We start from the raw sequence: 144,179 nt of genomic DNA on the forward strand, positions 1-144,179 counted from the left end.
CCTGGTCACTGATGAAAAGTATGAACTTGGAGCAACAAGCAGACAAAATGAGTTTTGCATGCAGGGTGTTTCTGGGTATGCCATATCTGTGAGAAGACCAGAGCTCTGACATGATGTTTAGATCATCTTTCAAATAAAATAACATTATACCAGGTTATCCAATAGAAATGCTTTGGACTTAAAACACAAGAAAGTTGTGAATGGATTCAACTCGAATCATTACACTCTCAAGCCCTTTACAGACATGACCTCTGGGTAAAATCCGAAGAATTGGGTCAGGAGTTTACCCAGAGTTTACCCTTTCACACATGCACAATGCAGCAGAAGGTTTTCTGCACAGACGCATCCACAGCAGCCTTATTCAGGCGAGAGGTGGAGCAGCTGGGTGCAGCAGAAAGAGACAGGAAGTGACTCTGCAGCGGAGATCATGTGATTTTGTTTACAGCACCCCAACCACTCTGTCAGCTCTTATCACCACAAACTCTCTTGACATCTTTGCCTGTGTGTTCTACATGTATGATGGTGCTTTTTCACCAGGAGATTTTTTTGTTTAACCGCGCTCACTCTTGGTTAATCCAGCGAGGATCCCCTGCTGTGTTCACACATCCACTTCTCCTGGATTTGTACAGACTATATACCAGGAGGCCAGGCAGATATAGTCTGTAGAAACTGCGGAGCCTCTCACTTGGACATTTGCGTTCACACAGGCACTTCCTCCGGAGAGAATACGCAGGAACTGCAGAGTCAAGTGCATGTCTGGAAGCACTATTAGTAACATTTTCCTGTATCCTTATGTGGGCTCACTCTGACCTGTTCTGGTCATTTTCCTTTGGGGCTGTAAGGAAAATTTCCTGGAAAATGTCCGGAGCAACTGGCCGTGACATTTCTGTTCTCACATGGAACTCCCTGTTAAAAGTTCAGAGCTGAGTGCATTAATGAAAGCAGCTCTATTGTAACATCACGCTGAACAATAGTGTCGCCATGTCTGTCTTTTCAGTGCCATAAAAGTGTTTGTCTAGATTGGTGTTTGTCTATATTGGGTTTTGTTGGTGATTAGAAATAAATTGTGGTCTGTAATACGATTACAGTCATCACCAAAATTGGATTTCTTTGTGAAAGCAATGTTTTAAAAAAATTTTTTAAAAAGAGGCCTGCTTTAATGCTCTCAGCCCAAAGATTCACACGGGACTTTGACATTTCTCTGTCCTCTTTACATGGGACTCAGACTGGGCTCTTCTATCCTTCCTTTTCTTCCCAACTTTATTCTCTCCTCCCCTCCCTCCCCTGTCCAACAGTTTGTTTTTCAGCTCTTTCTCCTGCTGGATGTCCCACTGGGGGCTGAGTGTCTCCACAAAGCCCCGGCACCCAGAGTGAAGGAGAAAGGGGCTGCGAAAAGAGAAGAGCGCAGAGAGAAAAGGCGAGGGGAAAATATAGGGTGAGAGGTCGCAGAGGAGGAGAGAGGCAGAAGAAGAGAGCAAGCAGAGGGGAGCGCTGTAAAGCGAGCAAAAGAATAGAGGACAGAGAAAGAGCGAGTTGAGGAGACGGTGGATATTGAGAAAAGCAGGCAAATAAAAGAGATAGTCAGCAGTGAAAGAGATAGAAGAAGAGGTGGAGAAAGGAGGCAGGGGGGGAGATAATGGGAGGAGGACAAAGATGTGAGGAGGGACGGAGGTAGAGGCCAGGAGGGAAGCAGGGATTGGATTTGACACAAACAAGAGTATCCAGCAGAGTAGAAAGGTGAAGATGAGAAAAGGGGGAAGAGACAGGGTTGATGAAAAGAAATCAAGCTTTGAATAAAGAGGGAGGGAGAGTGTCAGTTGCCTGGAGCCTGTGTGTGAGTGTGTATTGTAGGAGAGCGAGGGTCATAAGAAGCTGCTAAAAGGCAGAGGTGCCACCTCTGCTGAGGAGAAGCCCTTCACATAACATCTCATCAGCTGAGTGTGTGTGAGTGTGTGTGTGTGTGTGTGTGTGTGTGTGTGTGTGTGTGTGTGTGTGTGTGTGTGTGTGTGTGTGTGTGTGTCTCAGGAAGCAATTTGGAGAGGAAGTGTTTTCAGGCGCAAATGGTGCACTCATGAGTTCGCCATCGGTTAGGTGATTGCACACTTCCCCTCACCCTTGATGCAGACACAAATACACACACTGTCCACCCTCCCCCCCACACACACAAACTGTCCACACACATACACTCTGTGTCTGGCCAATCCGCAGCCTGTTGACACCTTAGTCTTAATCATCACCTCTGTGTCAGGCTGACAAAACGCTCTGCTCTGATCTGACTCTGTCACACAGTCGCTGCGTTTACATGCACTTAAGAGAAATCTGATTATCCTCGGTTTTCAGTTTCCTAACGTCATTTCTTTAATGTTATGTAAATGAGGAACCAGGTGTCGGGCACTTAACAAGGTTAAAAGATTAGGTCAAACCTCATTAATAGAAGTTGATTTTTGGTGGAAAGACCTACTGATGCAGAACGAAACAGAACACAACATGTCTGATATTCTTCTGAAGTCACGTTTAATCAAACAAGTTTTCTGAATCAAGTTCAGAAAGTGGCAGTAATGCACCTAAAAGTTGTTGGCCAATCTCCATTAAAAAGCTAAAGGAGAAGAATTGCTCAAGTTTCTGTTAGATTCCAAGTCTCTGGAATCTCCAGCGTGAAACTGTTGGACGTAGCCACAGACAACACAACACAGGATCCATGCTCATACTCCACACAGCCATCTTGTCTATTAAATAGTGTAGTTGTCTTGAATATGTAATTGATTATATGAAGGATCACCATTTCAAAACAGCTTCATTCTCTGGGGACCATGAATGTCTGTATAAACTCTCATGGCAATCCACCCAGCACATGTGTTGGTGTTGTGGACAGACCAACAGGCCCGAATTCCTATCCCTATAGCCACGTTGGCTAAAAATGGAAGAAAAAAATATATTATAACCACACAAAAGAACTTAATAATCAGTTTAACTGTTGTTGTTATATTATATTGTAATTATATTTAATTATATTATTTATTTCATCCTCACTGTACAGCTGTAATACTCATACCGTTCAATATTTATCCCTGCACTTCTTTTCTTTCTTTTTCTTAGACCATCGCACTGTTTGTTTTGTTTTGTGTTGTTATGTGTATTCTATGTAAGCACACTGGGAGCCCCTTCACCATGTCAAATTCCTTGTTTGTGCAACTTACTTGGCCAATAAAACCTGATTCTGACAAAGGGCTTTACAGTGAGACCAACAAAACATAGAAGATTAAAAATGAATAATAAAAAAAGCAACCTACTAAAAATCCCATCACAAACAACCTAGAATGTAATGTATGATTCACTGAAAAGAAAAAGATGTTTTTAAAAGAGGGATTTAAAAGATGAAACAGAGTCTCCCTGGTGCAGGCCTGGTCTCCTCAGGCGAGTCATTACACAGACTTCAGCTCCAACTGCAAAGTCTCTGTCACCTTTGTGTCTAAGTCTCGTCTTTGGAACAACAAGAAGAAAGGCATCCGAGGATCTCAGGAGAGGGGAAGGGTGGGAGGACATAAGGAGGCAAAAGGTCAAAAATATAACTCGGGGCGAGGCCACACTGAGGCCACAGTATTTGGACTTTAATACATGGATATACTTTGGATTGTAACCATTAGACACTTTGTGCTCTCTGTCAACATATTTTCTGTCAGCAAGAGGTTTCTATTTAGATTTGTGCTTTGATTTTAAAGCCCGATACTTCGCTGAAGCAACGCATGACATTTTCAAGGAAGAATGAAAAATCTCGCATGCTGGTTATTAGTTTGAGGGCAAAGACATTCCTGGAGGTTTACCTGTCAAGCTCCCTCGCAAAGATCCACCTCGAGGAATGTGGCAGCAGTGCAGGATTACAACAAAGACCATTAGTCGTAGCTCTCTACTTGTATCCAAAATAAGGAAATCCCCTTCAGTGGCCTGTTTTCTTGTGTACAGGTGATTACAGTAACTGTCCTGTCAGCACAATGACAGTCCTGAGGTCAGGTTGCCCCTTAAAACAGGCTTGATTCCCGATAAAAGGAGGAAGAATACATTTCCTGGAATTTTAAGTTGAACTGTCTCTCTTGAAGGTTTGATTGCTATGAAGTACCTACTGTCATCTGCTTTCAGAAGCATGGGAGGGCAATTAAAGAGGGGCAGTACGGCCCCTACACGACAAGAGGCAACAGGGCTACACAATGACCTGTCACATGTCAAGCTCATTCTGAACATCTGAATTTGCTGGCACCTCTTGTAGTGCAGATAAAACTTAAATTGTTACTCTCATCTTGACACTAGCGTAAAGAAATGATCAACTCGAGGCCTGAAATAATTAATTTCCTCCTTCTTTTTTAATTTGTTGTGGCCTTGCTATCAGAACCAGTGGCTGCAGGCAACATGTCTTCAGGGTGTCTGTCCATCCTTCCCATTCTTGTGTCTTTGGGGCATTTCTATAAATTTGGCACAAACGTTCACTCGGGCTCAAAGGTGAACTGATTCGATTTTGTTAGATTCACTATGACCTCACGGACAATAACAAGCTTCACCCAAAATGTCGAGGAGAATAAAATCGGGAAGTGATGACATTTTGTGTCCAAAAGGTCAAAAGTCAACTTTGCTTTGACATCATCATGATTTGTTAATTTACTTATTTTGCCATAACTCAGGGTTAGAGGATCACAAGAATTGATTGAATATATTTCCTGTAATGTGACTGTTTAGTGGAAATATACAACCACAAGGTGTGAGAATTGTATATGCTCATCAACGGAACTGAAACAGCAGAGACTTAACATGAGGAGACAACAACTGTATAAGTCTTATATTTGATTGAAGCAATTTTAGCATAGTTGTCGTCCAGTACTGTCCAGGAAGTAGACATGCTGTGGTGACAGAAATCAATGCCAGTAACTCAGTAGAATGTGACATGAAAAAGGAACCTTGTTGCGAAATATTGACCACATTGGATGTCATGAAAAACCCATGTGTCATTGTTCTGTCAGCACTTCAGAGAAGAGTTCTTCGAAAAAGACCTACAACAGATAATACAGCACACTCCATACAACCCCAATCAAGCGATCAGTCAATCAATCCATAACATTTTAATTATATAGCCCATATTCACGAATCACAATTAGTCTATTAGGGCTTTACTTCACTTCAGTCCATGATAGCAGATCTCCACCAAAGGAGAAACAAGTATTTTTCCTGATTAATATTTTAGGTTGAAGGCAAAATCTTAAATATATGCTACTCTCTGCTAATATTTTTTTTATGACAATCCTGAGAACAATCATGTCAAAAATAATGAAATAGAATGAAATGCACTTTCACACAAGAGTGATTTTCCTGTCAAACAACAACCTACATTTGTTGTCTCACTGTCCCTGCAGCCATGATTGTCATCATCCAGCTCCAACTCCTGTCATTCATCCACTTTAGCAAGAAACTGCAAATATTTTAAAGACTTCTACTCTGTTTTCCATTTTTGGTGGAATCGCATGGTCTGTCAATAGGGAAAGATTCAGCCTTCACATTTTTTTATTTCTATTGCACTATTTCTGTGATCAACTTTTGAAAGGGGTGTAGGGGGACATTATTGAAATAGTTAATATCCTAGTTCGGTATAACTCTTAATACAAGTTGTAAATAAATTTTAGACTTAATATTTCAAACAAGATAAAATATTGATATTATTTTATTATTTTATTATCTAGTTGTGCTGGTAATTAACACAAAATTCTATAAGTGAGTGTAAACATCAGATTGCCTTCCCTGTAAACATCATTGTAAAAAATAAGGTCAATCAATTATGGGGGACAAACGTAAAACTAACGAAAATAACCGAGAGCTCCAAAACGTGTCTTGTTTTGTACCATATAGCTGCTTTCAGACCTACACTGAACTCCAGAGGTCCACGTCATACTCTCACGAGTTTCTTAAGCCAGTTCCTGTGTATAATGTCTGCAGAAAGTCCAGAGGAGTCAAGGCCAATTTATACTTTTCTGTTTTGACGGACACAGACAGATAGGACCGCCTTCTTTGCCGTGGAACCTCCTCTCCGGGGCTCCTCGGAGAGCTTTTCATGCAGCTCTGATTTTTCTAACTAAACGTCGGCATGGTGGTGAGCCTACGGATAGCCATTGGCTGAGATTGGTCTGCTAACGACAGTATTTCGGAACGACATCATTTCCGGACCTCAAACTTCCTGTTTCATTTCCTATATCACAATAAACCCAAACACAACTACGATTCTGCGATTAATTTGACAAGTGTGTTAAGCCAGCGGAGTTGTCTGGCTGACGGTGGCTGGTTAGAGCCCTGACGGCATGTGTGTACGATCACATACGGTTATAACGAACTTTCATAACGGCGCTAGCGTCCTAGCCAACATGCTAATTGCGGTGGTAACTGTGAAAAATCATGCTGTCACGACTTTAATTCCACGGCTATGCATGACACTGTTTCTCAAACACCGTTAGGTTAGAAGCAAATACTTGGTAGTAGTTAGTATCGGGGGTCCCTGCTGACTGTGTGTGGAAGCTGGAGGGGAAGACAGCTGCCTCCGTGTAGCTTCAAGCTGTTGAATTAGCAACGCAGTTCGGAAACAAGACCGGGGAACCGCTGCGCTAAGAAACGATAACATAAGCATTATGACCCGCTGGGTGTCATTTTATTTTATTGAGTTGCCATCGTACACTGTTTGTGTGAAAAGCTGGGAGCAGGTAAATAATGAACGTGGACTTTTTCTGAGAACTCATGAGGTAGGTTTCTCTAAGCTTGTCTTCCGTTGCGCCACCTACTGTTCTGGCGCCCAATTGTTTTCAGCAACGGAGAACTATAAATCAAAAAGTGTCCGTCCGTCCGTCCAGCCATAACGGACTCGGAGAAGCATACATTGGCCTTCAATGAGAAACACAGCCGGAGATCCTCCACAGGATTAACTGCGTGTAAGTTGATGAAGATTCTACCATTCGACAGATGCTAAAATGAAGAAAAAAAACTGAAGGACATCTAATATCTCGGGATGTAAAAGCAGAGCCATACGTGTAGAAGATACCAATGAAGATTGCTGACAGCTCTGCAGAGGAATTCGTATTTTACACCCTGAATCTTTCCAGTCCCCAGTGACCACCCCTTGTGTGTTGTTGTGAACGTATCTGAGTGGAGAATCTTCTGCTGCGCTGTGGAAGTCTGATAGATAGAATTCGGAGAAAGACAAAGTTATCTGCACATCCTCTTGAGTTCATCAATAAGTGCAGACACTGTGCAACTAATTGCGACAAAAGAGTGGACCCCACAGGCTTACAGGCCCTGTCAGATTTCTTACCATTGCAACTGAGCTTCATGTTCAATAATTTTTCATTAGAATATAAAAAGTATCCTATATCTTAAATCACTCTAGCATTGGCGTTATTATTATGTCACCCTATACTTTGACAAGTCACTGGGAGTATTCACATTTCCAAACAACATAACAAAATCAGGACTCTTGATAGTCCAGAGGACAAAGACAAGAACAGGACAAGAAACCCCTTTGGTGGGGGGGCCTGGTAGCTCACCTTGGTGACGGGGTGCCCCATATATTGAGGCTATTAAAGGACTTGTTACATCCTTGATTCCAACAGCGGCTGTAGGTTTCACTCCAACCTGTAACCCTTTGCTGCGTGCATTCCCCTTTCACTCCCTGTTCATGCTTTATCTGTCCTAGTACAAAATCTAAATACCCCCTACCCCCCAAAAAAAGAAACCCCTCCCATTCGTGAATCCTTTTATTTGAACCCTGAATAAACCTCAGACTACAGAATATGAATCTTACAATAAGAGAGTAATACTGTTATTCACTATATGTGCAGGTGTAAAACCAGGCCCCTGACAGTGCGCCTTATTAACTGAGCTTTCATTTAAAATCAGGTCAGTAGCTTATGAACCTTTGTGTGTGACCAAACACACTTAGATGCAGGCGCAGATTTATTCCCTGTCCCGCTTATTTATTTGCAGCCTTTATATCGTTGTACAATGAGGCGGGGGGCTCAGACAGGAAAAAAAGTGCAGTAGAAAATAAATTGAAATGATTACAGCCACTGGTGCAGAGAGAGAGAGAGAGAGAGAGAGAGAGAGAGAGAGAGAGAGAGAGAGAAAAGAGGGACAGAGGCCGAGAAAGAAAAGACAGATATTTTTGCTCTATTGTCCCCTAGAGCTAAAGCTCAAGTGGAGTGTTTATGGTGAGGAAAGAGTTTTCCCGAGCTGTCAGTCCCTTAGTTCGCCAAATTCTGGGAGACAAAAGGTGTGTGTGCATGTGGCTGTGAGTCAAGGCCAGCGAACACAGACACACACACACACACACACATTGTTTGTCTGTTGAATGTCTTCACACTGTGGTGAACCTGTTTTTTTCCCTGCTCACACAGATCTATTTCTACTTTTCCTACGGCTCTTCAGGACATAACTCTTGTCCCTGGAGTGTGTGTATGTGTGTGTGTGTCTACTGTGAATGTGTGTGTGTGTGTGTGTGTGTGTGTGTCTGTGTGTATGGCTCCACAGTGTTGGCCTCAGAGCAGTGGATGCCTGCTGAAACTGTGTATGAGTGAGTGTATGGTCAAAGGTGGTAGGCAGTAAGGCAATATCTTTTATTGTGTTAGAAAACAAATTGGGTTCCAATTAGTATATTAGTTATATTCACAATATGTGCATTGTTAGTTGGCTTCTGTGGCAAATATTGGCGACAGGTATATATGTATATTCAGTCAACTTGAGGAGTAGGAGGGCATGTGATCTTGTCGCCCTGTCCTCAGATGAGTCCTAGGTCACAATCATCTTTGAAAACTTTATATTAACATATTTAAGTTGCTCATTGGACTTATATGATAAATAATCTTAAACACATTTGCATTTACTTAACTTCAAACATAAGCGGCTTTCAGACACACACTAAAGTCTGAACGTTGTCCCTCCTACATAGAACGAAATTAACTTGTGTTTGAGTCTGAATTGTGTTAATGAAGTAAGACAAGTGAAACATCAACAATGAAACATCAACAATGAAACATCAATGCGGTCGTCTATCTCATCACTAGGGTTGCAAAATTCCGGGAATATTAAAAGTTGGAAACTTTCCATGGGAATTAACGGAAATTAACAGGAATAAACTGGAAATTGTGTGGGTAATTTATACTAACTGTATTTACCTTGTCATATACAGACATAAATATAAACATTTTGTTTTGTCATAGGCGGATTTGAGCCCTGAGGAAACTTTGGGCACTTGACTATATTCTTCTGCATCTTTGTGTCATTCTTAACATAGGTCTTTGCACAGTATTTGCAAATGTACACAGCCTTTCCTTCTCCATTGGCTGGGGTGAAATGTCTCCACACATGAGATAGTGCACTTGGAATTGTTCTGTAGAATAAGATGAGAAAAAAGCTTGTAAAAAAACACTAATGCAATGCCAGAGATATAAATAGTTGGCCCAACAATTGGAATCGTCTTTAAAAATATTTTACAATTGATGGATAAATGAATAGAAATAGGCTAGATGAACAATCCTCAATCCGCATGTTAATATATTTTCCCCAGTAATATCATCGAAACTTACCTGACTATTCCTGCACACTACAGCAGCCCTCAATAGCTCTGCTGTAGTGTGCAGGATGCTGGCAATTATCTGTGCATGTGAAATGCACAGTGCAGGGTTGAAATTCAACGTGCAGCGTGTGCTGCATTCCATACATCTTTCAAATAGAGTTTTAATGATGTTTTTATGCTCAGCGTTTAGTTTGCGTATTTTCTTTTTTTTTTAATTCCCCAAATTCCCGAGCTCAATATTCCCATGGAAAGTTTCCGGAAAGTTTCCGAAAATTTACCGGAAAGTTTCCACCCCTTTGCAACCCTACTCATCACAAAAATGACGCTGACAAGACGTGGTGATCCTGTTCAGACCAGTATCACTATATAGCTGCGTTCCAACATGCACTGATCTCCGAACATTTTCCAGAGGGGCTGCATCTGAGAACACAAATGTCAGTTTTCAGAACTTTTCCTGTGAGCCGCCTTGTACAATAGGTGAGATCTCATGTGAGAATACAGCAAAGTTCCCAGGCAGTGAGGGGGGATGGAAAAAAGTGGAGTTTCAGGATGAAAAATGTGTTCCATAAATGTAGAAAGCTTGCTTCTGCATCAAAGTTGCTCTGTTGCCTACGCATAGACGTGTAGCCCAAGCAGTGATCTACACTGAACCTGACGTGCACCTCCTCAGAAATGTAACTATGCATCAAGGCGGATATCATTAGTTGCCCGCAGCAAACTCCTCTATCGCCTGGACATATTCCTGTTCTTGTGAATGTGTCTGCCCCGAACAATCTCCCCTCATTTTTCATCCTTCGATCTCTGCCCTATACATCATATGATAAAAGGCAAACTACGTTAAATGTCTGGACCCAGTTTTCTTGACATTTTCAAAGAATGTTACATTTATTTTGCGATAGCGTGAATCCAGATATAATTTTTGCCGGCACATTCAAGTTCATCTCTGCGAGCTGACCAGTACAAACACTTTTTTTGCAGAGCTGACCACAAGTTTATTGCCTTGCTCAAGGGCAGTTTAACTGCATTAAATTTCTCAGTCTCCTCACCTATAATCTCTAATCTGCTCTCTGATGACGTCCAATCCTCAAACTCCTCCCCAACCTGACACACCACGTGTTAACACCCCCAGGACACTGTGCGTGTATGTGTGTGCCTGTCTGCTTCACACAGGGGTGTCTCTCCTCCCTTTAAAGCACCTCCCTGTTCTGAGTGATAATGAAAGGAATTACACACAATGGACCCACTCTCTTCTTTGGAGTCAGGAGAGAGGAATAATGGCAAGGGGAGTCCGAGAGAAAACAGGATATGGAGAAAGAAGAAGAAGAAGAAGAAGAAGAAGAAGAAGAAGAAGAAGAGCTAATACAAGGGGAAGAAAGAGAGAAGAGGGAGTAACTGCAACAGCAAGAACGACTGATTGCCTATTGACTTGATGAGAGAGAGGATGCATCATTATATAATTGTAAATCCCAAAAAGATTGGGTGTAATAGCTTTCTATCCTCCCACTGCTGCTTTGGTAATTTATCCCTCTCTCTTTCCATCCCTTTCTACCTCCCTCTTTCACCCTGTCACCCATCAATCTTTTTCCAATTACCTGCTCTGTCTATCCACAAATCCATCATAATCATTTCCATGGTAACGGGTTGCATCCTCCATTGGCTTTGGCCTATTGTTCAATATAATTGTATGCCAAAAAGCAGTCTTTAGAGGAGGGTGGGGAGTACATGGAGAGACAGATCTCAATATTGTCTCCATGCTCGATGACTACAGTGTCTCTCCCTCATGTGTTCTAAAGAGTCAACTTCACAGGAGATAGTCTCTTTCATTTCAACCTTGGTGTCCATTCATCAGACATTTTCTTTATTAGCCCTTGTGTGTAGAATGGCTTTATCCCAGGCTCATGAAACATTTTGTCTGCTTGTGCAATTGTCCATACAAGGCCGGTTACAAAACTGAGAGACAGCATTTCTTAGGATCAAATGTACAACAAGGTATAAGGGAAATATTGAAAAATATTTTGCATATCATGAAGATGTAACCAACCATATAGAGTTGACCATTATTAAATGTTTTTTCCACAAAAGAGTCCCATTCCTACAAAGTTACTCTAAATTTTGCCTCTAATTGATGGTAGCTTACAATCATTCTCTCATTATCATCATGATATGTACCACAGTCCTTTTAGCTAGCTGTAATCAATCACATTCTCAAAAAACCCGTCCCGGACCTGGAGGTTTTAGCAAACTATAGCCCGATATCCTACTTCTTCTTCCTTTCTAAAATCCCAGAGAATCCCAAGAAAGTAATGTATTTCTTATACATTACTTTCCTGGGATTCGCGGTTTGGGTTTACAGCTCATCATAGCAGAGAGACAACCCTGGCAAGAGTCACATTGACCTCCTTAGCTTCAGATCAAGGGTTCATATCTCTCCTCATCCTGTTAGGTCTTAAGGCCAATGTATGCTTCTCCGAGTCCGTTACAGACGAACGGACGGACGGACACTTTTTGATTTATAGTTCTCCATTGCTGAAAACAATTGGGCGCCAGAACAGTAGGTGGCGCAACGGAAGACGAGCTTAGAGAAGCCTACCTCATGAGTTCCCAGAAGAAGTCCACGTTCATTATTTACCTGCTCCCGGCTTTTCACACACAGTGTACGATGGTAACTAACTAAAATAAAGTGACACCCAGCGGGTCATAATTCTGATGTTATCGTTTCTTAGCGCAGCGGTTCCCCGGTCTTTTTTCCGAACTGCGTTGCTAATTCAACAGCTTGAAGCTACACGGAGGCAGCTAGCTCCCCCCCCCCAGCTTCCACACACAGTCAGCAGGGACTCCCGATACTAACTACTACCAAGTATTTGCTTCTAACCTGTCGGTGTTTGAGAAACAGTCTCATGATAGCTGTGGAATTAAAGTCGTGACAGCATGTTTTTTCACAGTTACCACTGAAGTTAGCATGGTGGCTAGGACGCTAGCGCCGTTACGACAGGGCGTTATAACCGTATGTGACCGTACACACATGCCGTCAGGGCTCTAACCAGCCACCGTCAGCCGGACAACTCCGCTGGCTTAACACACTTGTCACATTAATCGTAGAATCGTAGTTGATGTTTGGGTTTATTGTGATATAGGAAATGAAACAGGAAGTTTGAGGTCCGGAAATGATGTCGTTCCGAAATACAGTCGTTATCGGACAAATCACAGCCAATGGCTATCCGTAGGGTCTCCGCCATGCCGACGTTTAGTTAGAAAAATCAGAGCTGCACGAAAAGCTCTCCGTGGAGCCCCGAGAGGGCGTTCCAAAGCAAAGAAGGTGGTCCTATCTGTCCGTTTCCGTCAAAACGGAGAAGCATAAATTGGCCTTTACTGCTGCATTTAACACTATTGAATCGCACATTTTATTACAGAAACTAGAACAGTTAATCGGCATTGAAGGAGCCGCTCTAAACTGGTTTGAATTCTATTTTTCAGATCGATTTCCATTTGTGCAAATTAATGAGTCATTTGTGCCCACCAAAGTTAACCACGCTGTTCCACAGAGTTCGGTGCTGTGCCCAATTTTATTCTCATTATATATGCTTCAACTAGGAAACATTATCAGGACACCCTCTGTAAATCTCCACTGCTATGTGGAAGACACCCAGCTATAATTGTCAATAAAAAACGTGTAATCAATTTATTAAACTCCAAGCATGTTTCAAGGACATAAAAACTTAGATGCAATTTTTTCTTATTAAACTCAGATAAAACAGAGGTTCTAATACTTGGCTCTAAAAATCTTAGATAAACATTATGTAATGATAGAGCTGCGCTAAATGACATTGCCCTTGCTTCCAATGAAAGTGTCAGGAATTTAGAAGTCATCTTCGATCCCGATTTATCCTTTAATTCTCACTTTAAAAACATTCTAAGACCACCTTCTTTCACGCATTAGAGCTGGCCCAGGCTTGTCTTGAACCCGCTCTTAGTTATGCTGCTATAGGCCAGAATGTCTGGGAATGCATTACACACAGAACTTCTTTTCCCAGCTTCTTCTTCCTCTTCTCCCTCCTATCACATCCAAGAAATTAATGTCTCATCAATACATGTTACTGATTGACTTCTTCCCGGGAGTCCCTTCGCCTTATTACCTGCAGATCCAGGGCCGCAGCTGTGGCCACAACGTGGTATATGATGGTGGATCACAAATTAGAGATTGTGATCGTAATGGCGGATCCTGTATCTTGCTGGCTGATCGTGATAATAATGGCGGATCCTGTATCGTATTGGCATCTGATAATGGTGGTGGACCATGATCGAGGTGGCAGCTGATGGTGGATCCTGATGGCGGCAGTGGATCATGATTTTGGACTATGGTGGCATCCGATCGTGTGGATAATGATTGTGGTGGCGCTGCTGACCAGGGACCATGATTACAAAAAAATGTTTGATATACAATATTTCTACTCAGATACTGACAATTCCTCAAACAGTTTCTTCTAATCTTGATTCTGAGATCTGTTATCAAGAGTTTTGATTTTTGTTGGAGACTTTTTTGTTTAGGGTCTCATTTTTTTCATTGACTCTTACCTGTGTTCCTTGTGTTTGGGTTTTGTGTTTGTGTTTGGTTGTTTTCCCCCTGAGTTCTCTTCTTCCTGTTTTATTTTGTATTGATGCTCCTTGTGGGTCTGTAACTTAACTTCCTGTCTTTGTCCCTTTTCACGCCCCTATGATTTGACTGCACCTGTTCCTCATGTGTTTCACCTGTGTTCATACATGCATGTCTCTGCTCTTCCCTTTGACTTAGTCAGAACGTTGCCTCTCACTCGCTATGTCATGCACTCCTCCCCATCTTTCGCTACAGAGTTTGTCACCTTGTTCCCTTTTTATTGTCTTTTCTGGTTCCCAGTTTTTTTGGTTTGTGTATTTTATTGACTTTGCGTTTGAACATTGTTTTCTGCAAGACCCTTTGTTTAATTAAATACCTTTTGTTTGGCTATCTGAACTTTGGTTCTGCATTTTTGGAACAACCTTCACACCTCATCCTGACAGACCCGACAACATAGGTAACTTTTTTTTCACCCAAAGAGCATCAGACCCCAGTCAGACAGTCTAGGACGTATCCTGATTGCGCCATTGGCACACTCACCTAAATGATCAATATGTTCCCAGGCGATTGTTCCCTTTCCTTTGCGTAACACAAACAAGCTAAGTGATAAAGGGTGCTTTGTGCAAAACTGATCTTTTTGTGTTGTGGTTTTATCACATGGCCATTAGATTCATTAATTCCCCATGTTTTTTGAATGTTTGAATGCAGCTCACTGAAAAAGCCACCAGACAACAAAAGTACTGGTGCAAGCCAATGATCGGCTCACCATTCGGATTCACAACAGACACAGTAGCGAGAGTTCCAATCAACTACAGGGCTTACTGTCACACAGTAATTTCTTACTGGGATACATGAACTGAATAGAGCCATTGTCATTGTTATCAGTAACACCTTTTCCTACAAGGACATGTCAAAGAGTCTGCAGCGAATAGAAGCCTATCCAGTGCATCCATCAAAGCTGTAACCGTCTGTTAGCATCGAGGCCAACAATACATCTGCAAGAGATTGTTCTTGGTGGATGATGGTCAACTATTAATTTGAATCTATCCTCTAATTCCAGAAATCTGTCTGTGGAACTTAATGTCAATTGTTGCAAGTTGGACACATCACCAGTGACAAACCCAAGGTTGTGGGGTGTTTTGAGTGATTGGTCATCAGACACCTTCACTTTAGTGATCGTGGCCTGTGTCCTATCTCCTACACCAGTGGGCTCGCAGCAGGTCTTCCATTCATGCCATCCAAATTTGTCAATCAGCTCTAGATATATTTTGCTGTCTTGCACTCATGGCCCTCCTCTCGCCAGTCTTCCCAAGCAACAGTAACTTCCAATAAAACAACTTGCCAACAGTCATTTTCCGACATGTCCTACGGAGGATCTCTGGAGAGTTGGATCCAGACTTTCTCCACATGTCTTAACACAGCTTAAAACAGTCAGATGAAAAGTTAAAAAACGCTTTAGTCATTGATTATAACTTAACATAGTATGGTACTACTGTATCATTTAAATCATTAATTAAGTGAAGTTTGTACAACCACACTAATACGTTTTCTATTAAAATGCATCACTTTTGCTCGGTTTACACCAGGTATCAACAATACTATAGAGTTTTAGAGCCCTTGAAACTGAGACTTTCGGGGACACTGATGGCCCCACCCTTAGTTTGATAACTCTGGGCATTGCAGCTCCCTCTGATCACCACAATCATCTCTCTCTATCACAAATACAGATGAAAATACACAAACACTATATTATATTAATAACTCCTCAGCACAATGTGTAAAGCAGTTTGGCAGACAAGGCAAACCTGCAGTTGGCGCACTGTTGAACACAGTTTAAGAAGGTAACCAAACATATAATCGTGTGGATGGAGTGTGGCCGCAAGAGTGGACAGCTTGACAGGATTATACCATTTATCCAGCAGCACGCTCTAAAATCTATTGTTTTAGAAAGATCTGCAGCACGTGTGTTGGCAAATGATCAAATCACAGCTTAGCAGCCGGTGGTGCAAAGGTAAAGGACTCAGTGATGCAGAGAACGAATACAATATTCTTAAACTGTGAATTTATCAGCCTCTCATTTCACAGCTCAGTCATAACTGTCAAGTTTGTGCATGTATGACAATCAAGCTCCTTTGGTAAGATTTATTGACTCCATACTGTTGGACCTTTACTATTAGATCTACAGCAAAGTTTGTCAGTTTGATAAAAACGATAATGATGATTTTAAAAATCTCATCCAAACAATGTAAAGTGTGGTTCTTCTTGATTATACCCTACCTTTTACTCTTTTTCCACAATATCTTTATAGTTACAAAAAGCGATAAACAGCAACAGGATTACTTTTAACTGTTTGCACATTTAAAACTTACTATGAGTGACTTTCGTTGTGGATTTGTGCTCCACAATAATGCACAATTACTTTGAGAGGCTTTAAGTGTAGATTCTAATATATAAGCAGAAGGCTCAGTCTCCTTGTGAAATAAGCCTTAGCCAAACTGCTAAGTTGACAGTTGGCTCCAAACCCTCCCTGTGGCCTGCTGTGGGAAACAGACTGCAGTGCTGCACCCACTCCACCAAATGTGTATTCTCCGACGAGGGGGGGGGACTGATATTTACAGGACACGTGATGGTGTGAATTTAATTAGCAAAACAGTGACTTTGCTATTCGCGGGGAGAGGCTAGGGTTGTTATCTGCATCAGTAGGAAATTCACACATCAAGGACCTTGCTGTCACGTCAAGAGGAAGAGGGAAGGAGCGAGTGAGTGATTAACAGCAAGAAGAAAATGAAAGGAGGGCAGCATCAGGAGTATTTGTTGGCTTATTAGTTTTAATTGATATTTACAATGATTGTTTATCTTATACCGGTTGACATGTAAACATAAAGCATGCTTGAACATGGTAGAGAAACATAGGAGCTGTAGTGCCATGGTGATTGGAGACTGGAGTGTTTTGTTATTGTGTTGGTTAGTGATGTGTAAAATCCTCCACCTACCAACAATTTAATGACTCTCTCGCTCTCTCAACTCTATGCTGGCTCTGCCTGCTCAGCCATGGCAAGTCAAACAGACATATAGCCACAGAGACAGGAAATGGAAAGATTTGACTTTTAAAATAAAAGTCCTGCTATTACCTACTCATTCATTTCGACGAAGCAACGACTGCTGAACATGTTACACATTAAGCATGAGATGTATATTTTTGTATTTGAATATAGTTCATCTTAAATGAATAAAAGACATTACTAAATAAAAACAGTTAACAAAGAATGGGAGCACTGTTTGTCTGAAAAACACTTTTTATCCGCTGGCAAATGCTTCGGGACTCAAGTCTAATTAATCATTGATACAATTTACTTTATGCTCCAAACAGGCTGTGAGAAGACAATGGTAGTGGTGCCACATGAAGATGGTGCCAGCAGGGGCAAGAGCAGCAGAGCAGGCCCATGCTACAACAGTAGATAAATATAGCTGCAACCGTGGAGAGGGCTGACTTTTCACAATGCAAAACATTATCTTCAGGTCCAGACCAATACAAAACCCACATCCAAAATGGGTGTGGCATTGTTGAGTTATGCGTTAGGTGTTATATTGTCGAGTGTGTCAAGAAGTTGAGATTGTATGTAAATCAATGAGCAGCGATACCTGATTGTTGTCAGAATTGATTAAGATGACTAAAATGATTTATTGGAAATAGCTTTGTTGAATCTAGGTTTGTGACCTATAGTAGCTGGCTCATGTTCTGACAGTATCTGATCAGTGGGTGTTGGAAAAATGGTTAAAAGAAAGAGGGTGTGACAAGTTCAAGGTCGAAGCTATTTTAAAAATGTATTAACAGTCACATTGATCCATGAACTTCCTTGAATACCTATTTTTCTCTATTGTTTTACTCTATTTATGTAATTAAAATAGTTTCCCCCCACAATGCATCATGTGAGACGTCACTAATTTAAAACAAACTGTGGCACTGTCTCATCTCGCTGTCATAACGAATAGCACTTCCACTTGTGTTCACTCCTGAATAGATCTGAAAAGAGATGGGAATGTCATTATTTTTGCATTTAGTCTTGTTTTACTTACTTTTTATTTTAAAAAGTGAAAATTAAATCTAAATAACGCCACAACTAGAGTTGGATTTATTTCGTTTATTAAGTAAGTTGTCATTCAATTAAGTGGCCTCGCCATGTATATGGCCTGTAGTATAGGTAGAATTTGAAAAACCTCATAAAAACTACTCTTTGCTCTGGAACAGCTCTTGTCTGTGTAGTCTATTCTGGTTAAAATCCTGTACTATAAAGCCACAGGGAGTCCAGTCCAATCTAAGGGCTGCTGGGCTCCTGTACTGGATCGCTAAGCAACACTATTCAGCGTGGCCAGCTCGCATTATCCTGGAATTCATTCAGATTGATTACAACTAAACTGATGAATTATTTAGTGCACTGACAGAAACACAATCAACAGCTATTGTGGACTTTGGGAATTGGGTTTTGGTCTTTTATATAAACAAAAAAAAGGGAATTAAAGATGACACTTTTGGGTCTGCAAAGATGCTCTTACTAAATCTTATTTTATCTTATCTAATCTTCAGATAACCATCCTTTAAGCATTCATAATTTTGATATTATAGGTTATATATGAAAACGTCTGGTTAATTTTCACTTAACAATCTTGTAACAAATGATTTAATAAATTGATTGCAATAATGAAATTGCAACTTTCACATCTTGTGGGAAATTTGGGTAAACAGAGTATATAATTCCATGTCAAAACCATTCCGACTGAAATATGTTGTTGTTTTGATGTTTATTGAAAAAGCTCGATAAACTTGTAATAACGAGTTTTATTTTGAAATCTCAGTCGGAAGTCTCCATTATTAGTTTGACACAGGTTGGCTGTATGTGTGCATGCGCTTGCGTGTGTGTGTGTGTATATGTATGTGTGTGTGTGTGTGTATATGTATGTGTGTGTGTGTGTGTGTGTGTGTGTGTGTGTGTGTGTGTGTGTCTTCCTGCTGCTGCTCCGTGTCCGCTCACAGTCCGCCTGCTCAGTGTTGATCGGCTCGCCATGGCGGAAGGACGCAGAGAACAGCCGCCTCATCCCCTCTTTTCCTTACCACCGGCCAGCAAGCGACCCTGCCTGCGCCCTGCACCGCGGGGTCCCGGGCCGGGGCCCGGCCACAGCATGCCCAGCTCCCGGTATCGTTCCCCGGAGTCCCTGCTGGACTGCGCCGCGAAGGCGGTAGCGGAGAAGTGGGCCTTCGAGAGAGTTGAGGAGCGCTTCGAGCGGATCCCGGAGCCCGTCCAGCGCCGCATCGTCTACTGGTCCTTTCCCCGCAACGAAAAGGAGATATGCATGTACTCGTCGTTTCAGTGCCGTGTGGCCGGCGAGGAGGGTCCGGTGGCGGCTACTGGCGGCGCTGCGAGTGCCGGCTCCGGAGCTACGACCGCCGCTGCTGGTGGAGGATCCGCCGCCGGTACGGCAGCTACGGCGGGGGCAGCCGGAGCGCTGGGAACCGGAGACGGACTGCCATTCCGCCGCGGTATCCGGCTGCTGGAGACCGGCTGTGTGGAAAACGTTTTACAAGTTGGTAAGTGGAATATTTTACTGTAACTGAGGCGTAGCTGTGGGTTTATTCAGCACAAGCACCACGGACTGTCCCCGAGTGTCACCGCCGGGGCTGCTGGATCTATTCGGGGGATGATTGATGGAAGTTTCCCTGCTAACGTGGAAAGTATGTAAAGCGTCGGTTTTCAGCGCAAATGAAACTACACTCGCTTCTCTGTGGCTCTTTTATTTCAGTTTAACTTATGTGGAGACATTTGTTGTCGAATTGCGATTTTAATTTTTCTCTCCGCTCCTCGGTCTGGCTGAAACGGGAAGCGGAGATGAGGTTGTTAGCTTAGCCGCGACCAGATGCTGTTTAAAAATTAAAGGGCTTCTTCGCATTGTGGATCCGGAGCTCTGCCGCTGGCTCCTGCGTCTCTCCCCGGTGCTACCTTCGATTCGCTCGCTTTATAAATTGGGTTCTGTTTTGTTTGTTTTTGAAACACAAGAAGCCATGTTTCGCGCACCACCACCCCGGAGCTCCTTGGCCGGGGCTGGCTGGAACTGCGCGCCCGGCACAGGAGGAGGAGGTGGGCTATGACAGACGCGGATTCAAAAGAGCCAGCGTTGTGGCGTCCGGGCTTTATTTTTGTTTATGCGGAGAAAAAGTCGTTTATTCTCGGGTCCCAGTCGGTTGACGGGGGCTTAAGCAGGAGACAAAGGCGGTTATTGGGTCTCTTATTATGATTAATCCAGCGTTAATCCGAGAGAAAAATCCCCCCACAGTTTTTTTTGTTTATTTGCTGCTCGGACCGGACAAAGAGCGCAGCTCCTACAAACACACGTCCGGGACTGTTTGATGTGGGCTTTTTTAATTTTTAAAGTGATACACATAAAAACTGTGTATACATCGCTGGGTGTTTGTCCGCAGCCTCTCAACACAAAAGGCTTCCAGTCGAAAATGATCGATAAGCGTCTCGCATTTCCAGCGCTGCAGAGACACACACACGCACACACACACACACACAGATAGAGAGAGAGGCTGTTTCTAAACAAAGGGCCATTCCGCAAAGCTCCCTCTGCCATTCACTCTCATTAGTTTCATCCCCTGCGCTCCACACAGTCACCCAATGAGCCCAGACACCAGGGAAATTGATGAGATGAAACCGATGGATAGTTTAAAAGAAGAAAAAAACCCGGTCTTTTATGGCTACTGGCAGTATTTCTCTGCGGCCATATGGTGCGAGAGCCACTGGAGCTTGTCTGGGGGGTTTCATGTTGCTCCAGTGTAGCAGACACAGAAGGGGGGTCGGCTGCTGCTGCTCTGACTGCTCTATGTAATTGCATCTCATAAATGCTCATCGATTCCTCCCCCATGTACCTCGAACGAAATGTGAGACATGTGATTATGAGAGTGAAATCTGGTGATAAAGTTTTTTTTATTTTGAGTGGGGGGAGTTGGTATGCAAGGAGAAGAAGTTAAAAAAGTCAAACATGCTGAGGTTGTTTTGTGCCTATTGCCACCAGGCCGTGCATTTGCACGGTAGGCAAATGGTTGAGAGGAAGTTGAGGTTGTGTGTTAATCAATAAGCAAATAAGTGAAAAATCTAACATGAAGGATTGGAGGAAATTACTTGATCGTGACATATAGTGGCTGGTTCACATGTTGACCCTAATCATCTGATCAATGGTTTAAAAAGTGGGTTTGAATAAAAATAATTAAAAGTCTGAGCTATTCAATGAATGTTCTCCGTGTCACTCTGATCCATGAACTCACCAAAAGTTTCCCATCTTGGTGATAAACTCCTTTAATGAAGAATGGAAGCAAGAACAACACTAGCTTTTTGAACTCAAGACAGAATGCTACACACTACACATCATTAAGTGAGACCCTTGTTGTTTGGCTGTTGGGAGGGTGTAAATTGGGGAGGGAGTTGATTTGCAAGAACAAGAAGCTTAAAAAGTCAAATATGCCTCGACTCTTTTGTTTCCTGTCCAATGCCACAAGGCCTTTTACATTTGCACAGTATGCAAAGGCTTGAGGGAAGGGTGCTTGAAGAAGTCAGCAGAGGTGAACTGCTTTTTGCCACTACAACGAAAACATGTGATTTTACTACTCCTACATAAGGTGGAATCAGATTAGTAGATCCAGGGAATTAATCTGTTAATGCTGCTGTATTAAAAGAAATGGCTATAAAGTCAGCAGAACCACCACTTGTATACGTTGTGATTTTGGACGCTATATCCAGTGGTTTCAGTTAAAATATAAATGGTATGGACATTTAAACAAGGTATACATTTGTGAGCAAACTCCTCTGGTTACAATGCTCTCCCCCCAAGGTCAGTCATAGCAGGCAAGGCACATGGTCCTGTTTATCTGTCAACAAAACACAGGACGGGCCACATAGCTGTGTGACACCAGGATAAGATTTGGCTTGTTCTTCACTTTGTGGACCATGGGAACTAGTTTACTTTGTCAGGTTTACTGACTGGCTTATCAGGAGAACAATTATTTTTTTCTTTCTCCATTCGTTCGTCCCCTCTTTCTTTCTTTTCAGAGCTGGCTTCAGATAGGTTGAGCAACCAAGCGCGGCGCCTATACACAATGCACTCATTACGGATCGTGTTCCACACCTGTAAATTACAGTCTTAAGATTGCTTTCACCTGACATGGCATAATATAATCACCACTTAAAATAGTGGCAGTGCTTGTTCTTAAGAAAGGGGGATGGACGTGCCTCATGTACTCTGTAATAGGAACTTGCCAGGGAGCGATTAGGAATGAGACTGGGCTGCATGCTGACACATGCACGGTGAGGCATAGTTTAAAATATGGCATCTATGGGAGTTGCAGACTGAAAATCTGGTGTTAAACTTTTGAACCTTGTGGTGTGCGTCCCTATTAAGTTAGGCCTGCAAACAGCTGTTCTTTTGCTGGATTTGTATAATTTAGGACAGAGTCATTGTCAATCTGCTTAACGCTACATCCATGCTACTTCGTTTTTGTTTGAAAATCGCATTTTCTTAATAAAATCATCTCTGTCCACACCAGTGTTTTGGCTCCATATCAGTTTTAATCACTTGTTCATAATAGACGCCAAACACATATCAATTGACCACTCACACACACTGGGAATGTGCGTGCTAATGATGGCTAACTGGTAGCCAAGGCTAATGCTGGGTGTTGTCTTTTGGAAGGAGCAGCACAGGCTACGTCATGACTGAAAAGACCCAATAAACGAGCAGTTATCATTGTCTTCATCATCATCATCATTTCCAAACATCTCTGTTTTATTAAGTCTTAAACTCCAGAGTAGTGTGGATGCCAGGTGTATCTGTAGCAGAGCTAATGCGTTTCAGGCTACTACTCTAATGGTATTAATGTTGATGTAGCCTCGGTGTCAAATTGAGTTGTGTTGTCTGAGTTGTTATTCAGCTCTGGTTTGTGTTGACCTTTAAGGGAGTTAAAACCACGTTTTTCCACTGGTATTCTTAAGGTCTACAGATACCCAAAGTTTTCAGGCACATTGGACTTAATGAGAAATCAAAATTACACAACTATGATGCAAGAAAGAGCCAGAAACACTGAAGACACTGAAGTGATTAGATCACGAGCTAGGCTATCATAAGATGTCATTTTTTGTATTATTCCTCACAGCCATCACAAGCCCAGCATGCGCTCCTGTTCCCGTAAAACTCATCTTTAGACTTGTTTTTGTCCCACTTTAACGGTGTTGCCTAGAGGCAGATCTGGAATTGCTCTTGTTTTTTCAGGTAATTACTAATGGGATATGGTGGTGGTGGTGATGGGGGGAGACTGTGATCTGCTTTTCTACTCTGCAGCACTAAATGCAGAGTCCGGGTCACGGGAAGTTTAAGACCCGACTATAGGGTCTGTGGAAGGAGGGGGACAACTGTTGCCTTCTGTTGCCACAATGGAGGAAAAAAGGTTTAAGCAAGACAAAATCAAATTTGTCAAGTCACGTCATATGTACAGGACAAAATGGAATAGACACACAATACGGTCTCTCACGCCTTTATGGTATTGGGTAATAATGAAGTGATTCATGAGAAGAAATTAATTTGATTACAAATTTATAATATTTTCCATCGAGGACGTCTATGTGTTTTAGCAGTTAAAAAAGGATTTGAGGACTTATTGTCCCTCAGCCGGCCTCCACCCCTGTACATTACCAGTAAAGGCCTCTTGTAACAGTAACATAGAGGAACTGAAGGGACGTGAGCTCATCAACAACTCGTCTGCCCATGTGTTCATAATAATCTACTCCTCGCTCCGAGTCATAATTAGAATAATCAAAGCTAAGCGTGCTTGTATGTGTAACCCCCCCCCCCTTCTCGTACACGCCACATACACACACGTGTGCCCACTTTGCCAGAGCCTTATGAAGTCCTCAGAGAGTGGGAGGAAGGGATATAAGAGGAGGGAGGGAAGAGGAGTGGTGGGGGGGTTCTTTAGCTTTGAGTCAAGCTTTGGGATTATTGGGTCATGCTTTGTTACCCAGCTGTAGAAAACCCCTTGTTCACAGAAAGAGGTGTGTGTGTGTGTGGGAGGGATCTGCGTGTATGTGTGTGTACGTTCTCCGTCTCCGTCGATGTTACATAAAGCTGTAATGGGTCCCCGACGTCTCTTGAAGCACCAGTGACAAAGCGAGGCAGCAAAGTTGAACGGGATTAAACTGTATGTTAGAGTCGGGCCGTGGGCGGAAAACACACACTTCTGTGATGCTTCTTTACTGCGAACGTCTCAGGTCCCGAAATTAGTTCTTTAGTCAGAGGCACTTTTCTGCACTGGGGGAAATATCTCTTGTGCACCAAAACTGCCAAGTACCCAATGTAGAATGTTAAAAGTGTATTTTAATATTAAAAGGTGTTGCATCTGGAAATTTCATGCAGCGCCCAGTGTTTAATTCCACAATAGATTTAGCACAATGTTAGCGGAAATAATGAAAATGATTTCCCTTGCAAATGATTGGGCAAGAAGCAGGCAATCATTTGGAAGAGCTTAACCAATTCATTTGATTTAATATATACAGTAAAGCGTCGCAGCTAGCGAATATTTCATTATTGATTAGTCTCATTAATGCATGAATCATTTAGTGTAAGAATGTGGGAGGGGAGTTAAGGTATTCATTTGGGAATGATTTTTGTTTTTGTTTGATGAATGTGTGTGTGTGTCTGGAGGCCTTGGTGGCTGGTCTTACCAGGATATCCTCACATGTAATTTCCTGGTAGAAGGGTTGGGGGTGGGGGGGGGGGGGGGGGGGGGGGGGGTTCCTTGTTGTGGAAAAACTTGTGAGCCTCTGGTGTAAATCCACTCATCAGTTGCTCACGAGCATTACGGTAAAAGACAGAAGGTGGTGGTGAGCTCATCCCCCCGCTTGCTTCAACTCCCAGCTTTTCTTCTCTCAGGGCTGAGTACACCTCTCAGTTCTCATATCCTGATGCTCTCCTGCTCTTACATCTACTGTGTCATCTTTGTTTTTCTTTCTCTCATTCCTTTATCTGCTTTTCACTCATTCACGTATCTCTTTATGTAGCTCCATGTCTGTTATTTATGTTTCAACCCCTTTTATGCTCTTCACACGCATTCCCCCTTTATGCCTCTTTAGCATACATCACTCGAAGATGGCTAGCACTTAAATCATTTCTCTCTGTAGGCTACTGCATAGTAAAGGGCTGTTAGTCGGCCAAAGACAGATCTTCGAGTTTTTTTCCCTCTTTACGCTCCTGCTGCCCTCTCGTCATTAGACTGTAGCCAGTTGAGGAAGTGTGAGTGGTTTTGACGAGAGGAACGAGGGGGGATGATGGAAAGAGTCAGTCATTGATACTGACTGAGAAAGAGGTCAGACAGTTGAAAGCAGTGCTCTTAGGGTGAGCCTCTGTGCTGTTACCACACCGATAGGATGTTGGCTCATGTTCTTCTGAGAAACTAAATTCCACACGTCAGACCTCCATATGAGTTGGCTGATTATACTGTATATGAATGGTATTGCTCTTTGGTTCAATATTTAGTAATTTCATAATTATATTTGTCTATAAGGGCTGTGCTATATGACCAATATCTCATTTAGAGAGGTAATTTCCTATTCAGAGAACGATACATGAATTTGCTACCCCTTCTCAGGATATAATATTTGAATTGACCTAGGTGGAGATTTGCACCCGGCCATTACTGTTCAGTACATTTGACATTATATTTTAACCTGTTAAATTTAATGAATGCAATTTGGATCTTTGCCTTCTTGTTTTTGTTTCAAACCACATTTCTGACTTGGTTTAATGAAGTGCTCGAGGAAAAAGCTGTTGTGACTTTTATGCACATCATTGCTTCCATGTAAAGAAATGATACATTGTCAACTTGTAAGTGCTTTAACCTTCACTTCTGAGGTATAGCTACCTATGTGTATTGGTTCATATATATCTTTTTGTCTATGTATATTCACAGCACAATCCATTCTGAGACTAAACTTTAGCCACTTAGCGCACACACGCATTCATACACACACACACAAAGTCCATCCCCAGCCCTTCCCCAGCACACAGCACAGACAGACAATATTTAATCAGTGTAATGAATTCCACGCCCGTCACACTTGAAAAGAGAAAATCGCTAAAACAAATCGTCCCCACACTCTTATTAGCTCTTGGAGAGGCTCGTGAAAGACGAGGCCATTAGGAAGATGCTCTGTTGTTGCATTCATCAAGAGGAGAGGCACCTGTTCACATGCATGTGAGAGAGAGCGCGCGTGACGACTGATTATAATAAAATCGTTAATCAGAGGTGGTTGTTCGAGTGTTTCCCCCTCCAGATAGTGACGCCACGATCTCTATGTTACATTTGCATGTTGGGAGAAGAATAGGAATCTTCTTTTTCAGGCTTGTTTCTTATGCTTGTGTCCAGTGATGGTGATGTGACCTCCCCTCGATTTGCGCTGATTCTGATATACTTTGTGTGCCAAACTGCTCAAGCTGTTTTCACGTGTTCTGCCATCAAGACACTTCATCAAAACCAGCGAGAGAGAACAGAAAATGATTAGTTGTACTCTAACATCACCAAAGAACTCATCAGTATCAACACTGTTGTCAATGTAGAAAGTAGAAACCACTAATTACAAAACATATACACAATAACTAACAGTTAGCCTTCTCAAGACTCTGTATCCTTCAGCATCTCAAGCTTTTATTTCATTTCACTCTTTGTCCTCATATGCGTTTTGTCTTAACCTGGTCTCAGGTGTTTGAGCGACATTTTTGCTGTGATTTCCAGCCAGGCCACTTCCACTCTGGGCTTGTTTTGTGGGGGGAAAAAATGGCATCCTTTGCTGTTAATGCTGTTTGCTCAGTGTCATCCCTCAACAAAATAAAAGGAGAGTAAACACCCCTTTTTTTAACAACTGTCTTCCCTGTCCTGTGTATGTACCACCTTTAGTGCTTTTACCTTGGGCGGTGGGTGTTCGGTTATCAGCAGAGATCAATGTTGGCCTTGTCCTTTTAGCTTTTGAAGCTGACAACCGGCTGTATTCAGTTATTACACTGTTCCACACCTGTCTTTTATTGGCCCGTGTGTGTATTTTCCATGGAACACATTTGGCCCTGTCTGTGTCTCTGGGAGAGGCAAGACTTAAAAGAGAAGGCTGAGGCCTGCACACTGAACTATCGTGGCCTTGTTTGGTTGTGATTGCTTAACAAACGTCGGGTAGAAAACACAGAACTGGACCTACACAGAGAGGAGATGGGTATTTTAAATGCAAAACAGACACAAATCAAACTCTGTCCGCCTCATCACTGTCAGGGCTCTTTGATAGAGAGGAAATACTATATTTTGCAGACTACTTCTTCATGTAAAATAATATCCTAACCCACATGAGATGAAATTACGTATTTTCATACAAATAGAAGCAATGCCTGGGGTGTGGAACATGGCAGGAGGGGATATCCAGGATGACTTACATGGGGGAGGAAAGCAGTGACAGGTAGCATTGTTAAAAATGAAAACCTCTTGGGGGTAGACCAAGAATTTGTAAACGATGGGATTCATGAGGTGAATTTGGACATGCACCAACCTAAGCCTAACTAGTCATGCCAAAGATGAAGTAATTGTCTTGAACCTGAGGAAGTTAAAGCCTAAAGGCCGGCGCATGCTTCTGCAACTGCGTCGGCGGCGTTTCACGCAGCTGTGTCGCAGGACTCTTTGTCACTCATGCTTCCCCAACCTTCCCCAAGCGCTGCGCGTCTTATACCGCAATTCCCCCCCAGAACACGAGGCGGAGTAATGTATTTTGTCGAAGACGACCTTAGAGACGCCTTCTTTCTTCTTCGTCGATTGTTTATTTACATAGCCACTGCGGCTCCTCGTAGCCTTTTTCTGGCGGACAAATCCGCCAGTCAGTGACGGGTCATACAAGCGATCAGACTACTGGATCTCTTCTGCCAAGTGCTCTTCTATTTGGTCCATATTCTTTCTCCTAAATCTTCCGTGATTTCTGCCGGTATTATGGGGCATGAAACCGGAAACTAGACTCCGGACGGGATGTAGTAGGCAGACCAATCACAAGCCTTGCGGGCTGCGTGAGGCTCGCGTCGCTTTGTCGTATAGTTAGAAAAATTGGGCGACGCACGTAAGCACGTAAGAAGAGATACATAAGCACGTAAGGGGCCCGGAAGGGCTCTTGCGCTTGCGGGCCCGTGAAAAAGCAGAAGCATGCGCCGGCCTTTAGTCTTTGACAAAGCACAATTCCAACCCATACGAAAAACCTTAAGCTTCCGTCATTTTATTGACCCGCCCAAACCAGTTTCCCTCTCCTTTTTTTTTAAACTGGTGAAAGAAGAAGAAGAACAAAACAGCATCCTTATTCTACTAATCTCTGAAATCTTGATTTCTTGATGTTTGGATATAACTCATTCAAGAATAACTTTTGGAGGCGCCTTCAAACTTAAAGGGATAGTTCACTTTTTGACATGAGGTTCCAGCAGTGATATCTCTATTGGGTTGCGGATATGATAAATATAAAGCTAAAGCCAGCAGGTCAATAGCTTATCCCAACAAAGCCTAAAAACTGGAAACAAGGCTGTGTGCAAAGTCCACTCAGTACCAGAAACCTTCACAAAGACGTTAATTAGAAACAAGCAGAGTTGCTGGCAGGCATACTTTTTAAACTTGTGCAGAACTAGCTATTTCCCAATTTTTTCTGTCTTTATGCTTAGCTAACTGGCTGCTGATTCATATTAGCCGATGAGACTGGTAATCGTCTTATCATTCAGCAAGAAACTGAATAAACGTATTTTACAAAAATCTTAATTATTCCATTAAGAATATGCTCAGCATAATCCAACAGAGTTCTGTGAGATACAAATCAAGTACCTGACCTGTCTTAACTGCCCCCGATGCTTGCGGCCCTCTGCCTAAATTGCATAGATCTGAAAACATCAAGGTGCCGTAATGTAAATGGGAACAGCAAACCACGAGAATGACAGTAATGATGGATACGACTGATATCAACAATAGCCTGCTGTCTCCAAAAATGTGCAGTAAATGACAAGATGAATACAAACAGGCAACATCAGATCCTTTATGAGACAGAACACTTCAGTTTGGTTGTAATCTATGCAATTTTTTTGCTTGACTTGCTACACCACAGGTTTGATCTCTTTTTTAAATTGTTTCTGCTTTGCGACGCTTCCTGTCTTTCTTGTGTGCTATGAGAGCAGTAAGAGATCAGATACAGAGACTAGAGCATAGCATTGAAAAGATCAGGGATTCTCAGAACCAATTAGATTAAATTTGACCTTTAACACTGCACAGCGTTGTCTGCAGTGGGAACTTAGCTTGATCTGTGTGGCAGATACCAGTAGAACCAGTTTGGGGGTACTGTACTGTGAAGGCTGTGACATTGTACACATTACAGTTGTACCCGGCATGAAACCATAACACTGTGCATGGCAGCCAATTGAAAGCAGCCACTTTAAAAAAACTCAAAATAATGTGATCATCTTTCCTTGATCTACATTTGTGGCATCTTGAACATGGTGCTCTACTCCGTGTCACTTCTAATTGAAATTCCTTTTCTTTCTGTTCCCATAATGCCCTGCTTTGTGCTCTCCAGTCCTGCCCATTTCTTGATCTCTATGCTGATGATTTCCATTGTTCCTTTGAATGCAGTGAATTTGCTGCATTAGTCTGTTGCCCATCTCAACTTGAAATGACCAGTCGTAGATCACAGAGATCACAGACAGATATTCATCGCTCCTTATTCCCCCCCCCCCCCCCCTCACTCTTCTCTTTGAGTCGACACATGGTTGTGTATTACAGTGAGTGACTGTGTCCTACGTGCTTCCCTCATCTCTGCAGCACTCACAGGCCCTCACGATAACAGCGCTATTATTACCAACAAGACAGACGAGGGCCCATAGGAGTCCATCGTGTGTGAAATATCCATTATGCCTGGATTAGAAACTATTTCTATACATTTGGTCGACTTTGATCTCAGGAAATGAGAGTCAACAACCGTGCTGCGTGTCCTTTTCCGTTCTGCACATGTGCAACTCAGTTTTGTCATGGCCATCTCTTCATGGCTGTCTCATGGTCCTTTCAAATGAAAAACCATTCATTTTTCCCAACCTGCATTCCTGGCTTTAACATTTAATTTGTAATTTGTCAGCGCTGACCTATTCAAGTGATTGGACCGTTGCTAATTGCGATGGTTCGTCGGTCCCTGGTCATTCTGTTAATTTTGTCGTCCTCTTTCTCTCTATCAATCCCTTTCCCCAAATGTGTGGATAAGGCTTTAAAGGAAGCACTTAGTGCGAAAAGTACGAATAATTATATCACTTAGCAACCAAGTCCCCTATTATGGTGATTCACACTGTCAGTGTGCATTAGCAAATGGAGCAGGGCCTCCTGTGTGGCTGAAGTATTCTGAGTCGTTCACTGTGTGAATCTGAAATGTGACCTGCCCCCATAGGTTCAAAGAAATCTCAACCACTCCCATGTCTCTTTTCCTCAAGTATTCAGATCCACTTTATCTCTACAGCATTGTTTACAGCTGCTAATGTTTAATAAGGTTCAAAATGAGGCAAGAAAATGTAAAAAATGTATAATATAATCAAAAAGAATATTTGTTGTTTTAACAATTGCATGCTAATACATATTCAACCAATATAGAGACTTGGAAATTGGGTCAACAGAGTATCAGTGCCACAACTAACAGACAGTCACATCCTGCTTTTGTCTGCAATGTGAATAGATCTTTATTCACTTTGGGCTCAAATGACTCCAGCTTTGATTGGCAGTGATTGAAACATGTCACTTAGCTGAACACACTAATTTCTTCTCAGAAAGGAAAACTCCCCTACTCTTAAAGGGATAGGGGTCAGTCGCCTTTTAAGCGGGTTTACCGAAACATGAATCACTGACATATTTCCAGAAATCAACATGAGGCCATCATGACTTGAGGAGGTTTTGTACTTGTCATGCCACGTTCCTCTCAGTGTGACTCACCTATCTGTCCAGTAAGAGGCTGATGGGTCACACAGCTCTATTGGATGGCCTCTTCCTCTAACAAGCCATGTGACCAACTGGTTGGGCAGATCCATCATCCTATCAGACTTTAGAGAGGAAGATGGCTCCTCAGCACTTGTTAATTTTCTCGGCATGTTGACATGAATCTCCTCCCTGTACCTTTACTGGACATTATTTCCCTCAACGCCCCCCTTCTTTCTTCACTTCTCTGCCTGCCTGCCTCTCTCCTTCCCTTCTTTTTCTCTCTCCTCCTGCTTGCTATTAACAGCACTCTGTGTGGGTTTCTTTAGTGGAAAACCTGCTATGGCCCATTAGGCTGCAGTCTCACCAACATATGAATGTTAACATGACTGCAGAGAGGAGGAGGAGGAGGACAGGAGGCGAGGATGATAAAGGGCCAGGCCAGGGATGGGATGGGTGACAAAACAGATGAAGGGAGGGGACAGAAGAGAGGGAGAAGGGGGTGTGAAGGAAAAGGGGAAAAGGTGGGAGTGAGAGAAGGTGTGACGCAAGGAAGAGGGGAAGTACATAACGAACCTGTCACCTCTGGCTCTCCCACCCCCCCCTTTACACACACTCACAGTCACAGAAAAAGCCAAAGAGGAGGGTGGGACCTCATTAGGCTCTCAGCAGTCCATAACACACACATACAGAGAGAGAGAGAGAGAGAGAGAGAGAGAGAGAGAGAGAGAGAGAGAGAGAGAGAGAGAGAGAGAGAGAGAGAGAGAGAGAGAGAGAGAGAGAGAGAGAGAGAGAGAGAGAGAGAGAGAGAGAGAGAGAGAGAGAGACTACCACTGTGCACTGTTGCGGGGGGAAGGGGGTTGCCCTGAGAAAAGAAGAGAGCAGAGGAAGGAATGAAATTGAATTGATAGGAGCAGTCAAGTGCACCCACACACACACACACACACACACACACACACACACACTCCTCTCTATGCAACATGATTAATGTGGTCAACAGCCGTGAGGATAAGTCTGGTCAAGACCTCTCACCCTCTTACACGCATGCACACACACAAACGTTGGCCTCCTCCACTTTAAGTGTCTCTGTGGCCTTTTCTGGCGCATCTGTTCACACACCCTCCTCACCCCAACCAGCATGCTGTACTCTCGCTGCACCCAAACAAAGATGGAGGAGACAGACAGACGCAGTGGACTTTTGTCCCTGTCTTTGTCCAGTTTTATTACACTGTTAAAAGCCTGGTATCCATTCAGTGTCAATTCTAAAGGTATATTAAGCTACTGGACACTGCAGGTGTAGATTTCTCAGTTTTAATTAAAAAGTTATAAGGCTGGCTTGAGGAGAACATGTTTCATTAATAGACATTCAGAAATTTATGTCAACGTAGATGAACTTGTCAATGAAACATTGAATTTAATGTATTTGTCAAGTTAGTTCAGGGGTAATTTTTGTGTCATTCATAAGTTTGTATTCCTTCACTGTATACAATAAGAAGAGATACATTAAAGTAATGTGTCCATTACAGCTGTGGCTATAACTAATACTATATAGATCAATCTAGAATAACCAGTGAAAATGATTTTCTGTGGATTATCATGTCAATTAAATCACTTACTCATTTCATCTTCAGTCATAGTTGATGTCCTACATTCAGGAAGTTTGTTTATTTTTTAGTAGAGAAAAAAATAAATGCACATCTAGCTCACTGTTGTTTTTAAAAAGCCACTTTTTAGCAAAGTAAATTTACTGTAAAAATTTCCATCCACAAGCATTTTAGCTATTTGTGGTGGTATTTTTTTCTTTCACAATTTGGGCTTTACTTGATTGCCATTTAGGATCATATGATTACAGCAAGGTTTCCAGATGGGAAAAGAGCCTTGGAAATATCATGAGATGGAATCGAAGCTGCATGTAGACATCCTCTTATCACAAAATTACTAGGTTTAGTTCATATGGAACACAGACAAGGAAAAACTCAACTTTCCTCTTCAGGTCAGGAATAGTTTAAGAAACTGAACACAACATTTTGGTACATAATTTAAATGTAAAATTGATAAAAGAAAAAGAGAAACTGAGATTAAACCTACAGATGCATTGTCTCATTGTTAAGGGCACAACATTTATTTAAAAGAATTTCCTATTCTTGACAGTGCCCTAGCCAAAAGTCTGTTACTGAACTCTGCTGCATGCTGAGCAGACAGACACACACATTAGCAGATAGACGGCTTCACAGCTGTAAATATATTTTTTACAGATAACGTAATGAGCAAATGGATCCTGGCTAAAAACCTGTCTCGCTAATGCAGCTGTTTGAGACATTACCTATGTTCGATGGCCTCAATACGCTTGAACCCAAACCACTTAAACTGTCAATTTAGATGAGGCCAGTAAACTGTCCATCACTGGAAGCACATAATAGGTTACTAAATGTCCACTTTAAGGCTGTGAATTATTCCCTACTTACTTTGCTGTGTGTGTGTGTGTGTGTGTTTATTGGCGTGTGTCAGAGAATACAGGGTATCGCACTATGTGTGTTCAGGGGTCCACGTTGCAGTTTATTCCGTGGGGGTCTTGCTGTGTCCTGTAAAACCAGCGGTCCCGATGTGTATGTGTTTTCAAAATTCCTTCATTCTGAAAATCTAAAATTAAGTTTACCTTCATTTACCTGAAGTAAAATTGCATTTAAATTAATTTATTTTTTACCTTTCCTTGATCGGCATTGATTAGTTCGTTAATTAGGTTGAATTGAATGCAAAAAATAGTGCAACAATCTTATCATAAATTTTCCTAAACCTTCTTTAACTTCCTGTTCTTCCCTCAAACACACAAACGCCTGATCTGTGTATTCTTTTCTTTTTTGATTTTAAAGTCTAATTTTCACCTAGTTAAATTTTGCCTCAAAACGGGGAGCTTGTGGCACACTAAGCACTTTTTCTGCCACGACAGCAGAGAGGAAATCTTTGTGTGTGTACATATAGTGTGTGTGTGTGTGTGTGTGTGTGCGTGTCTGTGTGTGCGTGTCTGTGTGTGCGTAAAGCAGTGTTCAAAGTGTTGTGAGTTATCAGTAGGGATGAAACACCACTGCTGTAACAATGGGATTAAAGCTGCACTTATGAAAGAAGCAATTAAACGCTATCTTATCTCATCTGCTTCTAACACCAAAAAGCACTTAAATACTTTTCAAGTTTTTCTCCTCCTCCACTACCGAGTAGAAATCTGTAGGTTCCCAGTATTGCTGATTGGTTAATGCTCAAACTGTCCTTCCATCAGTGCAGTCAGCTAAACCTGTCAAACATGCATATGCAACAAGGTTTTTGTATTAAAAAAAAAAAATAATCCAATTACTTTCTGATATTGATGATAATTACAGCATTTTCAAATTTAATTTTTTTTTATTTTGGAGTTGATGCAGTGTGATTGTCAGTATCGATAAATCTGTAAGTTGTTTTCCATATGAATGTCCCAATATAGTAAAAAAAAAATGCCTGTTTCCTCTGCCTAGAGTCTAAATTTGAATCTTCAAATGTCCAAAACCCAATGATATACAGTTTACAGAGATGTAAGCGATTTTTGGAATTGATTAGAAAAAGGTATCTTGGTGCTGTTTCAAAGCAACAGCAAGGAGACCAAAGATAAAAGACCCAAATATATAAGCTTAGATTGTTTTTCTCTTCATGTTATTGCTTCGTTGACTGCTCCTGCTGTTATAGCATTGTTCAGAGTCATTATATTCTGATGGCAGTGTCACAAATGTCACAAATGAGCTGATTTAAACCTGTATTTTGTCATCAACACCCATGAACATCTGCTCTCGGCCCTGTTCATGCCCACTTCTCCTCCTCTTTGCCTTCTCACTTGTTGAACTGAGGTAAATTCACATCTTTTAATATGTCCAAAACTCAATCATCTTTCCTGTCCTCATTCCGAGTGGTTAAGAGGAGAATAAAACGCATAAAAGAAAAGTGAACAGATTTAGCCGTGGGGGAGAATGGCAGTGTGATTGCAGAGGGTTTGTCTGGATAATTCTCTCTGATTGGCGTCCTTGTGTACTGTCTCAGCCTCAGCGTCAGAGCTGCTACATAGCCTCGACCTGGCGTCTTTGTCCTTTGTGTTATCCCTCCCTCCTTCCTTTCTTTGCTTCCTCTGTCCATCAAGGCCAAAAACTGACTTTTTCCTTGTGTTGCAGTGCGTCATTTGGGGATTGTGTTGTCGACTGGGCCACTGTTTCTTGTGATTTATGGTTTAAGATTAGGATTAACAATGATAACAACTTTTGGTAAAGCAATAGATGTTTGAAACTCAGTGGAACTCGTCATAGGTGGTTATAAAGATACTTTTTCCCCCAACTGATTGTGTTGATGGAGCCAGCTCAATGCACGGAGGCTGCCTGCACACAGTACCTGATTGCAGCCTGTTTTCAGCAGGAGCCTGTTTGCAGTTGGAGCATATCCCAGAGCCTTGCAGATTGAGTTTCACTGACCTGACCCGGCTGCTCTGCAGCTGATGAGCTTTTGGTGAAAGATATTAAATCCAATTTTGAATCCAGCTGTCTCGTCTTTTCAACCCTTTTAGAAAGTGCTTTGTTGATTGATTAAGGTTATTTGATTGGTATTTCCCCCCTTTTTTTTCAAGTTTACAAATATATGTAAGTCACTGTGTGATTATATATTCATGCATCACTAATAAATTGCATTATTTACAGATCATCGTCAAAAACAACAGCTGAGAGTAGTCAAAATGTTCTAAAGCCTAAACCTACAGATATGTGGACTTAAGGCCTCAGTATGCTTCTCCGAGTCCGTTTCGGAATGACGGACGGACGGATCGGACGGACCCTTTTTGATTTATAGTTCTACGAGCCTTTTTATTGTGAAAACAATTCACCGCCAGAACAGTAGATGGCGAAACGGAAGTCGAGCTTAGACAAGCCTACCTCATGAGGTATATAGAAGAAGTCCACGCTGGTTTATTTACGTCCTCCCGGCTCCTCAAACACAGTGAACGATGGTAACAGAAAAAGGATGTTGATGACGCGACAGTTTTTGCTGAATAAAGTGACACCCAGTGGGTCAAAATGCTTTTGTTATCGTGTCTTAGCGCAGCGGTTCCCCGGTCTTGTTTCCAAACTGCGTTGCTAATTCAACAGCTTGAAGCTACACGGAGGCAGCTAGCTCCCCCCAGCTTCCACACACAGTCAGCACGGACACCCGATACTAGCTACTACCAAGTGTTTGCTTCTAGCCTGACGGTGTTTGAGAAACAGTGTCATGAGCCGTGGGATTAAAGTCAGCGGGTTTTTGCGCTGTTCCCACCGCAGTTAGCATGGTGGCTAGCCCGCTAGCCCCGTTATCAAAGTTCGTTATAACCGTATGTGACCGTACACACATGCCGTAAGTGCTCTAACCAGCCACCGTCAGCCGGACACACTTGTCACATTAATCATAGAGTCGTAGTTGTGATTTTGGTTTATTGTGATGTAGGGAATGGAACAGGAAGTTTCCATTCCGAAATGCTGGCGTTAGCGGACCAATCACAGCCAAGTGCTATCCGTGGGCTGTCCGTCATTTCGACGTATAGTTAGAAAAATGAGCGCGGCACGAAAAGCTCTCCGAGGAGCCTCGGAGAGGCACGGAGAGGGCGTTCCACGTTGGAGAGGGCGGTCCTATCTGTCCGTGTCCGTCAAAACGCAGAAGCATACATTGGCCTCAACATGAGAGGAGTGGGACTAGCTGAATGCAACATTCGATATGTTAATATAGCTAATCGATCGCCAAATTTACTTTTGCACACCCAGCAGTTACAGAGCAACATTAGCATTCTTTAGAAATATTGATGTGGCCACTGGATGGATTAAATCCAGTATGCACTCCCTTTTAGATCTGCTGGATTTTCTACCAACTCCTGAGAAAAATATCTGACTCTTTAGCTCCTTAATTCTCCACCATGGTCACTAGATATTGTGCTGTTGCTGTTTGATAATGTGGCTGAGAACAAGGAGTGCTGAGGCTGAGCCACAATAGTAAGACAGCTGTCCAAAAAAACAAAAGAAGCTAAACACACTGCGAAGCTGAAGAGTTTGGTGATAATATTCTATGCGCTTTCTTTGTTTGCCACTTAAGCATTATCGTCTTTCATACATTGTTAATATGTAAGTATTAGTATGCAGCTTCGATGCAGTGTGGGATCTCAAAAGAAAATATGCAAAAACTCCAACATTCAAGTTGAAATGTATATTTTCAGTTATTTTATCATCTATCACAACCAGGATCCATTACTGTGTGCAGTGGCTCTGCGAGATGCAGCGAGCAGGCTGGGTTTTGGGGTCATGACAGAAAACAGAAGAGACCCCACAGTAACAGTAACAGTTGCCTATGTTGATAACTATCAGCTGTTCCACTTGTGGCCGCCAGGCGTCAAGATATCGGCCCATACACTCGCACACCACACCGACGAACACACACACATACAAACAACCCTGGGGATTTAGTACAGTCTCAATTTTGGCCCCATATAGACTAAACCAACAATATTTAACTACACACACACATACCCTTGCCCTCCTACCCAGATTGTATACACTAACTGACCCTGGCCTACACCCCTAGGGGGGTTCCCATGCTATTTAACCACTGCTTTTGTTGCAGGGGTCTATAGTCGAGTCTGGCACACCTTTTAACTTACAAAGACCATTTAATTTGGAAGCCAATGGTTACTGAGGCCTTGGGGCACTCAGTGTGTGTGTGTGTGTGTGTGTGTGTGTGTGTGTGTGTGTGTGTGTGTGTGTGTGTGTGTGTGTGTGTGTGTGTGTGTGTGTGTGTGTGTGTGTGTGTGTGTGTGTGTGTGTGTGTGTGTGTGTGTGTGTGTGTGTGTGTGTGTGTGTGTGTGTGTGTGTGTGTGTGTCATGGTGGGAAAACTAAAAGGCTGTGATCAGACCCTCCCCAATTGTCCAGTTCCTGCTCTTTTCTTTCCTGTTTTCACCTCGTCTCCATCGTCAAAGCATCCTTCAAGTTGGGCTTTTGCAGTGTCCAGTGTTTCTTCCTCAAAGCCAATGTTTTACTGTTGCCTGAAGAATTACGTGAATCGTCAAATGAAAACCAAAGCAGCCCACTGTGGCTTTTCAAAGTGAGGTTGCTACTCTGTGGAGGCTCCATTTGTCTGACTCAGTATTTTGAGTCTCAGAATTACCAACCATTTACAAGTTTTTAGTATGTTGCCAAGTGACTGATTCGACCAGCTCACTACACGGCAGCAGAGCGGTATCTGACTGGTGAGGAGAAGGGTTGGAAGAATGCTTTTGATATCACACACACCACAAAGCCCGGCAAGAGTCATTTTTCCAAAAGCCAAGAAAAGGCCACGCAGGGCCTGCCAGGACCGGCTCTCAGTGAAAATTGTCACCATAATATCACAGGAAGCAGCATTTCCCATGGCAACAAGAAACAGAGATGAACCCTGTGACATCTTTTGAAATATTGAGGTGCAGCACTCCTGGTCATTCAGGCCAAACAATAAAGGCTGATGCTGGTAGAATCTCGTCAGTTTTTCTTTTAAATCAAAACAACAAACTCAGGACATTTACATACACTTAAATAATTTGACTGTAATCCGATTAAGGCAACAATCTGACTGTGGGAACTTTAATACAAAGGCCTTGGTTGGATTAGTTCCTAAACTCATGATCTGCATTTGCTTAACCTCATTAAGACACCTCGATTTTTTCTTACTAATTAACAATTACTCATGTTTTTCCAGGGGGCCTGTTGAATAACGCAAAAACTGTTAGTTGATCAATCAGTCTTGTAATAATGAGATTAATAATGTAAAATTAAATGGCAATAATTCTATTAGAAGTCAATTAAACCTTTAAAATAACTCACCTTGGGCCTGTTATTTGGAAATGTTATGAGGTAAAATAGTTTAGAAAAGTATAAGTTGGAGGCACAAAAAACATATTATCTGAACTAATCTTATTTAAAATGTAATGGTGAGCTTATCAGTACTTCTATCTAAAATTCTGATTAAAAAAAATACATATATATCAATAGTTCATTTATTAATATATACCTGAATGGTGTCAAGTCTTGCTTCTTTTGGTTTAGGATACATCCATAATAGTACTTGGTTTGAAAATGGTGTTTTCAAACTAAAAAGATCTCATCGCATTATGGCTCTGTATCGGTTTTAATCCCCTGCCATACTGATTTACCTGAAAACACATCAGCTGTTAGGAGCTCTAAAACGTCTGAGTAGTATCCGCAGCAGAGTTGATGCGTTTTCAAATGAAAACATAGTAGTGTTGATGTGGCGTGAGCCTCACTGCTCTCATGGGCAGCATCCAGCTGTTTTTTCACTGGAACATTTACAATAAACCAGCACCAAAAAGGTTAATATGATGGCTAGAGCAGGTGAGGTGTGAGATCATACTTGTGTAATAATTGTCCAGACTGATATAATAGACATGAATATTTTCTTCCATGGGTCTTTGTAGTCATCTCTCCTGCTTTGCTCCCTGCGGTACTGTTTCATAGCTGTCTGCTAACTTGAGGGGGAGTTTCCCCAATTCGTCTGTCTCTTCTCCCTCAGGTCCTCACACTGAAAGGACCTCTTCTTTTGTCATAAATTTAGTCTCTGTGTGTGTGTGTGTGTGTGTGTCTGTGTGTGTGTGCATGTACGCAAGGACAGGCTACTGTGACATTTCTATTGAGTTCAAAGCAGAGAGAGGGAGTGTTTATGACACTAGAAAGCAACTGTAAGATCTGAGTGTCTGAATCAGTTACTCTTTCTCACACAATAACACACACGCACGCGTTACACACACACAAACACAAACGCAAACGCACACACACGCACACACACACACACACACACACACACACACACACACACACACACACACACACACACACACACACACACACACACACACACACACACACACACACACACACACACACACACACACACACACACACACACACTCTCCCTCTGAACCTGCCTAACCCCGCAGCTTGAAAACTTAGAGCTTCTCTTTGTGGTCTATTTTGCTGCTACTGCTCTGAGTGGTGTTTCATTCCTTGCTAATGATCACCACATTGACTTCCTATAATAGAAACACAGTCAATGGGGGTTTCCTTTTTCTATAAGAGATACATTAGAAGATATTTAAGCTGTAAAGAGGGCTTACACACACACACACACACACACACACACACACACACACACACACACACACATACACACCGTATGTACTGTTCAGTTGTTTTTTTCCCTTTGGGGTTCATTTGAGACCAGGATGTTTTCGTGTGAAAGGAAAGATATTTTCATTCATACATGAGCTTGTGTATGAGACGCATGGGCGTGGTCAGCCATTGCATGTGTGTATTTGTGTTAGTTTGTCAATCTTCTTTGAAGAATATATAAGAAAGGAAAACGTCCACCCCATCATCACCATATCATTCTTCTAATAATCTAACCATACTTTCCTCCGTTTTACTCGCTTTGATATCTCTAAACATGATAGGCCTGAAGGTTTGCTTGGGTCAGTCCGTCACTGGCATATTTCCCTGATCAGCCTGCTATGGACATAAGAACTGCGTGAGTGTGCACGGCATGCACTCCACTTCTGTCTGTGTGTTATAGTCAAGTCATCTGTACTTGTTTATTCCAATCTGTGCATGAATTAATTCATGGACCTAAACAGATGATTGAAATGTACAAAAATCATATAAAGAACTCTTTGCTGTACAAGACCAGTTCTCTGTGGACTCTGACTTCTACATGCTCTCCATAATTTCCACTGGGAGTCAGATTAGATGAAACTTTAATGGCCCCTGTGGGTAAAGAGGGTCTGATCACAGATCTACACTGCACATCACCGTACTTTACATTACATTTAGCACTTAGTTGAGGCCCTTATCCAGGGAGACCTGTACGCTGTTTCTAGTCTGTCACTGTCAAGTAAATTGGTACCTCTTTTCGTTTCAGTAGAAAGCACAGCTTTTACCTATGCTGTGGTTGAGTCGTCTTTTCTTTTTCTAAGGAAGAGCAAAATGACCCCAAAATGCTAAGAAAAGGTGCTTCTCTGCTTCCTTTATGAAATGAAAGGAGATAATTAATTCCCACAAATCCTTGCGACAGCAACATTTATTGACCCATGTCAATAAAATCCTCTGTCGTATATTTGCATATCTTGGTAGAACTGCAATTGGATTATTTCTATTTTATAAATAATGTTTAATATCAGGGTCAACGATATACATATAATATATATTCTCTTTTTGACTTGTATAATAGATGACTTTTTGTCCATGTGTGGAGAATCCTCCCATTGTTTTGGGATAACTTCAGCGAGAGCAGACAGGGCCTGTGAGCTCACTGGCTTCCATGCGGGCCGTCGCCGAGCACACTGCACTGTTTTTCCAAGCTCTATTCATTAATTCATTTCTTATTGGGACGAAGATAACAGGATTAGTGCTGCAAGCATCCAGGAGTCAGCAGGGAGGGAGGGGACCCCTTAACCCAACTCCCTCCCTGCAGACAACGGCTGTGTGTGTGTGTTTGTGTGTGTATGTGTGTTTGTGTGTCGGTGTGTGTGGGGGTTTATGTCTGTGGCCTTGCCAGATGGGGACCAGTCCTTCTTCCAACTAAAAAAATCTGTTGTGCGCGCACACACACATGCACCACATTCTCCAACTCTCATCCTCCTTCTTCTGGTTTGTGTCCAATCACCCACTTCTCTCTATTGTCTACTGACTACTAGCAAAGCCAAGAACCATAATGTGTTCGACCAAACTATTATTGTTAATTCAAAATTGGGAGAAAGAAAATTACTAGCCCTTTGTGGATATGATAATCAAACCGAGGCAGTCATAGTTAATTTAAATCTTTTAGAACAGTAAAGTAGCTCAAAAGAAACCTTTTAATGAAGCCCTCAGAGCTACAAAGGCTGCATCACACTATTACTTATGGGTTTGCATAAGAGGATATATATATATGAATATAAATGTCATCAAGCTTGAATTTCCAGTAATAAACTTCATATAACCTACTTTCAATATCTACATTTTTGTGGTAATGCATATATAGTCATACAATTTTTATTGGTTACCATGGCAGTGACCAAAGCTTAAGGCTTCTTATAGCTATAAGGTCAGCCCTAATTCATAAAGCCCTAGTGTGTTTTCATTTTCAGTTCATAATATCATGTGGTGTGATACCTACAATAGGAAGCGTACATTTGACAGTTTCAGCTCTATTTGTATGAATGACACCGTTCTCCTCTTGTGCACTATAGAGCAGTTTTCTTTTGGGACCCCTGAATGGCAGTTTTTTTACCCTCACCTAACTGGGTAAATAAAGTATTCAGCTAATCCTGAGCTTGCAGACCACACCTGATTTCGCTAATCGGCTGTGGGTCAAACAGGAAGAGATGATTAAATATTCAGGGCAGGGGTCAAACAGGAGAAGGGTCGACAGCCACAGCTGTAATGCAATTAACCGATCCCACAAACGAGCTGTAGAGGACGGTTTATAGTTATTGTTAATTATAGTGTCAGTTAAGTTATGACATTGCATGCGGCACCTTTTAAAACATTGCTGTGCAAGAACAGGTCGTGATATACGAGCAGAGCCCAGGTTGTCTCCCTGTTCGCTCTTTGATTTGGCTCCCTCGCCTTCTTACACCTCCTTCGGTCCCCTACTGCCCCTCCTTCTGTACAGACAGAGTCTATAGCCTCCTCGCACTGTTACCGTGGAGAAAACGGCAGTGTGCGTCGCAGGAATGCAAGCAGACACACATCCTACGCACACATACACACGATCTCTCTCACAGCCACCCGGTGTCCTGCCAGCTTTGCCGGTCATTGTATTTGGCACGTGGCCACTATCTCTCCTATGTTGCACACGCACACACACACACACACACACAAACACACTCGCACCCTGCCTGACTCCTGCCTTGGCAGACAGCTCCTGCTGAGTAAGGAGGCCCTCGCTCTCTTCCTTTCTTTCTCTCTCCTCGATTTACTTTTCAGACCAGCCCTTCTCTCCCCACAGAAGTCTCATCTCATCCCTTCCCACATATTTAACATCTCCTTAACCTGCAGAGACTAAGTAAGCCCAAGGCACCCAGCACCCACGCCCTCCCCCCCCCCACTCCGACACCAGCCCCCATCGTTCAAAAGGTTTTACCGTCAGAGCTAAGCCGTGCCGCATGCTTTTGAATTGACGCATTGTTACTGGATGTGAAGATTTAACTTTGGCCATTAGTCATGTCTTTATTCTCCCACTGGCAGTAATGTCTCAACAGCTCAGAGTTAGAGGTGGGGCATTGGGGATTCCGACAGCTACATTTAGCCTTAAGCTATAGATGATGTTTCACAATGGCAGTTTATGGCCCGGATTGACAAATCCCTTCATAGTGACTCGCATATTAATTACGGATGCCGGCTGCTGCAAAAACAAAAGTTTGGCTTTAGTCGAACAAGGGTGAAACTTCAACATACAGAGGCCCTTGTTCTTGACCATTGTTGAAGCTCATTCACTGAGCATGCTGGCTGTTGATGCAGGGATATGTAAACTGAATGACATGCGAGTCCCTGGAACAAGTGTTGAGCTGTTTGCTTACTGTAACAATACTAACTGTACGATGAATACTGTTCTGTAAGCCACGTAGATAATAACAGTATTTAGTGCTTTGTGAAAAATGGGGGGGGGGGGGTCGGGTGTTGTATTTTTCTCCATCACCATGAAGTCCTGTCTGAGCTGACTGCTTTTACATTTTCAAAGGTTGTTGGTTGTATGAGAGTTATGGTCAAATCTCCCTTCAGCCTATTCTATAACATGTTTCCAATGAATAACGAGGAAGTCTTAAATATTTTTAATACTTGCAACTTGATAGGATTTCTGTTCCAACGATGCTAAAGAAGCCAACTTGTGTCCTCTGATTAATGTACTTTAAATTGCTTAAATTCAGATACTTGTGAACCTGAACTAGTCCTCCTTGTATAGGTGTGATTGGGGGTCTATTTTGTTATGTCTTGTAAAATGTCCGTATGCTGCAGCGAAAGCCTCCTAATCGATTGACATGCAATGGCAACTGATTGTATGAAAAGGTAATTGTGGTTTTTGTCTCGTCAATGGAATCACTTGCTGTTTCCTATATGATAAAGAACACAGTAAGACCAATAGGGGATTTAGTCCGAAATCATTGTGAGTTCCTGCCAAACTTTTTCACAAGTCTGCATTTTTGACTGCTCAATGTTTCATAATTATAGCCGGTTGCATGGACCTGGTACCATTACTGAGACAGAGGCTCTTTGCCGATAATTTGCCTCTGATCTGTCCAGCCAACAGTCCTAATCAGCTGTTGATCACATGGAACAATATTCTTTTGTGCAGGAACAATGCCCTTGATAATGTCTTATCTGCCCCTCAATGGTTGACAGCTTTGAGTTCCACTAAAGAAATGTTTGAAACAAACGTGACGATGTGCTTTATGCAACCAACATTGTGACTACCATGCCACATTGACCCATTTCTGTGGACTCCAGACTGTCTGTCTGTGGTCAGAGTTGTAGATTTAAACATTATTCAACCTGATGGGCGTTATCTAAAAATATCCTCCTAAATATCTGGTTTCACAGCAACTCTTCAGAGTGGCTTTCGGAGGTCATTGCTACAGATTTGTCTACAGTTCGCCTTGAGTCAGGACTTAGTCATACATTATGACAGCAAGTGAAACAGGTTTTTGTCCATTTAGTGATACAACTTGGGAACACAGTTTCTTTTATGGTTAACGATGGAAAAAAAACACTAGGCAGATAATGAAGAATGTGCTTGCATTACGGAATGAATTATTAGTGTTTGTCCTTCATGAACTTAGAACTCGTCCCTTGGCTCACAAATACAACCCAGTTTTCAGACTACCTGGCAACAAACTTGAGGTACTTGAGGTGTCTGTCCCAAATATTCAACCAGCTTACTTTACAGCTTCTAGCTGAGATTCGTTCAAGTTCTTCTGTGCCTTTTCCGACTCTTGTTTCTAAGTTGAAAAGAGGATCCTGTTGTATTTCTTTTGTATAGCCGGTACGTCTTCACTGGGATCTTGGAACACAACTCGTTAAGTTCCGAGGCTCTCCATAGCTACCCTTTTCAAATATACCTGAGAAGAGGTGGAGAAATTGTGTGTGTATATCAGTGTGTGTCTTTAGATCTGTGTGTATTTGTGTTTCATTGTCATGCCAAGGACAAGCAGCCTTGTCCCGTGCCAAGTGGTGCCAAGCCAGCTGGCTGTCGCTCATGCTTTTGTTTTGTGCAATGCTCTGTATTCAACCCACGACACACATTGTTGTGAAGAGCCTTTCACTTGCTCTCCCTTCTTCGTCCCCTTTGTGTGTGTGTAGGTGTGGGTGTGTGAGTGTGTGTGTCTTTATTGCAGTGACCTTGATGGATGGCAAGAACTAGAAACACGAGTAGGCCAAAATAAAGCAATGGGAAGAAGTTACAAATGAAATGTTGCTTCATGTAATTATCAACTTAATATTCACTGGTGTTTGACTTTGGACATACTGTACACTCTGGTTCTGTTGTTACACCTCAGAGGTGAAGGGGCACTGCTAGGCTTTGTGTTCAAATTCTGTTCGTCTGTACATTGTATATGTGCCATTCCTCAGTCTGCTCACTAGTAAAACATTAAAGCGAAGAACATATTCTTAGATTGATGCGTTTAGAAAAGTATGTCAATAGACCATCTGACGTGCAAATTTTTTTTTCTCTAATAAGAAAAGTAAGAAAAGAAGGTCCAAGATAGGGAATTGTTCGCTGGGTCGTCAAAAACGTCTCAAAAAATATTCCCTATTAGAATGGACAGGGCTGCATCCAACAACTCTTAGTACTAGTAGAGTGACCTTTTGATTTTTTGGGCCAGATGTCTAAATGGGAAATTATGTTAAACACATTTCTGTAGTTTATGATACATTTTAATTCTTCATTTAACTATTGCTGATACCAAAAGTGTTGGACAGTTCTCAGGCCACTTTGTACCTGGAAGTGGCAAAGCATAGTCCATCCTTGTGTCTTAGCTAGGTGGTGTAGCGAGAGCCAAGAGTCAATAAGTTCCCTTGGCATATTGAGCCATCATTTTTAATGCTGCTGAAAGGTCTTTAAGCTACCAGTCTTGAAGAAGTAAGTATTTTACAGATAAATTGTTTTGTATATCACAACAAAAAAATAAACTTATTTTGATATCTTCTTCCTTCAGCGCTATTTAAATGTCTTAGCCGTGCTGTTACAACCTCCCTGCTGATAAAACAGAACAAGTAGATTTGACTTGAACTGCAGTTGTAGAAAGAGAATATCTCAAAAGAACTTGATTGGCTGGGTGAACCCCTGTGGTGACCCATGAGAGGATATGTTTAAAGTGTCTACTCATTAATATTCATGAATGGAGTCCAGCCCCCCTTCTAGTCTCCTGCTACCTCATCTGTCCATAGCTGTTTTTAAATCTACATAATTTGGGTTGAAGTGCCTTTCAGATGGCCTTCCCTGTTCTAACCCTTTCCGGAAACCAGGGAGAGACACACTTTCGTGTGTGCGTGTGGTAGGTGGACAAACGAGTTGACTCGAGAAGGTATGAGAAAGAAATAACAAGGAAGATAATTTAAGTCATACAAAGGGATAGTGTGTGATAGATAGAGTTAGACAAGGTGAAGTCATGCTACATTTACACTGTGGTTTAAAAATGCAAGAAAACTTCGTGTGAGCATTTGGTCAACAACAACATAAGAACAACATTAGAAATGAAGATGATCTAATAAGAACAACTATTTATTATACATCCATTTAAATTAAAGTCGGTCATTGTATCACACCCTCTTTGTCAATCAACTTAACCAGAGTTTAGCATCATTCTCCACTCGCAAACCTTTACCAATGCTATTATCATTGCCGCATAGTCAACACAGGTCCGATATGAATGCACTATCTAGGATTAAATGAATCTCCACTAATGCGTGTTTGGATAGGTTTCTGCTTTTCTTGTCAAGATGAAGTATCTCTGGCATGTGACTCTGTTTCAGAATGTTATTTAACAATAACCTCACTGCTCTCCTCCCTTCACATCTTGTCTGTCAAGTTTGTGTCAGCATGAACTTGTCCTCATGAAATTTTAGTTGGTTGGATCTCAGGGCTTAGGGATGCAGCAATTGCATCAGCAATTGGATTTGATGCATATCTGTAGCTATTTCCTATCAGGAAGATATACACATGTTCAGACCGAAAAATAAGTTCTAAATGGAGGTTAGGGTTAGCCTCACTGGAAATCTCTAAAGAGGAGATCTAAATGCACTCTCATCAGACTCCATTCAACCAGAGTAATGAATTAAATAAGGTGTATGGAAGTCTGATAGAAATCCTTTCCAATGAAATCAGACTTTATTATTTCTGCCTTTTATGTAATCAAGCACATATTAAGAACAAGGAGACCATGGTCCAACACACAGAATTCATACATTTTACCATGGATACCTGTTTGGGGTTTCACAATATGTTTGAGCCCCTTCTATAATTATTTGACTGTAATTCTTTATAAATTGCAAATAATGTAGCACTTAAAATCTATGTACATTTATCATAGTAATAAATGAAATGTACAACTGATTATCAGTGACATAGCCATCAGTATCAATCCAATGTTCAGCATGCACATTTCAGACAAAATGCCAGGATATGCATAAAGCAGATCAGTATGATGTGTCATCCAGTTATGTTGCTGTTCATTCTGTAACTACTTGTAGCAATTGTTGTTCAAGGTTGGCCCACTCTCATAGGTCGTGGCGAGATACTCATTCAGACACAGACAACAGTACAACCTTTAAAACTCTCTCCTTGAAAGCAATGTTTGAGTTTGTACAAAGTAACTAATGTAATAAGATAAGAAAGAGCAATTTAGAAAGTTTGTGTGCAAAATTCTGAATGCAACTCAATCCCAGTTCTGATTTCGGGTGGTGAGTGGACTGGTATCAGATATGTGAGCCCCTTAATCAATGAAGGACCCAGAATGGAACCCTGAGGGACCCCACATCACAGAGTAGCAGAGAAGCCATTTCATATAATGGCACAGTTTATGACTCCATGTCTGTGTGTTCAATTTTTTTCATAGGGATATACATTTGACAGTATCATACAGTAAAATATGTAAATAGCAGGACTACAACAATGAACTAAATATAGGAAACTTGGAAGATTTATTTGTGCTTACTCTCAATGTTGTCAACATGAACGCAGTTTGGATGTTCGTTTCTGCAAAGCACTGGTAGTATTAATCGAAGGTGTGGCTGTTTAACGACTATAATTTCAACAACTTTGTTGAAATACATTCCAAAGCATAAAAGAATGTAGGTCAAGTTTGCCTTCCTTTTAAGAGCCTTCACAATAGCAGTTTTCGGTGCCAGGGGGGAAATACCAGAGGGTAGGGAATGGCTGACAAACTCCGGTGCTTCTTCCTTCTGACAACTGCACAATAATGAAAAGTTGATCGATTCAAGGTCATTCATTGAGTTTCTTTGTGAGTACTTCATCAAAACTTCGGTAAAGTAAGCAAATAAAGGGCCAATGCTTTCGAATGTCATTTGACTGGTCCCACTATACCAATGGCAGTTTCAGCATATTTATTTATGGTGTTATGAATAAAACTCTTGTTGTCCAAAATGTTTATAAGATGAAAGATACTTAAGCATAGAACTATGCTTTTGATCTAGAAAAAGCTTGAGTCGGATAATCATTTGATAAAGCTTTGTATATAGTTGAAAAAACGCAGATCACCAGAGCCACACATTCTCATACACACCTCGTATATACAGTAGACATGCACTCACTCACACATCCAACTGTAGCCTCAGGGTTGTTGTTACTAGCCCTTCACTGTCCATACAGAGGGGATTGGAAGACTTGCATCACTATTGATTTAATCTCAAGCCGTTCCTGCACTGCGTGAATCCAGGCTATTGTGATGAGACGCGATGTATGTGTGAGTGTGTGTGCATGTGGTGCCGTATTGAGCAAGGACAGCAAGTACAGCCCCATCCCTCCTATATGTTACCAACTCTGTGATAGAAGGCTGAGATCTTCCTACTTGTCGTAAAGGTCTCTCTCCCTCTGTGTGGGTGTGTCTGTGTTTGTAACTGAATGAATTTCTATCAACTGGAAACCTTTTCTTTATCAAACTCAAGTCTCTGCCAGAGAGCATTGTGGATCATTGTTGATCATCCTCCCCTCCATTGTTGTGTGTGTATGTGTGTGCACATGCATGATGTGTGTCCTTGTGTGATAGTTGACATTATCAGATGATTGCTCCCACGGCTCTTCCCTGTGTGCACGCGCATTCATGCCCGTTTGTGGTTATGTACATGACAGTTGACATTATTGTGTTTTGTTGTGTGTGTGTGTGTGCATACAGCTGTTTGTTTGTGTGTTTTGACATTTGACATTATTGGCCTATTGCTTGTGGGTGGGTGTGTGTATGTGTGTTGCCGTGAATATTTCCATTCAAACATGGCCTGTGGTCTGACAACAAACCGACCTCATGTTGTACTTCTTCATACTTGTTGTTGACCGAGCTAAACAAACCTGTGTCAGTGTTTTCTCATGTTGAAGTTAGCTGGTTTGAGGCTTTGTAGTTTGCAGCTTAAGCCTCTGTGGTAAACATTTTTGGGGATATGTGGGTTGTTAAAGCTGGTCTGGTATTGGTACCAATTTTCATAAAGGAAATACTTTGAAGCCCTCATATTTCTTTTAAACTAAGCACACTGTTCACAGTGACACAATGTCATATCAAAAGAAAAGAAAAAAGGTCACAGTCTAACATGGTGAATTAAGGAAACAAATTGTTTGAACATTGATTTCTGCCTATCCGGACTAAAACACAACCATGGGGTTTTCTAGCTAAAATGGGGTGTTTTGAAAACAAAAACAAACAGCCAGTGTGTTCTCTTTGCTGAGAATCTGGTTTCATTGAAATTAATGACACTTTTAACTCAGTGCTTATGTCTCTCTCTGAATACTGAGGTAGTGTTGTTGTCTGGCAGAAATAAATGACTTCCTTTGCAGAATGAAACACACTTTATATTAACCCTGATCCCAGCTTTAGACAGCTGATTCAATGGAGGAGACCTTCTTCTACCATGATACAGTACTGACTTTGTCAACAGAGCTTGCATCAGTCACACAGTCTGTTTGAGTGTGTTTAATAGCGGACAGCGTTCCCTCACTTGTACTGCATTACTTTTCTCATATGGTGTGTTCCATTTATAGTTCCTCATTTTCTCTCATCATTTGTCTTTTCAGTTCATGTTCATTTCAGTAATTAGGTTTGTCATTATATATCTGCCTGTCCAAGCAAGCCAGACCAGCCCCTCCATCCCTCCATCCTGCCCCTTCCAGTATATGCTCTCTTTCCTCTGCCTGGGCTTCCTTCGCGAGTTCTCCTGGCTGCTGCCTGCCTGCCAGCCGCCTCTCACCCATTGTGGGCTAACAATGGCAGGCGAGGCCCCAGCCTCGAGGCCTACAGCCTGGGTCTTAGAGGGGATGTCGGGCTGGGCGGTGCTTATGGAGGAGGGGGTGCGCTTGCGTGTGAAAGGCTGTCTCTATGGGGGCAGCCAGTAAGGGAGGGAACCCTGAGGGGAAGTGGGGAACCAAGAAAAAGCAGGTCACGCCCAGATTAAAATTCAATGTATGCCCCTTGTACGACTGTCTGCCTATGTCAGCAAGCTGGCCTTGGTATACAGTGCATATTTGTGTGTGTGTGGGGATTCTTAGGTTTTTCAAGGTGCCATGCTGGGATGAGAGAGGGAAAAGGGAGGAAGATAAGACCAGACATTAGAGCGACGGGAGTTAAGACTGGGGGGATTGGGGCGAAATGTGTGTGAGTGGATAGGAAAAAGAAGGAGGTGGTAATCAGTGTCTCCCTCATCATGGCTTTGCTTCAGTTGTTTTGAGCTCAACACACCTCCAGGGTGTGTGTGTGTGTGTGTGTGTGTGTGTGTGTGTGTGTGTGTGTGTGTGTGTGTGTGTGTGTGTGTGTGTGTGTGTGTGTGTGTGTGTGTGTGTGTGTGTGTGTGTGTGTGTGTGTGTGTGTGTGTGTGTGTGTGTGTAGGGGTGTCTTCTTAATGGGGTAACAGCAGAGTCATAATGTATGCAAGAAAAAGCTGATTTGGTGATGCATGCTTCCTTTGTGTTGATGCTGCTGCATTTTGGGACAAATACACACACAATTCAATCCCCCTCTGTTTTGGGCCCCATCTCCATATGGTGGCTTGGCTTGATGAGAGCTTGATGAAGTCAACCAGAAGTCCCCCACCCCTTCGTGTGTGTGTGTGTGTGTGTGTGTGTGTGTGTGTGTGTGTGTGTGTGTGTGTGTGTGTGTGTGTGTGTGTGTGTGTGTGTGTGTGTGTGTGTGTGTGTGTGTGTGTGTGTGTGTGTGTGTGTGTGTGTCTGCACAAATCTGTGATTGCTTCTCAGCTAATGGATAAATGAGAGTTTCGCCCTTGCAGTGCTATTGTGTATGTGCATGTGTGAGATAGAGGGAAGCTAGAGCATGTGTGGATCGTCAGCTTGTATATTGGCTTGCAAGCTGTTTTCATTATATTTCATTATTCATGTTTCATGCATGATTGTGCAAGTGATCAGCTCTGTTGGGTTGGAGGCTAATCAGGGGGTGGAAAGGTTTCTAAACTGAGACATACAGACAGTCCAACAAAACCTCAAATGTCACAACCTTTGCGTTGGACAAAATATTTCTCAGAATGTATTGAAAGAAAACGATCATGTCGAATTGAAACCAAAACATCACCCGCAACCTACAGTTGGTATTTATTTTTCAGATTTGCCAACAGGGATTGAACTGAGTCCATGTCTGAAATTTCTGCTTCTTTGTTCGATATGAACCCCCGGTGAGACCCTCTCACTGTTACTATGGCAAATGGGCAACCGGATTAACCAGTAAACCAGCAGCATTTATTTTCATTTCCCCGACTATGCTCAGAATTCAAACAGTGATTAACCTTCAACAAATGTGAGCACCAAAAATGATCCGTCTGTAAATGTTTACAAGTCAAAGAGTTTTTGCATTTACAGCACGGCTCTCTTCATAGCCTCTCTAAGAGTGTCATCTGCTTGACAAGCCAAGGTCAATTTGAGCTCATTTTTAAAAGTCGTTGAAGTTACTTTTGTTCAGTCTATACATTGATTTGGCTTATTTTTCCAGGTATTGGTTTTTAGTTGTGTTGTAAAAAAAATAAGAATGAAACTGGATTTGTGTATCACATGTTCAGCTTTGTGCTCAATTGTATTTGTGCACAAACTACAAATGCTTGGCTTTGTACCTCCTTCCTCTGTCTATGTACATGAGCGGCGCCAGAGTGAGCGTTTTCTTTTTTTTCTTTCTCTTTTTGTTGCTACCTCGTCATTTCTTATGTTGTGTCCGCCAACACAGAATGGAGCCATTTTGTCTCCTTCAGTTCCTGAAATGAAATATAAGCCTCTTAAATGCATACTTATCTTGCCCTGCAGACTGCGCTTGAAGAACAAACACACACACATGCATGCACGCACACACACTAACTAAAGAAGCATTGTGATGCCAGCCCCTTGTTGTTCCTAAGACGGCGGCTGCATGCATATGGCAGATGGTTGCTCCTTTGCTTTGCGTGCCGCCATATTAAACAAAAACCATGGCTAAGGCCACGGCTGGTTTAGGAAAAGGGCAAAGTGCGAGAGAGACAGAGAGGGACAAGACAAAAGAGCAGCAGAGGGAGACAACAGGCTTGGCATATGTAAACACAAGCAGGAAATCCATGTGTATAAGTGTGCATATGTGTGTGCATAACCACATTAACGTTAGATGCATTGCTTACAAAGTTGCACAGGGAAAGACCTACACCTTCTCCAGAATTAACAAACAAAGATAATCAGGATACACACTGCAGATGAACAGTTTACTGTCGGGACCAAGCTTTACATATGCGATAGCAGATAATTTGTGTATGTTGTATGTAGTGTCTGTTTTCATGTGTACGGGTGGTTACACTTATTAAAAAATGGTGTTGCACACAATATATAAACACGCATATGTCTGTTGATGTCTTTGGTAAGATGGTGTAATGGTGATTGGAGGGCAAATCCAGTGCGATGACCTTTTATGGCTGTCAGCTCCTTTCATATTCTTACATGTTGGGATGTGTTGTTAGTGTTCGTGTGTCCATATGATGGTATGTTTCTGTCCTCTTTGCTCAAAGGAAATGTGGTGGCACACTGAAATACAGGGAACTTTACAGTTTCTCTTCTGCACTTGTCCTGCTTTTAGTCCCAGCTTCTAGCTCTAACAGGAGGCTAACATTAATAAAGGCTCCATTAAATATGAACATTTGCATACCATGTGTGTTTTTCAGACTTTTGCTGCATCCACACTAGCTTGTATGTTACAGTTTTGTCCTTTGACAGCCGGGTGAACAGTTGAAATTTATCAATGGCTTCATTTTCACTTAGAGGCTAAAAAGCAGCAAACAAAAGCTAGCTCTGTGGGATGATATGAGCATCATTTAGCACATTCGTATTTACGGCAGCTGTTATATTTTATAATAAGTTTTAAAAACTGTTTGTCTCATGCAAAAACGAGTTCTGTGCTTTAATATCAACATATATGTCACTCGCTGGTTCATACATTTGTTATAGATAGAGTATATATAGTATAGCTATAAAGAGGCAGGCGCCATTGTGCATCTCACTGACTTGTAGCCTCCAGGCATATGAGCGCTCTTCTTTGCATTTAGGATTTTGCAGTAGATTTGTTTGCAGTGGGAATTAAAAGTGCTGCTGAATTGCCGCCCTTTTGTACATTAAACTCTCCCAGTTGTCGATACTTTGAAACTTTGCACCTTTGATAGTTTGTTGTGAAGCAGGTTTCCATCACACCCCATGCTGTGTGTTGGTAGGTTCATATGCCATCACCCTTGTTGCCTCAAGGGTTAGGAACGGGGTACAATCCTAAGCCAAAGAAATGATAAATCGAAACTGGAATCCAAGTTATCTAGCAGACAGTGAATGTAGGTTTTATCACATGCAGGGGAGTGATGCTATACAGAACAAACAAGATACCGAAACCCCCAAAAAACTCTGCCTTCTTATCTCATATTTAGCCTTGGATAATCATGGTTTACACTGGAGCAGATTTTTGTGTATGACACACATGCATCAAGGCCCTAGCTCTGCTTCACCCAACCCAGCTTTAGCTTTGTATTCCATATCATTTATTTCTTGTGTTTGCTTGCAAGCTTTACTGCTCACGGCAGCTGAAAGCAGCATTTATGGCTTTTCTCCTCTCCAACTAACCTTCATTCTAGTGCTGCACACGCTCACAATAGCATGAATCGACCAAGTGGCTCTCCATTAACAGCAGCATGTATGCAAGTCTTGAATTGGACCACTTTAGCTTTCATGTAAGATTGCTTGCTTTCAGATCAGACAGATGAAGTCCTTTATTGAATTTCAGACGTTGTCAAGGAATGACGCCATCCCTCCCTCCATCCTAACATCCATTCCCCATAGCTTTTATCTGTAGCAATATACCTATGTGTGTGCCTGTCCAAAACAGGACTAACAAGCTTCATTATATGTGCTCTTCCTCATTCTGATGATTTTGATCTGCCTTTGTCCCTCTCTTTATCTCTTGGGTGTTTTTGCTGAACTTCTTTTCAGAGTAATCAGGTTTACATCAAGCTCTACCTTCTCTCCCTCTGGACTTATTTCTCTCTATTTCCCCCATTTTCTTTTTTTTGTTGCTCTTTGCTCAATCATGTTTGGAACTTCGGGCTGACACGTCAGCCGTTTGCTGATTTTCCCCCGTGTCAGTTTTGTCAGATCTGCAGTTTTACTTTCTTGTAGTTTCTACAGTGGCACATCAGCTGACTTCTTTTTTTCTTCCTCGTCACCTGGTTCTTGCCTCCCCTGTTGCAACAGATTGGTGCAAATCAGGGATTCAATTCAGTGTAATCATGACAAATGTGTCCCGGTGGTTAGCAAGGATTTGTGTGCATGTGTGTGTGGGACATGGGTGCTGGGAAATCACAAATTAATCAATCAACTGTTATCGCATCAGCAAACACTGTAGGAGGGAGAGATGGACGGATGGATGGGTGAATGATGGATGATGGATGGATGGATGGGCAGAGGGGAAGAGGGGAAATTGTGTGTGTGCGTGTGTGTGTGTGTGTGCGCGTGCATATGCACGTCTGCTGTGGAGAGATAGATGGCTGATTGAATACAGGGCCATGTGGGTGTCTTGTGTGTGTGAATGAGAGCGAACGGGGGGGGTTCTGTGTTAACCTTGGAGCTGTCAGAACAGATGGGAGATGGGAAGGGCCACAGGCTGCGAGGGATATATTGGCTGCTGGAGGAGGATGAATCCTCTGCTACTTTTCGAAAGGGCTGGTGAGATTAGAGAAGGGATAAAAAGGCAGTGGGATTTTTTTTCTAGTGGATGCATTTCACGGAGAAATTAGTTTCTTGATCAAAGTAAATAGGCATCGACGTAAAAAGAGTTACTGAAGTGTTAGGTTTTAGGGTAGCTGAGGTGGATGAGCCAGTGTATCACAATGAGAGTGCGTCTTTGGGTTTTGTTGAGTCAAAATAGACTAAATCTACTCAAGTCGCACTGAGAAACATCATCATTTTTTTTGCAGTGCACAGTGCTGTGGAGGAAGTAGAAAAATTGAATCAAAGATATTCTCTTGTTGAACTTTAAAATGCACTCAGAGGGGTGGGCGGGGTTTGTCTGTCTGCGAGGTTTGTGGTGAGGCAGGGGTTGAATAAGACTATCATCTGTGTGTGTGTGTGTGTGTGTGTGTGTGTGTGTGTGTGTGTGTGTGTGTGTGTGTGTGTGTGTGTGTGTGTGTGTGTGTGTGTGTGTGTGTGTGTGTGTGTGTGTGTGTGTGTGTGTGTGTGTGTGTGTGTGTGTGTGTGTGTGGTGGGGGGGTGTACATGCTCACATTGGCTCAGCGCCCGGCTCCATCTCCCCAGCTGATTAGGGGGTTAATGGCCTATGAGCGTGAGGAGCTCTCTCCCTCCTGATTTGCTGACTTGCTTATGTGTGGGTGGAGTTTCCATCGAGTGGCAGATGGTGTACAACCAGGAGGGCGGGAGGCAGGGTAAAGTGTGTTTATATGTTCATATATAAACAAAGATATATATATATATTTTTACAAAATTGTTTCTGGTTTTCTCGCATACCTCAACACAGTAGCCAAGCAGGAATTCATCCAAATCTATGAAGAGAAACCTCTATTATTATATGTTTCAATGTCTTTCTTACATGCCTAAAAGTATAGTGTGAAATGCAAATATAAATCTACTCACAAAATCTAAATTTCCTCAATGGAGAGGTGGGTAAACCACTTTGGATTTATATTCACTCGACTCTCTACATAGGACAAGTATGACTCATTAATAACCACAAATGACACAGATAGTCACGCTTTTGTCAGCAATAAAGATGTCAGTGGCACACATTGTGCACACATTGTGTGCCACTGACTAATCTGCATCAGAACAGACAAAAACACATAACACACACAGAATAACTAAGCAACTACCAAAGATACATGGAAATGCATGAGTGTGTGTTTGTGTGTGCATGTGTGCGCGTAGTCAACTGTAAATATCACTGACTTGTTTGCATCATTTGGTCTTGATCTGCTCACTATGGCATTAAGAACAAAAGCAGACAGGGTCTGAAAAGGTCATTTTTTTCAGTGTGTTTCCATGCTTTTGTATGTGTGTGAGGGTTTGTCTGATGCAGTATAGTTTTTTATCAAGTGTCATTTCATTCCCATCTGCTGAAGACACACACACACACACACACGCACACACACACACACACACACACACACACACACACACACACACACACACACACACACACACACACACACACACACACACACACACACACAGGGAGGGAGAGAGTGGTAAGTAGTCCTCATGAGATTGGCACAAAAAAATAATGGGTACGTTTTTCATGTAGCCTTTGAGTATTGACTCATCGAGCTATGGGACTAGAGCCATGTCTATGAATGGGAGAAAGAAACAAGAAATCTTGTAATCTGTTTGGCCATGGAGTACCCCAAGATTCCATCCTTGGTCCCTCTCTATTTGTGTTATTAGTTAAAAGGCTTGTTTGTTCCTTGGACTTTAACCCGTAAAACTCAACATTTGCTTTTTTCATAGGGAACAAAAGATAACAGATGAAACATGCAAAACTCTTTGTCATCTTCTTGGTCACAAAGAGAAAAAAGTTAACCGACTAAAAGGTGAAACTATTCTAGTGACTTATGTGACTGAAAATATGTTGCCATTCATTATATCCTGTCATTCCAATGAGACAGGTAGAGTCTCACATACAATCTGGTAGGAATGGCCATGTTGCATGGGAAGAGCCTTAACTAAGATATGAATGCCCAAAAACAGCTATCTTAACCCAGATAATTAAACCCAGCATCGCTGTAGGTTCTCTGGGTCAACCTGGCAAAAGAGAGGTGAGGAGTGCCAGACAGACGGACTATGAACTGTGTCTGAGCCATCTTTGACTTAATTGAAAGTGAAAAGAGCAGCAGTGTCACTGTAACAATCATCCCGTGGCCTGAGCAACAATAGGCCTTAACCTAACAGACAAAGACATAGAGAGAAGGGAGGGGGGGTTGGTCCATTGCAGAGAGAAAGAGGGAAATCAGCTCTTTCAGCTGTGGGAGAGATTGAATCCTGAATGTCATCTGCCATCAAAATGTTTGCACTCATTTGAAATGCTATACTGGATTTCTGGAGGCAAGTGCAGCAATGAATGATGACTGACAAGACCCTATTTAGACAGCTTTAAGGGAAGATAGCTCCCAAATGTTCCCCCGATGCTTTTAAGAAATGCTCTCCTCCGGATTTTTGAATGATCTTTTGGCCTCCGCTGTGATGATTTCACCACTGGAAGATCAAATTTGGACTCCATTAGACTAAGCTGTGGCTTGTGCAAATTGGCTCGACAGGTATATCCATTATAGAGACAGAGGGAAGGAATGGAAACCCTTTCTTCTGACATTTATGATATAACCATGTGCTGCGAGACACAAAGATTGGTTGGACAGGCGCACTCAGTAGGGGAGAGAGATTTCAACAGTTTGGAGGACTCTTTATGTCTATCACTTCCAGATGCATCAGCTTCTCTTTCTCCCCCTGCAGTCTGCTCTCTGTGTCTTGCTCATCCTTCCTGTCATAGTCAGATGCCCTGTTAGACACAGTGGACAGTTGGTGTTGATCAATCAATGTCTAGAAAGCAATCAGTATGTGAATTAGTTGACAGTCTTATTCATGAGGGGCATGTGTAGTTGTGTTTCAAGTCAGCTTGAAACACAACTACAAGTTGTGTTGGTTGGCATGTAGCCAGCTTGGTCAGTTTGTCAGAAAGTCGGTCAGCGGTTTTCATGTGGTTGTAATAATTGTTGGGTTGGTTTGATGGTGGCTTGCTCAGATGGAAAGGATCGATGCTTTCTTGCTTTACACCCCTAATCATCAAAACTGGAATTTCCTCATTTTATTTTCTCTTTGTTAAGTAAGTGTATATGTAGCAACAATTCTGCATAAACATAGGCCTTTTGTCAAAGTTGTTTTTGGCCAATGCAGTTTTGGTTAGTCTATCTATAATTAAGTGTTTTCTTTGCTTGTCAGCAGTGTTGTGATGTGCAGAAGGTTAAGAATGTTGATAAGATTGGTCTTGGTTCATAACCTACTTCGTTTATTTTGTGTAACAGTCTCTACATTCAACAACATCAGTCTCTTTTTAACTCTTTATGTAGACACCCCTGTAGCTTCTCTTTGTTGTAGCAAGTCGATTTGATCTCAGTGTATGTAAGAAAAAAAAACTGAAAAATAGTCGGTCGAGGTCAACAAATGTGAATGTTACCTAGTTATTTATGCTGCAATAAAGTCTCACTTCTTTCCCCTTCTTCCTTGTTTCTTTGCAGGCTTTCACCTCAGTGGCACAGTAACTGAACCCACCACATCATCAGAGCCAGAGGTCACACACAAGGTGGCCATCAGCTTCGACCGCTGCAAGATAACCTCAGTCACTTGTGGCTGCGGGAACCGGGATATATTCTACTGTGCGCATGTGGTGGCGCTGTCACTTTACCGGATTCGCAAGCCTGAACAGGTAATAATCACAATACAGAGAATTTAGTGTCTTAATATCATAAACTTTGAATTTCGGTCTAACGTATTTTTTCAATATGCATCCCTTTTAAACGTACACTCAAACAAATCAAGGGAAATCTGAAGAAGGCAACTCAAACATGCCAAATTAGAATAAGTTTTTTCTCTTTAAAACTAGTGTTAAAGAGTGACAAACTTCCCATATTCTTTCCAGTTGTTTTTAAATCTTAGAACACTAACAACACTACTCTACTTCTGTAGCCTTAGTTATGTGGTGCAATGAGTCTAAACATCATGCAACTTCTCAGAGAAGAACAGCTTAAAAATCAGTGGCAGAAGCTGATGTTCTTCTGCAAAAGTTACAGTGTTGCTTTAAAGTGTTTATTAAGTGATTTTGATTTGATTAGAGAGTTCTTAAATAGAGACAAAAGGTATAGACTCACAGCTTACAATACGGAAAGTTGCCATGTCATGCACCAACACGTGTGTGTGTGTGTGTGTTTGATGCAGGTGAAGCTGCGGCTGCCCATTTCCGAGACGCTGTTCCAGATGAACAGAGACCAGCTGCAGAAGCTGGTCCAGTATCTGATAACAGCCCACCACACTGAGGTGCTGCCCACCGCTCAGAAACTGGCTGATGAGATCCTCTCCTCCAACTCTGAGATCAACCAGGTTCATGGTGAGACGACAACGCCTGCGCCAACATGTTCAGTTTGTGTTTGGTTTGATTTCAAGCAATAATAAGTGGGATTTCTATTCCAACTTTCATGTTGCACCATCAGGATCTGATTTTGAATGTCAGCAGGACAGACCAGTCAATATGAAAGTTTTCTTCTCTTCTTTTCTACCTGTTCATAATTCTGGAAAAGTTCTTGCTTTGTGGAGATGCTGTCCATCCCTCTGCAGTGATATCTTCACAGCAACAGGCCAGACTTAAAAGCTTCCAGACTTGAAACATGCCGCATGCAAGCCTACAGGCTGTAATACGTCAGAGCCCCTGATTACTCTGGCGAAGCAGTGAACCCAGGCTTCAAATGGCTCGTTTGATTTCTCATTTCCCACTCTCCAGTCACCACCTCCTTCCAGTGGCTGGGCTATGTTGAAGAAAGCAGAGAAAAAGAAGTTGAATGATGAAATGGATGCTGCAGAGGGTAAAAAGGAGAGATGTGTCGAAAGGAAGGGGACACTGAGAGGAAGAGACAGGAGAAATGGCACTCAGGGAAATGGGAGGGAGGAGGCGGAAAGGAGTGTAGAGATGAAAGAGCCGGAGAAAGTACCGAGACGAAAAAGAGGAGGTGAACAGCAATGGGCGTGCATCAGGGAAACGACAAACGAGACACATCCTTTCACCAAACAAACTCGTTATGTTTCTCTATTTCATCCTCCTCGCTAAATGTTGACATTCTCCAGCTCTTCTGTCCAGGAAGCCCCGGGCTGTGTTTCCTCTCAGCAAAGGGGGATCATGGGGGTTGAAGTTCAGTCGATCCAGGAGCGAGGCAGCCTTTGATGGAGGAATGTTGCTGTTTGCTGCAGCGTACTCCCAGCCAGTTGGAAACACATCTCTGGGCCTTCCTCAGCTCACTTCCTGCTAGATCAAAGCAGCTCCCCCCCTTCAGTGCATATCTACATTTCCCTGTAGTATTTCTCAGACGCAAACGCTCAGTGTGGAATAGAAGGAAAATAAAGTTGGACTTATATCCCTGCAGTGTATGATAAGTGTAGAAAGAGCAGCTTTTTGTAAATGTCACATTGGTGCACTTTAAGTTAAGTGTTAAAACAAATGGGTCTGAAAGCGGAGAGTGTTAGCAATGATTTCGATGACCTCAGAATGACTAATTTCTTAGTTTTGCTCTCAGGATGGTTATTTATGACTCTCTCTCAACACCGAAGGAATAAATCTGGCATCAAATGTCAGTATCTAGCAAAGGAAGCTGTGTTTTTGTGGAGTGGCTATCTAAAAGTAATCTCCATTTCCCATAGTTACCCTCTGTTTACTTTCTTTCCTCGGTTAAGAACTGTGAACAGGAAGGAATGGCGCGACCCAGCGAATACACAGACGTACCTTTGCTTACAGCATCTTTCATGATGTGAGAGGAATGTGGATGCTGGATTGAAACTGTGCCTCTGTTTTCAGTTTAATTCAGTTTTTCATGCAGTTCCATATAGTATTGTGTGTGTGTGTGTGTGTGTCTGCCATTAAGTATATGTGTGTATGTATTCCCAGGTGCACCAGACCCAACTGCAGGTGCCAGCATTGACGATGACAACTGCTGGCATCTGGACGAGGATCAGGTCAGGGAGCAAGTTAAACAGTTTCTATCCCAGGGAGGATACTACGGCTCTGGGAAGCAGCTCAACTCCATGTTTGCTAAGGTACACGTCACTGCTTCCTACCTCTGCTTCAGTGTTAGATAGTATTAATGCAAGAAACCACAGAGTAAAAATATGTAGCATCCCATTTGAAAACACCGGTGATTTTTTTGAAATAATAATAAAATGTGTACAATTTGTGTGATAAACATAATTTTGAAAAGTTTTTTTTCACAATTTCCCTTAATCCAACACAATAGTAAACTCATGTTTATGTAAAGTCGACAAAAGTTTGCCCCCAAATATCTAGTAGTTGAGTCTGAATATCCTCCCATGTATTCAACTTCATATACAGCACTTGTTGTGTAGTGTCAAAGAATACCAGGATTCACAGATGACTGTGCCCTTTTGTGTCCGTTCTGCAATGATCTTTTGTCTCCATGTGAAAATATGCTTTCCCATGGCGAAAATACACAAAACGTTTTGAGAACATCTCAAGATTTCTTTAACTGTATTATTCAAACTCGAGACACCAACCGTATTTAATATCATTAAATATAAACTTGCACACCTTCAAAGTTGGTGTAGAGGTTTTATAAATATGCCTTCCTAGTGCTCTTTGTCTGAGTGTAAAGAGGCCACTAAACACAACCTATTATCTGGTGAATCTCTCCATTTCAATGCCGAACTCTTCTTTTATTTAGTTTCAGGTGGGATTGAAATGGTTTTATAACATCTTTCACTCTGCTTTTGAACTAGAATATGAAATGCTAGATGTAGTGGATGAGGTGGGTGTGTGTCAGACATCATGCTCTATCGTTTCCATTGTGCCTGGATTTCAGACATGTATCCCTCTATCATGTACCTGAGCTGCCTTGGATTTTTATTCGCTTCCTAGTTGAATCAGCGAGTTTATGTTTCATCTCAGGAGATGATGTGGCCAATTAAATCTTCAGTGCATCTCAGATCATGCATAGAGTTAGGTGTCGTTATTATGATACCGGTGCTAAAGCAATACTTTTTAAATGGTTCTGTTGCTTAAACGATGCCAGAAAAGATTTCTCCCCCAAAAAGCCTGAAATGAAGATCGATGATAAGAGGGGCTTTTTTCTTAAGGCAAGATGGAAGTAGAAATTTAACAGATTAACTGTCAACAGTTATAATTACATATATAACTTTATACAGATTTTAATATCACGGTTAGTTTAAATTAGTTTATTCTCACCTAAAAAGATAGTAATGACTAACGTTCTACATACAATGACTCTAACTGTGCTCTCCGGGTCTTTCCAGGTGCGGGAGATGCTACGAATGCGAGACTCCAACGGCGCCCGAATGCTGACGCTCATAACGGAACAGTTTATGGCGGACCCTCGTCTGTCGCTATGGAGACAGCAGGGCACGGGCATGACGGACAAGTGTCGGCAGCTGTGGGATGAGCTGGGTAAGCAGAGATAGAGAAATGTTGTGCAAACAGAAACATGCAGAAATATTTGTTACTGATTTCTCCATTTTTTATTTTTTTTCTTGTTTTTGTGAGTCCGTGGCGGTCAAACAGATGTATTCACCTGGTTAGGTTAACGCTCAGTCACTAAGCTATTAGGTCATCTAGTCTGTAGCTTCTCCTCCCACTCCAGCCTCTCCTCTCGCTCCCCGCACTGAGTGAATGATAAAGGCTGCCGATCAATACAGCTGCTCAGCTTCTCTGCAATCAATCTCAGCATTTAGGAGGTCAATAAGAACACTTCCTGGGTGAGCGAGGGAGATCATGACACAGACACAGGGAGACAAAAAAAAACAGCCAGAGTTTGTTGCCTGACTATTTTTCTCAGATGCACACACACAGTTTGAGGTCCAAGTATAACTCAAGAGGAAAAAGCAGTAAGGAAGCAGAGAAGGCCACCTAGCTGTCAGTTTTTATTTCAAACATTTGATTTATTAAATATGACAATTTATAAAACTGAAAATAGTTGTAGGTTAATGTTGTTTTTTACTCTTGCAGTTACATCATAATTGTGGATGTGGGATGTAATAACTTGCAGCATATTGTTCACTTGACATGATGATTATTCTTCAGATTTGTCTAGTTTTTCTTTTATTATTATTATTATTACATTTAATCTTTTTTCTTTTAAAAGAGTATAGATTATTTTTATACAGTCTGCTGTTCCTTGGATTATTCAGTTGAATAACTTTCAAAAGGGTTATATCTTCTACCTCCTTTTACTGTCACAATTGATAATGGTTAGAATTCTTGCTTGATAAATGACTTGAATAACTAATTGATGACTGACAGTTTTTCGAAGCAGGCCAAGTCTCTCATTTAGGACTACACTCCCTTTGTGTCCTCTGTATACTGACCTCTGACTGCCCTTGTTTCCCCAGGTGCACTGTGGGTGTGTGTGGTGCTAAACCCCCACTGTAAAAGTGAGGAGAAAAGCACCTGGCTCAAGCAGCTGAAGAAGTGGGGGGACATGGACGTCTGCCCACTGGAGGATGGCAACTACGGCAGCGAGCTTCCAAACATCACTAACGCTCTTCCACAGAGCAACCTCGCACAGGGTGGGTACAGACACTCACATACTTTGTGATCAAAATATAAAAGCATCCCAGAATTAATTTGATCTTGATGGAGCAACTTGTCACTCTGCCTGATCTGTTGTGTTTTGTCTTTTTTAGACTCTGTGTCAAGGCCGAGGAGGACAGTGTTCACCCGGGCCAACGAAGCCTGTGACCTCCACTGGCAGGACAGTCACCTCCAGAGGATCATCAGCAGCGATTACTACATGTCCCCGTCCTACCAGAGAGAGGGGGAGAGCCTGCTCTTCAACCCACAGGGTCTGCCGCTGTGGCTCGGTAAAATCACAATTCACTATTCATTTCCAGATAAAAACTGTATTCTTACCTTTTGCATTATTTGCTCTCTGCATTTATACTCATATAAATGTATCATTTTGTCAAGATTGATATGTATTCAGGGTAGAAACATGCACTGAACAACATGCACACAAACACACAGTCTTCCTGTGGAGCCTGTGAGATTCTGAAAACTTGATTTTCAGGAAGAATGACAGTGTTCCTGTGGTACATCTATATACCCACAATCTCTCATTCCAAACACACACACACACACACACACACACACACACACACAGAAACACTCTAATTCTGCTGATATTGAGGCCAGTATCTGAAGTAAGCAGCTTCCAGCTAAGATCTGTCAGATTCTGCAACTTAAGCCAGCTATCAGACACGCACTAGCGTTCTGCTGAGCCTGCAGAGTGTGTGGTTGTGTGAGAAAGTGTGTTTGTGCAGCATTATAACAACATTATATGACCCACAGTGTGAGTGTTTCTTTGGTTATTAGTAAAAGAAAGTTTTTGGGGAAAAAAAGCCCTTTTCTGATCTTTTCACGTTCATTTCTGTGTGTGTGGGTGTGTATCAGTATGAAGCTGTTCTGACCCCACCTTTTTTCGATTGTCAACCACACAGACCATGTACCAACAGCATGCGCTCGCGTCGATGCCCTGCGGTCCCACGGTTACTCCAGGGAAGCCCTGCGATTGGCTGTTGCTATCATCAATACACTTCGCCTCCAACAGCAGAGACAGATGGACATCTACAAACACCAAAAGAAAGGTATCATACACATACACATGCACACACATACCTATTATGCTGTTTCTGGAGCGACGGTGCCATGACCACTCAATTTACATTTGGCTTACTTCTCGCCTCTCATCCTCTGTCAGAGCTCCTCCAGAGGGGTGTGACCTCCACCACCAACCTAGAAGGCTGGGTCGGTCATCCCTTAGACCCGATTGGCTGTCTCTTCATCACTCTCACAGAAACCTGCCGCGTGGATGATGACAACAGCATGGATACCGGAGGTACAAACACATGATTCCGTTTCTCCTTTTTAATTGAGTTTTTTTTTCAAGGGAATTATTATAAGAAATCATCAAAACTCTTATTAGACTTATTTAAAAGCCAAAATGAGGAGGCCTGTCATTATTTATTTTCTGCTCCTGGATCCTGTGTAATTCCATTATTTCATGTGTTTTTGAGTCTCATGTGTTGAGTTTTCAGGCATGGAAACCAGTGTCTTTACTTAAGCACAGAATTACCTATATTTAGATTCAAATCTTTCATCCTCCGTGTGTCCACTTCGAACATAATTGACGTTGGTCTAAGATACACTACTGTCCATTAAACCTATAAACGCCTGAGTCTGAACCTTAGTAAGATGCATACTGAATCATGAAACTCCTCCCAGTCTCCTCACTCAACGATATGTTTATCACATTTACATTTACATTTTTCATTGAGCTTACGCTTTTATCCAAAGCGACTTACAATAAGTGCATTCAACCTCGAGGGTACAGTAGCAAACACAAGGTATAATACTTCCTGACCCACTAATCCAGCTGATGCAGAGGTGATGGGGTTCACCAGCAGTGACTCATTAGACCACACACCCAATGTTCTTACATGTGGACCAGGCACCATTGTGCTGCACACAGCCATGAACTAGCAGAGCATGAATGGATTGAGCTGAAACACCCTGCTCATTTAAACCACACTCTTCTTTGTGTGTGTGTGGTATGTGTAGAATCCATCACCATTTGCATTTCTCACCCTGCCCAGGGCCTTTTTGCACCAGTGGCCATTGCCACAAAGCAGAATAGAGGTTGGGTTTTCCCATTGTCACTAGGCTACAGGGAACCATTGTCAGTTCAAACAATGCAATGACCATTGGCACACTCATTTGTGTGTGTGTGTGTGTGTGTAGTGTGTGTATTTGTACTAGTGTGTGTTCTTAAGACAGAGTGAATGATTGTCTTTTGTTGTTTGGGGAATTTGAGGAGAGTGGTATGATTATTTTGTGTGTGTGGGTGTGTGTGTGTGTGTGTGGTTGCCTTATTTCCTCCCCGAAGACAGCTGGGAACGTCTGTCAACATGGGGGGTGGAACCAGCTACATGTTAGCCAATCAAAGAGCACATTTCTGATCTTTTCAAAATCAACTAATCAACAGTTGAAACGGGACCAAAACAGATTTTGTGCTGGGGTTTAATCTGTGAAACCGGTTTGCACTTTTTCCTAGATTTCTACACACACACACAGACACACACATGTTTGTACTTGTGTCTTAGTGAGGACACAAGAGGACATAATACATTCCCCATAAATCCGTGGAATAAACAGGATTGAGGGGATCTATTGCATAGAGGGGATTTAAGCTGAATGATGAGGTGGGGGAGAGCTGGATACAAATGTGCACCAATCAGCAGCTGAAACTCGTGGATACTATGAACATATCTTCCATAGTGACTGGCACTGAAGGGATATCTACTTGTATACTCTAATACACAGGAAAAAATTATCCAATGCCGTTTATCCTCTCAAACATATGACCTAGGACTGTATACAACGATTTACAGTTTTGATCAGATTGCCAGATCTGGTGATTTTGTGCCCAACTGCATTTGTTTTTGGCAGCTTTAGAATTTGGGCATCTTCTTGGGTATTATCACCCAAGTGGTAAGAATGAGATTAATAGGGCACGTGACAACTGAAAACTGAGAACTGACCAAATAAAAAAAGGTTATTTTACTTAATTAACATTTGACTGAAAGTTCCACTTTTCTATTCAGATTATTACTCAGTCAATTTAAAGCCTCCCATCAACCTAACTCCAGTCTGTCTATGACTTTGCACTGCTGGAGGAAGCCAGAGTACCTGGAAAAAACACAGAGACAGGGTGCACATGCAAACTTCCACACAGAAAGACCCCGGCTGAACCAAAATCCTTCTTGCTGTGAGGTGACAGTGCTCACCACTATAACACCTACCTTCTCGGTCAAAATAAAATAAGACCTTGTAAAAAGTTTTAAAGGTCAGCGTAATAATATCCAGTAGATCCTACCACAATCATTTTTCATTTTTGAATCCGTAATTTGGGGCTCAACAAAGAAGGCTGGAAGCTGCTGGGAGACACCTTTTTATTTCCCCCTCAGATTCATTCCCTTAAGATCCTTCCCAACACCAGCATTATGTAGAAAACAAGCTGGGTGATGAGTGGGGTGTGTGTGCAGCTTCGCTCGGGCTAGTGCGTGTCAATCAGATGTGACAAAAACTGATGCAGCTGCTGAGGGATCGATTCACTGTCTGTATTGACAGGGGTAATAAGGACAGTGACCCGTAACTCTCTCAGTGTACAATGATGACCAACCCTGCCTGATACTAATTTTGGTGCATTGCGTGCTCCCAACGGCTTCAACCCACCGAGACATGTCGCGGGTCACTCCATGTGCCACTAATGTTGCTTATATTAATAAACTTACTGACTGAAGCAGAATATATCTGCCACACAAGGGACATTGTATCTAACTTTATTCGTTCTTTCTTTCCTTACTTTGTTTCCACCTTCAGAGGGAGAACCCAGACCTCCAGTCTACCACCATGTGCCAGTGTGGGGTTGTCCTGATGCTGGGGAGTCGTACCTGACTCTGGCTTTAGAGGTGACTCTCATGGGTATGGGCCAGCAGAGGATCATGCCCGAGGGCCTTTATGCTCAGGATAAGGTATGACTGAACCACACACTGCCACTTGATGATCTGTAGTAATAATGTAGTTGTGAGACTATCTATGCATGTCTGAAAGCAGCTGACTTTGGTCCTTGCAGACAACAGCAATTGCTGTAATTTTACATCTATGTCTATGTGTAAAATCTTCATTGCAAAAAGAGAGAAAAGGTCATGTCATTTTGTTCCCGATAAACAGAAAGCCATAATACTTCATTTCATTGTGATTTAGAATAAATCTAAGCAGCATTTCATTGTGTGAATGATAATCTCTTTTAAAGTGCTTAACACAGCTGCCACAGACCTTTGTTCATGTCATGAGAATCAACACGCACTAATGTTTAGCACAAGAATATCATTAAGAAATAATCAAATCAGTGCAGACTTTTTACTGGATCACTGGCTAAAATAAAATCAGTTTTCTGTTGTTTACTGTAACAATTGAGAAGCACTGATTCAAGAGTTTGAGGTATTTAAGTGCAGCACGTCCTGTAATTCCTCAATCTCAAAATCCCTTCTTAAAGGGTATTTAAACTTCAAAGTTTTTTTTCATTAAGTCAGCTTAGTTCTACTCCTTTTAATTTGTTTCAATTAATACATCTCAATTTACTGTATCTAGATTATGGAAATAATTATAACAGGATTCAATGACATTATCGATTTGAAATTAAACCATTTGCATGGGAAACAGTCTCTAACAATGACTGTTTTAGGAAGACTTGTGAAGGTTTATTAGCTGCTTCACAACATTATGCAAGATCTTCCTCTCATTTGTAATGAAATCTAATATTCAATTGCTTTGGTAAATAATGTTTGTGTTGTGAATGTGTTGAAGGTTTGTCGTAACGAGGAGCAGATCGTTGCAAAACTTCAAGAACTGGAGCTGGATGACCTCCTGGTTCAGACTCTTCGGAAACAGGCCATACAGCTCCTAGATGGTACGAGACAACAATGACAACAATGACAACACTTTCCCAGAACACTTGCACTGCCAAATTTCACAGAGGTTACTCACTCTAACACATTTCTTCAGGTGGAAATGAAATCATTAATTTATGTTATGTTCCATCTTCATTTACTGTGAGCTAATAACGTTTGTCCTGATGTTTACACCTCTGCAGAAAAAGTGTTACTTTTATATAGATGCCAAGATTATTCATATCGACCTAGTGTTTGCAGAGATATACTATACATTTAGGGCTAGTAATTCTCAATCAGGGGCCTGGGAAAAGGCCAGTTTTAAAGAGGTTAAATAATCTAGGAGTTATCTGTGTGTTATACGGTTTTCTCTCAAGATTATTTACTCAAATTCTTTGTCAATCAATGGATGTGATCATGTAACAAGTTCACACCTTAAAAACAAATCCTTATTTGGTCTTTCTCTTGGTACAGCCGGTCCCTTCAGCGGTCTTGGGGAAGTCATCCACAGGGAGAGTGTTCCAATGCACACCTTCGCCAAGTACCTCTTCTCCGCCCTGCTGCCATATGACGCTGACCTGGCGTATAAGGTGGCTCTCCGTGCAATGAGGTCAGTCTCTACACTCAATTTTTTATTTAACAAGGATTCAAGGTCTTTATTGTCACCATACTCAGGTACAATAAAATTGTAAGAGGCTTCTCTCTCCTGGATATTATATATGCTATATAACACATTTATATCTATCTATACATTCAGTTGCTGTAAAATGAATAATAGCTTAGTCACAACAAATGGTAGGCTTTATATTATTATTTATATTAGTTTTATGTTTATTTAGTTCCTATTAAACCTGCAATAAAGAGTATTTCTGTCTTAAGTCAATGTATTTCGTTTTTTCACTATTTTGACAGTTGCACACAACTGTATGCTTTAGCTACACATAGCAAAACTAAAGTAGAATTCTACCTTAGTTCAGTTTTTCTGTTTTACTTTATGGTCATTTCTGCGGCTGCAGTTTGCGCTGCTGCTGAATTGCACTTTTCACAATAGCAGATGTTTTTAATTATTCATCACCCTCATGAACTTTAATGCAGGTGGGATTTATTGTAGCGTCGTAGCATCAGACTGCATGAATTCTTATCTGTGTGCACCTGAGTGTTAAGAGCCAGTACAGGCTGCCATCCATTGTGGTGGTGGTCTCAGTTGTTTCAGCCAGCCTATTTACTAGTATGTCTAAGTACTATCATCTATTATGATAGCAATTTGCATTCTTGCTGAGACTCAGATGGGAATTCTGTTCCCGTCTTTATCATAATCCAACCAGCTGCTGGCTCCAGTTTCATATTTACTGAACAGACATGAGAAAAGTGATCCTTCAAACAACTATGATGTTGTAGTCTATTGTCATTTACACAGTTCAATTAGTGATTAAGTGAGGATTGTATTATTGTCCATGTGAGGACAATTGTGAGAGAAGCAACTTTTTATAATCGAGTCGCCATCTACAACAACAAAGTAGCTACATTTAAAAAACTGACCTTATTACCATGTAGCAACAGGTCAGTACAGAGCATGAGAACTGAAAATATATCAGAAAATAAAGCTCTTCAACATCGTTGTTGTTGTCTGCCTACCTTTTATACTGCTAAACCTGACTAGTGGTTTGAGCCATTAGCCAGTTATTTTTTCCTGTTTTCTTTCTTTAAACTGTTATTTGTGTAAAACGAGCCAGTAGCAGTTCACTGCTGGCTGCCATTGTGGTTAAACAATGATATAGATACCAGCATATAAACGCTAAGCGTGTGGGTGGAGCTGTGTAGTTAGCTGGAGAGGCAGACATGAGGGAGATGGCGGCCACATAGAGCAAGAGTGGGCTGCAGACAGCCTCCTCCACTGGCCCAACCAATACAACACAGGAATGTCATTCTCTCTCCCTCACACACACACCATCTTTCTCTGATCTTTTATTTTTCCGCATTGAGCCGACGGTTTATGTAGTTCTCCCCATGTTCGCTCCGTCGTTGACCAAAGGTGTGTTACAAACTGTTGTTGTATGTTTCTGTCAGGCTGCCAGTGTTGGAGTCATCAGGAGGCTCCGGGGACGTGGGCCACCCTCACCATGGCATCTCCATAGTTCCAAGTAGATACCCCCGCTGGTTCACACTGGGACACCTGGAGTCACAGCAGTGCGAGCTGGCCTCCACCATGCTCACCGCTGCTAAAGGTACCATCAACACATCCTCAGTTTCATATTCTCTCCTGATATGTTCTTTCACTAAAATCGTTCTTGGTAAGGATTCTTTTTTGTATCAAGGTATTCAATTTCACTTTCCTTTGCCTGCAGGTGACATGTTGAGGTTGCGGACGGTGCTGGAGGCCATCCAGAAAAACATCCACTCCTCTTCCTTAATCTTCAAACTGGCCCAGGACGCTTTTAAGATCGCCACACCCGCAGACAACCCGCCTGATATAACCTTACTCAACGTAGCACTGGAGCTCGGCCTGCAGGTACAGTCATTTCTGCAAACTTCTGCACTCCAACTGCAAATTAACAGAGACAATTTCACACAGCGTCTTACTATTGTTAGTGTGAAGAATCCACATAATTGAGCCTTTTGTGTTGAACACAGAAACTGAGCAGCAGTGTCACTGTGGCCTTACGTGTCTCTTATACTCCTCGTATTTAGAGTTTAAACAGAATTTCTGTTCATGAGATGTCAGTGCAAGTATGAATATATGCTGGTTACATCTGTCCTCACTGGAGAGTGTGGTTTAAAAAAAATATTTTTAAACATTTACTCAAAAATGACTGTTTGAGCTAGTGAACCTTTGCAAAGCTGCCCAGATAATACTGAAAGATAAGTTTTCTAATGAAACACAGTATCAGAATCAAAAAACATCATCATCTCCTCCTGTTTGTTTCCAGGTGATGAGGATGACTCTGTCAACACTGAACTGGAGAAGGAGAGAGATGGTTCGCTGGCTGGTTACCTGTGCCACTGAAGTCGGTATGTGAAGCCCCATAATAAACACCACTGAGACTTATCCAACAAGTGTACTCTCCATAGTGTATTCATGTTTTTCCATTCATTTAAAATGTGTAGCCTGTAGTTCAGTGATGCAATGGCACCCAGGGGTGGATCCAGGGGGGATGCCGGGGAGGCACTGGCCCCAGTTGAAATGTGATTGGCCCCTGGAGTGCCCCTGTCCTGTTAGTAGTCTTTTGTTAGTAGTTTTTTGCATAAACTAGTCACATACTAACAATTCTGAAAATATATATAATATTAATAATGCTTAAAGCAATAGAGCCAGAAGTAATCAAGGAATGACTTGTATGTTCACTTTATTGAATGAGGAATTGTTCATGGATGTTGTGTTATATAAATTATGACCCCTGATTAAGAAAAATCCTAGATCCACCACCGCAGGTATTATTAGGGGCTTTAGCACTTAAAGCTATTTTCTTATGTTGTCACATTGACAGTGGTCTGAATCTTTACCAAAATTACTCAAAACTTTGCCCTGGTGCTTTTCATTTGAAGTTTGACCGTACACTGACTGAAGTTACCTTGTGCTAACTTCAGTTGATCTGTCAAATGAGCTGTCTCCAGAGCTCAGAGACAGGATTGGGTATAGGCACAGATCTGGGGAAGGCTCCAAAGACCCCTACGACATTGAAGGTTTACAATCGCTTCAATCATTCTTCAGAAGAAGAGGTTTCAGAATGATTCGACCTAGAGCTGACTGCCCGATAGAACAAATCAGTCGAGAAGGGCCATGGTTACAAGGGTGTCCAAGAACCTTTCCAAAGTACTTGTGTTGAGATTGGAGAAACAATCAATTATATGCATCATGTCAGGGCCCCAACTGGCAACAAACTTAGAATTGAAGTCAAGCAGTTAAATCGAGACGAGGAAATCATGTTTCTCACAGTCTTAGTCCTTTAGGTGCCTACATATGTCTTTGACTGAGGAGAGACTTCTGTCTTGGAGCCCCTATCCGACAATTTACATTCTGTCTTCAATACATGTTTAATCTTTCTCTCATCCTCAGGTCTGCGGGCATTGGTCAGCATCTTACAGAGCTGGTACACTCTCTTCACACCGACCGAGGCCACCAGCATCGTGGCAGCCACCGTCATGTCCCACAACACCATCCTGCGCCTCAGCCTCGACTACCCCCAACGTGAGGAGCTGGCCAGCTGTGCAAGGACCCTGGCCCTGCAGTGTGCCATGAAGGACCCCCAGAACTGCGCTCTGTCAGCTCTGACACTATGCGAGAAGGACCACATCGCCTTCGAGACGGCCTATCAGATCGTGATTGACGCAGCGTCCACGGGAATGACGTACTCCCAGCTCTTTACCATTGCAAGGTACATGGAGCACAGAGGATATCCTCTGCGATCATTCAAATTGGCCTCCCTTGCAATGACACATCTTAACCTGGCGTACAACCAGGACACACACCCAGCTATTAACGATGTGCTCTGGGCCTGCGCACTTAGCCACTCTTTGGGTAAAAATGAGCTTGCAGCCATTATTCCCCTGGTGGTCAAGAGTGTGCACTGCGCCACAGTGCTGTCTGACATCCTCAGACGGTGCACCATGACAGCGCCGGGTCTTGCCGGCATCCCTGGGAGAAGGAACTCTGGGAAGCTGATGTCAACAGACAAGGCACCATTGCGGCAGCTCCTAGATGCCACAATCTCAGCTTACATCAACACCACGCACTCTCGACTGACGCACATCAGTCCGCGGCACTATGGAGAGTTCATAGAGTTTCTGAGTAAAGCAAGGGAGACTTTCCTGCTGGCACAGGATGGCCACATTCAGTTTGCCCAGTTCATAGACAACCTGAAACAGATCTACAAGGGCAAGAAGAAACTGATGATGTTGGTCAGGGAGCGCTTCGGCTGACCTCCCCCCTCCCTCAAAGGGATGCTCTCCCTGGGAAGAAATTGAACGTATTTGTTTCTATTTAAGTATTTTTTTAGATTATTTGTATTTTTTACTTATGTTGAGCCATTTGTTGACTAAGTCATAAGTTTTGGTCCCTGTTTTGTTGTTTTGTTTCTTGAATGTGAACCAGGAAGTGTTTGCAGTACATTGCTCTACTTCATTGAGACTGCAAAAGAGGGGAAATGGCTTGAAATGTCAAAGAATACCAACAAAAACAAAGTGTTTAACCCGCCAGCCAACTAATGTTGAATCGATGATAAAAACATCAAGAGATTGTGATAACAAAAAAGCTAAAAGAACTTTGTTTTTCAGTGGCACATGACGATATGAGAAACCAAATGATTTTGTTGGATGGGGTACATACTTTGAGCCAGAAGACGCTTTCAGCTGCGCTTAAGATGAAGTGTATTTAAAAGTGGAAGAGATATGTTATTCCAAACATAAAGAGCCACTGAGGTGGAAAACACACATAGTGTTGCTGTCATACCTCAACTGTATTATTTGTCAGCTTTAACTTCTCTATCAGAAATGGCCTCTTGTTTCATCCAGGGCATCTTAGAGTAGAGAGGCCAGAATACAGAACTGCACACACGTGGTCTTTCTGTGGAAGAAGTCAACACCAACAGGTTTAAAGCCACTCTAGACTTGCTCCTTTCCTCTACACCTGCTGGTCAGTGCTTTCCATTATCAATATCTCCAGAGGATGAACCATGTTGCTTCATAGGAAGCATGTTTCCAAATCCAGCAGCCTGATAGCGACATTATTCAACCTGTTCATGCTAAGGTAGAGTAGTAGAGGTTTCACACGCACATTATTTTACTGTATCTCTCTTATATCCTCCCGAAAGATCATTGAAAGTGACAAAAATATAACTTGATGAACAGTGGGTTCACAGAAAGCCCATCTCTAGAGATACCACTGCACCGCTCTGTATAGCTACTTGTGGCCAAGACCTTTTAAATCTGTACGACTCCATCGATGACTTCTCACATGCTAGATCAAGATTTAGTGAATGAGCGATAGTAGGCGAGTCTTCTTAATTTGTATCATCCAGTGGCATTGACTTCCCTGTCTTGTATTCTGTTAGGAAGCCTTGGACCATGTGGACTTCAGTGACTCTGCCTGTAACTAAAGTCCCTTTTCCGTTTCTAAAACTTCAGTGGGAACTCTTTGTTCCACACAACCCAGAACATAAATGCACAGTTCCTTCCCACAACCCGTCAAAAATCACTGTTTATACAAACTAAAGCCGGCATGATCTGCATTTCAAGCAGCAGCATCAGAAAATACATAATAAACAAGGAAATAACAAGGTAGACATTAAATTTCGTCCAGATTGGAAAAAAAGCCATCTAAAATGTTTACCATGAATATATATATTAGAACCAAGCTTAAACCACTAACAAGGCTTTACTTGTTAATATTTTTGTTATAGCAATCGAACAAATAATTGAAATGTGAGGAAAAACCCAAACTATGCTCTTACCGTCCACTCGACTCTATTAACCATCATGTTAGCATCAGTAAAGAACTGTTAAGGTTCAGTTGTCTCACATCAACTTTTTTAGCTGGTCATTAGCTAGTAAGCTGTTAGCTAATAAATATAATGGAGGTTTTAGCAAGTAAATATTTTGCTTACATTATTTTAAATGGCCTGAAAATTACTAAATTAACGCTGAGAATTGCTAAACGGGACTTTAGCAAATGTCGCTAAATCAACTGTATAAATCAGTTATGGTGGTTTAGGCAGTGTGCAGATATACAGAAAAAGACAATTTGCTATCATTTGTGATTAAAAAATGTAAATATTTATAACATTTAAAAAAAAAACAAGAACTGAAGAAACTGCACTTACCATTCCCATTTTGGCTGATATGCTAATAACTAAAGGAACATGCTAAGAAACTTTTTGTGGTTTCAAATCCATGTCACTCCCAAACCTAAGTTTCTACTGGTCTTAAACCTTTATGGAGAAGGGTCTGTAGTTACAAAAGCTACTTTGCTGTGTATGCTACTGGTTGTGCTAATTCTGGACTGTGAAAATGAATGGACATGTCTCAAAGGGTTGCAGAAACAATGCACATATGAAAAAATACTGTATATTTTATGTCTTAGTGATGTAAGCGTACATATTTGAGACAACATGCCTCGGCACAGGAAGTTGTTTGTCTCTACGGGGGCCGTATAGGTCCTCTTTCTTTCTAACCCAGTGGCATAGTGTTGTTAAAGGCAGTATAGAGTACAACAAGCTCTGAACTGGTCTTCGTACTAGCACTTCACACAAATACCTCTTCAGTACGTTCCTGCCAGCTTCAGCATTTATTTATTGATTGTTTAGAAACTTCGTGTGACTGAGTCGGGATCGCATCCACAAAACAGAACTGGACTTAAAACGGACAAAAAAGTCACAACAGAGGAGTCGGCCTGTCGACGGTAGGAGGATAAAAAAGAGTACGGTTTTTGAATGGAGGAACATTTTCTTACTTGATTTTACATTCCATAAGAGCTACCTTCACCCGCTACCCAGGTAGTCAGTCACAGCTCTGGGCCTTTTTTTTTTTTTATCTGAACAAATGCAGATAGTTGAATGAGGAAGATGAATAAAAGGAAAATTGAGCAAAAGAAAGAAAAGTAGAGAGAGAGGCTAAACTCAGTTCTCAGGGACATCACTTAAAGAAACAAAACAAAAACTAGTAGAATTAAGCATTTAAGATATTGTAAATATTAAAGTGTCAATTCAGAAAATTGTAAAGTTATAATTATTTATGATAAGTATGTTATGTGTTTGGTCTTTTTCTTTATTTTTACGTTCTTTTCGGCGAGGGTGTACTTGAATTGTTTTGGACCGGGTGGGTTTGTCGGCGTTTTTTTGTAAGAGCAAAGACTTCAAGGCATTTCTCAGGTGCTCCTGTGTACATTTCTTGCAGTTGTTTTTTTGCTATAATAATTATTGTTTGTGTTTTTTTATTTTTAGATTTGCAAAGAAATAAAAAAAAATCTGTTTTCCAAAAGGAGGCATGTTATTTGGGAGCTGAAGAAAAAATGAGCAAGGCATTCATTTGTAAACAGATACGTACTAAACCTGACTATGCAGAACCACTTCGTTGGTCTTGTCACCTCTTAAAGACGCCCTCTGAAAACCTCCCCCGGCAAAGAGGACGAGACGGTGTTGGGGGGGCGGGCGGACAAAGACAAGACCCAGCATGCTTGTATTTGGACAGCGCGCAGTAGCCAGCCTGCATTCGCTGCAACATTTAGAGGAAAAAAAGAAAAAAGGTGAAAAATGCCTTTCTGACCGATCAATGTACAAAGATTATTTTTGCTTACCTTCTTTGTTGTTTTTTATTTAATCAGGACTCAAGCCTTTAGTGTCTTCTCAGCTGTTGTGTGGCAGCACCGCATTGAGACAGAACATATATACACAAGAGTCAGAAACAGAAACGGTATGAACAATAGCGATGGCCTGCGAATGAACGTGTGTTCATTCCTCATTTCTTGTGACTCTATTTTTATTATTATTGCTTTCTTGACTCTCTTCAGCCTAAAAACTGATTTCATTTTCTCTATCTCTACTTTTTTCACCTTCTATCTTCTTCTAGTTTTCCTCCATTTATCGCCTCGTTCCCTCTCTCACAGAAAGGGTTTTTGTTCCCTGGCGATGCGTCGACGTGTCGGCGAGCAGTTTGTTCTCATCAGTGCTCTACAGCAGCCTTGTGTCTTCACCAGTAAACATCAACGTTTTCAACTGACAGCATTACAACCTGTTTCTTTCTTCCTTCTTTTCTCTTCTCTTTCTTTCTTTCTTTCTCTCATTCTTGTGGGGAGTTCTATCTGCTGGTAGAGATCTAGTTCACCGTCTGTTTGGTTTTGTTTAGGGGATTTTTGTAATTTAAGGGAAAATGGAAAGTGTTTGTTGCCTCTTTGTGCTACTGATTAAGAAAAAGGTATTTCCAGTATTTGTTGCCACAGAAGTATGATAGCTTATCATCGACACCGTTTTTTTGTTTTTTTTGGAATTTGTAATTTCTTTGTGCGACTTCTTGAGCTACTGTCTATAAAGCGAGAATTTATTACTATTTATGTAACGCTACTACCATTTTATATTGATTTGTGTTGGAATCTCAGTGCTTTTCTATGAATAAAGTGTGAAACACATTAGAGGGACTTCTTTATATCTATGTTGGACCAAGGTGCATTACTTAGAGGTTCTCTCTCTCTCTAAGTTTAGAGTAAGCCAGTGTCATCTAAAGTCGTGTGTGTGTGTGGGTGTGTGTGTGCGCTGTATATTTTACATTATATTTTACACACATATATATCAGACTTGCTTGATGCAGCAGCTACTTTAGCTTTTTCTACTTCTTGAGCAAAGACAACCACAAGCTAACTTACAGATGTGATGTTATATAGCACTACTTTTGATCAAGTGGTCAGTTTACCTGTTGAAGGGGTTAAAGGGATAGTTCACCGAAAAATGGAAATTCACTCAGTATATCCTCATCACTCTACCAATGGAGGGGTGGGTTTGTGTCCAGGAGTCCCAGGAGTAAACAGCATTGCAGCTGAATCCAAAAAAAATTAAGTAACTGGTGGACCGATCCTTCAGACTTAAAAAAACAGCAGAAAAAAATATTGCTCGCGTGGGATCATCAAAGTGTCCGTAAGACCCAACATTCACATTCGACTTGAAAAGGTGTAATTTAGGCTGAATATCCGCAACTAGAAGTAGCAATGTTAACACGGTGTGTCCAGAGGAGGAAATCAGAGGTATCGAGCTGAATTTGAGGAGCTTAAATAAACCATCAAACAGTGTATTCTCTCATTAACATTAGTTTCAGCTTTATAGGATTCTGGTTTATTCCAATTTAGATCTTATTAAATTGTTTACTGGCCATCAGGTTTATGCTCTTATTTGTAATAATAATATTGTTATTACATTACACAATGGTTGAGACAGGAACACAGTGACGTCCCTGAGACCAAAGTTGAGATGCACAGTCAACTGTCAGACATTATTAAACAAGTCTTCAGATTTGGACCATAAACTGTCCTTCATAAACATTCATTCATTTGACTGACTTACCATGTGCACTTATAGAAACACGCGTGTTTCCTTCATGGTTTATTATTATTAATTGAAATCGATACCTTAGAGTCTAAAGTATCGATTTAAATTATATGATTAACAGTCTTGTTTGCTCTCCTCTCTGATCATCACTCATGTTTCTGGTCTGACAGCTGAAAACCAGCCTCTGATTCTCCCCCACAACCACACACGTAAATTATGTAACAGAGATGTCTGTGTCCCAGCTGGTGTGGCACAATCCAACGTTTCTCACACAGCAATCGGTGATAAATGAAGCACATGGAGGCGGATATAGGTCCCATCAATCTCTCACTCATTTGTCTCTAATCAGAATATTTCTCTTCTCTCCCTCCATCACCGCTTCATTCTCATTCATTAGAGATTTCTGCAGAGCTACAGGACCGAGACAATCAGACCATCAGTGGTCGTGAGTCCGTGTGTGTGTTTGTTAGAAAGAAAGAGAGAGAGAGGGAAAGAGAGAGTGAAGGAGTGTGTGTGTAAATCGAGATTGATTGGCTGATGGTAAATGAGCTTCCCCTGAACTACCTGTGGGTGGAGCTCCTCCTTTAAAAGCTCCTGCGTCAGACAGAGGCCTCCCATGTGGGGCCTGCTGCTGTTACTGCTCCTCTGCCTGTCATTTTTACATTGAACCAAGGATGGGATGAACTTGATCAATATAAGATTCAGGGAAACCACTGTCTCGCACAGTAATCGCTGCCTTCATATTTAAAGGGGAACCAGAGTGGTTGATGTTTTGATCCTGACAAACTGAACCGTCACTGGACCAAACTGTCCACATGTGTCTCTGTCCACTATGGCTACCTCCTCTCTGTCTACTGTGTGTGTGTGTGTGTGTGTGTGTCTGTGTGTGTGTGTGTGGGCGCAAGCTCCTGAGCACACCTGCTCCTCATCCGACTCATCATTGGCTGCAGTATATAAACCAGTCAGCTCATGTGGAAGGAGCTACTCAGCTTTCATGGCTGTTGGCTCCAGCACTCTTGCCCTCCCTGTGTAAGATCTTCGTGTGTGTTTGGACTAAACTAACACCAGGGCTGCAGCCACAGTCCAAATAGTCTCCTTTCCAAGGCCACTGTTCCTTGAGCCTGATAGAAAACGTCACAAGGTCAAGGAGAGGAAAGACTTTAATCCACTGTATTTACAAAAGGAGATACACACAGACGGTACGGTCCTGTGATGAACTCTGTGCTGTGCGTCTTCAGTTATAGTAAAGAAGATGTTTTCAGTTGAAGAGGAAACATTTAACCACCAGGGACTCACAGGAAGAAAGTACCAAATAGATCTAATGGGGAAAAAAAAGCAAACCAAAAAGGAGTGAAATGTTGCAACAGTATAAGAACATGAACATGTGGAGAAAAGCTGGTATAATTTTTTGTGTGCATTCTGTAATTATGAGATTTAAATATTTCTTATATTTGTATTTAGTTCTGATGATGTTATTTATATTCACATATTTCTGATGATATCTTGAACTATAAGTTCAGTCAGCTTGTTGTTGACTGGACCGATGTGACAGAGAAGGAATCAGGAGCTCAGAGAAATGTGAGGATTCACATTGGTTCTGGATCATGTTAGTGTGCATTTGTGTTGCATTGAATGATAATGCTGCAATGGATTGTGGGAAGGTCTGTCCCTCTTTCCTTTCATAAAGATGGTCAGATGTTTCCTATGCAAAAGGAGATACGTTAGGAGGCATTGAGGGTCCTTTCCTTATCATTTAGAGGCGGCCTCTGAAAATGAAATCATTTCACTGACTTGGTAAGGTTTCCTAGAAAAGTGACTATTGGAACACACCCCAGGCATCATAGAAGGAAACAGGAAGTACCACAGGCGAGGGAAGGAGGTAACACCCATTAATGGAGTCGGATTGAGGAAGAAAGCTCTGTCATCAGGTCATTTGGACATCCTTTAACATTCCAAATGGGATGTTACACCATTTAAGAGAATCAGTTTGATGAGTGGAGACTCCTCTGGAATCTCACTGCATAAAAGAGGACGTCTTTGCAGATTTGCTTTAGTCTGTCGGTGTCCGTCTGACAAAGAACCTAATAAATTATTTTGAAATGTCCTTGGGACGACGCCAGCCAACTCTGAAACAGCGACTGTGACACAGTGTTGGAGCCACACCCAACACCTGCCTGCCTGAACCTACTCTCCTCAGACCACATGCCAATCACCTCCCAGCGCCTCAACTACATCCTCATCGTTACCTTTTATCTATGCCGGGTTTACAATTAACTTTTTTATTATCGGACCTAGCCATAGTTTGCCTCTGGGTCGTCGTTTAAGACCGAATCACAATGTTGATGTTGATCCAATAACAGCCAGCGGCCTTGGACAATGCTATTGTGAGTTCTCAGGGAGCAGCAGGCGTCAGCTCAGATGAATGGGGGTAAACTATCCTGTGAAACAGAAACAGATGCAGTAGTAAGTTGTCTTAGTGGACAACATTAGATCATTTAGAAATGTATTTTCAACATGCCACAGTGTGTTAGACAGCACTTTTCACCACATCTATCAATCTAAATAAATCGACTTAGTCATGATAAATCTTTAATGTATTGAATTCTAAAACAGCCCCTTGTTCCCAAAACACTCAAATGAAATTATGCTCAGCAGATCAGGAAGCAGCAGGCAGGAAGCTGCTGCTGCTGCAGTGATGCATCATGGGCCTGTAGCGTGTTCAAGCATTAACTCCAAAACCCAGGGTCTGTTCCCCATCTGTTACCAGCAATCTGTGCTTGTCTTCTATGAACCATAATTATGAATGATACTGACATCTCTAACCTTCCTCTGCCGAATAGAAAAAAAACACGTTATTTTACCCAGCATTCAAATGTAACGCAGATGAACGCAGCGTTATGATGCAGGAAGTTACCTCTTGCGGGCAAGTGGGTTCAAGTTGACGCAAAGGCTGAGCGCGGTGGGATAACGGAGGCACCATCATCAACAAAGAGGGGCAGGCACAGCTGTAAGCATCTGCATTAGTGTGAAGCTTCTCAAGGTCTTCAGACTAAAGACAGAGTCTCCCGTCTGTCCCTCTACCTCCCTGCGTAACCACCACCATAATAGAGCCTATCAGTCTCTGTCACAGTGGGCTCTGTGTGACTGTGTGTTCATTCATTTCATGCATGTGTTCATTGAAAGATATAGTCTCCGTGTGTGTGCGTGCGTTTGTGAGAGTGTGTGTTTGTGTTTTGGGGGGGGTGGTCCCTGATAAAGCGCTGATAGTGTCCATCCATGGCAGATGATGTACAGCCTGCTGTCTCTGCAGGCAGATTGGATTTTCAGGCCTGCTGATTTGCTGAGAGATGGAACCTGGACCTCCTTAAAACACACACACACACACACACACACACACACACACACACACACACACACACACACACACACACACACACAACCCAATCACCTTGCACATAAAAGCCCAAACACAAAACATACAAACACACACTTATATATTATTCTCCTGCCAAAGCCTTTAAAAAAGACCATGAGGAAATTGATCTCCATTTCTAAAGAGCACAGATTCATTGTTACAACCTTCTCTTTTTCTCTCTCACGCACACATGTGAGCACACACTCACACACACACACACACACACACACACACAAAGGCCCATCACTTTGTTCCCAGATGGCCCACTGACACACAGTCCCAGCCTCCTCAGTCTTACCTGTCGGCAATCAGCGGTGATTTTTGTTCTTTTGTCTTCACTATTTACACAATAGGGGGTCGACAACAAAAGCCCTGTGTTTGTTTGTGTATTTATGGCTCTGCAGCAGCACAAACAACAAAGATGGATGAAGGGTCGCTTTCAATTCAGCAAGAATTGCTTTCCTCCTTTCATCAACATTAATTTAGCGGCTTTGAGCTTCGAGTACTGTTGTGTTTATTAACGGCGCTGACGTCCAGTTGCTGCTGCACAGGCTCAATCATTCAGAGGCTCCAGTTCAACATTTCATCTCCACCTGCCATTTGAAATTGAAGTGCGTTGAGCAGGAAGATCAATAAAGGATCTACAGCCTTCTGCCCGTGTGGAATAGCAGCGCTCACCTGTAATCCTGCACCTCCCCAGAGGGCACGCTTTGCGATGTCAGACAAAATGCTGCTAATTGTCACTGAATCCCTGAAAAGAGCAAAACCGTCAATGAATTGATTCTATAATAACAAGTTTGGATGTGTGTGTCTGACTGCTGCCGTCTATTGTGTTTCCCATGAGTCCATCTGTCCGTCACATGTAAGATGTGTTACTGTGTGTGTGTGTGTGTGTGTGTCCGTGTGTGTGTGTGTGTGAGACAGATATTTTTCATTATCATGTACGCACACTGTATTTTATTTTGACATCATCTTTCATATACCTGTTATCAATACTAATGAACAGTGTTTTCTAGAACTACGCTGCAGCCGATTAATGAAATAATTCAGCCACTGATTTAGATAAAAGTGTTTGTTAAAATCTACATCTTCAGGAGGAACCAGTGGGTTTGTATTGAATGTCACAGCAAAGGTTTGAGAGTCAGAGACCGGCTTAGAGACAGATGTGGGATCAGAAGAATAGAACAATGTGGTTTGGGACGATCAGAAAGATGCTTAGAGCGAATTCAGGTCTATGTGCGACATTAGACCAGTAAGTTCAAATGGTAAAGACCCTCTAATGTCCTAAAACATGAATGAGTAAAATAAGGGCTTTAAGAAAATGACACTAAGGCTCCAATATATTTCACAGGGACGATATTGTGTTAGAAACTTTTGAAACAAGATTTTCCCCTGTTTACTTTGAAACATAAAACACAGTTGATTAACTTTGCATCCATCCCTGAAAACCCATCACACACCTTCATCTAAATCATTGAGGTTTTTGGGGCCAGAACTCCTTTGGTTTCTTAAGTTTTAAAAAGCAAGAACAAAATCAAAGGAAAACCCATTTTGAAAACCTTTAAATTATTAAATTAAGCAGATTATAAATGATACAAAACCTTTTTCTGACTTGGTAATCGACTTGAGTTTGAGCCTGATCCCTCAATTATCATCTTAAGGTGTTAGACAGGTTGGCTGCTATTGGTTTACATACAGGCGATGATATTTTATTCAGGCTTTTAATGGGTTTAATCCAGATTTGTCTAAATAAGTGAATAAATGCATTTTTAACAAATTGAATGATAATTTGGTTTTTTTCAATACATTCTTTTTTTGTTTGTGTAATTTTATATGGTTTACATTGTTATTAGGGGACGTAATAACATCCATACAATTTACCTAAATCACATTATAGATAAACTACATCAAGAGGGACCTAAAAGGTTCCTTTAAATTTAGGTGCAAATATTTCATATGTTTATTCAGAGCTAATTTATTGGATTCCGAAATGGATTATCTGCGTGGCTTAAGGTTTGTTTACCAAATAGAGAGCAAATACATCCCTGAATTTCATTAACAATTGAAGGCACTTTATAGATCAAAGACTGGCTTTTTGTTGTTGCTCATTTGTACCAGCATAACAATCCTGAAAGCATATTTATAATCCAATAATATACAACAATCCCTTTCTATATATATATATATGTGTGTGAATTATCCTTTGTGTAATCTTATTAAAATGGATTAATGATGTCATTAATAATGATTAAATTAAGAAACAGCTAAATTGATGATAAAATAAATTAAAATGACGATTCTAGACTAAAATATTGTTTTGGACTGTCCAGGCTGACAAGAACCAACACCATGGTGTCTCTTCCTCCCTGATGAGGAGGGAGCCCCTGAAATAACAAACACCTCCCTTCACCCCAGGCTGGTCACATGATGTTATGACTTTTGCTGGAATCCTTCACAACAACAACAACATCAGCAGCAGCAACAACAACCGGATTTACCAGAATCTGCTTATCGGACGTTCTTAGCTGAGCTAAAAGAGAAAAACACAATTTGGGATTAACTGATCTCTTCTTCCTCATGTAAAGAGCTTCGACTATGATTACAGTCACAATGCTCATGGTTTTCTTTTAAGCCAAACTCATTTGAAAATAATGTAGTTTTGTCTTCAACCCCAATTATATCAAATGTTAAATTCACATGGAGACAAAGATTTTGAGGGCTGTGATTGGATGTTAGCACCTCGTCAGCTTTCCAGGGTGAGATGAGTCTGAATTGGTGAAGATGCTTCATTTTATCACTTGATTTTAACTGTCATCACACTTTTCCACTTGATTTTATTTGACCTTTTCTTATTCATGCAGCGGAATAAATTGTGGTTTGTAATTTGTCAGTAAATCAGTAGCATCGGACTAGATTTAGTCTCGATCTCGATATATTTATGGCTTCATGTGTAAAAATACATTGTTTGGTCATATAACATGAAGGTTGACTTCTGTTTGTGGCATGATTATTAAATTGATGTTATATATTTATTTAGAGTAACGTTTCCATGGAATTTGTTCTTCAACATCTCAGCAAAATTTCAAAAAGTTCACTTTATGACATGGCAGAGAAATACATCTTGGTAACATCACACGATCTCTAACTGTAACTAACTGTGACACAAAATGTAATTTCCCCCATGTGATAGAAACCAAAGCCAACCTGCCTCGAAGAAGACTCATCTTCGCCTTTAACCCCTGATGATGTGTATAAAGAAGCAAAAAACATAATACCCAATAACATGAGAAACAATTATGTCTTTGATTTATGGTGTTTTTCTAAATATTTATTATTTAATTTTCATATCTTGTCGTTGAATGTGTATCCCTGGGGAACATTTTGGACTTGATCACAGCCAGACTGACTTCAGCACTGGTTGTCTCTTGGATACAGCGTTACAGTTTGGTGAGACCAAATAGCAGGAGGCAGCTCACTATGAATATTTCAGACTGCAAAGACCTGTGTGACAAACCTACAGAGGATGTTAGACTTTATCAGAACTCTCCTTCACAAAACTGTATTTCTTATTAATGGTCGTGATTGATCTTGGCGAGCTAGTTCTGGCAGGAAACTCAAGCTGCTCTGCTCCAATCATGTGACATACATCATGTGACATACCTCACTCTCCACAACCATCTATACACCCACCCACCTTATCAGGTGGTCTATTTAACCAGAGAAACATTTCCCATCAACCCCTCTTGCTCGCACTGCTGCTGCAGTATTACCACTAGTTGCTTCAGCCCCTCCACCACCCCAGCATCCACCTGTAGGCTCCAACGGGGGGTTACAAGTATTTGCTCATCACTCCCGTCATTCCTGTGTAATCATATAGATAGAATCCTTTAATAGTCCCACAGTGGGGTTAGGGTTAGCCTAACCCTAACCCTAACCCTATATGTGGGAGTGATTGAGTGTGAGCCTAGACACCAAACACTAAATCTGTTGTAATGCTGCAATAAATGTTTGAACGTGAGTTGGCTGACTGAAGTACAGATACCTGTTTCAAAAATGACTCCAGTAAAAGTACATGTGTGGATTGACTGTCTCTACTCAAGTAAAGTATAAAAGCACAGGTTCTTAAATGTACTCAAAGTATAAATGTACCCCTCTGATGGCGATTTCTACCGACTGTATCTGAGCAAAGCAAACTGAGACTCATGTCACATTTATATATTTAAATTACTTTTTAAATCTAACCACTCCTACTTCAAATCAAATAAAAATATATACCACAAACAGGGGTTCAAGCAAGAAAAGATTTGTGAGCATGAAAAATGTATTCTTAATTTAAACGAGGCCAGGACCAAATAATATAAAATACAAAGCAAGATAAATTTCACCAAAAATTTAATTGACTGTTATTGAACTGAATATAAACACCCTGATATAAACATGTGGATGTTTTAATATTCAGGAAAAATGCATTCATATTAAACCTGTCTCTATGTAATAATTAAACTGCGATTCCCTTCATAAGCCAATGTCTGAGTTGATGAAAGGAAACATAGATGAAACCAGATTAAGGTAAAAAGCATCACACACCTTCTCATTATGTGCGTTTCTTAGAAGCTTATTCCATCCACAACAGTAAAAATAAAAGTCTCCATGCTGAGATCCAGCAGGTGATTTGTTCACCACTAAGATGTCAGCCACAGGAACGATCCACTGCTGTGTGCAGACAATTTATCTTTAAAAATTGATAGTCTCACTGCAGCAGTGTGTCCCTGCCTGTCAGTCTTACTCCAAACCAGTAGCTTTTGTTTTCGTATGCATGTTTTTCACTTCATGAACCGGCTCGTACTGGTGAAGAGCTCAGCTTTTACTGATGAGCTTTTACAGCCATTACGGTTAGAAAGTGTTGCATGTCTAAAGCGACATCCTTGTGAGCTTGAATCTAAGACTAAAATCATCTTTAGGTCAAAGACTACAAGTCAAAGCTCTTTGAATAAATCCAATATTAATAAAAATACAATCCCATACCACTGAAAATGCATTTATAAAAGGACATGTACTTGTAAGAATATCATCCTGCTCCAATCCACACACATAATCCACTCCCGGTCAGAGCAACATATTAAAGATATGTCTTAGAAAACCAACATGTTGTTTTCTCCTGAAAATCTTCAGAAGATATTGAATTTATGTAAATGAACATGTCAGTTTTTATCACTTTTGTGCCAGAACATATAAATAATTTGTTGTTTTTCCTGTATGCCATAGTTCATCCGCCTAATGCAGACATTCTTGAAATGTAACAGAATCATCTCACCTGCTGAAACAGATAAAATGTTTCCTTTTTAATGTTGCCATTAAGTATTTAAACCCCAATGCTTAGTACTTTTCATACTTTTTAATAAAAAATCCATTTATTTTTCCATCACAATCATCATGAGATTTTGTCGATCACACATCTCCCTTTATATTTGTTTATTCATCTTTTTAGAGTGTAGGTGAACGGCTTCGACGAAAGCGCCCACATGCTCGGGGTCCATGTCGGGGTAAAGGCCGTGGCCCAGGTTGGCGATGTAGCCCCGTGTGCCGAAACCCTCCAGCATCTTCTTCACGATCTCGGAGATGCGCTCCTGATGGGAGGAGGAGGGAGAGAGAAAGAGAGAGAGAGAGAGAGCGTTAACTATCAACTGGCAGACCTTTTAGATGAGTCATGCTTCCACTGCTGTAAGACTTTAGAATGTTTTCTAGAGTCTGGGTACATGAGGATAACGAACAGGTTAACGTTTCCTTTTTATTGGTTTTGGCTTTAAACCATTGAATTACAGCGCCTGACTATTCAGTACATATAAAATGAGTGGAATGCTGGGGACTGAAAGTAGCACGTTTGCAGGCTGTTGAAAATAACATCAGTTGACAGAGAAGGAACACAACACTAAAAGTTAACTATTATCAATAAGAAAACTAGAATGCAACTCAGTAGAGCGCACATCTCTGCCAAGGACAGACACACTAAGTTGCACAAACACACACAAACTGATTTATTCAACCTTGTTCACATGTATGTATAGTTAATTATCAATGTCCTTGTTAATCCTTGTGTGTATTTTGACAAAGACTTGTGAAACTGAGGATGAGAGGGAGGTTATCGTATAATGGCTACTTCCGCCAAGTAGGGTATGTTTTTGTCTGCGTTTGCTTGTTTGTCAGGAAATTTTCTGAATAATGCAAAAACTACCAGACGGATTTTCACAAAAAGTGGTGACAGGATGCAGTGTAGCTGCGGGAAGAAGCCATGACATTGTGATGCAGATCTGAGTCAGGGACACTTTTCCTTTATCATCGTGAGGTAGGGTGTTTTATGACACTTTTGTTGATTCTTGATGAAATAAATCAGATATGTTTAGGGGACAAACATGTGTGAGTGTGCGCTGTTTGATGGAGATCTAGTGAATTTAAAAGTGGTCTTATAAGGGGACTGTTGGGCCATAGTGGAGGTACATGTATGTGCTCCACTGAGTGACACTGTTTTGTCTTTTTCCTACATGAACAAACTGTTTCTGTGAGAGGAAGTGGAGGTTACCTTTGGAGCGTAGAGAGCACAAGGGTCCATGTTTCCCTGCAAGCTGACCTTCCCTCCTGTGAGCTCCCTGAACACACACACACAGACACACATCACAGGACACACGGGGTAATCCTTTAACCGACAGGGTGAGTATTTGATGAGTAGAGCAGAAAACACGGACAGACTGTTGACTTATACGCTGCACCCTGTGACAGACCAGTGCCGAGGTCAGCAATGGTTAACCTGCTCCTCAGGAAACGACCCAGTAGGGTTCATGATTCCTGCCACAACCAGCAACATCCTGAGATGGAGTCAGCTCCGATTCAGCTTCAAATGGATTTTACACACTCAGACAGAGGTTACGATTTGAGGCTTAAGTACAGAGTACATCAATCATTCATTTTTTAAAACCACATAGATGTTTCAACACTCTTCATGTGTCACACTACAACCACATGAGCCAACCAGGTGGAGATTCTATCTTCTCTGACAAACAGCCCATGAGCTGATGGGGAATATTTAACACAGAGCTTGGTGCAGAGCAGAATATCTCACAATGGAGTTAAAAGAGTAAATTTGTGTTGAAAAAACATTCATCACTAATAAAACTCAAATAGCCCTTTGTATTGGTGTGTGTGTGTGTGTGTGTGTGTGTGTGTGTGTGTGTGTGTGTGTGTGTGTGTGTGTGTGTGTGTGTGTGTGTGTGTGTGTGTGTGTGTGTGTGTGTGTGTGTGTGTGTGTGTGTGTGTGTGTGTGTGTGTGTGTGTGTGTGTGTGTGTGTGTGTGTGTGATTGCCTTGGTGTGGTTGTGAAGACCTGACAACTCAAATGGCTTCTTGGTTTCAGGGTCATGGTGTGTGTGCTCCTGTACTTATATCTTATTGAGAACCATTTTGAGCATAGACCAGAGTGAGGACATTTTTTAAATGTGAGGACTTTGTGACCCCGACAGTCCTCACTTCTTCAAAGGGCTGTTTGGTGTTAAGACTTGGTTTTTGGGTAAGGGCTAAAATTAGGTGTAGGTAAGGGTTAGGCATTTATTTGGAATGGTTAGAGTTAGGGCCTAGGGAATGCATTATGCCAATCCTCACTAAGATAGAAGTACAAACACGTGTGTGTGTGTGTGTGTGTGTGTGTGTGTGTGTGTGTGTGTGTGTGTGTGTGTGTGTGTGTGTGTTACCGTGCTGAGCGTGGGTCAATGGTCCAGTCCAGCCCGACAACCTCGTAATGAGACTGAGAGAGATCCTCCAACCCATAGTGAGCATCCTTTGCAAACACAATCTGGAACACACACATACACACATTACATTTTCAGAGCGCTTCTCATATGACTGAGATCTTTGGTGAAATGCTGCCACCTGCTGGTCATCTGGTATAACGTTGTTTTCATCAGAACAAATGCATCTGTAATGATCTCTCTTGGGAAACAATGGTGAAGCCGAAGTGTGTCTTTAAGAATAGATCAGAGTTTTGAAACTAACATAGAAGCCAATTAATACAAAACAATACAAACAACAATGCTACAGATAAATAAATAAAAACTGTTGTCGCTGTTGACTTGTTTACTCGGGGCGGATGTGTACATAATTAGCTCATATATATATATACTGGGACAAAAGCGTTTTTTTTCTGTCTCTCACCATGGGAACATCCTGCCCCGACTCCTTCAGTCTATCTTTGACCCGGCGGGCGATGTCTCGGAGGTAAGGCAGAGAGAACTCTTTGAACTCGACGGGTCCCAGGATGCCAGCGTGGGACTCGAACACCTGCAGAGCCTGAACATTGCAGAGCAGCGGAGGAAAAAGAATCCAGGTAAGTTTTTCTTACAACAATTAATCACATCGGCAGCAGAAGCATTTAACACAATTCATAAATAGGTAAATATTTAATTACATGTGGGTATTTCAACCTTTTAATATATTAGAATGTGTTGCACCAGCTATTCATTAATTAAATCACTAACTTGTATAAAGATCTTGCTGAGATTATAACTCCTGTCTAGTTACAAATGCACCAACTCAAGTGGAACCATTAAGACTCCAGGAATGTGTCAAAAAGTAAAGAATTCAATGATGTACAAATTGGTTGCTAGGAAACATCTGCAGTCGAATTAATAATTAACAAACAGACTGCTGTGTAACAGGTGTTCCCAAAATGAGAGTTTAGGAGACCAAATAATTAACTTCATTTTAACTGTGTTATTGTTGGTTTTCCTTTGTTTTATACATATCTGGATACAGGCAGGACTGAGTGTTTAAAAGTTAGTGCTATGTTAAAAGTGGGAGATACCCGATATTTTCTGTCACTACATCTGACATTTTTGTAAATTTTCCAGTGTAAATAAGTTGAAAGTGATACAGTAAAAACAAAGAGCAAAACTAATACATGACTGTATATGTCTCAGATTTCCCAGGAACAAAACAACAAAGGCAGGCGACATTGTGTCTTACAAGCCTACATTGGCATCCAAACATTTTTTAACATTATTTAAAATAGTGGACAGTTATATTTGGGTAACGCAGCTCAAATCCCCTAATGTGAGCCGTTCTTGTTCTACACAACTAAGTTTTTCCTGACTAAGCACTGAGGTCTGCTTTTGGTGCTTTTGTTGTTTTCAATGATAAGTTCCAAACATCAGAACAACCCGACTGCTGCCATTCCTCTCACAACATGTCATGGAAAAAGACTTGATACTCACTGATTTGAAGTTGAATTATTATGTGCCACACCAATGGTGCAAAGATATTACCTGAGCTCCAGCGGCCACCTGCCCCAGCAGATACTCCACTATCACGTCTGTCAGCATCTTCAGCAGCATGTGGCTGGACTCCGGGTGTCTGTAGAGCCAACGCTTCGCCTTGGAGTGAGTGGGAGAGCCACCGCCCTCTATCATGTAGGACATCAGCGTCCACTGAGGGACACACCAAAGAGAAAAGAGAAACAAACACGATACTTAAATATTGATATCACTTTTTTTTAAACTAAATAACGTAATCAGCCGAATTGTTATTCTCACCGGAGCTCCAGTGAATCCTATGAGAGGCACTTTGCCCTCTATCTTGTGTCTGGTCAGTGTGATGGCTTTGAAGACGTAGCCCAGCTCCTTGGCCACATCCACTTTGACCCGAAGTTTCTGCAGGTCCTCTGGCTCCTTCAGGGGCTCCGGGAATGTGGGACCTTTACCTGGCACCATCTGGACGTCCATACCCAAGGCCTGCAGGGAGGAAGATCAGTGCAAGGAAGATTAAAGAGAGTATTTGAGAGATGGCTGAAGTATTAAACAAAGGAAGAGACGTATTGTTAGGAAACTGGAGAATTCACACACTCAGCTGTTGTACAGATATTTCTTACTGTGCACAGCCTCCCATCTCTGGCACTTCCTTGAAAATGAAAGGTTCAGGTGTGATCTGACTGTTAGTATCCAACAATGTGGCCACTAGGGGGCACAACAAGCGGACAGATACACAGCCAACACATAACACTGCTAAATAAAGCTGTTCTTTTGGGGCAGCTCGTGACAATAGGTCTGATATTCAGTCACTTTAGAACTCTTAATAATGTATATACTGTAAAACTGAAACAGAAGCTAACAGAAGCTAAAATGCTCCATATACAAACCCTTTTAAATAACATGTGATCATTGGACTTAGAGTCTTGTGATTAAAAATACTGACAACTGCTAGTGTAAGTGATGCAACTTCACCTTAGCCTAAAGATGTCACAGAATAATAAGATATGTGCTGTGGACATGTTAAAAGAATGAGACTGGTCTGTTTACCTGTGGGACAACCAGGATGTCACAGAAGATGATGGCAGCATCGAAGGGAAAACGTCTCAGAGGCTAAAAGTGGAATAAAGGGAGGAATTTAATTTAATTTAATTTGTGGTTTGTACTTTGTTGTCTCATGGGGACGCCCGAAAGATATATCAATTTTTTTGTTTTAAAAGAGCTCCTTGATCTCAATGTGACTCAACTTGAAGGTCTCAGTCATGGCTCTTGGCTGTTAACTGTGTAAAACAGCTTCTTCTTTCTTTTTAAATGACTGAAATTTTATTTTTCCAGTGTTGTACCTGCAGAGTGAGCTCACAGCAGGCCTCCGGCGACCGACATGTGTCAAAGAAATCCTTCCCTGCTCTGAACTCACGAAACTCTGCAGATTAGATTCAACAAAAATACAAATGATCATCATTAGACAGTAAAGTTATAGATCTTGGTGAAAATGATAAATTGTGCCGAACATATGCATTTTGGTCCACAGAAAATAAATGGACGCCTTGAAAAAAGTCTTAAATTTAAGGGATGAGATCTTTTTTTAAACAAAGTCATTTCTGACATGTCAGAGAAGGAAAAGCACAGGTATAATATAAAATTATATATAAAACATGGCTTTGCAATCAGGTTTACAGGCACAGTGTCATGTATAACAGGGACACTGAAGAAGTAGATCCATCATTAATGCTTCCTACTATAACAAGACATTACCTGGTAGATATCTACCAGCCTGTCTCATACACCAGACTGGGACATGTTCAGTTTCTTCCCCTCGCGCTGCTCGCAGGAATGTATCATTCCGGAGCTGAGGGAAGTCCTTTGGACTGGAAGAAGAAGAAAAAACAAAAAAAGATGTTAGCATCACGACAGCTGACATCTAAACAATGCAGTAAATAGTAATGTGTATATGTTAGAGCCCTGTGAATATGTTGGCTGGCTGATAAATTATCTTCTTTGGGCGGACCTGAAGTGACATCATTACTCCTACTGACTATATTAAATGTGTATGTTCATTCAGTCTTTACTAAGCATAACAGTCGAACAAACTGTTGCAAATATTGGCTTTTCTGTGTTTGCAGAGGGACCATTTTAACAGCCCGAAGCACACGCACGATACAGATTTGGGTGAGAGTTGAGTTTAGCTGCTAACGCAGGAATGACAATAATCTGAAGGCCACAATGCAGCTGCAGCCAGCGTCCGTTATCTAAAACACAAGCGTGCCCCTCCCTTGCCTCTGCAATCGTTTTGGTCATCCAGCTGAGGAGCCGTCAATGACCGACTGATTTGGAGAGATAACGCTCCTCTGCTCTTATCGTGTCCCAGCAGCAGAGAGGACGGTTGGATGAAAGGCCGCTGTGGAGTTATCAGTGATGCATCGCAACCGGACTGAAATTCAAAACAACCTTGATGCAAATCAAACTGTTGGATGAGGAGAACCCCTGCTAAATGGAAAAAGGAGAAAAAGCTCCGTTAAATTGATTTGAACTTCAGCTCACTTCTCACGCCTAAGAATAATTTTTTACATATGCAGACGTGCTGGTAGAAGAAATGTATAATGTTTTTGTCTTTTTTTTCAGAATCTAAACTTTGAATGAATTTTAGAGCCTTTACAGTTAAGGCTCCCAAAATAAATAACAATAACTTAAATGTGATATGTTATATTATGAGAGTCATAGTGGAAGCAATTACATTGACAATTACTCGTCTCTACTGGTGAACTTTAATTTTCATTCTTCAATCGAAAAACTGCATATGTCATTACTGTTTATGCAAATAACTTACTACGGTTATTCAAATAAACAGTAGTGACATAATTTTAGCACAATGACAGTGTTTCATTTTAGTATAAAGTGTATTGTAAGTGATCCTAAAAGTATAAAGTGTATTGTAAGTGATCCTAAAAGTACAAAGTGTATTCGGGGGAATGGAGAACCAGTGCCTAGTAGAAATAAAAATAAAAATGAAAACTAAATATGTGAAACGAAATAAGACAAGTTGAGATCCACTATCATTCAGACTTTCATATAGCAAAAACCCATTAATAACATTGCTGTGAGAAATATTCCAAAAATACATACTTTCTCACTAAAAGACTGTTTGGATATTATTTACCAGTTAATTCCGATTTTAGAAAAGATTATTAAGACGTGAACTTCTCTCTGGTGAAATAGCTTCATGCCGAATTCATCATGAGACCCGAAGTGTTATTTTAAGCTGATGATTCGCGTTAATACATGAATCCACCTTTTAAAATGAGCAAGAGAAAATTGAATTTCTTAAAACTGAAACTAATTTCTGCACAATAGAGGCAGCTGCGTTTATCGGGGATTATTTGTAGCATCAATGGACTGAGACATGATTAAAAAAGATTCATTTCAATTCATTATCGGGTTAAAATGGTTCCATAACAATGACACAGGCAGCTCTCAGGCCTGTTTACTTAACAGCTAGTAGCCGCTAAGTAAGTGGTAACATTAGCGTTGCGTGTGACCGTTACGTGCTAGCAGCAGCTACTCACAGTATGAACTCGTCCTTGCTCATGTCTGCGGCTCTGAGGATGATGGGACCTGGTCACTCGCTCCTCCGTCTCTCTGCAGGTGGAACTCACGACCTGCGGCTCCTCAACTGTCAAACAGCCGCTTACACAACTCGTCTGCAGCACTGCTCCAGGGCGCGGCCATCTTGGACGACCACGTGATCGAACCAGGAAGAGGGTCGGGGTGTCCAAATAAAAGACTGCTTTATTTCTTTAAATGTTCATTATAATAAGGTATGAGGAGGTTTTTTGTTTCTTCACATGTTCACACTAATTGTCTCTGTATTAATTTGGTTAGGGTCCAAATACAGTTAAATGCAGTTTAATATTGAACATACTTGCTCCAAATATTTCCATCATCTTTTACTAAATTAATTAAATGTTGCTCAAGGCAATTTATGATTATATTTGATGTTTCTTTTACAAAGTATGTTTTTAAATAAAACAAATTGACTGCATTATTTTGGAAAAGTCTTCACACACTTGCAAATAAGTAAGTTCTCTCCTTGTGTTGCATGGTCTCAGAATTATTGTAAAATATAAACATAGTAAATAAACAGCCACATTCCTCTGGCCGACAAATTTTATTTTTCTCATAATATGTGTTATATTTTCATTGAATGAATAAGCAATTAACTTCTTCTAACTTTGGATGTATGTCTTCATACCATGACAAAAAAGTATATTTTACGCTCATTAAAGTTGTTTCAAGTCCAATGCAATTTGGAAAATGAAATGTTTAAGTTAAAATCATATAGGATCTATTTGATTTAACGGTTAATCAATAGAGGTTGTTCAGGCTGTTTTGAATTAACAGTCACAGCTAAACCTCTTAAAAATTAGCTAAACATACAAAGGCACCTAACACAGAGTCAATTATTGCATGTTACTTTAGTCTTTACACATTCTCATTAACATAGCAACAAGTATACAGCTCAAATTATCTTTACGTGACAAACCAACAGCTCAATCATTCCACCATGTGCTTATGTGCTACATTTAAACTGAAGTAACTTTTTCTTTTACTCACCAAGAGAACATCTAGAGCCTGCCTATATCAAACCCACTTACGTCAAAAAGATCACATAATATAAAGACCACGTTTGAAATGATATAGATGAAATTATAAAGACAAACAGATTTTACATTTATCTCCTGAAACAAACAAAATAAGCAAAGGCTACTGCGCTTCAATATGAAGTGAAAAAGCAAGCAGCAGAATTCAAACAGCATTAACAATATGTGTTGTTAACATCTACATGAGAGGAGTGTCCCAGTGTTTGAGCAGCTTCCCGCTCTTGTAAATTTGCAAACTCTTTGCATGAAGTCAGCTGTTTGTTCAGATCCTCTGTACAGAAACACATATTTAGAAAATATATGGAGAGCTAACAGCCTGTTCGGCCAAAATATTTACATGCCGGAGCACGAGGGTATATTTTACATAAGGCATAGCTGTTTTTTAAATCAAGTTTGTTCAATATTATCGTCAATGTGTTGCAGATTATTGTTCGGGTTGATACTCAACAGCATTGGAAAAATTTTATTTCTACACAGAGAAGGTAAGTGGCCACAGTGCATATATACTGGAACCTGCTGGATGTCCTCAACTGCAACCTTCATAAGGATAGAATGTGTAATTTATGTATAAAAAATATCTATGAATACAAACACATATTTGAAGTAGAAGAAGTAGAGAGTTATTTGTCAAAGTCTTTATGCAAGTGTCCATCTCTCTCTCTCTCTCTCTCTATAGTTGTTGCTGGTACTGTCCCTCTGTGGCAGTGTAGAAGTCTCCCAGGACGCTCTGCAGGTAATCGAAGGTGGGTCTGTCATCAGGCAGTTTCTTCCAGCAGCACATCATGACTTCGTAGAGCTCAGCAGTACAGTTGTCAGGCTGTGCCATCCTGTAGCCACGCTGCACTGAGGACATCACCTCCCCTTTAGTCATACCTGAAAACAGCACAAGCATGGATGTGTGAGGAGGAATATGTAACAAGTGAAGCTGTAGGAACAGACAAGTTTATTCACTTCTAGCGGTTATCTCCATGGCAGCACTGCTCACAGAGGCAGTACATTCTATGCAAGTCAAAGTTTTTCCCATGAAGAATGGAAATTAAAGTTCACCAGTAGAGGGGAGTAAACGTCAAAGTATTTGCTTCCAATATGACTCATAATATAACCTATCACGTTTAAGTTATTGTTATATATTTTGGGAGCCTTAACTGTAAAGTCTCTCAAACTTTAAGTCAAAGTTAAGGTTCTAAAAAAAGAAAAGATTAACTTATCAGCAAAAATGTATAAATGCTTATTTTTACATTTAGCTGCTTCAGTTAAGTTTTTGTTTAGTTTAGTCTATTTCATAAATATATCCAAAAATAGATAAGAAAAAGAAAGACAGAAAGAAAGAAAGAAAGAAAGAAAGAAAGAAAGAAAGAAAGAAGGACAGGAAGACAGGAAGACAGTAAAAAAGTAGGACAGAAAAAGGAAAGCAAGAGAAAACCAGGTACAGCTCCATCTACTTTGGCGCCAATAAAGTGGAGTGCGTAGTGTCGTCAGCTGGTGGCGGTTGGAGGTCGACCCAGGACCAAAATAACCTCCAAAATGTGTTGAAGAGAAGAAGAAAAGATAAAACCAGTCGCCTTAGGACCGTAGACTGTATAGAAAAGAGCTTTTTTTCAGTAGGCAGAATTTAATGATGCTTAATGTCAGCCGAGTGCCACATTTAACTGTTCTGTCGAGCGAAGAAGATAAACAGCCTCCTCCTGTGTAGAAGAAGAAAAAGACAAACAGCCTCCTCCTGTGTAGAAGAAGAAGGTGGAAAGAGCTGACCAGTCACATGAGTTATATGATTGCTTCGCCATCTCTCACAGATTTTAAAAAGTACTCTCACTTTCATAGAAAAAACCTGGAATTTGAATAAAATACAAAATATCCTGAAAAAATTGATTAATCTATTGTCCTGTCCATTCATAGACCTCACTGTGTTTTGTCTGAAATGTGCCTTACTGTTGGTGAGAAGCAGTATAACAGGTGATACACTCTCTTCTCTTACTTTTATTTTAACAACTCACAGTGAACCTTATAGTGTGATTTACTGCAAATTAATGATATTATTTTGGGTTTTAGTTATGAAGCCCAGGTCATACACAGAGGTAGATTCAAGATGCTGCACAGGAACATCAAGAGCAAAACACACACAGAAGTAAAATAAATCATTGTAGAATCAGAAAGTAGAATTGACATTTTCAAGCAAAATAAATGAATAAAAAGAGTAGAAGAAACAAGGTAACTAGATTAAAAGAGGTAAAACAAACTATTGAGTGGGCAGCTCAACGTTTACATTTTTTTTATAATACTGGTCGCACAGCTGGGATACAGGAAACACAGGGCGACATCGAGAGTCAATACAATGAGATGTGAGTATAGTGGTAATATCTAAAAGGAGCTGGTTTACCTGGGTAAGGAATCTTCCCGTAGGTGACGATCTCGTAGAGCAAAACTCCGAAGGACCACATGTCTGACTTGATGGTGAAAGAGCCGTAGTTGAAGGCCTCTGGTGCCGTCCACTTAATGGGGAATTTAGCTCCTGTGGTCAACACACATACACACACTTAATTGATCATTCATTCGTTTTACCATCAGGGGGGACTGTTCAATGTGGTATGGGTGCACATGATCAACTGGTCAATGAAACAAATAGTGTCGGGCTTGTCATGCAAAAATAGGGTATTTTCAAATAAGTAGACTTTCCTGCCTCTAGCTGCCTGGAGAGGATTTTGGATTTATAATGTGTCACAAGCATTCAGTGAGGGAGTCAGGTCGTTTGCGATGGGAAAAACTCAATTATTGAATATAAAAATACACTATTACAAAACTTTACCCTCTCGGGCAGTGTACTCGTCATCCTCTATGATTCTTGCCAGTCCAAAGTCAGCGATTTTACAGAGCAGACTTTCTGAGACCAGGACATTCGCTGCTCTCAGGTCCCTGTGGATGTAATTCTTCTTCTCTATGTATGCCATGCCCTCTGCTATCTGAAACAGACAAACATGAAAACCAACAGTAAGACTGTAGATAAAACAGTAAAGAGAAATGAATACATAGTACACAATACTTTACATATTACTAACTTCATTTGGAAAAAGTGTCTCAATGATATCATACACAAAATCATTATGGGATGTAACAGATGTTATAGAGATATATCAGTCAGAGGGTTATACAAACAAGCTAAGAATTGAAACTCAACAACTGGTTAAACCATCTCACGTGCTGTTATGGTAACTGAACATATTGGGTTTCGACAATGTGAATTAGACAGTTGCCATTTTTTTTATTTTATTTTAATATAATACATGGATATACAGAATATACTATTGACGTAGTGATTGATCATTTAATAAAACCAATAATCAATTGGTAATGCAAATAATGGGTAGTTCCAGCTGAAGTAAAAACCCAACACAATTACTTCTTGAAAATTCAAAGCTTTGCTTTTCACTTACTAACACTTAACACTTACTAAAATGACTCCAAAGTGTAATTTATTTTTATTTTTCTATCCAGTCAGTGTTTTCTTTTTAGTAACTCACAATTCATCTATGATTCATTTAACTGTTAGTTATATTTAGAAAATGACATCTGTACCGAATTTTTCTCTCTGTATTTCCTAAATAATTTCCTAATAATTTTCTATGATACATTCACTGGAAATAATTATGTAATTTACGATTTGACAAAGTAATGAAGTAGCCATCTTGAAAAAGGGATCTATTCATGTCTGAGTAAATATGTAACATTTAATGCTTAAATGGTGTCAACACATTTCACATGTTTGGATGTGCTTATGCGCTGTGGTAGGCCTCAAGTGTGTTGAAACAGTGAAGATTCAGATTTTTACTTTTGCCTTTGGTTCCTCATTTTATGGAAACAGTGACGATACAACTGTTTTGTAACATGAAGCAACTGAGCTGTGAAAAAATAAGCAGCACATTGTGGTCTGAGTGAAAATCACCTGTGCTGAGAAGTCGATGAGTTTGGGCAGTTGCAGTTGGCACCCTTCATTGCTTTTTAAGAAGTCTAGTAGGCTGCCTGAAGACAAGACAGGATAGGAAACAATATCAGTGTCATGCACAGGTGTGAGGTGCATTGTATGTTAACCCTTGCAGTGCTTTGGCGCTCCGCATTTGGAGCGCTGCTGTGAAAATGGTTGTGTGTGTAACATACTGCGAGATAGCAGCGTTAGTTTGTCTGTTCTGAAATATTAGTGGAGGTGTGCGTTATCTGACGACACTTTTTCAGGTCATCCCTCGATAGCAAGGCTTTACATTATCTTGTTCGAGATGTAACAGGTGATGTTTCCACATGTTTTATAAAAAATGGCTCCAAGAAACAGGATTAGCCTTCCGTTAGCATATGACCATTCCTGTGGAAAAAGCTGTCTCGCTCCCAATGCCCTTTCCCCCTCTCCTCTTACTTATGCACGAGTCATCTGAGCCTCTGAGCAGTTAAGAAGAAGTTTTCAATGAACAGGTGTTGTCAGGTGTCACTGGTAGTTAAAACTGCGTGTCATCTGTATAACAGGTGATACAATGCCTCTGAGAAACAGAGCCAAGAGGGCACAGAAGGGGAAATGAAAGTAGGCCTAAAATCGAAGGATGGAAGTTGTGTGGGCGACAGGAATACTGTATATCCCAACCCTAATCTGCTGACATTTGCACTTTTTAATAGCTGCTTACTACGAAAGACAAATCATAGAAATCGATTCCGGCTGCGTTCATTGTAAGTCGCTCCCCAGATAAGAATGTCAGCTGCATATGTGTCAATCATTAAGCTAATTTACCATTTTCCATATATTCGGTGATGATGTAGATGGGTGGTGTCTTGGTGACGACAGCGTAGAGACGCACCAGCCTGTCGTGCTGCAGCGTCTTCATGACGTTGGCTTCGTCCATGAAGGCTTCAGCCGTCATCGTGCCGGTCTTCAGAGTCTTCACCGCCACTTTGGTTGAGTTGTTGTAGTAAGCTGATGTGCAGACAGAGGGGGGGGGGGGGGGGGGGGGGGGAATGGGGAATGGGGAACAGAGAGTAGTGGTTGTTTCCATTTTTTGATGAAATCATCTGGTTGTCATGCCGCATGGTCTCAGTGGAATGCAGTGTCAATTGAATTTGAAACAGACTATAGCTCAGACAATGTAAACAGCCATTACTACGTGTAATGTTAATCTGTCAAACCCATTGTTTAAATACATGTGTGATCAATATTCTGATGCAAGATTGAACTATTAAATATATACTACCATCGTTATTCGATCTTTTCACGGAAAATTCATTGTTTTTTCTTGTCGGTTTTAGCAACGCAACATCATTTTAGTATTGCCCATCCATAAAGTCATGCAGTAGAGGCTGAGGTGTCCTTACTTGTATGCCCTAAAACTGGTTCCAAAAGCAATGGATCTCACATGTCCCACAGTGCAGTTCTAAACCACTGTCCTGTTATGTCTCTCAGACATATTCACGTGTATGAAGGAACGCCATCTCAACTAATCTCTAAGTTTGTCGGTCAATATTTTCATTGTGATCAACTCTTTATCTCCAACCAAGTTTGCGAAAAACCTGGGTGTCAGTGAACCTTATCTGACCATGTTGAATTTGTCGGTTGTTTGTGACGCATGACTCAGTCTGTGGTTACCTACGGTTACCAGAATCAAACACTATTATTTGCTTACAGAGCGAATTCTGGATCAACTCAGCATATTGCAAATTTAAGGAAGCCCTGAAAAGAATACCAGATACAATGTTTCTAGATATCCAGTGAAATACTGCAGTCAGTAGGCCACTGCATATAATCCTGGTAAACATCACGGAAGACTTGAAACTATTAGAGATGACAAGAAGGATGAGGAGTCAAAAGGGAAAAGAAGGCTGAGTGAGTTTGGGCTGATGGTGGCACTATTCATGAAACTGTCTTGATAGAAACCTGAACTCTTACTTTGATCAAACATGATGGCCCCAACTTCCCCTTCCTCCACCTACTGACAGCTGGCAAACCCAGAGTCTGTGAAACCAGCAGCGCCCGTGTTTATTTTCCTACCGACCACAAATGCAAATCATCCAAAAATACTCTGACACCACAACGAATTCACATCTCTTATGTTCTCACGTATTTGAAAATAAATTTATAACCATGAGTCTTTGTATTTATCTAGTAGTCTTTCTCTGTGTATTATGTAATGAACAATATCACTATCAAGAACAAAACAGTGATCCACAGTTCTTGTGAATTTCCAAATAAATCTCGTACCTGGGACTATGCTACCTTGACCTCTCTTTATTACGACTCACAGACAAAACAAAAATGCCAAAACACTTGTCTACTTTCCTCTTGTTTTTTAGACTCAAATGACAAATCTCTTTATCACTGGGGTAGTTGTTTGTGTGTGTTTCTGTTTAAATCCCATCAGAATCAAACATTTCCTCTTTAGACGATAACACTGACAACATGCAGCTGTGATCTTCCTGAGACACTTTCTACTGCAGAGGCATGTGTGGACACATGTGACCACATTTTCAGAGAAATTGTGAAAATTGTCCACAAAGATCTGTAATACATCTAATTCGAAATAAGAGGAGGACGTTTATACTGTCTTTGAAATAGAACTTTGCCCCATACTTCTACTACCTTTTAATTACATTATGTATTTATAGTGCAGCTACCCATGTCACCATTGTGGTTGCACTAGGCAAATTTAATTTGTTTTCAAAGCAGAAGATTATTTTTTGCAGGATGTTGTCGTACGTATAAAGACGGACGACATGACAGCCACCAAGAGCGAAGCTAAAATTGTCTTGATTGCCCCATGGTGGCTTGTTGGCAGTCCTACCTCACCCACGTTAGTTGATGGGACATTGGACAAATCAAGAGGAGTACACATCAAATATAAATTTTTTCAAAGATGGTTTTGTCTTTTCAGGTAGTTCTTATCACACTAGTGTTTGCTCAAATCGTCTTGTTTTAACCAGTTAGTAACGCTATCAAATCCGGGTAAAATGTCATGATTGACAGCTGGGATTGATTTGTGATTAGTCCAGTGGGTTTATCGACAGGACCTTGCTACCATGGCTCCGTTCCTTGATCACTACTGTACAGACTCAGGCTGTGTGCTCTATGGCCGCGCTCATATCAGGATGTTTTGGTGTAATTTCTGGAAAATGGGAGGAAGCATCGTCCATCTCTATATTCAGTCTTTGCTACCTCCCCTCTAATCTACCTTTAAACTGTCTTTTCTCAGTTTCCCTAACTGAGACCACTCCAGCTGTGTTTTGTCTAAAACTTCCCCCAGCACAGACGAGTCCCTCCACCACTGCAAGGTATTGTATATCCCAAAAGGGATTACGTAAATATAGAGTCCTCCTTTTCCAACTTCAACCTCTATTTCCTCTTGGACATTAGAAGCAGTAGCAGGTCAGCCTCATTGTTTAAATCAATGTTTTGGTCTGTTCTCACCCATCCAGACTTCCCCAAACTGCCCTGCTCCCAGTTTCTTCAACATCTTAATGGAATCTTTGGAAATCTCCCAGGCGTCTTTATCCCATGGTTTCTGGGCTTTGGGTTTTACACATGGGCGTTCTAGTTTACGACACAGGCCATCCGGTTTGTCTGGAAGGTACAAAGACACACACACACGAGTTTGTACTTCTATCTTAGTGAGGACACTCATTGAGCTAATACATTCCCTCACCCCTTACCCTAACCTTAACCCTCCAAACATAATGCCCAACCCTAAACATAATTCTAACCCCTAAAACCAAGTCTTAAACCTCAAACAGCCCATTGAAAACGTGAATACCGGTCAAAGGGGAGAGAGAGGATCACAATGTTTTGAATGACATAGTGTGTGATGAGCTCTGAGGTATTTTTCCTATAGCTTTGCATAAAGCCTTGAAGTCGGGTTAGCAGCCAGCCAGAGGTGTTCATTATCAAAGCACAACCTGTCCTTTGTATGTTTCTGTTTGGATTGTTGTCTTTACCATTGTGAGATAGTTTTTCAACATTTTCAACGATTTCTCAGAGAATTACTCATGGATGTTGATTTAAGAAACCACGCAGATTTATAGGACTTATGTGAGTGTGAAATTTGGTGCAGATGCAAATAAAATTTTGCTATTTAAATGTGGTTTGATAAGGGGGCCTTCAGGCCTCACTCAGAGAGGTATGTGCTCTCTTTTTTTCTAATCGGGTTTTTTCTGACCTCCGATAGCTTAACTTCTCCACTTGCTGCAGTGATGAACAAGTAAAGTCTTTTACTCCTTAGGCTACTGTTGGAGTTCTTTTAGTTCTTGTATTCCAGAGTCATACTCACTGTGGTAGTGTTTGATCAAGCTGCCGATGTCAAGGAATGTGATTTTCGGAGAGATGTAGTAGCCGCCATTATCCATCGTTCTTATCTTATAGTGTTTGACTGAGTCTGTCCTCTGAAGGTCGACGTCTCTGATGGACAATGAATAACTCCCTGTGGAAAAAACAGTTTAGTCATTTCAAGTGGTTTAAATGAAGCAGGAGCACGATATGAAATCCACAACGTTAAGATTGTTGATAATGTGCTGTTGTGATTTACTCACCCTTTGGTGTTTCGCTCTCCCTGATAAGATAAGAGCCCGGTTTGTTTGCCGGAGCCAGCAGTTGCCTCTCCGCATCCTTTCTTGCCATGTCCTTGAAAAACCACCTGGAATGAACAGGAAATACACTAAAACTGACATAGTCCTAATAATTATATTGACTTTTTATATATTTTCCCAATCGCACCAAGTTAATAAAGCATAACACTTTTCATACGATGTCAAATTAAGCAGGCTTTAGCTTGGATAAAAGTGTTTGTAAAAGGTTTTTCAGAAAACAAACAAAAGGTCTCAGGGTTGTAGATACTCACTCTTCCGCTTCCATGGTGTCGGCTTTAGCGATGTAATTGGACGGGATGAATCCCTCTTTGCTGGTTATCATTGATTTGGCTTTCCACCACTCACCACATCTGCATAAACGACCAATTAATTTTAGCACAATTATTGTTTTTCCTTTGATAATCATTGTTGAAGTTGAATTTTCACTTACAAAAAAGTAATTTAAAAAACATATTCTCAATTTTCATCATAAATACTCATCTGATGCCTATAGCGAGGGGAATATTGTGTTTGATAGATGTACCAAATTCAAATATCTAAATGTCGTATGCATCATTCACTGAATACTTCTTCAAATTCAGCCTTTCTTTTAAAACATGTGGATCTTACTCAGAATCTAAATCATGTTCCTGAAGTGATGCAACAGTCTGTAATGATAACTCAACTACTGCGCCTGTCGGGGTTGAATGGGCAAGTGTGAACTGTACCAGCTTTCATCTTTGGTTTTCACCTTACATGTTGCAGTACATAAATGATGGATATGATTTCTGGGCGTTGAATCACTCTAATATCAACATCAGACACTCACTCCTCTAAGACTATCATCTTCTCTCCTTTCTTGAACGCTAAGTCATCTGGGTGCACGGCTTTGTAAGGGTAAAGGCCGACCACTATTTTGCCAACCGTGGTTTGCTCTGAGAGATGAAACAGAAAAAAATATTGACATGTTAAGTGTAGTACATCAAAAATAAATAGGTCCATAACCTCCTTATCCACAGAATGCAATATTGTATTACTGCGAGCACTCGTACTGAACAGTAATGTCAGTTAACTGTACTGTAAGCCAAAAACCAGATACTTCTTTGTAGTTTTAATTTGTCAATGTTTTCATTTGAGGCTCCATATAATGTGTCCTTACCTAACTAAACTTCAAACACTCAGCATTGGCTAACATGCTAGAACCAGTTTGTGTTAAGCTAGCCTGGAAGATGTAGCTTAGCTCTAACTGGATGTGTTGAAGAAAATCACATCGGGTGGCATTAAACTCAAGGGCTATTAGGTAGAGCAAGAACCAAGAGCAGACGTGTTTATATTCATCGATAAGACACTGAGCGTCTGCACTCGATGAGCTGACTCAACGGTATGTTTCAGATAAATTCTCAAAGCTTCCAAGCTCATATTATTATATATTTCTGTAACTGCCATCACACTGTCTTTATTTCTAATCTTGCTTATTTGTCTTATTTCAATTGTTTAATTTTACAATAAATAATTATACTTATATACTGTTGTAATCTATGTACTTTTTCAACTTGTTTTTATTATGCTTTATAAATAAATCTCTTATTAACACATCTACAACTGTACATATTGGCATTTGTGTATACTATAAATATAGAACCCTCTATTGGAACCCAGGCTTTTTAGAAATGTTTAATGTAGCCTGTTTTAACAAGGAACGTTAATTCTGAAACAAACCCTCATTTAGCTCTCATACTGAGCTGTAGGTACTTTCATACGTTTGAAGTCAGTAATTAAGTGAAACAAAAAGACAGAAAGAGGGAGACATACCTTCCAACTTTTGGAACACCTGACCAGGTAGCAGGGAGTCACTCTGCAAAAGCAAAAAGTGAAAAAGAGAAGTTCTGATCATTAGTCAAAGTCTAAGTCATTGTTTTTCCCAATCAAGTTTCATCTGTGTATCAGAACTTTAAAAAGGCCTGAAATACTTCCCTTTTACAAGATCAGCATCATAACACTTTGTTCCAATGAGAGCAGATCACATGGTGTAATCTTCTTTTACTGAAATTCTAGTGTTTCCCAAGCCCAGCTGTCTGGCCACTTACCTTTTGTGGTTTTGTGTTGGAGGTGGGGTCTCTGACATAGTGCCTTTGGTCGGTGTGTTCAGTCGACTGTCTGTTCTTCTCTGGCACACTGCCGTTCAGAGCTTCCCCAAGGGTGGATTGCATGCAGCCCATCCTGCTGCACGAGGAAGTCAGAAAAATGGAAGTATAAAATGGAATGTTACACATTCACAGCTGCTAAAACAAACAACACTTAAAAAGTCGTATTGAACACCTGTGTCTCCTCGTTTTTTTTTTTAATGTAAAAATAACACAGAACCAGACCAGTGACATTTGAGTTGTTCTGTTTTTATCACTTGTCACAATGTGATCAAAAGAGTCCGAGGAAGTTCACATGCACACACAAATTGTCAGCTCTCAGTTGATTTCAATGTAGACTGGGACAGCAATATCCTGTATATCTACCTTATTCTGAATGAGACATTATTTCAATTATTTACATGAGTTGCTACCAGATAATTCCATTCATATTCCAGTTTGCACGTTACTGAACATAGGTCTGATTATGACTATTGTCAACATTATGTCCCACATGTTTTACACTCGAACAAAGGATGTGTAACCAAGGGCATGTGTCGTCAAGCATTTGGTAACTGCCATAAGGTAATATGTAATAGGACGTTTTAATGGGATTGAGAATATAATGCTACTGGGTTTGGAATACATCCCCTCTAAATTCTGAGTATGACCTTATTCGAGTTAGTACCATCAGAAAATTCTGTTCACATGGCACTGTCTTATTCAGACTATGTTTTTAATGGAGAATGTTGGAGTCCATGTTAACATGTCTTGTGTTACGAGAATCGATTCCACTACCTCAATGACTTGCACCAAAACAAAAAATACTCCCATGTAAATGATCAATACAAAAGAGACCTGTGTATGAACATATCTGGTTATGTGACAAAAGGTTGAAGATCAAGCCTATATATACATTGAGGTAGATCTTAACTGGGACTCCTGAGTTGCATTTAGGCAAAACACATGACCAGGGTTGTAACATCTCTAGTATTGTTTCTGTATTCAGCAGCACAAATAACATTATTTAAAGAACTTATTGCAATGGTAATACAGAATAGGGGAACACATTTCTGGAAATAATGGTCACTCACACTTTCAGCTTAAGATAAGATAAGATACAACTTTATTGATCCACAAACCATGGAAATTCTGTTGTTACAGCAGCAGGCAGTTCAGAATGAGGTTGAAATGAGAATATAAATATAAAAAAGGCAATAGAATATAAATGAAAAATGAAATAAAAATGCTGGGAATGTTAAAAATATACACCTTTCACTGTAGTGGTTTGTATACACATGTTATAAAGTAAAGTCCAGTGGCACAGGATGATTGCACCGGCTAGTAGAAAAATAAGTTGTCATGATATTACACATAAAAGCCCAAATGATACCTAATGCTGGTGGTAGAGGTCAGCGGGTCACCAAAGTCATTGGGATTCAATTCCAAGAGGATATAAATGTTTGCACATAATTTCAAACAAATATATTCAGTGGATATTCAGGAAATTATGACACTATAGGAACAGTCAAAGGACCATCAAAGAAAAAGGGGAACACGGATGACTGCAAGATATTTTAGTATTAACCATGGTGACAGACACCGGCCCTCTTAGAGACATGAAATCATTTTAGGATCATTTATTAAACCTGTTGCTTTAAGGAGTCAAAAACAAAAAAAGTAGGAAACTGAGTTCATGATACAGTTTTGAGTGATAGCATGCAAAACAATGGGTTTTTTTGTACTCAAAGATGCTGCGTGTGGTGCAATGTCAAGCTGCCCAACTGAGTCAGACTGATCTGAATATGACACTGGTTATTTGAAGAGTTAGGGGCGAAACCAAGTGGAAATTCCATCAGCCCAAAGGCAGACAGAGAAGGGGCAAACCCCAAAACACTAACTGGATCTTAGCCTGTCTAAATAGCCTGGAGGTTTCTGTAATAAATCAACACAAGAAAAACAAGACACAGCTTGACATGCGATTCTGTGCCGTTACTTTTGGTTGTAAACAAACGTTAAAACAGCTTTATGGTTTATGACGAGGGTGTCATGTGTTTTGCAGGTTCAGTGCCTCTGTTATATTTTTAACTTGACAGTCAGCAAACAGCCGGAAACCAGGGGTCTGAGGAGATAAGGAGCTTGCGCACGCACGCACACACAGACACACACACACAGAGACTCACAATTTCCAATTCTCTAAAAAACATACTTTCTCCTTTCCTCTGGCTGAGACAAAATGGGGAGGTTTAGAATGAAAGGAGACACAGACCTGGAGAGGAAATTAACCAATGTGGAATTGAATAAAAGAACTGCAACTGATGATTCTGAACACATTTGGAGCAAAGCCACTTAAAAACCCACCTAATATTGAGTTAAAAATGCTGATTTATAAATGTTCTAGATTCTCAGAGAGAATTATATTAAGATTCCTATTAGCCATTGTATTTAACAGCGGTTACTCTTCCTGGTTACACTTCAATAACAGATCCATATCTACTCACAATGAGACTTAAAAAACACAACACAGCAACTCAAAACCTTTTTAATACATACAATAGCTCTATATTATTGTGAGTCTTGGTCAAAACCATAAAAAACTATTATTTACACTTTTATACAACCATCCGTACGAGTAAAACGCAAAAAATTAACAGGTAATCTTATCATCTCCATTCTAATCAGAGACACATTCAACAAATCTCTAAACTCTGTTTGTCTGTGTGTGAGTGTGCATGAACAGAGTGTAATGCACATTACTGACTGGATTCATTCACACCTCACATTCATTTGTACTTACCGCTTTACCCGTGTGTCCCCCTCCTTGGTCAAGGAAACAGTTACTGCAATGTTTAGTCTTGTAGTTCTTAGATTTCCTTTGTGTGAGTTTCCTAAAGTACAGACTGGCGGTGTCTGGCTTGACAAGTGGGTCAGCCGCTGTACATGGACTGTTACCCTCTGCTCACAGAATGAGGAACTTGGAAAAAATGGTTGGGGATTTTTCTTTCTTGCCTAAACTTCCTGGTACAATTGTCTAATGATTATTTGCATAATCAGCAGCACACAGACACATACACACTGAGTTGCAGAAGACACGTGATGCTTGAGGCCTTTGTATATGAAAATAAGTTTGGTAATATTGAAGAAGATAACAGTTTTACAGTGTCATGAAAAAAGACAGCTAAAGAATCCTGCAGTGGCCTTTCGCATTTCCATTTCTTCTTCTGTATGTATAATTGATCCAATGATTGTTAAATGTATTGTTACAGTTTCATTTTACCTGATTTTGACTATATTGCTGATTGTAGTGTCACATTTGATGCATTTCCCCACAGTGCCACCAGTTGGCCAAACTGCTGAAGTACAACAACACAAGAGACTTGGTCAGTTCACTCTCATCCATTGTTTATTTTACTTTAATAGACACAAGAAGTAGAAAACATGGTTATATACAGTCAGACAAACACCTACACAATTAGCAGAATCATGCATCTGCCATGTGTCTACATGCTGAATAACGAACAGCAGGGTCTAGACAGTGTAGTTAGTGTAGTGCGAGTGAGTTACTATACAGTCACATGGCAGTTTACAATTTGAAAACCTGACGGAACGAGTATTATATAAAAAGGAGCTATATTTACTTTAATATTATCAGCATGAATACGAGAGATACACAGTCAAGCTGCAGTCTTTCAGTAAGATTACACTCCGTAAAACTGGGGACGAAAAATGACTAAATACAGCTCGTAAGATGCATGCATGGTGGTCGTTATGGATGATGATTATGGGATGTATCCATTAAAACACGAAGTTGCAGGATGTAGCTCAGCCTGCGTGTCAGAGGCAGACAACGTTTACACAAACATGTTACACGTACTGGAAGCTCCACTGAGTATTGCATATCTACATTTAAGGAATAGTTTGACATTTTGGGAGACTCACTTTGCTGCTTTGAGATGAGAAGATGAATACCACTCTAACATGTGTACTGATCATATAGCAGGAGCAGACAGCCAGTCAGCTAAGTTTAGCTAAGTAGCTTGCTAGCTCATGTTCCATTTTGTCATGTAAACAAGAAAAACAACAGTATTGCTCCTGTATAACGAGGCTAAAGTACATTAATGGTGAATAGTTGAACATATTTAGCCAATCTGTGGTGTAATAACTGTTCCTTAAAAAACTGCTCCTATGTTATCCATTCAAATGGATATCGAATGTAACAAAATCATTAACCAAATTCAGATATGAGTGAAACAAATCAGCAGACCCAGACCTTTACAGCTTTGATCATAGTTAAGCAGAAAGACCAATAGCTTGGCCCCATTCACACATAGCAAATGTAGCCTAGCGGTACCTTTTAGGCTCTAAAGCTTAACTTATTGTATCTCATTTGTGTAATTAATTCAAAAGAATTAAGTAAAAATTACCAACGGCAACATTTGATATGAATTAAACAATCATTTAAATTTTACAAACTGATACTACTTGCTAATTGTATCATTTCAAAGGTGCAGAAGGATTTTGTTGCCTTAGGATAAAGCTAGGCTAGCTGGTTCCCAGACTGTATGCTAAGCTAAACTTCCCCTCTGCTGACTCCTGCTACATGTTTAATTTACTGACATGAGAGTGGTGGTAATCTTCTAATTCTCAGCTTTATGGTTGTGATTATAATAGGGTTATTAGACGAGTACAAAAGTATTTTAAAAGTATCGTAATCCAACATCATCCTTCCTCTTTTAACCACTGGAGCATGTCTCCTTTTCTAACTGTATGTGGCTGGTATCACACCACCTTCCTTCCAACTGATACACTCTGCTGCTTTCTACAGAATAGTCCAGTGTCACATGCAGCACACGTCCGAAAAATTGTTCATCAAACACTTTCTACAAAACCAGCAAACACAGTTACACCTTTCAGTAACCAGATCTCAGTGTTTTTGTTCATGTTGTTTTCCAGCACTACTACAGGGGAGAATTTCCATTCCCTCTACAGTGTTGTCAATTTAAAAGAAGCACAAGCCATTAACTGGCAATATAATCTCTATCAGCCTCACAAGCTCTACAAACATGCTACTCCCACTGTGACCCATTACATCAGCACGTCTCAGTGGTCTCACAAATTGCTTACACTATTACAAAACTCACACAGGATCTCTTTCTGGTTTCTTTCCAGTCGTCCGAACCGTGTGTTTAGTAACTAGGACTGAAGATCAGCTCTACAGGAGCTACAAAATGTGTCTTTCATCTCAAAGCGACTCTGAAAAAACACCCTGAAATCAGTCTGTTATTCTACTGCACAGCAGAGCCACAGGGACATGAGAGTTTGTCAGTGCCCTGCTTATAGGCACCTCAGCAGCAGTGGTGCTACCCTGTGGCTACCCGCCCACTTTAGACAAACGGATTCATCACACATACGTAGCCACACGCATCACACGTGTGGGTTAGCTGTTCCTCTGCTCAGCCTCCCGATGTGCTGAGGAGGAGCTCTGGCTGTCCTCCAGGTCGTCTCCTTCTGCAGGACAATAAGGAAAAGGAGAACATTTGAACTGACATTAAAAATACCTTATTAGTGTTATTGTCTGTATTCACATACATACTTTATTTGTCCTTAGCTTCTTTGACTGATGATTGGACTTTTTAACCAAAAGCCATATAATTTCACGATTTGATGAAAATCTGACAATAAGGTGAGAATTGAATAGCTCAACCAGATTTTTAATTTTGTGCCCCCCCCCCCCAAAATCAAGTGACTTTACACTTAACCAACGACTGGAAGATTGTTAGTTCTAATTATTTCTTTAGCACTAAGCCCTTAAGTTATGCGACTAATACACAACCTTTTTAAAGGTCATGCTGTGCAGCTTCCGCATATTTAAATTTGTTTCCCCACATAGTTTGTTCCGAAACCCAGCAAGACGGTCTCCCTTTGTTTAGAATGCATGCACGTATGAAGCGGGCGTAGAATATAAACAATAAAGCAGAACATAAAGCAACTCTAAACCACAGTACACCTTTACTCATGCCTGCACACCATGCATTATAAAAAAACTGTAAAATGGCCATCAATTTCTTTCAATTTGGGAAACCCATCTATTATGAGCAGGCAGAAAGTGGGAGTACATAACGAACAGACTAATAATGTAACGTTGAAAGGTATCTTTAAAGCACTTAAACTGCACCTGTAGTTCCCAACGTAAACCCCTTTTATGCAGATGTTTAACTTTCCAAAAGGAAGCTTGCAATGCAACAGGACAACTTTTAAAGAAGAGTTTGACTCATGTTGTTGGAGAATAAAGACCTTGACTCCTGAGTACACAGTTTGAGAAGTTCAATGAGAGTACACTAGATGACTTATATCATAGGTCGGATCATGAGCCCAAACTTGTTCATCGTGACAAAACTTTCTTAATCAGCTGAAATGTGTGGTAATCCTTGTAAAGGACAATCCGCATCATTCTCAAGAACCTGGCTTGTATTTAGTGTATAAATTACGTGCATTGAAACAAGAATGCTGCAGAGATATGGTCAAATGTAATAGTGATGAAACTATAGTGTATTAAACAGCCTGTGGTCACAGTGTCTGCTCAGTTGCAAATAGAAAATAGATGTTTTTGAAAGACAAACATGATGACGATCAGGGAGGTTGCCTTGTAGAGCTTCAATAAAATGTACTGAGCCAAGCAACAATACTGTAACTAACCTAAACTTCTTTATACAAGACACTACACCAAATACCATATTGTTTAAGCTATTGTAGCTGTTCTACTGCCATGTGTGAACACAGGAGTATCTTAGAGTACTCACCTCCCCCTCCTGCGTTGATGTGCATCTGGGACAGTGACAGGGTGAGGGGCAGCTCTCGTCCCTCTGGGTCGCTGGGACTCTGTAGGATGTCGTGCATGGCATTCCTTCGTCCCGTCCTGCCAGAGGCGATGAAGTCTGCGTACGTGGCCTCAACATCAGACATGGCTCGGGCATCGTTCACACAGCAACACCTGGGAGAAGAAAAACGAAGCTCAGCACACACCTCATATATATATTTCCCTAATATGTAAGTGTAAGTTATTGTCCAAACATTGTGCAGCCAGTGATTTCCCAGTAAAATTGGATAAAGCTAGACATCCTATGACTTTACATACATGCAGATATTTATTATGAGGTATCAAAAAGGCAGAGTACTGAGACTACATTTTAAACCCGGTTGTAATGATTTATGTCATTTTAAACCCACAGTGCTTTACAGGCACAGAACCATGAGCTGAGCTTTTCACTATTAGTTTATGGACATCTTTACAATATGAAGTGTGTCATGCTAACCCAGGCTGCCAGCCCATAATTAGGCCTACAGGTCAAGTATCACGTGAAGCTGGGACAACTTGTCTACACAGGTTGACACGATCACACAATGTGACTTGTATTGTATGTGGGTCTGGTTTCAGCGGCCACTCACCCTCAGTGACAGCTCCACCAGTGCAACAGCCCCGAGCTTCATTACCAGGGAGTGACCTCACCGACTATCCAGATCGACGGGCCCCACATCACATCCCCCGATCCAACAAATATATCAACACAATACAACACACATAGAAATAACAGTAATCACCGAGAGCGAGCAGCGACCACGAGTCCAGCCGCCTCACATGACACAACGTGTCAGCGCGTTCAAAACAACGAACCCACAAGAATCACATCAGCAGCTTTGGACTAGTCCTCGATCCGCTCTCATGGCCGCCACATCTTCCTCCTCCGCGGCCAATCAGCGGCCAACAAACCGCGTCTGAGCGCTGATTGGACAGCAGACACAAAAGGATGAGAGGAGAGCACCAGCCTCATGATGCTTTCACCGTCCCCTCGTAAAATCTGCCATCCCCTCTGTTGATGGATGTTTTTTTCCCTTAAACTTTATTAATATCGACATTTACAAACAAGGCATATGTATATATATATAATCCTTCCAAAAAATTCCAATAAAACACATTACATAACAACGTGTCTACATACATTTGCAGATTAATAGACAATATATTAAATAAACTAATGATTAAGATAAGATATACAACATATACAAATATTAAAAAAAATAAAAAAATAAAGAATTATATATATAGTGTTTAAGAGAAAGAGGGGAAGAGTATTTTACTTTCATTGTTGTATTAATGAAATAGATTTGTTAATTTTACATTACCTATGAGTTGTGAAGTCCTTTATATTCTTTAAATTCAAATAAGAAAGTTGTTAATGTGGGGTAATATCCCCTTTGTGTGAATTGGCCTTTCAGAATCAGCAAATGCTCAACAATCAGCATGTCCAAATGTGTTAAAACATTTGGCACCCAAGTTCATATCAAGATTAATTCTACATGACATATGATGTTGTTGTTGGCTGCCGGGCTTGTGTTTTTTTCCAGCTAAAAACAGACACAGCTTCAGCAATGAGTAACCTAATGAGTAAAACAGCAAAGTCAACACTGCAGTTTAAATGGAAACAGAGTATGCATATTTTCAGACTGATGAATTTGTGTAGTATCATGTGTAAATTTGACAAGATCTATTGATTAAATGATTAGTCAGTCGATGGAGAATTAATCTGGGATTTTTTTTTGACTGTCAGATATTTGTTTCAGTCAGCATTCTTCCCACAAAAAGGCAACATTTAATGGTCCCAGCTTCTCAAATGTAAGCGCTTACAAATTTTTCCGGTCTGCAGTCATATAATCAATGATTACAGTATAACAAGTTTATATATCCATATCATTTTTATTGCAACCACAGCTGTTGAATTTACAACCCACTGCAACACATGCAGTGGAAGTACAGCTCAAATATTATCCAGAAAAAAGAATGAGCTTGATCTTACATAGTGTTTAAAAGGTCTATTAGCGCCACTCTGTATTATACAGTGAGCTTTTAGTCTCCAGAGCGAGACAAAATCATGTTGCATAATTAGAAGGAAAAACAAATTCTCATTCAACTCTGACATATAAATTCCTCTTTAAAATATTTTTGGATTGAATGATTTCATACGGGCAGATGCTGAGCACTCAAGGACACACTGTGCATTAGTGCTCAGGATATTTCTCTGCGATAACGTTAGACTCGAGACTAGATAACGCAGAGGTAGTGCAATATTCCCTCTGACCACATGGTGGGGCTCTTGTCAGCATTAATGAATGCATCGTTTCGTGGCCACTTGTCTTTAAGCCAAACCTAGAGTTTTCACTGCTGTATTTAAACAATGAGGATCCTCTGAGTGTTCCGTGTCGTTTGTGTTGTGTCTTTTATTATTATGAAAGACATTTTAATATGTAATACAACAATTTGAGCATTGCATACCAGTTACATCCAACAGCAACAACAACAGTCACAATGTGTTTCCTCTTGCAACAGAGGATATGGATCACATCGTGTGACTCAATGTCACACCAAACACATCAAACACCAAATTTCAAGTTGTTATTAAAAGTAGTCAACAGGGCTATGCAAGGATGATATTTTCTTATGTATAATTCATCATTGTACTGAAATACCCTTGTATTTTAAACGGTAAATTAAAACCCCCTGAAAATCTTTTCTTCTCACTCTGCTGCAATGACGTATTGTCCTCCAGGATAAGGTGACATCACTGCTGGGTGAGGTTCTAGGCACAAGAGAGCAGAGACTCCCAAGCAATTAAGCCACCAACCGAAATAAAAAAACAAGACTTTTGATCCCCGTTATTCCTGAAAACCGAAGGATATTGATTTGAGCTTGTTTCGATATCACCTATGTGTACATTAACGTCCTGTAATAATGATCTCATTGGTTATGTGGGGACAAAGGAAATTGGAAGGCTGATGACATTTGTTATTGTCATCGTTTTTCTGTCTAGTTTGGGAACCAATTCAGCAAAGCACACTTCAGATCACACCCATCACAACACTGCTCTTCAGCTTGGTGTTAAATTGCTCTTTAAGTACGATAATAATTTCAACTACACAACAGCAAATTCTGGAGAGGGTTAGGATTCAGTGTGTTACACAATGAAACGTATCTTGTCTGCAATCAGTGAGACAGCATTAGTAGGATCATTTCAGAGTTATGAATACTAACTGATACTCATACTAATACTAAACTACTACTACTGCTAATAATAATAATAATAACAATAATAATGATAATGATAATGATAATACAAATGTATTAACATATCATAAAACCAGCAGGTAAAGCTAACAAAACGTGCCATGAGTGCAGCCAGGGACTAGTGTGAGTAACTCGTGTTGCTGTGGAAACATCTTCCTGACTTTTGTATTCGTGGCGCAGGATTTCAGTATAACACATCTGGGCAGTTGTGAAAGGGATTGTGATAAGGAGCAAAGAGTTGAGATCATAAAATGCAGAGCTGCGTAGATTGTATAATTCCAACACATTTAGTAAAAATAAGTGAATTTAAAAACACTCAACTTGAAATGATGAAAGCTACTATCTGGGGTATTCATAAATCATTTGATGGGCTGTAGCTTTTCTAGTAAAAGTCTGTGATTCATAATATCAAATACTTTGACATTTTAGAAGTAAGTGCCAAATGTTCAAAAAAACAAGCAATTTCATATGAACGGATGGCCAGGTTTGAGGAAGATCTCTAATTCCTTTGCATACGCTTCCGTACATTTCATTAGACGGATGCATGGCCTGCGTCTTCCTGCAGTATCTTCAGTAAACATTTCAGTTTTCACTCTCCCGCTGACAAAGACACAGTGCCCAGAGCTTCTTCCTGTCTCTTTGGTTTTTAGATGAAGGTTAACCTTCAGAGGGAGGAATTGCGTTACAAGCTGCTCCAACAGAAAAGGATGTGATTCTGTGAACCTCAGTGAAGGCAGTGGCATGTTTTATTCACCACTGAAGATGTGGTTAGCTGTAACCTGAGTGGACCTGAGTCTACAGGAGAATGTAGCAGTGGTGGAGCTTCTCCAGAGATAGGAAGTTATCTCAGCATTTATTTGAATGGTTTTTGCTTTCAAGTTTTAATTAAGACCAAGATCTTATGGTTTTTTATACACTGTTAGTTTACTGGAATTTTTTTGAAGAGAAATATTTTACTAAAGATAAGTCTGACTTAGTATAGATACGATTATAGCTTTTGCAAAGTCCACATATATAAATTATATATGCCCCACCCTGTATAATAACAAATGCTTCCTCCTGTCAGTATAAGCTGACATAATATATTTTGTATTGAGTGATGTATCGAGTTATAAGGCTGCTCCTGTTCAAAATAGCAGCCAGGAGGAAATTAAAGGTGACTGATGCAAATCAGTCTGCCAAAGTTCAGTTCTTAAAATATCTCTGAAATCTGATCAAGGCAATAAGTTCTTCAGATAAGACTTGTACTATGATTCCCGAACATATTTAGAAAGAATACCAAAAGGATAGATAAAATAGACAGATGGATAAAACGCTGATGACTCTCACATTTTTCTACATATCTTTCTGTAGCAGTCAACAAATCAGCCAAAAGTTTAATTAGGGTATATTTTGTATGTCATCACACAGCTTAACTACAATGGATGTATATATTACATGTGGAACAAGGTCTCTGCAATTGAATCATTATCAAAGAGATAATGCAGCAATATATGAGATACAATGTGGCAGATCAGATAATGGGCAATCTTTTCTCAAAAGATTTAAAGCACATGATAGTAATCTGCTATTATTCTCAAACATGTAGATAAACACTATGTGTTATTTTATAACTTTAGAAATATTTGTATATCTCATAATACATTAACAGATTTCAGTTAGCAGTAACAATCTCAATTGATGATGGCCCGAACCGTAATCCGATCCCAGCCGGGTGTAGATGTTCACACTGGTCAGTGAAGGAGCAGCAGCAGCTCCAGTCCTCATTCTATACAGGATGTGTTTAGACACTGCACTGGGTGTTGTGGCAGCGGTCATGACCCAAAACACAGTCACTGTAGTTACACAAAGATGGAAGATAACAATAGGATGTTGGTTGATTGTAAGCCCAGTTGTTAAGATATTTCAACCTGGACATATTGGTAGATTGACTCATATTCCCATCCATAGATCCATGCTGTTTTCATCACCAAAAAAAGTGTAGAAAATAAGTAGGCTACCATATCGGGCCATATGGTAACAGAGGATTGTATCACATAACCTGGGACTCGCTTTGATTGCTAATAAGTTCAATAAGTCCTCTAACCAAATTTGCAATTTAAGATCTAATCACAGTGAGGGCAAAATTGAGAAAATGAGGATACTTATTAATAAAAGGAAATGGCCCAGATAATTTATCCAGATATGGATCACATATTGCTACCAGACTAAATTGGAGTCTATCAATCAAAGTTTAAAATTGTGTATGCTTCTGTGTGTGTGTGTGTGTTAGTGTGTCTGTAATAACACAGTGTTTGCTGTGTTGACAGTTTCAAAAGTCACATAAAAAAAACCTCATCACCGCCCTCTGACCAAAGCCCAAAGCCCACAGGTTCACATATTCTCTTGTGTTAGCATAGATTTAAATGAGCATGTGTTCCTCCCTGCAGCATTGTGCCTCACACACACACACACACAAACCTACGAGCAGCTTCTTGTGCAATACTGTATGAACACATTTTTCCCTACCGATGGACACTCAGCAGCTCCACTGGAGCAGACAAGTGCCTGGCTTAAGGGGACTTCAATTTTTAGATTAGGTCAGATGAAACTTTAATGATCCCCGCGGAGATGTCAGGTCATTAGAGCAGCGGAGGAGAGGCGATGGATAAGAATAGCTGAAATGGAATGTAGTGCACGAAACCGCAAAAAGACAGTGACTGTGAATTATACAGCAAGTAAAGGAATTTACACTAAGATTAAGAGCAGCTCCTATTGTTGCAACACAAATACGTATGCTACCATGTAGTGACATTGAAATATTTGGTGTGAATTAAAATTGCTGGCTCTTCCGCTGTATGACATTTTGACTGTGGTGTGTGCAGATAATCAAAACATTCAAATTAATTTCTCGCGCAGTGAAGCACACAGTGCATGCGAAAACAATGCGTGCAAGATTTTGTTTGCCATTGATGCCATTGACAGTGGCATTTGGAAATAGCTTACAGTTGACTGCACAAAGAAGTATGTTAGACAAAGAGGGACTGAGAGAAAGAGAGGGAGACAAATATAGATAGAGCCACAGATAGAAAGGAGGATGTACAGAGCTCAGATCAACTGGGTTACAAACTCCTTTCTAGAATCCTTTTGTGATCTGACTATCTCTTGTGAAGGCTTTGTCCTGGTTTGGCGTGTGCATGTATTATCTCGTTCCAGTTGGTAAGGACTCAGAGCAGTGCGGGTGTTGTTGTGGAGGCAGAAAAATTTGTTCATTCTGGACACAAAGTAAAACAATGTGCTTGGTTCAAATGGCCATTGGGGATGTGAAAAAAAACTAACTCTAGAGTGTAACTTACCTAACCCCAACTTTTGGTTGAAGGGCCTTTCCATGGAAATTACGAAAAGTTCTTGACAATGCACACACACACACAAAAGAGACAAAAGACTAGCTAAATTATCCAGGTTATCTAGCTGTGAGCAACGACTACAGTAGCAGCACACACACTTTTGGGATAAAAATGTCACCTGAAATAAAGGGCTTCTCGGCTCCGGGGTGTCCTGATAGCCAAGAACATGGTCTTTCAAAGCTGTTTGAACCAATGGCAGAACAGGATGGTGGATGCCTCTGAATGGTAGACAATGTGGTGGTTTAGGGGTTTAGTTTTGGTATAGATTTGATAGTGAGGCCACCTTTCCTTTTACATTTATGTCTAAATGCCACGATGTAGAGACATTCCTAACCATTGACTCAATGGAAGCCTTAGCTCTGCAACATTTCCTGAATTGCAGGCAGCACCTGAACGTACAGCAGTTAAGCTCCAACTGGGATTTAAACCCTGGTCCACCCAACTGTGGTTGTTTTTATCCCTACTCTGTCCAGAAGCTTCACAACTGAGTGATCATCCCTTCAGTGTGGAAAGCCTGAACTGACACATCCTCTCCAGCTTCTCCTGCTAAGGCTCTCAATTGAAAAGTACTAGATGTACTTTTTTCTAATGATTTTTGTCTTCTGACTGCACTGGCACACGCTGTAGCTCACAGGTAAAGAGTAGCTGTTTGCCAACCACAAGGTCTGGAGTTTAAACTTACCTATGCCAGTATTTATAGAGCCCTCTTCACCACCCTTCAGTTTGCAGATGGCTGGTTAGACAAGGACAATTGCTCTCACCTTTTACCAGAACTATTTTATGTTCCTGTAATCAATATGAATTTGCTCAGATCGACAGTGATTGACATCCACCGTTAGAACACAGAGAGCTTTAGGTAATTATGGAAAAAACTGAAATATCCTGCAGAAATATTTTTTGCTTCGGCTTTTACTTCTGTCCACTCTCTAATCTCGGTCAGATTCAGACTCCAACATGTACAGGTTCTCCATTTAGAATCAGTGATTTTCTGTTATTGTGTTTTACCTACTAGTCACTTAAGTGGTTTTCAGACATGTCCTGGGTAAATTCTGGAGAATTTACTTCAGAGTTTTATCCGCAGTTTGCTTTTCACTCATGTACAACTTAGCGGGAGATTTCCTGCACAGACACATTCACAACAGCTTCAAATCCTCATATGTTTCAGGCAAGAGGTTGAGCAGCCGGTGTGCAGCAAACAGAGGCAGGAAGTGATTTAGTAACTCTGCTGCGGTGATCACGTGATCATGTTTACAGCACCCAGACACCACCGTCAGCTCTTATCACCAAAAACTCTCTTAATGTCTATATCTGTGTCTTCTATGACACCGCTTTTTCACTGGGCGATTTTTGTTCATTTATGTGTCTGTCACATTCTAGAAGCATCATCAACCCCTACACTTGTGGGGGATCTTCTGCTGTGTCTGCATATCCACTTCTCCTGGATTTCTACCGACTCTACTAAGAGGTCTCCCTTGGACATTTTTTTTCGCACATTCTGGTGTCCAGTGCAGTTTTACAGTTTGGTTTCAGCACCTCCACACCAGTAAGAGCAGGAGGTGATGTTCGCAAATATTTCTTCCCCTTGGCAGGCTTCCAGATGTTCAGCCAAGGAGAGGCCCTCTAATGAAGCCTGATTAGCTTGTATTAACGCTAACAGCCAGGGGTTCACCTGAGGGTCTTACAGGCAGTTAAGATAAATAAATAAATAAATAGTACTTTTTGACGGCAACACATTTAAGTCACATTGTAATAAAATTAAGAGCGTCTTTATCTTCAGTCATGTAACCTGTTTTCAACTGACTATTGGGATGGTGTTTAGGTATGAAATCAAATCCTTAGCATCTGATTGGGTCACAAGAAGTGGGTGTGGCTTAGTTAGAGACATAAGGCTGTAATGTTCTGCTTTTGCCTCCACATACCTACCTCACACATAAACATGACCTCCGCAACATCCTTTGGAATTAAATACATCCTTTACTGCTGAAATCAAAACCCTGAAAAGTCAGATTCCTAAGTTATACCTCCTTTACACCAGAAACAGTGTCTATGCGGGTTAACACTGTGTGCAGTGAGTCGGAAGGCCGCTGATTTTCTGTCTGTGTATGCATGACTCATTTGCATATAGCTAATAAAATCATTTTAAATTAAGCTGTATTTGAATGAAGTAGTAATTTTACCGCTTCATCTACCACACCGTGAGTGTGACAGTGACTTACAGCCAGACACAAGTCTGCCATACAACTCAAAGAAAGCCTCAGATTTGGAACAACATTCCATTAACGTCCAAGCCATTGTCTTGTTATCTTCTTATATGAAGACACATCTTGTCTGTACATCTTGATTTGCTGAATGAGAGACCAAAAAAAACAACCATACGAAAGAAGGCAATTGCTCAGCTAAAAGATGAACTGGCAGATTAAACTGCTTGAAGGGGATATATCATTCTTTTCCTTGTTTTGTCTAAGGTATAAATGTTGGATGCCCAGAATAAATGTGGCCAAAGTTTAAGATATGAAGATGAACATTAAAAAGTATTAAAATGCTAGGCTTACAGTGGTTTGTTCTATTACCAAGATGAGCTGATCTCATGGCAGGGTAGATAGTGAACCATCTGCACACTAACTTGGTTCTGATCAGCCCAAGCTGGGTCATCTGGAGGAGGGTGTATGATGTTGAAAAACTCGAAACACCAAATGTTTCCATGAACATCACTAAAAACGTGTGTCCATATGTATCAGCAAGATGTAGATAGATAGATAGATGGATACTTTATTAATCCCGTGGGAAATTCAGATGTTTAAGTAGTATTATTGGCATTTAATGGACTCGTAATAACTGATGGTGCAGGTTTATGATACAGTTGTTTGGAGACAGCAGAATTTCAGTAGCAAAGTTAGCTTTGGAATTTTCCTGACAGCAGAGGTTTCCGCTTCAGGCTTCATTTTAGCACATTACCCTCACCAATATTGATAGTTGCATATATAGTAAAAAATGTAAATAGGCATTTTGACTGAAAGACTGAATGCTCTGTGTTGCTACAGATGTTTTTTCAGTCCACTCTCATATTCCCTTTCAGATTCAATCCCAAACGCATACAGATGGATTTGAGAAGTTGACAAAGAATTATGTTGGTTAAGCTACTAGTTACTTAGTTTTACAGTTTGCTTTCAGAACCTCTTCAACATAAGGAGGATGAGAGGGGGCTCACAAGCACTGGGTGTGCTGTCCGTTGGCAGGCTTCCAGATATTTGGCCAATCCGTTAGTGGAGTCCTCGGATACAAATGTTGTGACAGTTCTCCACAGACAGATCAGTAGGCCTACAGTTTGTCATCAATGTAATAAACAATAAAGACGATGAAAAAGTATATTTTGCATTTCATAAAGGTGGGGTCACATCTTATTTTCTAATTGGGTACATAATAATAACTTTCCAATAAAAATCTTGCTACTGAATATGTGATTTTAGATGGTCTCTCATGTTCAGGCTGCTTGTGATGCCCTGTGATGACAGCATGTTTCCCTCTCCTGCTGCTGCTGCTTCTTTGTGGCATTAAATCCCGACCCACACCGCACTGCCTCTCATCACCGGGGGGTGTCGCTGCTGCCGATGGTACCCAAGGCCGTGTGTGTTAGAGTCTCTCAGGCGGGGAGTAGGGGAGGAGGGGATGTGGGTGTGATGTTGCATTGCAAAATAGAGGGGCGAGTGAGTTAGAGAGAGAGAGAGAGAGAGAGAGAGAGAGAGAGAGAGAGAGAGAGAGAGAGAGAGAGAGAGAGAGAGAGAGAGAGAGAGAGAGAGAGAGACCTCTGCCTCACACTCTCCCAGCCTCATCTCTCTCTCCCGTGCGCAGTGCTCCGGCTCGGCCGCTCCTCTTCCCTCCTCACTTCCTACTCCTCCTCCTCCTCCTCCTCCTCCTCCTCCTCCACCACAGCTGGCTGGTAGTCTCCTCTCTCCGGTGCAGGCTCGCCTCGCTCCCGTCTCTCCCACACACACACACCACCGGACCGGTCACATCGGAGGGAGGCATGGAATGACTGACTACCCCTTTTTTTTTTTTTTCCCCCATGGTCTGAATTTCGGGGGGAATTCGCACGTCGGACAGGAGGGGAGTCCAGAGGGAAGACGAAAAGGAGGCTCCCCGTCTCCCCCCACCCCGAGGGAATTTATTTTACAGTAAGCAGGCAGCAATGTCAGTTTCCTCATTCCGCTCACCTCACAGCCGCCCACCCCCCCTACCCCATCCTCATCTGTGCAAAATGCTTGAGAGAAAAAAAGACGCTAGAATATGAGAGACTGCCCGGAATGTGGCTGCATGTTGTATTGTGTGCCAGATGTTTTTTTTTTGTGCTGTCAGTTTATTCCGAGGCGTGGTGTTTGGGATGCGTTTATTTATTGTGATGCGCTAAAGGGCTGTGGTGCGCTTTGCATTGATCGTGGACTGAAACCACCATCCATCCCTCCACCCATCCATCCTTGGCCGGGGTGTGTGGGGGTCGGACGAGAGACAGAGGATGGGGGGTTGGCTGATGCGAAAAAACGCTATTACTTTCAGATTGACCTAAATATGAGTGATATTCGACAGATTACCGCGGATGACAGCGGCTCACCGTGGACGGCCGCGCCGCCTTTGTGCTTTGCTTTTTGCGGGAGACTGAGCGTTTGTTTCCCGCGCACATCGGCGGCCGTGTGAGCGGAGGAAGAGCACCTTGCTGCCCCAGTGATCCAGCTCCGGCCTGCCTGCCTGCCTGCCGGACGAGTCGCCCCATGTTGATCACTACCAACCAGCACAGTTCTGTTTCTGATCAGCTCTCCATCGCATTGTACAGTCATTAATTTAATTTATCACCGGGTTGCCAGGACAACTGTGTTCCAACGGTGGTGTTTGCTCGTGCTCGTCAGGATCAGTGTCCTGTGACCTGGCAGAAATCGTGGCCTGCTTGTGCCCCAGTGAATTAGTCCTCATACAGCTTTAACAGCATGGAGGGGCTTACTGACGCCTCATCTCAACTTCACTCCGGGTTTCTGTCATGACCTGCAGTGGCATACAGATCTCAGCTCACCCCCAAGATGGAGGAGCTCCCGAGCCCTAATAAGAAGTTTAATGTGATGGACATTTGGGGGAGGAGCTCCTGATTAGGCCAGCAGTACAGATGATGTCTGAGAGGGAAATATCTTATTAAGTTGTTATCAACAGGCAGCTTTTATGCACTGACCTTTTTATTGTGCACGTGCAGTAGGTGGTAGCAGATGTTTTCCATTAGGCGTGAGGGGAAAAACATGACAAGGATCAGTGGATATTGCAGCATTCAAGGTGATGATGGTGTGTTCAGATTCATTGAGGTGGCAGTAGAGAACCGATGCTATCTTTCTTTGACCTCTTCTCCTGCCAGTGGACCAATGGGAAGTCCTACATTCTCTATCGAACATTAGAACCAATCACAGCACAATGGTCCAGTTGTCAAATGCGAGTTACATACTTTTCATATGGTTTAGCTGTGTTGTGTTAGTTGTGTTTTCACCAGCAGCCCACTGACTTTTCACCGTAAAAATGCGTAGTTGGACATTTCCAGAAATACACTTATTTGTTATCTTGTCGAGAGTTAGATAAGGAGATCGATACCACTCTCTGGTCTGTACAGTGAATATGAAGCTACAGATGGCAGCCTGTTAGCTAATTAACATCTTGTAACTTGTTTGTTGGATTTGAACAAATTGCATTGTACAAACAACAATGTGTTGTCTTACTGGGGTTATGAGCAGGACTACTTCTTGGCTGAATGCACTGACTTTCTGACAAGGTTGGGAAATTAAACAATAACAATAACTATTGTGATATACTTTACAGCAATTGTAATATTAGAAATGTTAAACATATATTCATATAAGAGTTTAAAATCATTATCAACTTTCTGGTTCCTTCAACCTTTAGTGTTTAATCTCAAAAGAAATATAGGTCAGATTTTGATTGTGATAATAATCAATATCATCTGACATTAAAGTGTTAACTTCAATAACATTATTGGCCTCATTGCCCATCCTATTTTGTGGAATCAAAGCTGTCTGCACTCTGAAACCAATAAGACAACAGCTTATTAACTAACAGATATGAAGTGGTATCATTTTCGCATCTGTCCCTCTACAAATATATATGTTTTACAAAATATATATACTTGTGATTTTTGGGGCTGGAATCAAGTTTGATAGTTTTTAGGAAACTAAAGAAGGTTCCAACACCTATGTCGGGAACTACTGAACAACCACTTTTGGCCCATAATCCAAAATATACATTATCAGTGTTTATATACAAACATTTATTTCATGTAGTGACTGTCTGTGATATGAACATGGTCACAGTCTGACCTCCTTGTCTCCAGGATTCATTTGGTCTGTGAGAATGCTAACAAACAGCATGTGTTTACTGACTGCTACAAGCCAGACGTATAACATCTCAGAGCGGATCAAGAAACCCTCAAAACACACACAGGTGAAACTATGAGCCAGTGATCTTAACTCACAACATTTAACTGATCATTGAGCTTCTTTCCCCAAATGTTGCAGCCATTTTTTTTGCACAGCATCACAGGAAGCCATAAGTCCCTAATTCATTTCCTGGTGTAAAGTCTGAAAAGTGCTGCTCACCGCCATGGTTCATCCAAGTGTTAAGAGCGAGCCATCATCCTTCTCTAAAGACTCGCCTCGGCTCCTGCGGCCTCAACAGGCTTCATTAAGGTTTTATATTAAGAAGATGATATATGCGTTGTGGCCCAACTCTCAATAACCTCTAAGTTAGACTGAGCTGAGATATGATTCACTGCTTTCTGCCTAAAACCCAAAATCAAATAATGTTTAATTGGTCTCTCGACTTAGACTAATGAACATAATGTGGACGCTGTATTCAATTTTCTTTACAGGACTAAAACATAAAGGAAGACAGACAAACTGATATCAGAGTGGGCAATGATTTCAATTGTTATGATACACTTGACATAACGATGTTTCCTGAATCTGGGAACACAAGAGTTGTGGCAATCAGCATTTTATTTCCTTTTTTCTAAATTTTAAACTGCAGGCACGTTCTACTAAATTAATCAGTACCTGAAGGAGCACAGAGCTAGGAAATCAAAAACAAACTGCAGCGAGAGAGGAGAACAGCATCTACTTTTTGAAACTAGCCGTCAGGGATACTACAGATACTGTATATACGGTATATAGGGGGCTGTTAAATACTTAATTAGAATGAAACATCATATGACCCACTTTTTTAACAGAATTAGCATGCTTTAGTAATTTCAAAGTTAAAGTTATTTTTCATGAATGCTTAGCTTGTGTAACCCCTGTAGACGCTGAGTTTACATGGAGGAAGCAGCAGCTGTATTTAACTAGGGAATTATTGATGGTGATTGTTTTATTAGTAGCACTGCTAATAATTATATTATGCAAATACTTAACAAATGTTATAATATTGAATATGTTCATAAGCGTTATTTTCAAGGCCCAAAGTCATGCTGCCGCTGCTACTGCAGCGTTCAGAAGTGCTCGTGCTACAATAACAATTATTTATCACTAGTCTGTCACTATCTGTGCCTTTTTTCCCCCAAACAACAATGGTCCTACATGAGATAAAATGAAAATCACGGGGTGAGATGGTTTTGCCCCCACCACAAACGCTTGTTACATATGTGAACCAGCCATTCATTGTCCTAGCCTGATAATCTCTACTGATAACCTTGTTCAAAGAGAGAGAGAGAGAGAGAGAGAGAGAGAGAGAGAGAGAGAGAGAGAGAGAGAGAGAGAGAGAGAGAGAGAGAGAGAGAGACTGTGTGTTGGTGGGTCACTGTATTCCAATCATGGCAGTGTCTGATTCATATCACAGCTGGTGACCCCCCCCCCTCTCCTCCAGTTGAGTAGATGGAGAAGATGGGTTGCCAGGTCAACAACAGCTTTACTCCTTGAACTGTTCAGGGCAGATATTCAGTAGGAGATTCAAAAAGCGGGACAAGTCGCTGACACTAGACCAATCATGAGCAAGAGATGTAGAGAAAGTAAAATGATGAAAATGATGTGTTGTGGCCGACAGCCTTTATCAGGGTTACAAACTAATGCTACAGTAATTTATTTATATAAAACAAAATCCATAAATTTAATATAAACAAAAAATAGACCAGCTATTGCCAAACAAAATAAAACCAGTGATTGTGCCATTATATTAGGTTTTCGACTCTTATAATTAAAAAAGCATATAGTTTACTTATTTCAATTTAACATTCTACATTTTAAAGCTAGGTCGGTGCGCATTTACTATTACCACCATAGGGATAACTGAGCTGTAAAACTGCATTAGCTGTGTTCAACCTTGATTCATGACCTCTTCAAGGTCATACATATGTTGCTCGCACCATCGTCTTTTATAAACTACTGTTGTATTTAGCTGTTTAGCATTGCAGTGTGTGGATACTAGTTACACACCTTCAGATGTGTTGCACAATTGGATACAATTTGACATCTGCTCCTGTTTTTATTGTCATTTAATTTGCTCCTCGATCAAAAAAGCGCTTCATCATATTTGCAGAGGATACTGTACTGTTACTGGAATCCTTCACAAGGCATTAAGAAATGTTTTTTGTAAAGTTATCTAGTTTTTCTTGTATAATATGTATTTCAAAAGCCACAATTTCACCTTCTATTAATGCAGCCTCATGCCACTAGCCCTGATGAGATGAGAGTGAACGAGGTGAACGAGACCTCGGAGGTTTAATCAGTCGTCTTTTCTCCTACTCCACAACCAGTTTTTATTCATCAAACTGGTCGTCTTCAGAACAAATTAACTCTAAGTTAAGTGATTTCACTTAAGGAAGTTTGTTAGAGTTTGCACAGCTCCCTCTGGAGCCTCAGATATCAGCAGATACTCTGTGCCTTCCTTGGAGAAGCTCACTGCCGTCACTGCGGTCACCTTCAGCTCTTGCATGTTGTCGGGTGACTCCTGCCTTTAGTCTGCTCCTCAGGAAGTGGAGAGCATCTCAGTCAAATTGAGACTGGATTACTGACTCAGCCAGTTGAGGATATTCCACCTCCTCACAGTGAAAAACTCTTTTGCTGCTTTGGCAGTATGTTTAGGATCGTTGCCCTGCTGAATGATGAAATGTCGTCCAATGACTTTTGATGCATTTGACTGAATGTGAGTTCAAGGAATGGTCCTGTGTACCGCTGCATTCATCCTCTTGCATCTGTCAGCAGTGAAATCATCAATAAATGCCAGTGGGTGCCAGTTCATTTGGCAGCCATCCATGCCCGAGCCATAACCACCACCATGTTTGACAGATGAGGTGGTGGCTTTGGGGCGGAAGCTTTCTCTTTTATTCTCCACATTTTCCACTTTTCATCATTTTGATAGAGGTTGATTGTTGTTTCTTCAGTCCATCGAGCTTGGGTCCAGATCGCTACCAGTTTTTGTGTGTGTTTTTGTGAACTGCAGCCTTGGCTTTCTGTTTTACATGTGAACCCCTTGAGGTTATGTCATGAGATTTTTGACAAGCCAACATCCTGGACAGCAGTCTTGTCTTGCTGTGCAATTATAAAGGGTTTCTTCACCATGCACATGAATTTCTGGTTATCCCAAAGGCTTGTGCTTCTCCATCTACCAGGTCACTTCCTGGGTGTAATAGTTTTTCTTATGCTAATTTTGGTAAATCAAACTCCTATGATATCTATCTGAGAGAATTTTGCTTTTTTTAAAGGTCTCATTATCCTCTTCTTCGCTTAGACAGGAACCTCTTTACTACTCATATAATCGACACCTCCAACTCAATCTAATTGGAAGCTATCTGGTATCAGTCAGCACTGAGCCACGTTGGAGCTCTTCTGTGCGTGAACTCACCTTGAAATGACACAAAGCTGTCTAAGAAACATTTAGCAACCAAGCATCCAATTACTTTTGAGCCCTTGCAATTTGGGCATCGTGTGCCAAAAGGTCTCCAGCTCAGTCACACTTCTTTCTATATTCACATTGAACTTCTCAATATATAGAGTATATTGCCAGTATTGTGCAGCAGAAACTTGGACTATGGGCAGAAAAGGTCTCTGGTTCGTCTCTGGTTCGACTCCACGGAGAAACAACAAAAAGACGAACCTGTATTGATCTGTCCAAAAATCCAAGAGGATTCTCCCTACCCTGTCTAGTGCCCCTGAGCAAGGCACCTTACTCCCCCAACATCTGCTCCCCGGTCGGCGTACATGGCTGCTCACTGCTCTTTGTGTCCTGCACCAGATGGGTCAAAAGCAGAGGTTAAATTTCCCTACCTGCATGAGTGTGCCTTTGCATGTCTGTGCATGTGTTTGGGACTAATAAATGCATCTTAAATTATACAATTATGTTTCCCTCTTTTACTTTTACTGATGCTCATATTTACTTTAAACCAGGTTTTTTTACAATACATTTCATTAAGCTGACGCTTTCATCGAAAGCGACTTACAATAAGTGCATTCAAACCCGAGGGTACAGACCCTTCTTCAAAATAAATCAAAATTACAAAGTGCTATAAGTAAGTGTCATTTAAGTGCTACTAAAGTGTTAGTTTCAAAAAGTTGTTAGTATTTTTTTTTTGATTATTATTATTCAAGGTAAAGTCGGAAGAGGTGTGTTTTTAGTTTTCGGCGGAAGATGTGTAAACCTTCGATGTCCGGATGTCGATAGGGAGCTCATTTCACCATTTAGGAGCCAGGACAGCAAACAGTCGTGATTCTGATGAGTGTTTAGCTCACAGTGAGGGAGCAACGAGCCGATTAGCCGAAGCAGAGCGGAGTGAACGTGCTGGGGTGTAACGTTTGACCAGGTCCTGGATGTAGACTGGACCTGATCCGTTCACAGCATGGTACGCAAGTACTAGTGTTTTGAACCGGATGCGGGCAGCCACTGGTAACCAGTGAAGGGAGCGGAGGAGCGGAGTAGCGCAGTATTTGAGTGACAAGGCACAGAGGTAATTACAGAGTCCATGTAAATGGAGCCACTGGCAGTGCTGGTGTTGACCTTTGCTGTTTGCACAGTATATTAATACCTAAAGCACCGATCAGGTGCACAACTCAGGTGACTGAACAACCACCAACCATTTCCTGTCTCTGCAGCTTCCACTCGTTGGCCGGGCCTCCTCGCTAATGGATGATAGCAAATAACAGCTGCACTTTGCTTCCCTGTCTCAGACACTGAGTGGTTTCCCCTCTTTTCTGTTGCCCTAAGAGGAGAGAGGAGCCGAGCGGGTGCTATGGAGAGGGTAATGGTTGTTTGTCGGACACATCATTTTGTCACTTGAGTTTTGTTCATTTCACTTGATGTTTGAGTGGACATTTTGCAGCCGGAAAACTCTCCCTGCAAAATCACTTTTCAAACTATATTTATGATGGCACCCATGTGGTTGAGATTTTTAAATACACACTTGAGGGAAAATGCGGCCATATTTGTCTCAGCTGAAAAGTGTCAGTAGTTCTTTTGAGTGAAAAAATAATGCATGGAATAAACCTGAACTTGCCCAGCCAATAAAACTCCACACGTTCTGTTATCACTGCGGTAGCACATTATAATTTATGGGTAATTGATAGATGAGAGGCATGTTTTATCGTTGTGTTAAGCCGAGGTCAGGTCAGGGTTGCCCTCATTGTTTCAGTGAGTCCACCATCCTCTTAGTGTCTGGCACGTCTCTGGCCTCGCATGTCCCTCTGCATCGAGGGAGACAATAATACTCTGCCTAATCCACCTCTTACTGCATTGCTCACCCAATCAATCCCCCGTGGAGCGGGACGTTGCCAACTTGCGGTTGCCAAGTTGTGGTCGCCCTGGCAACAGGGACTCGGGCTTGCTGTGATGTCAGCCAGGTGCGGCCTCCCAGTTTTGGCTGTACAAGGCCGACCCTTGTTGGGAATAATGAGCAAGATTCTGCTGTCACAGCGATGACTTTTTGTGTGTGCGAGGGGAGGTCATCAAGGGGCGACTCACAATTAGCTTGGAGTGTGTGAGGGGGAGAGAGTGAGTGGGTGGGTGTGAGTGGGAAGTTTGTCGCTGTATATTTGTGTGTGTGCAAATGCTTGTTTCTGTAATATGTGCAGAATACAGCACGTTTTCATCAAATGTTGGAATGGTGATCGAAAAGAGCGTTTCTTTAACAATGAGGGCGTTTTCTGTACAGTGTGGCTAAACAGCTGATACTTAATACACTGCCTTAATGCCAATAGCAAAATCATATTGTTATTGAAACCGTACTTTATTTGTTTTATGTAAACCCCTGTTTTAATTCAACAAAAGAAACCAATCGCTTAAAGTGTAAACGTAATATCAATTCAAGTTTATTTGTAAAGAGCAAAATTGCAGTAGACGTTATCTCAAGAATTCTACTAAAAAAGGTCCAGACCTAACATTATTATAGAGAGAAACCTGACAGTTCCCACGGTTAGCAAATAAAGGAAAGAGGAATACAGTCAGGAAGCGATAAAAGTATAAAACATGAGAATAAGTAAATCCGAGAAGCTGTCAGAATCATAACATGAAGCTTAATATATTATAATTCCAAATTGAAGTCTGCTACTAGAACTGTAGATACATTGATGCATGAGTGGACAAAACCTCAAGTCAACTCTCATCTTGTGACGAACATATTTTTAGCTGCCTCACAGTACAGCATTGCTTGTATGTTTGCTCTTTTCCTTTTAGTATACACCAAGTGGGGACTTAATTAAATGTATTGAGTATTTTGAGTTTGAATATTGAGTGCTGCTGTAATTCCAAACTTCATGGAGCAAAGAAATGTCTCTTTCCTGGCGTCAGTGCAACCTATACCAAAAATACCAGTAGAAAAGGTTTGTAGTTCCTATTGTTTGTGGTTCTAATGCTCTCAGCTCAGCGGTCTGGCTGATGGTGCTGTCAGCAGGTGTGCACTGTCTCAGCTGATGCAGGAGTCAGGGCATAGTCTGTGACTCACTCACAGCATCATCTTCCAGCAGCGAATGATAGCTTGAAGCCTGGGTGGTAGACCAGGAGATCAGAAGGGTGTTCTTGTCTGTAGGGTGAGGCATGCTCATAAGCTCATAAAAAAAAAGTTGCATTTAAAAAAAACTTTATTTATAAGCTTTTCAGTAATTTAACATGAAGATGAAGAAGAGAAAAATAATAGAAATAATAGTAATACTACTACTACTATTACTACTAATAACAATAATAATAATAATAGTAATAGTAATAATAACAATAATAATAATTTAAATAAATACAATTTAAATAAATAGTATATTGAGTACAATAGAAGAAGATAACAAATTAATGTGAAAGGGCTTGATTAGCTGTTATAGTTGGAACCACTCAGTAATCAGATTCCCTAGTTTAAAGGTATACAGTCATACACGTCTGTATGGTTACTTTTGCACATATAGTTGGCATATAGTAAGTACATACATATAAAAGATATATATACACCCACACTTCGGCTGTGGCTGAGGGGTAGAGTGGTCGTCCTCCAACCAGAAGGTCGGCGGTTCGATCCCCAGTCTGACCCATCTGCATGCCGAAGTGTCCTTGGGCAAGATGCTGAACCCTGAATGGCCCCCCATAGAATAACAAAGTGCTGCGATTAGATGCACTGTATGAATGTGTGTGTGGATGGGTGAATGTAAAAACTGTACTGTAAAGCGCTTTGAGTGGTCATCAAGACTAGAAAAGCGCTATATAAATACAAAACCATTTACCAAAGCCATTACATCTAAAAATACATAATAATGTGCAATGTATATCTTCATTAGTGATAGGTGAAGTAAATTCAACACAAGCTCATTGACAATATCACAAGTTCAACAAACTTATTCCAGTCTTAACATCCTGAGTTATAAAAGCACCACCCATTCCCAGTGCTGACACATAAACTAGACGGTGTAACTAATTTGAGAGGGAAAAAGATTGCTATAATTTCATGACAATGACAGAGTGAGAGTGAATTCTATGAAGGGGGCCCAAGTGTCTATAATTTTTCACGGGACTTGCATTTGTTATAACTGAGTTTCTTCAACCTGATAAAAGAGGTAATTCTCTGATCCAGTTTATGAATGAGGGGGGCTTTACAGATTTCCAATTGAGGAGAATAGGCCTCTGAGCTAGAAGAGAGTGCTATAGAGTTAGCTTGGGGTGTAGTAATGTCCATACCCTCAATTCCAAAAAGAGCTGTAATCGGATTGGGCTCCATTATTATGATATAGCTTTGTTAAGGTTAGTGTTGATACCAATAAAGGGGATGCATCTCAAACGCAACATATTTCAATTACAATCACAATTTGAACCCCCATCATCCACCCTGACCACCTCTGACTTCTGTACGGTACAAAAACGTAGCACTTCCCAAAAGCCATGTGGCAATTACAGTTTCTTCTAATTGCATGATGCAAATACACAGAACAGTATCTAAACAGAATTTTAGAAGATAGATTTGGTGAAGCAACGCAAACAATATGTTTGCACACATAAAATTGTGCTAAATGTCTCACTTAACATGAAGCATTAATTTCTATGAGGAGTAATTACACAGAATACTGATAGCATATTGTCATAACCAGAATGGGATAAATGATCAATATGCCAAAATGCTTTGTAGTAAATAAAGAGTAAGAGAAAAAAACATGATTGACTGTTTAATTTGCAGTTATTTAACCGTTTATACTTTTGACGCCTCATCCAACCTTGTCTCTATTTTAAATAAGGACTTACTCTCTCTTTTTCCAATCAGTGGTTTTAGTGTTTAGAAACCATTGTGTTCTAATTTTCCAATGTGTGACTTTGCATGCCTTTGTCTTTTTGCATGTGTGTGCTGTGTGTGTGTTTGACTGGGAGGGCGATGAAGGACTGGCTGCAGCCTGACAGCTGCTCTTTGTTCTTGCAGGCCTTTGGGGTTTATGAACTCTAATGTGCAAGTGGTCCTTACATAATTCCAAATGAGCTTCTTATCCATAGGAGCTGACGAGATACAAAATCCATTTTGTCCAGCAGAGCTTTTGAAGCGCTTTAGAAATAAAAAATGTGATAGATTGTGGCGGTCAAACATCCATTCATCACTTATCACGAGATAAGAACAACTCTTACTCTGCTTAATTTCCCTGCCTGTGTTCTTAGAACTGGCAGAGGATGCATTGATGGTTTTGCAGAGGGTCATTTTTTGCCCTGTTGGTGTGATTTCTTTCTAGCTTTGTTCCTCTTTTGTTTTTACCTCAATAAAACAATACATTTGCACCCCTGAGGTTTGTTCTAACTTATTCCCCAGTGATGACATTTTGTAAAAGTGTTGTTTTATTTTCTTTGTCCCCAACCACCTCACCTTCCATTGTTCAGTTTTTTTTTACCCTGTCGGTTCTTTCGTGTTTTGTTGACTCAGTGGTTTGCGTGGGGGTCTTTTGGAGGCTGCATTGTGTGTATTCCTTCGCTTCAGGCTGTGTCCTTGATTTTTTTCTGACCGAAAACTCTTCCATTTCTCTAACTCCAACTGCAGAAGAAAAAAAATATACCATTAAATGTGTAAAAATGACTACTCAACCAATTTAATATGAACAGGGTGACCAGCAAGGGAAAAAAATGCCCTTTTAGAAAGGGATGGGGAGGCTATCTGTTTTTTTACTCTGAAAGTTTTTATTTCATAAGCATTTTTTTAACTTTAAAGGGCATTTTAGTGCCCCAAACCCTCATTAATTTCTCACCATGTGTAAGTATTTGCTTGCTGTGCAAGTTTTGCATGAGTGAGCTTGTGCGTGTATTTGTGTGTGTGTGCGTGTGTGTGAGCGAGTGCGGGTACGAAAGCGTGCAGTAAAGGAAGTAGCGTCCGGCCAGTGAGGGCCAGCTTTGTCTGGCTCTAATGCCTCTTCATTCACTCTAGTCACATCCAGCCAGTGCCCTGACAGCAACTAATCTCCTCTTTATCTTAAAGGTTTGCTCAGCACTTTGGTGTCCTATTGAGGCGGGTGCAGACCAAAGATTTCAGGCAGCAATGCTGCACTCCTAGTTGACCGCTTCGATTTGTCCATTAGTTGTACTTTGGAGCAGTGAGTGTGGAGCATAGTTTAACATCATATTAAAGCTGTAAAAGAAATTTTCAGACATGCAAAGATATTAGATTGTCATTTTGAACAGTGATTTTTGGCATACAGGTCATTGAAATTGACTCTGCCGAGCCCCAGATTATGTCTAGTTTGAATGCTTCCATCCATGCTAAAAGTGCAGGTCAATAAGTCCACCACTTTGGACCAAACAGAAATGTCTCAAAATCTACTTGATGGATTGCCATGTAATTTTGTAAACCACTGTCGCTCCCTTGGGGATGCATCCATGTGACTTTGGTTATTTCCTATCTTTTCATCTACGGTCAACATGAGATTGATGAAGTTCTTTCTGATAGATTTCTGTGGAATTTGCTAAAGCTGGAGCACAGAAGATGAATCCGTTGTTGTTAATCTCAAATCTCATACAGAATGATTTTATTCCAGTATCTGGATCTTCTCTACTTCAGTTCTACATTCCACATCAACAGCCTTCAATCAAATTTGGAGTATATTTAGAGGAATATTGATGAGGTAGAAGAAATAATATTGTGATGTTCTGATGTTGACCCCTAATAAGTGATTTCTTAGCTTTATAACCTTAGTGCCACCACAGCATTTACACTTGCTGGTTTGTGTGAAATATCTCAATGGATATTTCATCTCCATATTGGATGGATTCCTCCCCTCAGGATTATTCATATCAACTATCTTTTCTGAAATCATAAACTCTCGTCTGGCGCTACTAGCAACAATATTTAGTCAAAGTTTTCATCTTCTATTCACAAGTTCTCACCCAGTAGTAAGGAGTTGGGTTCATGAGTCTGCAAACATTAAGACCTTTTGTGCTTGAGGAAGATATGAGTCATTACGTTTGTTGATCTACTAGCAGCCACAGCAATTAATGACCTTGCTAACTGTTTTCTGCACTCAAGCTAAACAACCTTTTTTTTAGTCCAGCAAAAAGAATAAAGTACATGTTGATTATGTTTCTTATATGGGGAAACAGTGACAGAACTAAAAAAAGGTTTTGTTGTGAGATAATTAGACAAAAAATAAGCAGGATGCAAATAATGAGGATGCTGTTTCCAGTTACCTCCTGCGAGATTACCCCCCGCTCCCAGGGTCCAAGTCTATATGTTGTTTGTGGATTTGGGGTTAGCTGTGAAGTATCACTGGAGTTGGCTTGGACTTACACATACAGATGCAATTACTAAAACTCACTTTAACACATATTTTAATGAATGAGTCCTAATTCAACATTTAACAGCAGTGGTGTTCTTTAATTGTAACATTTATCACTTGATTATATTTAACCCTGACACCTTGCACATTTGGAAACCCATCAGATTGAACTGGTAAAACCGTTTTTTGTTTTTTTCAATTGCTTCATCTTGGAAATAGAGAGGATTGAGGTATTTTAATCAGCTTTGATGTCAAAATGAAAACAGGATATTTCACTTGGGAAATATGACGAGATGGGAGTGGAATGAAATCAAAGATGCTTGTGCTTTTTATATCTGGACTGAATCAGACATCGGACACTGTCTGTCAGCTTTGCTGGTGTGTTTTTGTCTCAGACCCAGAAATGGCTCCAGCATTTAGCAGCCGCTAATTAAAAATGGCACCCCGCTCTCCCCCCTCCTTGACTACAGTCGTGGAACGCAGAAGGAGCCATCTGAACATAGCTTAAAAGAAACATTTTCTCTCAGACCTTTTGACTTTGACTCACAAGGATTTGTCAGGTTGAGCTGAGCATCTAGCTGATGACTAAGCATTGTGTCTGACGGAGAGATGAGAAGACTTTGCAGTTTGTTGGCTAAGGGTCAAATCCCTCGGAGATTTTCACTCAGCTGTCTAAAGGCCTCAGTATGCTTCTCCGAGTCCGTTTCGGAATGACGGACGGACGGATCGGACGGACCCTTTTTGATTTATAGTTCTACGAGCCTTTTTGTTGTGAAAACAATTCACCGCCAGAACAGTAGATGGCGAGACGGAAGTCGAGCTTAGACAAGCCTACCTCATGAGATATATAGAAGAAGTCCACGCTGGTTTATTTACGTCCTCCCGGCTCCTCACACACAGTGAACGATGGCAACTAACAGAAAAAGGATGTTGATGACGCGACAGTTTTTGCTGAATAAAGTGACACCCAGCGGGTCAAAGTGCTTATGTTATCGTGTCTTAGCGCAGCGGTTCCCCGGTCTTGTTTCCAAACTGCGTTGCTAATTCAACAGCTGCAACAGCTTGAAGCTACACGGAGGCAGCTAGCTCCCCCCCCTCAGCTTCCACACACAGTCAACACGGACACCCGATACAACTACTACCAAGTGTTTGCTTCTAACCTGACGGTGTTTGAGAAACAGTGTCATGAGCCGTGGGATTAAAGTCAGCGGGTTTGTGCGCTGTTCCCACCGCAGTTAGCATGGTGGCTAGCCCGCTAGCCCCGTTATCAAAGTTCGTTATAACCGTATGTGACCGTACACACATGCTGTAAGTGCTCTAACCAGCCACCGTCAGCCGGACAACGCCGCTGGCTTAACACACTTGTCACATTAATCATAGAGTCGTAGTTGTGATTTTGGTTTATTGTGATGTAGGGAATGGAACAGGAAGTTTCCATTCCGAAATGCTGGCGTTAGCGGACCAATCACAGCCAAGTGCTATCCGTGGGCTGTCCGTCATTTCGACGTATAGTTAGAAAAATGAGCACGGCACGAAAAGCTCTCCGAGGAGCCTCGGAGAGGCACGCAGAGGGCGTTCCACGTTGGAGAGGGCGGTCCTATCTGTCCGTGTCCGTCAAAACGCAGAAGCATACATTGGCCTTTAACATGCTGCACTCCATGTGCTGCAGTAGGAGAGCTGGGTCTGGGAATGCCTTGTATGCACTGCTCTCAGCTGCTCTAGTAAAATAACAGTGTGCCCTTTCTTATCTTAGCCCTCAGGCCAAATTGATGAATCCCATTGATTTGTTGCAGTCAAATAAAACGATGTCCTCAGTTAACTTGGTATTCAACCTAATCAATGGTTAATGGTGGACATTGATCAGACAATGATAATTGGATCTATCTGTATCTACAGTGTTAGACCTTTATGCTATAGGCCTGGATCACCTACTTTACTCTGATTGCCTCTTACATCAGTTTTCATCACATTTAACGGCTTACCTGATGATGGCTTATTTCATGATTTAAACATAATGCATTTTCAGACATTTAAAACGATTTAATTTTTTTTAATAAATATTCATGAAACGACTACTGTAGTATGCATGATTTAAGACCAGAGGGTTTTACAGTCTGAACCAGATGTCATTTGGAATGTAGAATCACGTGGGTACAACTATTAAACTATTCTCACACTTAAAACAGCAAACATATAAAGACTAAAAATGTTCATATATTCATATACATACGGTCTGATGCGCTTCTAGATTGTACTTGGTTGGTTCTTTGTCGCATCTTGTTCAAAGAGCACAAGGTTACAGAAGCAATGCTAGTTCATTTAAGAGGAGAAATGCTCCTTGATGTAGCCCTTAGCTTTGAGTTAGGATGTTGGTGTTGAAGCACATTCAATAAGCATTTGGCAATATTTAAAATTATCCATATATGAAATTTATTGGACAATATAAGGTCTCCATTCCCATGGGAACTTTCTTTGAGACTATGAGAATTATGGATGTGACATAAAACACATTACTTTTTCTTTTCTACTTAAATTGCCCTACGAACCACGGTGTAGAACCTGTGATAGTTGAAACAAGGTTTAGGCGCTTTCTCTGGGGCTGAATCGTGGAGAGGCAAGAAGAGAGGACGAGAGAATGCTAGACAGCACAAAGGACAGTGAGGAAGTGTAAACGCATACGAAAGGAGGCAAGAAGAGGCTTTGTGTTCGGGGTAAACATTCTTCACCACTGAGCCAGTGACACATGGACTATGAGAGACAGTAGCACTCTCCACTATTTATAGCATTGCAAGAGAAAAAGAGTCGAAGACATAGAAAGTGGCCACACCAAATACACTCCAGGGCAGAAAATGTTTTCATTCGGTGAAGAGGAATTGCACCCAGTTCTCAGAATGCACATATGTCATGTGTAATGACACTGGACAAGCCAGTCAGATTTGTGAACATGTACAAGTGCTTTCCATAGTATCTGCATCCACTGGCCATCGCTTTTCTTAATTTCCACAGAGCTAAACAGATGCTTGGGGGAAGCGGCGCTACTGGATTTGTGTCATCTCTTTGTGACGACTCGGGCCCATCTGTAGCTCAGCGTAAACTGCTAAAAATGTAGCAGTGCTGCGGGGAAAGCAACAGCATGTCCTGTTCTTCTGGAGATAACCATGAATAGACAGCAAAAGAAGCCAAGGCAAAGAGGATGTTCAGCGTTAGGAAACCTTTAATTTCTGTTATGTTAAGCTGTGAACCTGTGAGTACAAATGTACAAATCTAAAGAGACTAGAAGTCATATTCTGGTCCTCCTGTAGTGTCCGACTAAGCACCAGAGTACGCTAGTTAAGCTAAATTAATGGGAGTCATAAGGGAAATTGTCACTATTAATAGTTGAATATTTGGGGAACACTCATCATTTGACAGCATCCACTGTGTTGCCTTTGATGTAAGATCATTTAGATTGATGTGACCCAGATTTGCATGACATGCCAGCAGACAGGCCAAAGAAGCATCAAATATCTGAAATAAAAGATACAAATAACCTGAATTGGAGTAAGGATAACTTAATATGTGATGCTAAAAAAATTATTTTCTCTAATACATTGTCCTGACATGTCAAAAACAGAAGAGAAAGGTGAGTGGAACTCGAATTTTTTTTTGAATAATGCTGGAGAAGCTGAGCTAATATTAGTGTCTGTTGTTGAATTTAGTTAGCTTCTTAACATTTCACAGATTCTTTCCTAAATTGCATCATATTCATCCACCTTTTTACTTGGTTGGCTTCTGCTCTCACACCTGGAGTCAAGCTTTAGCCGTGGTCTGAGACCTAGGCCGAGGGTGGTTGTGCCTCTTTGATGTTCCTTCTAGAAGCGATCTCCTCAGTGATGTCGTTTCTTTTGAGAAAAGCCCTTAAGAGTCCAGCTGATGTATTATGCATAGCGCTACAGTAGCTAGCCAGTGTGCTGCTAGTGCTCTGAGATTGAACAGTGATGCTCGTGGTACCTAGAATAGTAATGGGATGCCTTTGTGCTGTAGGCTGGCTTCAGTCAATGTATGTCCTGTTTAAGTTATGTATGAGTGCAATGCTATCTTTGTGCAACCACTGTATAAATATATAATTGGACATTCATACAATGAGTTTTTTTAAACCCCATAGAAGCTTATTTACCAAGTTAGTAGCAAAACAAATCGTACATAACAAAGCAGCTTACTGACTTTGTATCATTGGGCCAAAGATACAAGAATGTTAGTCACCACTTTTTCTTTGCAATATCATTAAGCGAGATGTTTTTCACCTGTTATAGTCTGTGAGAATTTTTCAGTCTTAGTGTTCAGTTGAAAATTTACTTGATTGAAACATTAGACAGTAAATCACTGTCCTTATTGACTGTAAGGGTTCACTGAAAAAGCTAATGAGTTTACTGGATTTGACACAAGCAGGATCAGGTTGAAAGCTAATTATGTCGGCAACTGGAAACATTAGCTTTCTTTTTGTTTAACAGTTTTTTTCCCCGTAATCTAATTTGCATTGGCTCCTGACAGAGTAGATGTATCAAAAACTAAGGCCATCTGTTTTTTTTCGAAAATTGTTAACAACTAAAGTGTTTGTTAGCCATGCTACTAGCAGGAAAAGGGGATTGAAAAAGGGAATTGAAATATTGTAACAACTATTGTATCGATTTACACAAAACGCTGGCATTTTGTTGTGCCCACAGGATTACTTCTAATGACCATGACTCTTACTCTTCTCGTAGCATCATGAGGAGGTAGACATGTTAAATGTTTAATCCTAAGGATCTTAGGTCTACAGTGACATTTCTCAGCAATGGATGGATGGTTTGCCATGAACCTTTGGTATGTTACCCACAGAATTAATTATATTAACTGTATGGTCCAATAGCGTTTAATCAGGAAATTTTTTTAGGAATTTGGTCATAAACCTGGAAATATTACCTCAACTGTTTTATTTATTGTTTAGAGCATATTACTCAATGTTACCATGCTAACACTATAAACTAAGAGAGTTGATTAACATTATTTGCTAAACATAACTTGCTAAACATCACCATTTTAACATGATTATTTTAGGCTCAAACAACTTTACACCCACAAAAAACTATATGTACAACTGTAGACTTGGACAGTGGACTGTATAACACAATTTCATTTCTGAGAAAGTATTACTCTACTGACACAAGGTCTTTAGCTGTAATAAAATACAGCTTCCTAAATTATTATCATTTAAGAAATTCGGATAAATGTTGCGTAAGTAAGGGCTGTGCAACACAAATTGATGATAACTATTTAATTCGCAAGCCTGATGAAACTAAAAAGTTACGGTGTGGAGCATTAAAGTGGAGTGAAGAAAAATGTATACATTAGTTTGTTTTGTTTTAGGTTGATTAGGTGTGAATGTGAATGGTTGTTTGCCTCTGTATGTTGGCCCTATGAAACACGAGTGACCTGAACAGCTGCTACCCCGACTCTAGCTCCCCTCGCAAACCCTCAAAATGATATGGGTATTGGATGGATGGATTTTATTGCCTGTAAGGGAATGTGGGCATAGGTCATGAAAACCAACACGGAGAATTGTGTCATCGAGAGTCACATCGTTGTACAGTACATTGTTCAGCACTGTTTGCAACAATCAGTTCTTGTATCCAACCTGCTTGAAGTTTCTGTTTGGATGTTCTCCTTCTGCCTGTGAGGGTTTCCTCTCAGTCGGCATAGGCTAATTAGCTAATTGCCCAGAGTTGTGAAGGTGAGCATGGATGTTGTTTATCTCTATATGTCAGCCATGTGATAGACTGACAAGACTTCGAGTGCTTACCCGGCCTCTCTCATCCAATGGCAGCCGGGACAGGTTCCAGACAAAACACCCGCACCCCCACCACCACCACCTGCCCTCGTCCTCCTGTGATCCTCAAGGATAAGCGCTATAGCTAATGGACTATGGACTTTTATCATACATTTAATAGATTGTGCAATTGTAAAGAATGTTTCCGTAGCAGTGTAGCATGACGCTGTGTGACCAAAGCTGACACACATTCAATGACCTCAAGCTATATTGGTGAGTTCAGAGTCAGCTTG

At 41.0% G+C, this 144,179-nt stretch overlaps 4 protein-coding genes across 6 annotated transcripts; 1 reads left to right on the forward strand and 3 right to left on the reverse strand.

Moving 5' to 3' along the window:
• Window positions 1–19,244: 19,244 nt before the first annotated feature.
• Window positions 19,245–78,398, forward strand: zswim5 (zinc finger, SWIM-type containing 5). The gene is made up of 16 exons (XM_053437801.1): window positions 19,245–19,767; window positions 59,281–59,468; window positions 59,978–60,146; window positions 61,692–61,840; window positions 63,071–63,221; window positions 64,163–64,339; window positions 64,457–64,633; window positions 65,270–65,416; window positions 65,530–65,667; window positions 68,211–68,362; window positions 69,198–69,300; window positions 69,755–69,890; window positions 71,348–71,505; window positions 71,626–71,789; window positions 72,208–72,289; window positions 73,335–78,398. The coding sequence occupies exons 1-16, from the start codon at window positions 19,245–19,247 to the stop codon at window positions 74,195–74,197; spliced, it is 3,477 nt and encodes a 1,158-aa protein (XP_053293776.1). The 3' UTR covers window positions 74,198–78,398.
• Window positions 78,399–87,095: 8,697 nt separating this feature from the next.
• Window positions 87,096–95,744, reverse strand: urod (uroporphyrinogen decarboxylase). Its single transcript, XM_053437224.1, has 10 exons — window positions 95,570–95,744; window positions 93,762–93,874; window positions 93,350–93,429; window positions 93,057–93,119; window positions 92,295–92,492; window positions 92,028–92,189; window positions 90,919–91,053; window positions 90,459–90,559; window positions 89,298–89,364; window positions 87,096–88,347 (listed from the first exon to the last, which is right to left on the reverse strand). The coding sequence occupies exons 1-10, from the start codon at window positions 95,590–95,592 to the stop codon at window positions 88,183–88,185; spliced, it is 1,107 nt and encodes a 368-aa protein (XP_053293199.1). The 5' UTR covers window positions 95,593–95,744; the 3' UTR covers window positions 87,096–88,182.
• Window positions 95,745–96,152: 408 nt separating this feature from the next.
• Window positions 96,153–110,357, reverse strand: lyn (LYN proto-oncogene, Src family tyrosine kinase). 2 transcript variants are annotated; one of them, XM_053437223.1, is made up of 13 exons: window positions 110,165–110,357; window positions 107,332–107,464; window positions 107,057–107,099; window positions 106,074–106,179; window positions 105,517–105,615; window positions 105,209–105,312; window positions 104,950–105,099; window positions 104,094–104,246; window positions 101,430–101,612; window positions 100,602–100,678; window positions 99,468–99,621; window positions 99,042–99,173; window positions 96,153–97,537 (listed from the first exon to the last, which is right to left on the reverse strand). In XM_053437223.1, the coding sequence occupies exons 2-13, from the start codon at window positions 107,461–107,463 to the stop codon at window positions 97,335–97,337; spliced, it is 1,536 nt and encodes a 511-aa protein (XP_053293198.1). In that variant the 5' UTR covers window position 107,464; window positions 110,165–110,357; the 3' UTR covers window positions 96,153–97,334. The 2 variants fall into 2 exon arrangements, with proteins under 2 accessions (XP_053293198.1, XP_053293197.1); XM_053437222.1 differs by having other exon boundaries at window positions 107,332–107,467.
• Window positions 110,358–110,752: 395 nt separating this feature from the next.
• On the reverse strand, window positions 110,753–115,099 carry pkia (cAMP-dependent protein kinase inhibitor alpha). Of its 2 annotated transcripts, none has more exons than XM_053438097.1 (3): window positions 114,814–115,099; window positions 114,168–114,358; window positions 110,753–112,875 (listed from the first exon to the last, which is right to left on the reverse strand). In XM_053438097.1, exons 2-3 carry the CDS (start codon window positions 114,328–114,330, stop codon window positions 112,805–112,807), a joined length of 234 nt encoding a protein of 77 aa, XP_053294072.1. In that variant the 5' UTR covers window positions 114,331–114,358; window positions 114,814–115,099; the 3' UTR covers window positions 110,753–112,804. The 2 variants fall into 2 exon arrangements, with proteins under 2 accessions (XP_053294072.1, XP_053294073.1); XM_053438098.1 differs by having other exon boundaries at window positions 114,967–115,094.
• Window positions 115,100–144,179: the final 29,080 nt, after the last annotated feature.

The sequence above is a fragment of the Pleuronectes platessa genome, chromosome 13 (assembly GCF_947347685.1).
Source record: "Pleuronectes platessa chromosome 13, fPlePla1.1, whole genome shotgun sequence".
NCBI lineage: Eukaryota > Metazoa > Chordata > Actinopteri > Pleuronectiformes > Pleuronectidae > Pleuronectes > Pleuronectes platessa.

What these genes read in the sequence shown, in the direction of transcription:
- lyn (XM_053437223.1), bottom strand. Translation starts at nt 107,463, where the DNA reads ATGGGCTGCATGCAATCCACCCTTGGGGAAGCTCTGAACGGCAGTGTG. An exon ending in GGAGAGCGAAACACCAAAGG is followed by an intron (nt 105,100 to 105,208) that starts GTGAGTAAATCA and finishes TTTTTTCCACAG; the next exon opens with GGAGTTATTCATTGTCCATC. An exon ending in CGAGTACACTGCCCGAGAGG is followed by an intron (nt 99,174 to 99,467) that starts GTAAAGTTTTGT and finishes TGTTGACCACAG; the next exon opens with GAGCTAAATTCCCCATTAAG.
- zswim5 (XM_053437801.1), top strand. Translation starts at nt 19,245, where the DNA reads ATGGCGGAAGGACGCAGAGAACAGCCGCCTCATCCCCTCTTTTCCTTA. An exon ending in GCAGCTGTGGGATGAGCTGG is followed by an intron (nt 63,222 to 64,162) that starts GTAAGCAGAGAT and finishes TTGTTTCCCCAG; the next exon opens with GTGCACTGTGGGTGTGTGTG. An exon ending in ACAGAGCAACCTCGCACAGG is followed by an intron (nt 64,340 to 64,456) that starts GTGGGTACAGAC and finishes TGTCTTTTTTAG; the next exon opens with ACTCTGTGTCAAGGCCGAGG.
- urod (XM_053437224.1), bottom strand. Translation starts at nt 95,592, where the DNA reads ATGAGCAAGGACGAGTTCATACT. An exon ending in ACATCCTGGTTGTCCCACAG is followed by an intron (nt 92,493 to 93,056) that starts GTAAACAGACCA and finishes TCCTCCCTGCAG; the next exon opens with GCCTTGGGTATGGACGTCCA. An exon ending in ATTGACCCACGCTCAGCACG is followed by an intron (nt 89,365 to 90,458) that starts GTAACACACACA and finishes GTGTGTGTTCAG; the next exon opens with GGAGCTCACAGGAGGGAAGG.
- pkia (XM_053438097.1), bottom strand. Translation starts at nt 114,330, where the DNA reads ATGTCTGATGTTGAGGCCACGTACGCAGACTTCATCGCCTCTGGCAGG. An exon ending in CATCAACGCAGGAGGGGGAG is followed by an intron (nt 112,876 to 114,167) that starts GTGAGTACTCTA and finishes ATTGTCCTGCAG; the next exon opens with AAGGAGACGACCTGGAGGAC.